Source organism: Ursus arctos, unplaced genomic scaffold (genome assembly GCF_023065955.2).
Source record: "Ursus arctos isolate Adak ecotype North America unplaced genomic scaffold, UrsArc2.0 scaffold_3, whole genome shotgun sequence".
NCBI lineage: Eukaryota > Metazoa > Chordata > Mammalia > Carnivora > Ursidae > Ursus > Ursus arctos.
In genome coordinates this window covers 31602152-31746330 of record NW_026622985.1, presented here as the reverse complement: position 1 = coordinate 31746330, position 144179 = coordinate 31602152, and the positions used below count along the sequence as shown (strand labels likewise).

The following is a 144179-nucleotide window of genomic DNA, read 5'->3' as shown; positions in this document are numbered from 1 at the left end:
ATAAACAGATGCCAAAAAATTCCAACTTATAAATCTCAAGAGCTGTATCTTTACAATAATCTTAAATCTAGCAGTAAAGTTTGAACAACTTTTTAAAAAAAGAATTATTATTTGAGAAAGAGGGAGCTTGAGTGAGCACATGCACGCTAGTGGGGGAGGGGCGGGGAGAGGGAGAATCTCAAGCAGACTCCCTGCTGAGCAAGGATCTTGACACAGGGCTTGATCCCAGGACCCCAAGATCATGACCTGAGCTGAAATCAAGAGTCAGACACACAACCAACTGAGCCACCCAGGTGCCCCTTGAACAACTTTTTTTCCCACTTGAACAACTTTTTATATAAAGTTTTCAAAATCTCTTATAAATTAGCAGTTGAAATAGTTTTTAAAAAACTTAAAGACGAGTTATTCTCCACAGTTCCCAAACAATTTTAGAAAATATGTACATTTTCACAACCTTAGAAACTACAATACACTTACCTATAATTTTACCATTTTCATCAGTTACTGAAATACCCACAGGTACAGGAATTTCACAATCTTTTCCTTTAGACCCTTTCAGTGCACTAACTCTACAAAAAAATAAAGCTAAAATTAAAACAGGGAAAACCCACTATATTACCTGGACTGTATTCAAGCAAATATAATGGTTTATAAAGACCAGCAACCAACTTTTCTTGTTAATGTAGATGTTAAATGGCCAAAAAGAGGAAGAGAAAATTATCCCTATTTTTTTGCATTTTAGACTACCATATAAAAACAATAAAAATAAGTAATAAAAACAAGTAACAATAATAATAAGTAATGATTTAAGTTACCAAGCTAACCGCCAAGTCATTTTAACTCATAATGAACTAAAGTATTATATGCCTAAAATGGAGAGATCATTTCTATAACACAAATAAGCTAGAAAAAAATGGAAAATCCATTAAATAACAAACTTTTAACAAGCTGACCTCAAATACGAGTACTTTAATTATAAGAGATTCATCTAGTTACTTTCACACTGCTCATGATAGAATTAATTGGTATAAACTTTGAACTAGCAATTCTACTTCTGGAAATTAATCCTAAAAAAATTAACTGAACAATCATGTAAAACACTATATACACAAGGATGTATATTACATTGTGACTGTAACAGTGAAAAAAGTCTATAATTACCTAAATAAATGAATGCCAAAAAAATTGTTATTTCCAGTAGTATATTAGTATGCAGCCATTCTGAACAATTCTCTGGCATGGAAAAAAATGCTAAGAGAAAAGAAAAGGTTGGAAAATATTGTGCTCTCATCTTTGTACCCCCAAGTTTTACATACATGCACATAATTACAAGCTAACTGCCACAAGTCACTTTGCATAAACATATAGAAAAAACTTAGAAAAGTCAAGAAAAGGTGAATAGTGGTTATCTATGGGTAGAAGAATCACAGGTGATTGACTTTCTTTTTCCAAATTTTTAAATTTTATCTGGTATTTTTAAAATGAGCTTGAATAACCTTTATATAGAGATAAGATGAAGAAAAATATACAAACAAAAAGATTATACAATTATATAATGATAACCATATTAAGGCTATTACATAATTATCTACCACTTACTCAGCCAGTGTGTACCAGGCACTATTAAAAGCTTTATTTAGATTAGCTTAAGATTCATGACAATCCTATGAAATAGGTAGTTATTTAAGTTTTTAAATTCCAGTTAATTAACATACAGTATAATATTGGTTTCAGGTGTTCAAAATCAACACCTACACATAATGCCTTGTGCTCACCACAAGTGCACTCCTTAAACCCTATCACCTATTTCACCCATCCTCCCCAACCTACCTATCCTCAGTAACTGTCAGTTTGCTCACTATAGTTAGGAGTCTATTTCTTGGTTTGCCTCTCTCTCTCTCTCTTTTCCCCTGTGCTCATTTATTTCTTAAATTCTACATATGAGTAAAATCATATGGTATATATTTGTCTTTCTCTGACTGAGAGTATTAGTATTATCCTCTCTAGCTCATCCACATCCTTGCAAATGGCAAGATCTCATTCTTTTTTATGGCCAAATAATATTCCATTGTATATGTATACTGTATCTCCATTCATCATTTAATGGACATTTGGGCTCTTTCCGTAATTTGGATATTGTTGATAATGCTGTTATAAACATCAGGGTGCGTGTATCCCTTCGAATTAGTATTTTTGTATTTTGGGGGTAAATACCCAGTAGTGTGATCACTGGGTCATTGGGTACTTCTATTTTTATATTTTTGAGGAACCTCCATATTGTTTTCCAGAGTGGCTGCATCAGTTTGCATTCCCACCAATAGTGTAAGTTCCCCTTTCTGTGCATCCTCCCCAAAACCGGTTGTTTCCTCTGTTGTTAATTTTTGCCATTCTGATTGGTGTGAGGTGATATCTCATTGTAGTTGTTATTTGTAATTCCCTGATGATGAGTGATATTGAGTATGTTTTCATATGTCTGTTGGTCATCTGTATGTATTCTTTGAAAAAGACAGGTCTTCTGCCCATTTTTTAACTGGGTTATTTGTTTTTTGGGTGTTGAGTTTTTGTAAGTTCTTTATATATTTTGGATACTAACCCTTTATCAGATATGTCATTTGCAAATATCTTCTCACTCCATAAGTTGCTTTTTAGTTTTGTGGACTGTGTGCTTCACTGTGCTTTTCATTTTTATGAAGTCCCAATAGTTTATTTTTGCTTTTGTTTCCCTTGCCTCAGGAGACAATCTAGTAAGAAGTTGCTATGGCAAAGGTCAAAGAGGTTACTGCCTGTGTTCTTCTCTAGGATTTTAATGGTTTCCTGTCTCACATTTAGATCTTTAATCCATTTTGAATTTGTTGTTGTGTATGGTGTAAGAAAGTAGCCCAGTTTCATTCTTTTACATGTTGCTGTCCAGTTTTCCTTACATCAACTGTTGAAGAAACTGTCTTTCTTCCATTGGATACTCTTTCCTGCTTTTTCCAAGATGAACTGACCTATAGTTGTAGGTTCATTTCTGGGTTTTCTATTCTGTTCCACTGATCTATGTGTCTGTTTTTGTGCTAGTACCATACTGATCACTTGATCACTACAGCTTTGTAATATAACTTGAAGTCCAGAATTGTGATGCCTCCAGCTTTGCTTTTCTTTCTCCAAGATTGCTTTGGCTATTTGGGATCTTTGTTGGTTCCAAAGAAATTCTAGGATTATTTGTTCCAGCTCTGTGAAAAATACTGTTACTATGTTGATAGGGATTGCATTAAATGTGTAGATTATTTTGGGTACTATAGACATTTCAACACTATTTGTTCTTCCAATCCATAAACATGGAATATTTTTCCATTTCTTTGTGTCCTCTTCAATTTCTTTCAACAGTATTTTATAGTTTTCAGAATACAGATCTTTTACCTCTTTAGTTAGGTTTATTCACAGGTATCTTATGTTTTTTGGTGCAACTGTAAATGGGACTGTTTCCTTGATTTCTCTTTCTGCTGTTTCATTATTGGTATATAGAAATGCAACAGATTTCTGTACATTGATTTTGTATCCTGTGACTTTACTGAATTCGTGTATCATTTCTAGCAGTTTTTTTTGTAGAGTTTTACAGGTTTTCTACATAGAGTATCAGGTCATCTGCAAATAGTAAAAGTTTGACTTCTTCCTTGCCGATTTGAATGCCTTTTATTTCTTTTTGTTTGATTGCTGTGGCTAGGACTTCCAGTACTGTATTAACTAACCGTGGTGAGAGGGGACATCCCTGTCTTGTTCCTGATTGTAGAGGAAAAGCTCTCAGATTTTCCCCATTAAGGACAGTATTGGCTGTGGTTTTTTTGTATATGGCCTTTATGATGTTGAGGTATGTTCTCTCTAACCCTCCTTTGGTGAGGGTTTTTATCATAAATGGATGTTGTACTTTGTCAAATTGCTTTTTCTGCATCTTTTGGAAGGATCATATGGTTATTATCCTTTCGTTTATTAATGTGGAATTTCACGTTGATTGATTTGCAAATATTGAGCCACCCTTGCAGCCCAGGAATAAATCCCACTTGGTCGTGGTGAATGATTCCTTTAATGTACTGTTGGACTTGACTTGCTAGTATTTTGTTGAGAATTTGCATGCATGTTCATGAGGGATATTGATTTATAGTTCTTTTTTAGTGCAGTCTCTCGTTTTGGTATCAGGATAATGCTGGCCTTATAGAATGAATTTGAAAGTTTTCCTTCCATTTCTATTTTTTGGAAAAGTTTGAGAAGAATAGATATTAACTCTTCTTCAAATGTTTGGTAGAATTCACCTAGAAAACCATCTGTCCCCAGACTTTCATTTGTTGGGAGTTTTTTCATTACTGATTCAACTTTTCTGCTGGTTATCAGTCTGTTCAAGTTTTCTGTTTCTTCCTGTTTCAGTTTTGGTAGTTTATATGTTTCTAGGAATTTATCCATTTCTTCCAGGTTGTCCAATTTGTTGGCATATGGTTTTTCATAATATTCTTTTAGAATTACTTATATTTCTGTGGTATTGGTTGTTATTTCTCCTCTCTCATTTGTGATTTTATTTATTTGGGTCCTTTCTCTCTTCTTTTTCATAAGTCTGGCTAGGGGTTTATCAATTTTATTAATTTTTTCAAAGAGAACTAGGTACTATTATTATCCCTATTTTATAGCTGAAAAACAGACACTTATACAGATCTTGAACACTTTAAAGGTATTTACATGTTGAAGGCATGGCTTCTTCAGAGGAGTAGTTTTCTCAGTTGCAACTCAATAAGAAATAATAGTCATTGATACATATGTATATGTATACACATATATATGTACACACACAAATTCATATATATGACTTTAAAGTTTTGTGAGACCGTACTTACTATGTGATACGTGATGTTTCCTATTCTACTTTGTATATGAAATCTAATAAATTGATTTTATAACCCTAAGGCAATGTTTTTCAAAATGCAGTCATAACCAGCATTTAAAACAAGATAGGTGATTCCTGTACAACAATATGAATGTAGTACAATGCCACAGAGCTGTACATGTTAAAATGGTAAATTTTGTGTTATGTATATTTTCCTAAAGTAAAGGAAAACAACAACGTATGATATACCACACAACAGGAAATAGAGATAACATACATGCTTGGGTAAAAATGTAAAATGTTTCTCAGTGTGGGTGGCAACAAAAATGGTTTGAAAGTACCATATTAAAGAATTGAAAGACACAGTCTAAAAACACTAGTTTAGAATACTTAAAAGGAAGTCTAATAGTTGAGCTCTTTTTCCCATGATTAACTTCTTCATATCCCAAAAACTAAAGCACATGAACAAATCTTTCAAGGAGAAGAAGAGAAGGGAGTTAAGATTTATACTCAACAGGGAACAAATCTCTTCAGACGGAATTAAGTGAGCTTTGTTTGAAAAACAGAAAATGAGGGGCGCCTGCGTGGCGCAGTCGTTAAGCGTCTGCCTTCGGCTCAGGGCGTGATCCCGGTGTTCTGGGATCGAGCCCCACATCAGGCTCCTCTGCCTGCTTCTTCCTCTCCCACTCCCCCTGCTGTGTTCCCTCTCTCACTGGCTGTCTCTCTATCAAATAAATAAATAAAATCTTTAAAAAAAAAAAGAAAGAAAGAAAAACAGAAAATGAGAAGGTGGGGGTAGGTGCGAAGGGGGAGACCGTACTGATAAAGGTTGGTTGTTTGGGGTAAAGACACAGACTGGTTAGAAAGCACATTCTTGAGGTAAAATGGGGGATAAATTAGGCAACGTGTAGATACCAGTATATAAAAAAACTCCCCTGTATTAAATATTAAACTCCAAATACATATTTCAAAAAGTTAAAATATCAATCTATTCTCAAATCATTTATGATTTTAACTAACTTATACAAAGATTTTGCACTGAAATTTACAAAGCAATACCTTAAGATCACAGCATGATATACCGTACCCCACTGTATGAGTTCATCTTTGAGTCTACTACATGTAAGATATTGTTTTGGTATCTTGTTTATACTTGATCCTCAAAAAGGGTGTGAATTGAACAAAATGGACACTATCTCTGTTACCATTGCAAAATGAAAATAAATGACAGCTCAATTTCATCAATCCAAGAGTCTCAGCCTTTGGTTCTATAGCCAGAAACAAAACGTTATATAAGGTAACTTGCAAAGTACTTGTAGATTTCTGAATATTGATAAAAAACAACATTGAACAACTGATTATAAAAATAACATTGAACACTGTATGCCATAGTGGGCCACAAAAATGCATCTCTTTGACCTGACTGCAGGGAACATAAATGACCTATGGCCCCAGCTGGTGTGCTCTGAAATCTTAAAGAGCTGATGTTTCCCACAGTCTACTTCCAGCCAACAACTGGGTACAGCAGGGTTACTAAGGCAGCCCCTTTGTAGGAGACAAGGATTCCTCTGATGGGCAACTTCCGTTTAAGAAATCCATTAGCTTTGCCTAAACTTTCTTAGAATTGCACAACGGACTAAAACTTCGCCCTTCCCTCTCTCCTTCATAAGGCTTAGACTTGCACAGTGGTCAGACAACTTTCCCAACATCCTTAAGGTCCCTCCCCAGTTTGCCTTTATAGGTGTTTTCCCAATAAATCTCTTGCTCATCACATCCTACTTTGGTACCTGCTTCTTGTAGGACCCAAATAGAGACATATGACAGCATGATTCATAAAACTAAAATAATTCATTCAAATTCTGGCATTCAGTAAGTTTATTCAACTTCTTGGCTTAATTTACCTGAACTGCACAAGATAAATAAGACTGTTATCTCCTCCTCCTCTAAATTCTTCCCTAGCTTCCATGACACTAAGTCTCTCCTAACTCTCTCTGTTAGATCACACCTTCTGTTTCTTTTCCTTAAATGTTGGTGAATAACAGAATTTGATCCTCAATCCTTTTCTCTTCTGTAATGCACTTACCCTAGTCCATGCTTACAATCAATAAATTTATCTCTGGGCCTGATCATATTGCTGAATCACAGACCTGTATTTCAAGTGCTTGCTGACATCTCCAACGGCCCTTCAAACTCCCTTTTTCTACATCTCAGTTGCCACTTTTTACCATAATCCTTCTCAAAGAATGATACTATCATCTACCCACTCCTCAAGTCAAAACCAAGAAGTCATCCTTGATTTATCATTCTCTTTCAATACTTCATCAATCATGAAGTCTTATTTATTTAATATAGTTCTAATCCATCTATTTCTGTCAATCTAATTCATCATTCAACTAATGTTAACTGAGCATCTACTATGTACCAATCACTGTACTACATATCTGGGAAGAAATGATGATCTAAATTGTTATGTTCCCTGCCCTCATGGACCTCAATGGTAGTCTGTAAGAGAGCAGACATTAATCAAATACATGAGAAAATGGAAAATTGTATCTGTGACAAGTCTTATGAATTAGAACTTACACATGTGAGTTCATATGGGAATTCTGACCTAATCAGGGAGATCAGGAAAAACTTGAGCTTAAATCTAAAGGATTCATAGGAGGCAGCTGGACGATGGGGAGGTAAAAGCATTACAGAAAAGATAACACAAACAAAGGCCCAGTGATAGAAGACAAATACCAATACAAGATAGTAAAAGAAAGCCAACACGGCTGGAATGCAGAAAACACAGAATGTAGAGGGAGATGAAACTAGAATGATGGGTAGAGGCCAGACACTGTGAACATCATCATTTCTGAAATGTTGCAATATTCTCCAAATTGATCTCCTGTCTCTAGTCTCAATCAATATCTCCAATCCATTCTTTAACCAATTATCCCTACAGTGATTTTTCTAAGACACTAATTTATTAATGTCACTTGCCCATTTAAAATCCTTCAATGGCTCCCCATCACTCTAAGATAATCTTCAAATTCTGTAACACGGCATAACAGGCTCTCCATGATCTGGACTATAATGTCTTTACTTTAAAATAAGCCACCCCATTTGTACCACAGTTATGCTAGAAATAAGTATTATTTCACCAAGCAGTTCATTCCCTCCTAATGCACTGCCTTTATAAATGTTGTACACTTGCCAACACACATTTTCCTGCCTTGATTGTCTGGCAAAGTTCTATTCCCCTTTCAAGACTGGGTTCAACCACCACTTCCAAAATATAGGTAAGTAAGATTTTTCTTCAATTTCTTTGTAACAAAAGAAAAAGTTCTTTTCATATTTTGAGGGCAGCATAATAGCGTTTTGATGTCACAGAGAGAAGACCAAAACAAGCCAAAGGAAAACACACAAGGGATTTATCAGGAAATGGGCTCTAAATCTTAAGATCCCAGCAGAACTATTGGTGATGGTGGGGTGGGTAGAACAGTTGAGATTTAAAAAAGGTTTCCTAAAGATTGCTAAAAATTTAATTTTAGAAGAAAACAGTGGAGATTCAGATCATTTTCTGTTTTCACAGAGAAGTGCAAAAGAATATAAACAGACACTGAGAGAAGAAAAAGATAAAAATGTTAAAAAACTCCAAAACACTCTTTAGTATCTACCTTTTATCTTTACTAGAGTTGAGACGATTATTGTAGACTTTTGCTCATTTACAAACATAGAATATAATTTACTTCAAATTGCCAATTCAATTTTGATCTTCTAACTTTTTTTCCTCTGGGAGGGATTAATTTTCTAAAATCAAAGTCATTCAGTAAATACTTACCGACTATTTGCTCCTTCTCCAGCCACAAACCGTTTCTGAGGATATTTGTCTTTAAGTTGTTTTAAAGTCATTTTGTTATGGGCTACAACCCAGACGTCACCACCTTTTCCACCTTCTCCACCTAAACGAGGGTAACCCATTCCACCACTTCCTCCTCTGGTGAAGAGTCTTAGGTTATCAATGAAGTTTCCATACTTAAAAAAGAGAGAGAAAGAGATCATTTGTATACCAAACGTGCTTACCAACCTAGAACTCCTAATCCTTTGTTACCACTAAAGCTCCTAAAAAACTCAATATTGGCTTTCTGAATGTCATACCCATAATCTTTTCTTAGTTCACCTCTGGGCTGACCTCCCTTTCCCATTTGATTAACTCTCTTAAGATCTCTTTCTTCAATTATCAATTTTTTTTTAAGATTTTATTTATTTATTTGACAGAGAGACAGCCAGCGAGAGGGGGGACACAAGCAGGGGGAGTGGGAGAGGAAGAAGCAGGCTCCCAGCAGAGGAGCCTGATGTGGGGCTCAATCCCAGAACACCGGGATCATGCCCTGAGCTGAAGGCAGATGCTTAACGACTGAGCCACCCAGGCGCCCCTCAATTATCAATTGTTGTCCCACTTTCTGTCTCAAAGTTTCTGACACTGTCCCACTTTTCTTTTTAAAGATTTTATTTACTTACTCACTTACTTAATTTATTTAGAGAATACATGCACATCCAAACAGGGGGGAGGCTCAGAGGGAGAGGGAGAGAGAGAATCTCAAGCAGACTCGAAACTCAGTGGAGAGCCCAATGTAGGGCTTCATCTCACGACCCTAAGAGCATGAGTTGAGGCGAAATCAAGAGTCAGACACTTAACCAACTGAGCCACCCAGGTGCCCCTATCCCACTTTTCAATGTAGACTTTCTCCTCTGGGTGATCTCAGACTGTACCAGTTAACTACCACCTAGGTGAGATATTCTCTATGTCTAGTCTGTTTGACATCTCCATCAGGAGTTAAGCTTAATAGTTTAAAGCAACTAAGAGCAAGATCTGCCTTTAATTTATATTTGAAACCTCTCAAATATGCAACTTTTTCTTAGATATTAGTTGAAAGGATAATAGTCACCTTAGATACATGATAACACGGCAAAACCAAACTTTTCCTCAGGTAAATTATGTTCCTCCAATAGTCTCCCAAATAATGGAACCACAGTTTATTTAGTCATGGAGTCTACATTGGGGAATCTCTGACTATACTTGCTTCTTTTCTCAAAGCTCTATTACCTATTTCTCCTTTCTGGTACAACTGCCTTAGTATGCTGACCATTACATTGGCTCCTAAAATGCTCTTGCAGTGTCTAATCATTCCTTCAACTCAGCCTTTGTCCTGCTGCCTAAGCTATTTTTCTGAAAACGAATCTGATCTCTAACTATATTTCTCCCTACTCAAAAACCATTTTTTGTTTTTGCTGTTTATGAAATATAGTCTAAAATTCTCAGTAGTAAAAGTTCTTAACTTACTCTTCCAGTTTTATTTTCATTTATTCAACCTCTATCTCTCCTTCCTCTCTTTGCTCTGTACTACATAATCTACGATCACATTTCCATGCCACTCTGCTCATGCTTTTCCTCCAATGTCATTTGTTCTTTTCTATCAGAAACCCACCCAAATGTCACATTTTTTAATGTCTTTCTTTATTCCTGTAGTCAACACTTACCACTGACTTTGCTGGATTCTCTCAGCAACTAGATCATATCTTTATTATTACACCTTTTGATACCTTATACTGCATTTAGTATTTACTTTTTTCCTCACTAAACTTCTGCAGGCAAAGATCCTATGTACTAACCTCTCAAACTATCAAAACTCCTTACAGAGTAGTATCTTAAATCCATGGTCTTTAGTCACTTAGCATAGGTTAAGTATCAAAAACATCTGGGAACTTTTTCCAAAATATGTATATTTTTCCAAAATATGACCATTCTGCTATACTCTGGAGGAGGAGATAAGGATAGGTCTAACCAGCATATTTAGCAAAAGCTCCCTTGGTGATTCTGATGTAGTCTAGATCTCAGATTGCAATGGATGGGAGCACAACAAAGATTCAAAGTTTAGGTATGAGTATGCAAATATACTCATGAAATAGAATGTTGTAAGGGAACAGGGTAGAAGGAATATATAAAAGATGAACTTGAGGCTAGCCAGAGTATTTTTCTTCGAGGTGAAGAACTTATACTTTGATTCTGCCGGGCTAGGCAAGAAATGAGTCACATATAAGTGAAGAGATTCCCCTTGCAAACAACATTTAGTGGAGGTGACTGTTCATGGCATAAGGCTACACAACCAGCTTTCATAACTGACCCACAAACACACAAAAAAGAAGCAATTTCTTTTTAGTTGAAGAATTACCTCATACACTCAAATACTAGCTTTCACAAGTCTCTTCTATTGACTGCCTACATTCTGGAAAATAGAGAACTGGATGAAGTATGATTTCATTTCGGGTGCCTAGCTGGCTCAGTCAGTACAGCATGCGACTCCTGATCTCAGGGTCCTGAGTTCAAGCCCCACATTGGGCATAGAGCTTACTGAAAAAACAAAAACTTCCAAACACACACACACACACACACACACACACACACAGAGTTACAAATCAGAAAAAAGTTACAATTCAGAAATATTACTAACCATGCCTCTTTCTCCAATAAAAAGAAAGTTCCTGTTTTTAAAGTTCAGTTCAATGTGTGACACATTTCTTACTACCCTAGATTCATCATATTCAGAGGTTTAGAAACCAAACTTAAAATGAGTATCGGACTCTCGTCATTTTTAATGATGCCAGCAAGCTTCAGAACATTACTAGTGAGGATCCTTAAGATTTCTTTAATTTTGAAGCAACTGTAAATTTTTACAGAAACGATGTCTAAAATGAGCACTGCATAAAATCTGACGTAAATTTCTTGCAAGAAGGCAAGCCAATTACATTATTTTCGTTGCCTGATGAAAAGCAGTTTTTAGAAAGCTCTGAAAGAGTGCACTTGAGGAAAACATATATAGTAACAGGCTATGGATATTATTACCTAAAATTAGAAAAACAGACTATTTGAGCCCAAAGAAAAACGTCAAGCCTACCCACTATGTATACCATATTGCATATCTAAAAGGAAGGCAGGTTTCTCCAGCTCCCCATCCCACGTGCACACAATTCCCCTGAAGAACCTCAAACCTTATCCCCCCAAACAATCGTCCTAAACCGTACCAGGTAGATACACTCTTCTCACCCCTCACGGGCCAAGCCTGACCTCTGGAAGGGCTAAGAGGAGACGACTACAGTAGAACCAAACAGGAAAGAGGCCCTAAAAAAGAAAAAGGGGAGGAAAGCAGGGAGGAAGGGGAACCAGAGCTCTCAGGGCTACAGGCACCAAGCTCTGGGTAACAGGATGAGAAACACCAGTCACGGACCTTTCTGAACCACACGCAACTGCAGTGCACCATCACTGCGACGTGCCAGGATTCACTCCCGCAGAAAGTATACGCATCGAGGTAACGCGCGGAATTTTTGCGTCACCACCGACTGCCGACACTATTTTAGCTCCGGCAGGGATAGCGCATGCGCTCTCTGGCGAACTCCCGCGGACAGGCGCAGGCGCAGGCGCAGGCGCTGAGCGGCGTTCCTTACTGGTAGGTGAGAAACACTAACCTCTCTGTGGGCATATAGCAGCAAAAAACACGGAGAAAAGGTTGAGGCGCACTGAGGCACGGGACAATCAGGTGCAGAGTGGATACCTGAGGAATTAACATTTTGTATGGGAAGGCACTGGACGCTGACCTGCCTTGCAGGAATTTTTCCCTTAATTGGGGAAACCAAAGGTACCACAGTCTTCACTGGGGGAAGCGCAGTGGGAAAAAACAAACAAAAAAACCACCAACAGGCAATAAAACCAAACGCGTAAAAGTCACAAATTAAGTTGCGAAAAAAGAGCCCGAAAAGGTGTTCGTTCGTTCATTGACCGCTTGAGTGATCTCTAGGAAATGTTTGGAGACAATGCATTTAAAACTTGGGACACAAATGTCAGGACCTGGGGGCTGTAACAGTTTTATTGTGTCTAGTGGGGAAGGAAATTTGTCTTCAACAGTTTGTGAGACATTAGCTTCTTGGAGGTGCGTACACAAGGGTCTTTCTCTACCTCACATTTAAAGCGCGGCTTTGTGAGAATTAAAAAGCATACTTTTCCTCAGCCAGAGCAGGACCAGCAGAGAGTGGCCGCACCGCAGCCCGCTCCACCCACCTCTTCTAAGGCCTCCTGCGATTAAAAAAATAAAAAGTCCACAGCCAAGTTATGCGGCCCCGCACCACACTGCCACCAGTCTTACAGTAATCTTTCTTAACCACTCAGACTTCATTTCTAGAATCCTTTTCATATTTCTGCCCCTCTTTTATGAAAAGTAATTATTTGGAAATACAAAATGTGAACAATATCCCTCTGTCTTGATTCCTTTGTTGCTACTGAACCTCACTCTTCCCCCACCAGTCAATATAAGTTGTGATTGTCGTTTAACCTATGATTAATTAATCAGGACATTAGGCTGTTAGTATGTAGATGCTTAGTTTAATCTTGCTAATATTTGCTGCTATTTAGATTACTATCTTTACTAGGTCTTTCTCTTCTGTCAAAATAGTGTTAAGCCCAATCTGTTTATTTATTTATTTAGTTTTTGTTTTTTCTTATTAGTGGACATAGGCCAAAATTGTTTTCTTTCCCATAACACATACACAGGAAAATGATACTAAAACATCCTAAAATACAGAGGAACATTATGTACTATAAACAAAGGAGAAAGTATGTTTTCCTTGAACAAAACATGGTCAGAGCCTGAGATATTTATTAAAGCTCTGGTTATCAGATAGTAAAAGAAACATGAAACTGGAAACTGTTGCCTTTAAAATATGCAGCTAAAATGAACATAAGGTGAAATGACCCAAGGTATCTAGACCTGATGCAGAGGTCATTATTGGATAAAAATATCACTATCTCTGCCACTGAGAAAATACCACTCTCTTCTACGTGGTTGCTCAGAAGATAAAGGTATAGGCAAACCATTAAACTCAGTGCACTAGAGAATTTTGCATAACAGGCATGGTAGTCCCAAATGAGCCGTTGGCATAACTCACAATTTGATTTAAAAAAATGTTTAATATAAACTAGAGTTACTTTAATACAAAACTTTTAATAAGCACTTTATTTTGGAATAAATTTAAGTTTACAGAGAAGTTACAAAGATAGCCCAAAGAATTATTATGTACCCTTTAGTCAGCTTGTCCTAATGTTAACATACAGCTATTTGTCAAAACTAGGGAATTTATGTTGGTACAAAACTGTAAACTAGGGACTTTATTTGATCTCATTACTTTTTGAACTACAACCTTTTTCTATTCCAGAATATAATCTTGGATACCACATTACATTTAATCTGATAAATATTTTAGTGTAGTTATTAAGTATAAAATGCACAAATATATAATTGACAAATCTAACATTTTGATTTTGTACTGTGTAATTTTGTCAGCAGACTAAAATGAAAATTGTCTAAATTGATTATCTGCTTTGTGGATGATCTGAATTGATCTTCTGTCTTCTCACCTTTTATTAATTAGATTCCTGCGTTTTGTCTATCATGCTTTTGGTTCTGCTGTCCAAGAGAAGTCAATGTAACTAAGTTAAAGTGTCTGTATTGAAACTGTCATCAATTTTATACCACTCCCTTGGGTATTCACTAACTTCCTTGGAATGCCCACCTCTTTTCCTCTACACCAAAAACTAATTTCCCAGGACCCATAAATGAACTACTAATATGGCCTTTTCTCCTGCAGCAGGCGTCTTTAGTTCCCTCTTTCTTTTCTCTCATATCAAAACTTAGCCAGCCTATAGCTTATTTCCTGAGGACACTTCCAAGGACTGTCCATCCATTCCGACAAATTAATTGTGTCAAGATGTTTCTAGGTGGAATTGGCATAAAGTTACTCCTGGTAAAAATAATTGCCTACTAAATGGCTTCCGGTTACTTCATTGAAGAGAAATAACTCTACTGCTGGAATTTTTAGGTACCATGGCAAGTCAGTGGAAGGGATTTTTGGTGGATGGGCAGGTCTTTCAGATCTGCTTAAGGCAGATGCTTCCTGTGATATCAACCATAGGCCTAAACCAGGATGGACTTGGAACTAGGTAGGAAAGGAAGTTAAACATGGAAATAAATAAGCCTGTTTCTTTTTATGAGATAATATCTGTACTCAAATTTGCAGGAAATTTCATCTACAACACATAAGTGAAAGTATAGTGCTATATAATACCACAGTACTATAAAAAACATGTTTATTATTTTATATTATCCTTCTCATTTCTCTCTATTAATATAGTTACTCAGGAGGTAGTTTACCTCAAAATTTGCTATGACATTAAGTTTCTGATACTTTTCAGCATCTAAAGGTCTTTTTTTTGTATCTACTGTTTTTGTTATGAATTTTATAGGTTAGCAAGAAGTAATCATTAGGTTGGATTTACTAGTATTTACTAACAAAATGTTTTCTCTCTCTGCATTTCCTCTTCTAGAACCACCCCAGTGACAAAATGTTGAAATAATAGTTTTTTAGTATTCTTAAGCATCATTTTCTGCATCTGCACCCCACACATCTCTATTTGTGAAATGAACAAAAGGCCCTAACTTCTGCTAAAAGAATTTCTACTAAAAGAGATCCTTCAGTGGGGGATTATGTGGAAAGAGGAAGGTTTCTTGGTGTCCTCAGTGTAACAGAAGGTGGCAGCTTACAATTCTTTTCTAAGATTCATTCTAACCTTAATTATTTTGTTGATTCTATAATGCATTATCAGGCTTCACTAGTATTCATATACAGAGAAAATAATGTAACCCAAAGTTCTTCTTCACTGTAACCTTTATCCATATGATCTCCAGAGGTGTTTTTTTTTCCTCTTAAACTTATGCATTTGATCAAGTCACTGTATTCAAGATCCCCTTATGGTCTCAGAATGACTGCTATAGTTCCAGCCATCATATCCATGTTCCAGGTGGGAACATTTACAAAGTTGCTTTATTGAAAGTTTCATTCTTATGTCTCAATCTTGAAGTGATTTTTTTTTTTAAATAAGCTGGCTATATTGTCATCTCCAACTGTTGAGATATCTACATCTTATACTTTTTAATATTTCCTAACAGGGTCCATCTGGCTCAGGCCTTGGACTCAATATATACTCCCTGAATATTTGTTAATTTTTTATTCTTAAGAAAGACACTGGCTAGATTGCTAATTCCTATGACATATGAATCACCTAAAGTGGGGCACAGAGTTATTCTCACTAGTTAGCCTTATAATCTCCAAAAATAGTGTAAATTCTTTTAGTTTCATGCCATTAAAAATATTGTTACTCTGAAAATGATTATTAATTGGGATCTTACACTCTGTGATTAAATCAAGTTCTCCTAGATAGTAGAGGTAAATAGATTGAACAAATTAGGGCCATATACCCGCTAAACTTTATCTCTCTAGATTAAAATGTAGCATTGTCAAAGTGAGAGCCTCAGGCCATATAATTATTGCCCTGAAACAAAACCTGTGTGAAGAAAAAGAGTAGATTTATTGCCTTTCTTCCTAAGGATTTATGGTTTGTTCATTCCTTCATTCATATAGCAATTACTGAGTTCCTAATTTATCCCACATACTCAGATATGGGCTGAGACACTGCTATAGTTACTGGAATAACTAATTAAGAATAATTAAGCAGAGTAGTTGTGTTAATGAAAGCAGGAAATAAATTCTATTATTTCTGATACCTGAACTCATAGTGAGTGGAGAAACTTATTCCTGTTGAACATGGTTTTGCTTTGCTCTTCATGCACCCTGTTTTTAATTTGAAGAATGTCATCAAAAGGTTATTTTCTTAGAAATATTTATAGAAATCCTAAGAATTGGTTGAATCATGTTTTTAAGACCCCCCATTGTCAACCTCTTGTACTAGAGGGACAAAAGTATTTTAAGGGGCTTCTACTATACTATGAGTCATTGACTGCTCTCTTTTTAATACTTTCTTGTGATCATCTACAGGTATAAGAATGGCAGTGGAATTATCAGAAGGACCTTTGATAATGCTGCTTCCTGCCTGTCCAAAACAAGAGTGCTCATACAGCAGGAAATTCAGTAATGTATTCAGGATTCTCATTTACCTAACCCATTTTCTTTGTCGCTTGTTACGGATACTTCATAAAGCAATATCCACTCACAGTAAAATAGAATTCTTAGATAATTTGAATAATAATTCCAGATAAGGAAATGAATGGTTGTATTAACATATTCATGTATTATTTAAAGTCTTTATTACTACCTCATCATAAATTAATCATCTAGAATATTCTCTCCTAGAAGGAGGTATTGTAAGAACTTATAAGTCAGTGTCCTGTTGTTGCTGAAACCCAAGTTTGGCCGCCTGTCACTTGAAAGGCTACTACTCAAGAGATGAGTTTTGATTGGAAAGGAATATGAATTTTATTCAGGAGGCCAGCCACATGGTGAGAAGGTGGACTCTTGTCCAAAGGCCAACTCTGAGATTTCTGCCTGGCCCAGAGATTTTTAAATGGTTTTAATTAATTAAAGGAGTACAGCGGTATGTGACACTTCTTGATTACATTCAGACTCAATGATGCCAGCTACAGAGTTATCTTGGTAATCAGAAATTGTGCAAGAAGTCCTGGTTCCTTGGTACTAGGGAGTGGTTGTGCAAGAGTCCTCTGTTCTTTCTGCAAAGGAGGATAAGCTCTATAGATGTGCAGAGGTCAGTAAAGTCATTTGTGTGGCCTTAAAAAGAAAAACATTTTGCTAAAAGATTGCTGGGCTAATCACAAAGCCAAGACGGGTTCAAACAGACTTGCTGGCTTCTGTGGCCTGGGAAAGTTTTGGTCCCTTATTGCCCAAGGCCAGTGGTCTGCACATCTCAAAGAAGGCAAATTATTTCCGCTACAGATCAAGGGCTTTAAGTAGGTAGGCAAGGAGTGTGTTAACTGAAGCAAGCTAACCCTTAAGACCGGCTGGAGTGCTGTCACACTATGCATGTGTGTTAGACTATCACTCCACACATGATAAGCCACAGCTTTAGAATGGAAAAGCATTCGTGTACATTGCACCCATTAGGTAGCCTGCATAGGACACATGGCAGAGGTTATACTCTAAGAAGGTGAAGAACACATAACTGACTAGAGGACATGGTTGTGTGAACAGAAGTGTAGTTTATTAAGAACTTATTTTGTTCAAGAGTTGTAGAGAACATAAAGAATGTAAAGTGTTTTGAATCTTTCCTTGGGGCCGTATATACTTAAAAGAGTTAATTTTTAAAAATTGGATTTGTAATAATTTTGGTTGGACTTTGAATTCATTTATTCATTCAGTCTAACTCTTCCAACAGCACTAAATTTCTCATTTAGTTACTGTAGAGCTCCCAGAAATTTTGGTATTCATTTCTGGTATCTGTTTCCCTATCTCCCTTTGACTCTTCAACCTACTAGAGCTTTCTTTTTTTTTTTTTAAAGATTTTATTTATTTATTCGACAGAGATAGAGACAGCCAGCGAGAGAGGGAACACAAGCAGGGGGAGTGGGAGAGGAAGAAGCAGGCTCATAGCGGAGGAGCCTGATGTGGGGCTCGATCCCATAACTCCAGGATCACGCCCTGAGCCGAAGGCAGACGCTTAACCGCTCTGCCACCCAGGCGCCCCCAACCTACTAGAGCTTTATTTCTGTTGTTAGTATTTCATTAAAATTACACTCATTAGGTCCTTTTCCAAGTACATGTTTTATTTGATCTGGAAATGACTATTAGTGAGCAATTACAGTTATGGGATATTCTCCCATTTTTGTTGACCAAACTGAATGCTAACAGAGAGGAGAGAAAAAAAATGAAGCTACCAAAAGGTAATATGGAACTTCTGATTTTATGTAATGCTTTTATATAATTATTAATAAGAAAAAGTAGGCTCAAACCCCAGTATGTAACAAAACTAAGTGGAAAAAAAACCCCACAAAGTTTGACAATTATAAATTGTCTCCCCTGACCTACCAGAATGCTAAGAAAGTTTCTATGAGTCAAAATGAGGTGGCAGTAATTGAACAATGGAAAGGATAAGTCTCTATCTAGGGCAAGTAAAGAATAAGTTGTTTACTCAGGAGCCTTATAGGATGGAATTGGTATAAGGCTTGTGTGTAAGTGATTTTTTTAAATTACTTTTACAGTGAACAAGCCTTAAGCGTAAGACCTAATAAAACACATTATTTTGCTTTCCATTATCTCTTTAAATCTTCCCAATGATGGGTGTTTCCCCCCACTATTGAATTAGAGTTCCAAGGTTTTCTTTTCTTTTCTTTTTAAAGATGTATTTATTTGAGAGAGAGAGAGAGAGAGTACGCACGAGCCAGGGGAGGGACATAGGGAGAGAGAGAGGGGAAGCGGACTCCCACTAAGCAGGGAACCCTATGCAGGGCTTGATATCAAAACCCTGAGATCATGACCTGAGCTAAAACTAAGAGTCGAAGGCTTAACCAACTGAGCCACCCAGACGCCCCCTGCCCCAAGGTTTTCTATTCACTTTTAGATAATAATCATTCCTTAACATTTTAAGGCCCCAAAAAGTCTGGATTCGGAAACTAGAGTGTTGGTTCTTGTATAATAACTGCATTTAACTGAAAGTTACATCTTTTCCCCCTTCTTTCAGGTTGTGCTGATTTTAGGTGCCATTTTGCTAACCTTGGCTTCAGGCCATTCTAGATTTGGAGCATGAGAAGCAGGAAGAAAAAGATGATAAGAATATTTTTACTTGAACTTGACTTTGGTGGGCTAGATTTGAGTTCCTGGGATTGGCAGATATTTAGGGCTAACTCTTTCATGGATGCTTTTGTGGGTACTTGAAAGAGTCCCACCATTGGGGTCTCTCACCTCTGGTTCCCTAAAAGATAAATCTGTGTTTGAATGCTGCCTTGATCTTTCCACCCTTGCTACCTCGAGACATATGGGATTCACTTAGATCCTATCCTTGTAGATGGACCCCTTGATCCCTTTCAGTAGCTCTATTGAACTGAATCCAAGGTGAGCTCTTCTTCATATATGACCCACCTCCAGCTATAGGAAACCCTCATGTAGACTTTAGCTGGGCAAATTTGAGAGTGCAGGCCAATCTTCAAACAATAGAAACTCTTCTTCTTTAGCACGACAGCAATTGGTAAGCTGGTCTCTTGACTTCTTGATTTCTCTGGACAGGAATCAGACTAGTCATTAAGTCTCAGCACTGCAGGTATAAGACAGTGTGCTTTCTCAGTAGGTTTCTTGGAGGCCCCTGTATATCCAAATGAAAGTGAAGAGAGGGAACAGGCATCCCCTATTCCCTACCCTTTGGGGATGGAGGACCTGAGAGGTCCAAGAGTTTTGTTATCATTTCCCTTAAAATCTGAATTTGTTCACTGTACTGTGCACGTAAAACTAATATAACACTGGGGGCGCCTGGGTAGCGCAGTCATTAAGCGTCTGCCTTCGGCTCAGGGTGTGATCCTGCCGTTGTGGGATCGAGTCCCACATCGGGCTCCTCTGCTGGGAGCCTGAACTCTCCCACTCCCCCTGCTTGTGTTCCCTCTCTCCTTGGCTGTTTCTCTGTCACATAAATAAATAAAATCTTAAAAAAAAAAAAAACGAATATAACACTGAATGTTAATTATACTGGAATTAAAAATAATAACAAAAAATCTGAATTTGGGTCTGGCACCTTACTTTAGTATGAAGCTTCTACTTCATCTCGATGTGTCAGCTATAACTTGTCAATGTCCCAAGATATTCCTTTTTTGGGAAATATGAAATTTGGGGCTAGAATTGAATTTGACTAAAACATGAATACATTATTTTAGATTCTTCTCTGAATGAACTTCTGTCATTTCTCAATTCATTAATAATTTAGCTATGGAACTGAAGACTGTGTTAATATGAATTTTTTCTCTTTATAACTTTTCTATTATAATAACTGCTATTTATTTGGGAATGGTATTTCCCACCTCTTTTATCATTTTTACCCTTCTGAAATGTAAAAGAATTAATAATCCTTCAAATAAACCTCTATGAGCTGATCTTGGACTGTGAGAACTGTTCTCTCATATGCCATTAATTTCAAATTTGGACTTCTCTTTGCCTACTGTGTAAATTGTGTCTCCGACAGTTAGAAGTGATTGCATCTCTTCATTAAGGAAATCATCTTTCATATGAAAAGTCATCTTAGATAAAAATGTTAATATTGTCATTTGTTTTGCCATGTAAGACTTCTGACAGAAAATTCTCTCATAGATGAAAGGTACTTTATTTTTTTTATCAAAGAAAAATGATGTCTTATGACTGATAAATATATTTTTTAAAGATTTTATTTATTTATTTATTTATTTATTTATTTATTTATTTATTTATTTATGAGAGGGAGAGTGTGAGGGTGAGGAAGACTCCCCAGTGAGCAGAGAGCCCGATGTGGGCCTCAATCCAAGGACCCCAAGATCATGATCTGAGCCGAAGGCAGATGCTTAAACAACTGAGCCACCCAGTCACTCAAACACATTTTTAAAAATTTATTTATTTTTGAGAGAGAGGGAGAGAACACGCATGCACACACATGCTAGCACATGCATGCACACACGTGCTAGCACATGAGCAGGGGGAGGGCCAGAGGGAGAAGCCGACTTCCTGCTGAGCAGGGAGCCTGATGTGGGACTTGATCTAAGGACCCTGAGATTATAACGTGAGTTGAAGGCAGATGCTTAACCGACTGAGCCACCCAGGCTCCCCAAACACATTTTGTTAAAAGAAGATGAGATCTGTCATGTATGGAAATTATGGCTCGAAGGGGAAAGAAAACAAGTACATCAATTTCATATTACTTCCTCTAAGATATTAAAGTGTTGCAACAAGAAAGCAAAGATTACTATTTATGAAACATTACTGTGAAGCTAGATATAAAAGGCAATAGCTATAGCAGAATTAGAGAGGACATAAAATAGAATATTCTTGACCCATTTTATTTACATAGGCACATAGGATTTATGACTGAGTCAAAGCTACGATCCACCCAGGCCAACATTTTACTAACAACAGTAGCCCAAGTTTATAAAAACTGTTTTGCAAGCGCTAGTCATAATGTCTGAGAATCTCAGATGACATTGTAGGGTGGTTGGAACCAGAAAGTTGAGTTCATTGAATTATTTTGTCCCATCACATTTTGTAAGTCTTTAATACATCCAACCTCACTTCATGTCTTTTTAATTAAGGCCATGATTTTGGGTTGAGGTGAATCACTGTCTTCTTTCCCATGGTATTTTGGTGAACAGCCTGACTGGAAATTTCATACTGTGTCAATTCAGCTGTAACTATGGTTTCTAGAATTTCTTTCCTGTTAGTAGTTTCAGTTTCGAGTTGGCCGTTAGAGAAATTTGCATGAGATTTGGAAGGGAGAAACAGCAGCCATTATGCTCAGAGGGTCGATTCAGGGCCTCAGGCAGCATTGCTCATTACATGCTTGTGTACTTGCACATGCATGAGCCTCTGTGTGTGTGTGTGTGTGTGTGTGTGTGTGTGTGTGTGTGAGTGTGGTTACTGATGTTCTGGCTCACCTTGTTCACACGGGTTAGCACCCAGGCCCACAGCTTGTCTAGCTCCCACAAGATCTCCTCCTTTAGCTTTTCTGTTTCCTGAGCCTGTAGCATGTATAGCAAGACGATCAAAGGCAGCAACTTTTTCTGCAGGTCCAAGGCCTGCTTCCTTGAAATTTGACATAATGAGTGACCAGCATAGGTTCCAGTTTGTGCATGTGGAAGAAAAACATGTTCTTGCTTTCCCCTACTGTCTGTCCAGCTTCTCTTCTTGACCTCTAACCTGCTGATTTACGATGACTTCAGGCCCCTCACCAGACACAAAGGCAACAGCCTTCCACAGAGTTTTTCACACCTTCTGTGGTCCATTGTAAGTGATTTTTCTCTAATCCTCCACTATTCACATTCAGATCTTTCTTTCCACAGCCTCTCTCACAATTGTGTTATTTCTTTCTTCTTTTTTTTTTTTAAGATTTTATTTATCTATTTGACAGAGAGAGAGCGAGCACAAGCAGGGGGAGCAGCAGGCAGAGGGAGAGGGAGAAGCAGGCTTCCTGCTGATCAGGGAGCCCAATACAGGGCTTGATCCCAGGACCCTAAGATCATGACCTGAGCTGAAGGCTTAACCAACTGAGCAACCCAGGTGCCCCAATTATGTTAATTCTAATGCCTGTAATAAGTCCCTTATTCCATACTATTCATAGTGTTCTGTTTTCCTGATTTAACCCTAACTAATGTAATGCCTATGTACAGAAAGGATTACAAGAGATATTCTTAGTTATACCTCGGTGGAAGAGCTCAAAAAACTTGAGGTAAAAATGTCCCTTGGACATGGCAAAGAAGATGTCTGTTTAAGGGGAGACCAGGAAGGCCACAGCATAGCCTATACCAAGGAATGCCAAAGCATCTTGAATATAACAAGGAAATTAAAAAGGAATTCAGAAGTATTTTTAGATCTACCCTGTATATATTTATATTCTCAATGAAGTAAAATTAAAAAGACCAACTCTCAAAATGTGTCCTTTTCTTTACAAATATTTTAAATTCTCTAATAACAACTTTATCTTTCTTCTCTGCTTTCACAAAATTGTAAACACAAAAGGAAAGGAAAAAGAAAAAGAAAAGCCAGAAGGCAAGATATTTTTGATTTGATTAACTTTGATTTCCAACGTTAACTTTTCACATTTTCTTAAGAGTATAACAAAACTTTTGCATATTCCCACTTAAAGTCCGTGTGAACGTACCCACAAAATTTTCATTCCATTTAAGGGCATTCAAGGATCTTTCTGCAAAGCCCAACCATGTAAATATAGGGGGTTTTTGTACCCCCTTCCCACCACTTCTGTAACATCACCTTTATTCAGTCACCCCATCTTGATTATTAGCATCATCATTCACATAACTGATAAATCCAAAAAACCTCAGTCAATCTTGTTTCCACTCTTCCTGGCTTCTTATATCCAATCCATCAGTGAATCTGTTTGACCAAACCTCCTAAATATTTCCCAATTTCAGTAACCTCTCACCACCTTCACTCTTACCCTTATTTACCTTCTTGAACTATAGTAAAAGCCTCCTAATTGATAACCCTGCTTTTACCCTTGACCCCTTTGGTTCATGCTCCACAAAGCTCTATGGGAGCCTTTGAAAATGTAAATCAGATCATTTTCTTTTCTAGTTTAAAATTCACCAGTATCTGCCCATTGCAATGAGAGTAAAATTCAAAGTTTTGAGGTCCCACATAACTTGGCCCCTAACAATTTGTTTATGATACTCTCTTGAACACACTCAACATGTACCCAAATTAAGGCCATTTTGCTAGCTGTTCCCTCTGTTTGGCATGTTCTAACACAGCCAGCTCTTCTTATCTTCTTGGCCAACTCTTATCATTTTAATCCCAGCATAAAATGTCATCTTTTCAGAGATTATCTTCTGTAATCACCATGTCCAAGATAGCACCCACCTTTCAGCACTTTCTGTTTTATTATCTTTATAACACTTGCTGCTATTTGCAACAATCCCTTTTATTTATATATTTGTTTACTTGTTTGTTGTCTGTCTTCCTCCTCTAGGGCCTTGTCTACTTGTTTATCACTGCAACTCTAAAACCTAGCTCAGTACCTGACAAGAAGTGCTCATCAAATACTTGTGGAATGAAGAGTGTGGTGATTTTCCTTTATTAAAAATTATCAAATGTATTGATATTGTCACAGTTATATTCCTAGTTTTTGTAACATATACTTATAGAAACTTATAGAAACCTATACATATTTACTGTGAAGAGTTATATTGCCTGTCTAGATTGTAATGTGAATCTGGATTGTTTAGAATCACAGTGATTAGAAAAGAAAATAATCTAATTCCCTTTTCCAACTGCTCTCTCAGTGTCTCTTACACCAGCATTCATTCTTTCTGTAATTGTCCCCTTCAGGAAGCTGGTCCATCATTATGGTAAACATCTAAACCCCTGAACCCAAAACTGTCCTTTGGCTTTTCTACCCTTAAATTCACCATGGTGTTGCCTGGCCCATAGTAATTCCTAATTAGCCATGCTTTATTTTTTACTGGTTGTGTTCTTGATGATGTCCAATCCACTTTAGGTCTTTTAAATGGTAACTCTGCCAAACAACTAGATGTAGGGGGTTGAATGTGCTATGTTACTCAGGGATTCTAGCTAAAAATTAACATAAGATATGGGTTTTAAAACATATTTCCTCTAATTTAAAAAGGACTAAGCATCAAGTTGTTCTCTATCTCCACCCAGCAGAGTTTAGAGGAACTCAATAGTTGTAGTCTATAAAACAGTTCCAGAAAGCTTCTCTGTATCTATTATTTCAGAATTCACAAATGGATCTAGATCCCAATCATCCCTAACAAAATCTGCCTCATCTAATAGGGAAACTCCAAAATACAGTGCACTCTTCTTATTAGCATAATAGAGATAAAATTAATTGTATGGGGTAGTCCTAATTACTGATTTGTGAACATTCGTGGTCTCTCTCTTCTTGAACATCCACCTACATGTAAGAGAAAGAATTTTTTTTTTTTTTTTTTGGTCCCTTGGGGCTATCATTTGGTCTCCTAAATTCAAGTGTGGGTCTAAACAAATACACTAGGTAAAACAAATGAAACCAGAAAAGCTATGTGAAGCTACATAATAAAAAGCTGCAGAAGAAAGAAAGAGAGAAGGTGGGAAGAAAGGCATATGAGGAAGCTGTCAGAGAGGTTTTGGGGGGCAGGGAGCTCAGAGGGGAGAAGAATTAGTGTATCTGGGAATAGCTACTGTGTTAGAGAATATTAAGAGGAATGATGATGGGCTAAGAAGGTTGTTTATTGAGGTGTGTTGTTTATTAAGAAAGCACTCCCTCCCTTTGGCATTTCCTGTCAGAAGACCTGCAATACTGGCCACTGAATGTGTACCTTGTCTGGGTCGGCCGGAGTGCCAGATGACCCAATCTAACCCGAATAAAGGTTGTATTCATGTTATGTTAGTTTGCCTTTTGACTTTGTAGAGGAGTTTTTCTTTATGCCTGGCATCTTTTTCTGTTCTGGATCTTGTTCTTTAGTATTTTGCATTCTTCTTCCTTCTCTCTCTGGCTACTGGTGTACAGCCTTCTCTTGCTTCTGTACTGTGGACCTATGCAGAGTGTGCACAAAGGGAATTGTAACCCTCAGAGTACAGAAGCTTCACATCCTAGAGTACTGGTTGATGCTCTCTATTTTCAACTCTTAGAATTCTAAAGAGATTTAGCAGCAAAGTGTGACTCCTAAAGATTATTTTATTCTTATACAGTATTTGTACTTTCTTAGACACTTTGCCAGATAATCCCATCTACTTCTTATCATGTGTCTTGTTTTTAGTTAAAATAATTATGTTTCAACTACATTTCATAAATGAGCCCTTTACTGCCCAGAATTCTATACCCATCATGTTGGTAGATAATCCAAATTTCTGATTTTCCTTAAATATAGGCATACATTTACTTGTTTCATACTGAACCTAGCACTGAGTTGAATTTTCCAGTAGAAATGAAATTTCATAATTGTGATAAATGTGGAGATGTAGCACCAGGAGCCCTTCAAGGAACAACATGTTGCCTTACCTGCTGACAATGATGTCCACAAATGGCCTGTGGCTGTAGGCTCCTTCAAGGATTGTCTCAGCTGCAAAAGCCATTTTGCCCAAGTGGTATCCATCCAGGCATGTTCTTCCAGTGACTAACAGAGGAGAGGATAAAAAGGCTGACCAATTTTACTCAACATGGTTAACTCTGATGGGCCTGATTTCAGCTTCAGCACTTCCCCTGGAGTTCACTGAGAACGTCATTGGAAATGCATTACACCCCACCTTCTCCCTTTGCTCAATCCTGTTTCCTTTCCCATCAGCCTACAGGTGTTGATCCTAAAAGCACTCCCTAACAAACACCCTGCCCCCAAAATGCTATCACAGAACCTGCTTCCTGGAGAAGCCAACCTGTAACAGTAATTCTTTTTTTTTTTTTTTTAAGATTTATTTTTATTTTTAAGTAATCTCTACATCCAGTGTGGGGCTCGAACTTACATGCGACAGTTATTCTTAAAGCTCAAAGAACATTGTCCTTATTGGGAAGAAATGTAAAGCCTAAATTTTTCTTCAAAACCTAGAAATCATCGCTAACTTTTAAGTACATGTAGAAGTTTAAAAGGTTACTACTAATCCAGATCTTTGCTTTTAAAACATCTGCTTATGTTTACATTATTATGAATATTTTTACATACAACATTTTTTCCTTTAAAAATTAAGCACTTTAATCTTTTCATTGCTTAAAGATTTTATGGTATAAGGACATATGTTTATGAGGAAATTAATTGCAAATAGTTCAGATATTTGCTTTTATCTTGGTATTATTTTCAATGGAGCCCATATTAATTTAGAATTTCTAGTGATATGGATGGAGCATTAATTGCACAGTCCATGAGAACAGCATGGATAGAATTTTAAAATGCTTTGGGGACATTTTGTTGGTTCAGTCAGTAGAGCATGCAACTAACTCTTCTTGATCCTGAGGTTGTGAGTTCAAGCCCCATGTTGGGCAAGGAGCCTACTTAAAAAAAAAAAAAAAAGTAAGAATTTTAAAATGCTTTAATATGAATAAAATGTCTTTAGAATTTATTCCATTTTAAAGTCACTCTTTAGTGACTCTTTAAAGTCTAAAGTAGGGGCCATAGAGGAATGCTGGCTTGAGTTGTTCTTGTCAGACTGATCCTCCTAAATATAACAAAGATAAACTCTAAGTGAAAGATAAAGAACAAATAACCTGAAGACATTGGCATTGGAGAATGATGAAAGTAAGCAGATTCTAGAGGGCAGTTGACATTTGTAAGAAGAGAGGTACTCAGAATTATATTGTCACAGTTTCTGGCATAAGGGCGAGCCTCAATTTGCTCCCTGCAAGTTGGCAAAAAAATCATACAAAACATGTTTTTTGGCTTCAAGTTTTTCTGGCTTGAAGAGTAAAGAACAGAGTTTGGGATAAGTACTATTGCTAGAAAGTAAAAGGGAAATCAAAGGAAAGAGGGAGCCAGAGAAGGCAGTCTTTTAAATTCTTTTTATAAATCTTTTATTGACTCCTTAACAGTGCCTGAATGGGACAAACTTCAGGAAGTCAAGCCCTGTCTGAAAGAACTAACCTGATATTTGAGCCCAGTCAGTTCAGTTGCATGCAAACCAAACCAAACCAAACCAAACAAAAAACCCCTAACATTCTTTAGGTATTGAAAGTATGAAAATGTAACTCATTTTTGAGAGAAAAAACAATCAACAGAGATCAACTCAGAAATGCCCCGATGTTGGAATTAGCAGACAAAGACTGAAAGTGATTATTATCTATGTATTCAAGGACGTAAAAGAAAATATATGCATCATGAATTAAAAACATGAAATGTAGCAGAGAAATAGAACTATAAAAAAGAAACAAAGGGAAATTCCAGAACTAAAAATAAAATAAAAATTCACCAGATGAACTTAACAGCAGAATGCAGATGACAAAATAGAGTCATCAATCTTGAAGATAAGTCAAGAGAACCTGAATCTAATCTTAAGGACACAAAGAATGTTGAAATGAAAATAAAGAAGACCTCAAGGACCATATCAAAAAGTCTAAGATAGGGCGCCTGGGTGGCTCAGTCAGTAAAGCGTCTGCCTTCAGCTGAGGTCATGATTGAGTCCCATGAGCAGTTCCTTGCTCAGCGGGGAGCCTGCTTCTCCCTCTGCCTGCTGCTCCCCCTGCTTGTTCTCTTACTCTCTCTCTCTCTGATAAATAAATAAGTAAAATCAAAAAAAAAAAAAATCCAAGATATATGTAAATAGAGTCCCAGAATAAGATGAGAGAGAGGAAGAATGGGCAGAAACAGTATCTAAGGAAAACATGGCTGAATATTTTCCAAATTTGGTGAAAAATATAAATTTACACATTCAAGAAGCACAACCAACCCAAATAGGATAAATACAAAGAAAACTACACTGTTCTAAAGAATTGACTGGCCTTTGTCCCTAGTTCCTAGGAGATAAGCTCTAAATCTTTGGAATTTCTTGGAATGACAGGAATATCTTCGTTATTTATGATGGGAGCCTGGGACCATACCTGAGTTTAAACTAATGAGATAACTCAGAATGGGGGCTGGCCACACTAGAATGACTAACCATGTAATTTATGGAGTTGGGACTTTGAGTTAGGTGATGTGAGCCCAGCATCTGGAGAGGGCAGGGTAGATTGGAAATTGAATTCAATCATGTGGCCAATGATACAATCACTCATGCTTATGTAATGAAACTCCAGTAAAAACTCTGGGGACTAAGGTGAGATTCCCTGATTGGTAATTAGAAATAGTGTACCTGCAAGGTGAGGTATTCAGAGGACACAAAAACTTTGCTTTGGGGATCCTCTGAGAACTTACTCTTTGGGTCTCTTCACCTGGTTAGTCCTGATTTATATCCTTTATAATAAAACTACAATTATATAGTGCTTTCCTGAGTTCTATGAGTCATTCTAGTGAATTATAGAATTTTAGGGGGTAGTGGGAACCTTGAATTTATAGCTAGTTATTCAGAAGCATTGGTGGCTAGGAAACTTGTAATTGTAGCTAATTTCTGAAGTGAGGGGAAGATTGTGCCCTTAACTTGTGAAATTTGACCTAAGTCTGGCTAGTTACCATCAGAGTTGCATTACACACACCTAGGTACATTATCATCAATTTCAGAAAAGCAAAAATATTTTGAAAGCTGTCAGAAAAAAATGATGCATTGCATACAAGGGAACTATGATTTGAATGATTATCAACTTCTCATCATAAAAACAACAGAGACCAGAAGACAGTGGAACATCATCTTTAAAGTACTGGAGGGGAGAGGGGAACAAAATCATATCAACTCAGAATTTCTACATCCAGTGAAAGTGATCTTACAAGAATAAAGGTGAAATAAAATACATCTTCAGTTAGAGAAAACTAAAAGGATATGTTGACAGTGGGCATGCTCTACAAGAAATATTAAGGAAGGGGGGCGCCTGGGTGGCACAGCGGTTGAGCGTCTGTCTTCGGCTCAGGCTGTGATCCCGGCATTATGGGATCGAGCCCCACATCAGGCTCCTCCGCTATAAGCTGCTTCTTCCTCTCCCACTCCCTCTGCTTGTGTTCCCTCTCTCACTGGCTATCTCTATCTCTGTCGAATAAATAAATAAAATCTTAAAAAAAAAAAAAGAAATATTAAGGAAGGAATAGTCCAAGATGGTGGAGGAGTAGGAGACCTTAGTTTTGTCTGGTCCCAGAAATTCAGCTAGATGGTTATCAAATCGGAACACACAGATAGTTATCAAATTCTGAACACCTGAAAACTCACGTGGAGGCCTAAGAAAAGAATTGCCACAATCCTACAAATAGAAAAGCAACCACTTTCTTCAAGAACCACAATACGGAAAAACTCACCTCAAAAAAGAGAACAAGAGGTAGTACTGACTGTCAGGTACCTAATCAGTATGGACATAAGTAAGATGTCAGAACTAGATTTCAGAGTAATGATTATAAATACTAGCTGGGCTTGAAAAATGCATGGAAGACACTAGTGAATCCCTTTCTGGAGAAATAAAAGAACTAAAACCTAATAAAGTTGAAATTAAAAAGGCTATTAATGAGATGTAATAAAAAGGGGAGGCTCTAACTGCTAGGATAAATGAGGCAAAAGAGAAAATTAATGATATAGAAGACAAAATGACTACTAGATCACGAGAGGAGAATTGGAGAGATAAGTGATACCATAAAGCGAAAGAATATTAGAATAATTGGGATCCCAGGCAAGAGGAAAGAACAAGAGGGGCAGAAGGTGTATTGGAGCAAATTATAGCTGAGATATTCCCTAATCTGGGAAAGGAAATAGACATTCAAGTCCAGGAGGCACAGAGAACCCCCCGCCCCTTAATATCAATAAAAATAGGTTAATACCTTGACATACAATAGTGAAGCTTGCAAATCTCAGAGACAAAGAGAAAATCCTGAAAGCAGCTCAGGACAAGAGGTCCATAACCTAGAAGAGTGGAAACATTAGAATGGCAGCAGACCTATCCACAGAGACTTGGCAGTCCAGAAAAGACTGGCATGATATATTCAGGGTGCTAACTGAGAAAAATACACAGCTGAGAATACTTTATCCAGCAAGGCTGTCATTCAAAATAGAAGGAGAGATAGAGAAATTAAAGAATTTGTGATCACTACACCAGCCCTGCAAGAAATATTAAAGGGGTTCCTTTAAGTGAAGAGAGAGCCCTAAAGTAACATAGACCAGAAAGGAACAGAGACAATATAAAGTAACAGTGACTTTAGTTAATAAAATGGCACTAAATTCATATCTTTCGGTAATTACTCTGAATGTAAGCAGTCTAAATGTCCCAATCAAAAGACACAGAGTATCAGATTGGATAAAAAAGCAAGACCCATTGATACGCTGTCTGCAAAAGACTCATTTTAGACCCAAAGACACCTCCAGATTGAAAATGAGGGGATGGAGAACTATTTATCATGCCAATGGACAACAAAAGAAAGCTGGGGTGGCAATCCTTTTATCAGACAAATTAGATTTTAAACCAAAGACTGAATTTAGAGATGAGGAAAAGACACTATGTCATAATTAAAGGGTCTGTCCAACAAGAAGATCTAACAATTGTAAATATTTATGTCCCTAACATGGGAGCAGCCAATTATATAAACTAATTAATAACAATTAAAAAAACACATCGATAATAATACAATAATAATAGGGGACTTTAACTCCCCACTCACTGCAATGGACAGATCATCTAAGCAGAAGATCAGCAAGAAAGCAAGGGTTTTGAATAACACACTGGACCAGATGGACCTCACAGATATATTCAGAGCATTCCATCGTAAAGAAGCAGAATACTCATTCTTCTCCAGTGCACATGGAACATTCTCCAGAGCAGATCACATCCTGGGTCACAAATTAGGTCTCAACCGGTACCAAAAATTGGGATCATTCCCTGCATATTTTCAGATCACAATGCTTTGAAACTTGAACTAAATCACAAGAGGGAATTTGGAAAGAACTCAAATACATGGAGGTTAAAGAGCATCTTACCGAAGAATGAATGGGTCAACCAGGAAATTAAAGAAGAATTTAAAAGATTCATGGAAACAAATGAAAATGAAAACAGAACTGTTCAAGACCTTTGGGATGCAGAGAAGGCAGTCCTAAGAGGGAAGTATATACTAATAGAAGCCTTTCTCAAGAAACAAGAAAGTTCTCAAATACACAGCCTAACCTTACATCTAAAGGAGCTGGAGAAAAAACAGCAAATAAAGCCTAAATCCAACAGGAGAAGAAAATTAATAAAGATTAGAGCAGAAATCAATGAAATAGAAACCAAAAGAACAATAGAACAGATGAATGAAACTAGGAGCTGGTTCTTTGAAAGAATTAATATGATTGATAAACCTCTGGCCAGATTTATCCAGAGGAAAAGAGGAAAGGACCCAAATTAATAAAATAATGAATGAAAACAACACCAAAGAAATACAAACAATTGAACATATTATGAACAACTATATGCCAACAAATTAGGCAATCTGGAAGAAATAGATGCATTCCTAGAGACCTATAAACTACCAAAACTGAACCAGGAAGAAATAGAAAACCTGAACAGACCCATAGCCAGCAAGGAAATTGAAGCAGTAACCAAAAATCTCCCAACAAACAAGAGCTCAGGGCCAGATGGCTTCCCAGGAGAATGCTACCAAACATTTAAAGATGAATGCCTATTCTTCTGAAGCTGTTTCAAAAAACAGAAATGGAAGGAAAACTTCTAGACTCTTTCTGAGGCCAGCATTACCTTGATCCCCAAACCAAAGACCCCACCAAAAAGGGGAATTACAGACCAATATCCCTGATGAGCATGCATACCAAATTCTCACCAAGATACTAGCCAATAGAATCCAGCAGTATATTAGAAGGATTATTCACCACAACCAAGTGGGATTTATTCCTGGGCTGCAAGGGTGGTTCAACATCTGCAAATCAATCAATGTGATATATTACATAAATAAAAGAAAGGACAAGAACCATATGATCCTCTCACTAGATGCAGAAAAAGCATTTGACAAAGTACAGCATCCTTTCTTGATTAAAACTCTTTACAGTATAGGGATAGAGGGAACATACCTCAATATCATAATAGCCATCTATGAAAAGTCCACAGTGAATATTGTTCTCAATGGGGGAAAAACTGAGAGCTTTTCCCCTAAGGTCAGGAACATGGCAGGGATGTCCACTTTTACCACTGTTGTTCAACATAGTACTAGAAGTTCTAGCCTCAGCAATCAGACAACAAAAAGAAATAAAAGGCATCTGAATTGGCAAGAAGTCAAACTCTCACTCTTTGCAGATAATATGATACTTTATGTGGAAAACCCAAAAGACTCCACCCCAAAAGTGGTAAAACTCATACAGAAATTCAGCAAAGTGGCAGGACATAAAATCAGTGCACAGAAATCAGCTGCATTTCTATACACTAACAATGAGAGAGAAGAAAGAGAAATGAAGAAGTTGATCCCATTTACAATTGCACCCAAAACCATAAGATACCTAAGAATAAACCTAACCAAAGAGGCATAGGATCTGTACTCAGAAAACTGTAGAACACTCATGAAAGAAATTGAGGAAGACACAAAGAAATGGAAAAACATTGCATGCTCATGGATTAGAAGAACAAGTATTGTTAAAATGTCTATGCTTCCTAAGCAATCTATACATTCAATGTAATCCCTATTAAAATACCATCAACTTTTTCACAGAGCTGGAACAAATAATCCTAAAATTTGTATGGAAACAGAAAAGACCCTGAACAGCCCGAGGAATGCTGAAAAAGAAAACCAAAGCTGGTGGCATCACAATTCTGGATTTCAAGCTCTATTACAAAGATGTAATCATCAAAGACAGTATGGTACCGGCACAAAAACAGACACATAGATCAATGGAACAGAATAGAGAATCCAGAAATGGACCTTCAACTCTGTGGCCAATGAATCTTTGACAAAGCAGGAAAGAATATCCAGTGGAGAAAAGATAGTCTCCTCAACAAATGGTGTTGGAAAATTGGACAGCCACATGTAGAAGAATGAAACTGGACCATTTCCTTACACCATACACAAAAATAGACTCAAAATGGATGAAAGACTTAAATGTGAGACAGGAATTTATGAAAATCCTAGAGAAGAACACAGGCAGCCACCTCTGTGACCTCAGCCACAGCAACTTCTTACTGGACATGTTTCCAAAGGCAAGGAAACAAAGACAAAAATAAACTATTGGGACTTCATCCAGATAAAAAGCTTTTGCACAGCAAAGAAAACAGTTGACAAAACCAAAACACAACTGACAGAATTGGAGAAGATATTTGCAAATGTCTTATCAGATAAAGGCCTAGTATCCAATATCTATAAAGAACTTACCAAACTCAATACCCAAAGAATGAATAATCCAGTCAAGAAATGGGCAGAAGACATGAACAGGTATTTCTACAAAGAAGACATACAAATGGCCAACAGACACATGAAAAAGTGCTGAATATAACTTGGCATCAGGGAAATACAAATCAAAACCACAATGAGATACCACCTCATACCGGTCAGAAAGGCTAAAATTGACAAGTAAGGAAATGACAGATGTTGGAAAGGATGCAGAGAAAGGGGAACCCTCTTACACTGATGGTGGGAATGCAAGCTGGTGTAGCCACTCTGGAAATCATTATGGAGGTTCCTCAAAAAGTTGAAAATAGAGCTTCCCTCTGACCCAGCAATCGCACTACTAGGTATTTACCCCAAAGATACAAATGTAGTGATATGAAGGGGCACCTGCACCCAGTGTTTATAGCAGCAATGTCCACAATAGCCAAACTATGGAAAGAGCCCAGATGTCCATAGACAGATGAATGGATAAAGAAGATGTGGTGTATATATATACAGTGCAATACTACTCTGCCATCAAAAAATGTGAAATCTTGTCATTTACAATGATGTGGATGGAACTAGAAGATATTATGCTAAGCAAAATAAGATAATCAGAAAAACACAATTATCATATGATCTCACTTATATGTGGAAATTAAAAAACAAAGCAGGATCATAGGGGAAGGGAGGGAAAAATAAAAGACAAAATCAGAGAGGGAGACAAACCATAAGAGACTTTTTTTTTTTATTTTATTTTTATTTTTATTTATTTTTTTTTTTTAAAGATTTTTTATTTATTTATTTATTTGACAGAGCTAGAGACAGCCAGCGAGAGAGGGAACACAAGCAGGGGGAGTGGGAGAGGAAGAAGCAGGCTCATAGTGGAGGAGCCTGACGTGGGGCTCGATCCTGTAACGCCGGGATCACGCCCTGAGCCGAAGGCAGACGCCCAACCGCTGTGCCACCCAGGCGCCCCGAGACTTTTTTTTTTTTTAAAGATTTTATTTATTTATGTGACACAGAGACAGCCAGCGAGAGAGGGAACACAGCAGGGGAGTGGGAGAGGAAGAAGCAGGCTCCCAGCGGAGGAGCCCGACGTGGGACTCGATCCCGGAACGCCGGGATCACGCCCGGAGCCGAAGGCAGACGCTCAATGACTGAGCCACCCAGGCGCCCCCCATAAGAGACTCTTAATCAGAGGAAACAAACTGAGGGTTGCTAGAGGGGAGAGGGGTGAGGGGTTGGGGTAACTGGGTGATGGACATTAAGGAGAGCACGTGATATAATGAGTACTGGGTATTATATAAAACTGATAAATCCCTGAACTCTACCTCTGAAACTAACATGACACTATATGTTAATTGATTAAATTTAAATTTAAAAATTTGAAAAAATAAATATTAAGGAAGTTCTTAAGGGTAAAGAGAAATAAAAACAGATGGAAATTCAGATCTTGGAGAGGGACGGGGAATAAAGAGCATTAGAAATTATAACAATGTATCATCTAATGTGTGTAGATGTAATACCTTTGACGACTTGAGCAAAAAGATGCAAAAGTGAGTAAATGAACTCATAGTTTGCAAGATATCTACATTTTACATGAATAAATTCAACATTAACCCAACTTTCCTGTGAAAAGTTAAGAATATATCTTGTGATCCTTAAAGCAACCAGTATAAAATAATGCAAAGGTAAAATTAGGATCCTGGAATACATGATATTTATATACTTTCTATGTTTCAGCTAAACTAAAGACAAAGTAAACCTAAGATACACTTTTATTTCTTATTCTTCTTAATGTCAACAAAATATTTTCTACTAATTTTTTGACAGGCGTAAGGATTAATGATCTTTTTTCAACTTCACTCTTGAACTTTTTCTTTTTCTCTTGTCTCCAGAGACAACATTTTGTTCATCTTTGTCTCTGTGTTCCTGAAAAAATTATGCCTTCTCTCCCTTCAATTAGTCACAGTCAAGGAGTGCTTGTTTTCTCTGCAGGGTACTTATTTGTTTCAACTTCATTTCCTGCTCTTTCTCCCCAAGGTCATTGAATCACATTTTGATAAATACGTTGTTATTAAGGTTTACTAGAAGCAATTGCAATTGTAGATGTTTTAAATTAATGTCTTTCATTATAATGAGTCAGAAAATCAATGAATTGAAAAATTATTCTTTTTGTAGGTATTCAGCATTAGTCAGTCACCATGTCCCTGCTGTGTGTGGTGTGTTCTTCTAAATTCTGTGGGGTGTGATGATGGCAGTGTTTCTTGGAGAAGCATGCTATATAAAGGAGAAATGGGATAAACACAAGTGTGACAGAACTGCAACTAAGTGATTGGAAGGTAGGCAGAAGCACAGTGGGGTGAGGGCAATGAATAGGCTACTGGCCTGACTCAAACAGGCAATCTTCCCAGGCAGCACTAGAGTTCTGAAAGACTTAGTTGTGCCTTGTGGAAGGCTGACAAATCTTCCCACATGGACGGAATATTATGGTTATGAACGAGAGATCAGCTAAAAATACTTATTGAGTGCCCATTGTATTCTAAGCCAGTCACTAGAAAAACATGAAATATAGTATTTTTATAAACTAGTAGGGAAGATTACACATTTTCATAGAAAAAAAAAAGGACATAGGTAATATAGGTGCCAAATACAAATATGAATAGATGCCAAGTAATGTAGGGAAAATGATCACCTAATTGCAGAAGTAAGACTGAACTAAGTAGAAGGGACTTTGAAGTAGGTTAGGACATAAAGTGACAGAAGGGACAGATGCTTTCAATCCAGATCAGAGATGGAATGTCTGGATGATGGGCATGTGCTAGCAACAGGATGATCATGATAGGATGGTGATGAATATACTGCTGGTAGTAACGGTGATTTTAATTACACTAATGCATGGCTGGGAAAACATATCTGGTTAATTAGAGGTTTTATTTTAGACATAATAATAAATTAGATGGATTAGTTAACTTGACATTACAGATACTGACTATTAAATCTAAACTTCTGCATGAATTTATCATAACTATTTTAAATGTATTGTGTGTTTTTGAGTTTCACCACTGCACCTTCTTTTTGCCAGATGAAAAATAATATTTCAAGACCCAATTCTCCTAGCCTTCTCTAAAGTGTTTGACTGACTGTAGTCTTCTGGTTCTTGAATTATATCCTCTATTTTAGTCTGTTTGGGCTGCTATAACAAAATACAAAAGACTGGGTAATTTATAAACAACAGAAGCTTATTTCTCACAGTTCTGAAGACTGGAAATCCAAGATCAGGGTGCCAGCATAGTTGGGTTCTAGTGAAGGCTCTCTTCTGGGTTGCAGACTGCCTCATTCTTAACTGTGTCCTCACGTGGCGGAGGGCACCGGGATCTCTCTGGAGCCTGTTTTTTAAAACACTAATCCCATTCATAAGCGTTCCACCCTCATGATTTAAGTACTTCTCCAAAACTGTAGTTCCTAATGCCATCACCTTTAGGGGGTTAGGTCTTCAACATATGAATTTTGGGAGGGACACAGACATTCAGACCATAGCATCCTCCCTTTGGTACTGTGACATTATGCTATCCTAGAGCTTGTATAGACTGAATGTTCTTTCTCTCCTTCCTTCATTGATTCCATTTGCAGTTCATGGACCCCTAAATTTAGGCACAGTTCTCCATCTTCATCCCAGCTGTATTTTATCATTGTATATTCTCAAAGCAGTAATTAATTTTCTGTCAAAATAGAGACCTCTCAACTTAGTTGTATTTCTGGCTAAATGTTAGATACTCCAGAAAATTCAAAATCAATTCTAATGCAGTAAATACTAAATCAAATCTATCCTCCCCACTAATCATTTTCCTTTCCATCTTTCATATTTGTTATTGTCACCCCCATAAGCAGGTAAGCTAAAAACATAAGTTCTCTTTTATTTCCATTTCAAATTATAGTGACCAGTCAGCCAGCTTTGCCTTTCTGTATTTGAAATATATCATTCTGTACTATCCTAACACTTTTATTATGCATTATTCCATAGTAGAAAACAATATACCTAACATATATATGTTGGAAACCATAATCATAAATGACTAGTGAATCCACCATTCATTGAAGCTCTTTATGCATTCTTTCTAGATCTCATTCCCTTGTATACCCAAATCTAACCATTCTTCTGAATTTCATACTAACCACTTTCTTACTATTAAAATTTTTATCATATATATGTATTTGTAAAGAACATATGGTTTCATTTTGCTTGTCTTTGAAATTTATAAAAATTTTTTTCTGGAAATTGCTTTTTTTCATCTATAAAGAGTATGGCTGTAGTCTATTCATTTTCTTTCTTTCTTTTTTTAAGATTTTATTTATTTATTTGAAAGAGCATGAGAGAGAGAGGACAAGAGGGGCAGAGGAAGAGAGAGAAATAGACTACCCCCTCTGCAGGGTACCCAATGTGGGGCTCAATCCCAGAACCCTGGGATCATGCCCTGAGTGGAAGGCAGATGCTTAACCAACTGAGCCACCCAGGCACCCCTGGAGTCCATCAATTTTCGCTACTGAATAACATCCCAGGATGAGAACATATAACAGTTAATTTATCCATTGTCCTGTTAATGGTCGTTTTGATTGTTTCCACGTTTTCTGCTTTTATGAACAGTGCTAAGAACATTCCATTCTAGTGTATGTCTCCTGGTGCCCACGTGTAAGACTTTCTCCAAGATATACTCCTGGAGTGAAAAGACATTGCAAGTTTTGTGCTTGTTCAAACTTAGAAGATAGTACCAGTTTGTGTTCTAGACTAATTGAACGAATTTATGCTCCTCTTAGCTGCGTAAGAGTTCCTGTTGCTACATGTGATATTTAACTATATGAGTAAACTTGATTGGGACATTGGGTACCCAGATATTTGGTCAAATGGAATTTCTGGGTGAGTCTATTAGGGTGTTCTTAGATGAGATAAGCATTTGAATTAGTAAACTGACCAGAGAAGGTTGCCTTCTCCAGAGTGGGTGGAGATCCCTTGGGAGCCTAAATAGAACAAAAAAGCCCAGTGAGGGAGAATTTGCTCTCTCTGCCTGACTTATTGAGATGACACATCGGTTTTTTTCTTTCCCTTGGACTTGGACTTACCCACATTGGCTCTTCTGGTTCTCAGGCTTTTGGACTTGGACTGAAACTACGTCACCAGATTTCCTGGGTCACTAGCTTATAGACAGAAGGTCATGAGACTTCCCAGCCTCAATAATCACATGAGCTAATTCCTTATAATAAATCTCCTTAAATATGTAAAGTTATACACACACATATATATTTATTTTTTCCCATGTTTTGCTAGAGGACCCTGACTAAGGTACTTCATATGCTTACCAGTACTTGATGTTGCTAGACTACTTTAGGTTCTATAGGTATTAGTTCATATCTGATTATGGTCTTAATTTGCACTTCCCTGCTTGTGTTGAGGTTATGAATATATTTATGCATTCATTCATTATGCTTTCTTATTTATGAAATGCCTCTTTTAGCCTTTTGCTTAGTTTTCTATTATGGTATTTGTGCTTTTCTTGTTGATTCCATGGAAGACTCTTAGATCTTGGATCTTATTTCTAACCTATTTGTGGTTATATGTACTGTAATTATCTTCTCCCAGATTATAGTTATCTTTTATTTTTTCTTATGATGTCTTGTGATTAACAGAGCAGAAATTTTATTTATTTATTTATTTTTTTTAAATGATTTTTTATTATATTATGTTAGTCACCATACAGTACATCCCCGGTTTCCGATGTAAGGCTCGATGATTCATTAGTTGTGTATAACACCCAGTGCACCATGCAATACGTGCCCTCCTTACTACCCATCACCGGTCTATCCCATTCCCCCACCCCCCTCCCCTCTGAAGTCCTCAGTTTGTTTCTCATAGTCCATAGTCTCTCATGTTTCATTCCCCCTTCTGATTACCCCCCCTTTCTTTATCCCTTTCTTCCCCTACCGATCATCCTAGTTCTTATGTTCCATAGATGAGAGAAATCATATGATAGTTGTCTTTCTCTGCTTGACTTATTTCACTTAGCATTATCTCCTCCAGTGCTGTCCATGTTGTAGCAAATGTTAAGAACTCGTTCTTTCTGATAGCTGAGTAATATTCCATTGTATATATGGACCACAACTTCTTAATCCAGTCATCTGTTGAAGGGCATAACAGAGCAGAAATTTTAATGTAGTTAAATGTATTAATTTTTTTATGGTTAACACTACTTGTATTTTGTGTAAGAAATCCTTGCCAACCTCAAGATCAGAAAGATATTCTTATGAATTTCTCTTAAGTTAGAATGCTTTGCTTTTCACATTTAAATTCTTAATTTACCTGGGATTGATTTTTGTGATAGAATGAAGTAGGACTCCACTTTTATTTTTTTCCATATGTATAACCAACTGTCCTAGCCTTTTTTATTGAAAAAGCCACTGTTTTCCTACAGATCTACAAAACTGATTTTGTTACATACACAGTCTCCATAAATGTGTAGGGTCTGTTTTGAGGCTCTCTAATCTGCTTCACTGGTTGATTTATTTATTCCTGAGCCAATAACACCCTGTTTAATTACTAGTGAATCTCTCTCCTTCTTGTGGTTCTTTAAGAAAATCTTAGTTATTTTGGATCTTTACATTATCATACAACTTTCAGAATAACTTTTCATTAACCCTGTTAATTTTGATTGAAATTTTATATATTACTCTGGGAAGATGGATATCTTTATACATCATATATTAGCATTATTTTAATTTAGATTCTTTAATGTCTTTCAGTCAAATTTTTAAAAATTTCCATAAATGATTTATATGCCCTTGTTAAATTTATTTCTAAATACCTTATATTTTTGTTGCTATTGTAAATAACACCTGTTTTCTAATTTATGTTTTCTGTGTGTTGCTCATCTATTGAGATGCATTGGATTTTTGTAGATTGATCCTATATCTAGCAACCTTATAAAACCTTATAAAACTCTCTTGTTAATTTGACTGTGGATATAATTTATTTTATTATTTTTTAAACAAACACTTATATACAGCATGCTTCCTATGTGCTAAGCACTGTTCCAAATGCTTTATAAATATTTATTTAATTACCTAAATAACCCTATGAAGCAGGTTTGTTTTTCATTCCCGTTTTACAAATAAGGAAACAGTGTTACAAAAACATTAAGTCATTTGCCCAAAGTCACAAATTGTCATTTTAACCTGGAAGGCAGGATTTAAAACTAGGCAGTTGGTGTCTAAGCTTCATGTTCAACGAATAGCTTTACTGCCTCTCTACTAGGCTAAACAATTCTGAGTCTTTCTTTGCAGCCCTTTTACTTCCCTACCTTTTTTTTTTTTAACCTTTCTATGTAGGTATTATTTTGAATGTGAGCAGAGGTAATAGGCATCTTTGTCTAGTTCCTAAGTGTTTTAAAAGATTTATTTATTTCAGTGAGAGAGAAAGCGGTGGGGGTAGGAGCAGAGGAAGAGGGAGAAAGAAACCCAAGCAGACTCCACGCTGATTGAGGAACCCCATGGGCTTGATCTTACAACCCTGAGATTAGACTTTAGCCAAAACTAGACCCTTAACCAGCTATGCCCCCAGGTGCTCCTGACTAATTCCTAATTTAAAAGAGAATGCTTTTAATGTTTTACCATAAGAAAGATGCTTGTTTTAGGGTTTTGGTGGATATGAGGTTAAGGAAATTTCCTTCTATCTTGGTTTGCTAAGAGTTATTTCATTTTTTTGTTTTGTTTTTTAATCTTGAATGTGTATAGAATTTTATCAAGTGGTTTCTTCCTTTAATTTGTTTATGTGATGAATACAGTAATTGATTTTCATATGTGGAACTACTTTTGCATCCCTAGGGTAATCCTAGCATGATACTGATATGTGTTTTTAGAAATCCTGCTAAATTTGGTTTGCTAATATTTTGTTTAGGATATTTTCTTTTTAAGATTTTTGAGTAATTATACCCAATGTGGGGCTCGAACTTACAACCCGGGATATCAAGATACCCATGCTCCACCAACTGAGGTAACGAGGTGCTTCTGGGATTTTTTTATCTATGCTTATTTGCGAGATGGACTTGTGCCTTTACTCTTGTTCACACTGTGTTCTCACTTTGGTATAGTAAAATGAGTTTAGGGGCTTTATCATTTTTTTAATTTTCAGGAAATATTTGGTCCTTGAAAGTTGACTGTAAAATCACATGGGCTTGATTTTTTTTTTTTCCAGTGGGAAGATTCAAAGTCTGTTAATGTCATTGACTATTCAGGTTTTGCATTCTTACATGAATTTTACAAGTATATTTTTATAAGAATTTATTAATTTCATTTATGTTTTCAAATTTATGGTATATCATGGTTCTTCATGGTCACATATCTTTTTAATCCTTTTTTATATGTATAGATAAGATATTTACCCTTTTTCTTCTAATATTATTTGTACCTTCTTTCATTTTTTTCTTGATCAGTCTCAACAGAGGTTGTCTATTTTATTATTCTTTCTAAAAAGAATCAACTGTTTTTTTCCCTAGCTCATTAATGTGTACTTTTATAAAATCTCTTATCCTTTGGGGGCCTTTATTCTGTTATTTCTCTTTGAACTGTTAAATTTGGTTCCTTGTATCATCAATTCACAGGTTGTCTTCCTTTTTGGCACAATAATTTAAAGATGTTAATATCCTTCTAAGGATTATTTTAATGACTTCTCACAGGTTTTGATATGCCATATTTTTATTATCATACAGTTCTAAATATTTTATAGTTGCCATTATAATTTATTTTATAATTTTTAGTTTTTTAAAGATTTATGTATTTATTTTAGAGAGAAAGAGAGTGTGAGAGCAGGGGCAGGGGGAGAGATAGAGGGAGAGAATCTTCAAGCAGACTCCCTGCTGAGTGTGGAGCCCTGTGCAGGGCTTGATCCCAGGACCCTGAGATCATGACCTGAGCTGAAATCAAGAGTTGAACACTTAACTGACTGAGCCACCTAGGTGACCGTATAATTTACTTTAAAATTTATTATTAAATAAAATTATTGTATAAGTAAAAACATTTGTTGTCTAAATTTCCAAACATATGGAAATCTGTTTTTATTTGTAAACTTTCTGTATCATGGTCAGGTAACAAAATTTGAATGATAACAGTTTTTGAAATCTGTTGAGACTTGCATTATGTCCATGAGACTTACTTTATTTTCTTTTGAGAGGAATGTGTTCTCTAACTGTATGTTTCAAGATTCTATATAAACTTGTTAACTTGTTGTTCAAATCATCTATACTTTTAGTAATTATTTGTTTTCTTAACCTAAAGTTTGTTGAATCTTTTATTATGATGGTGAGTTTGTCCAACTTTCCCTCTACTTCTGTCCATTTTTGCATTATGTATTTTGTGGTTATGTTATGAACTGTATGTGAATTTAGACTATTTGTATCTTCTTCCTGAATTGCATCTTCTATCATTATACAGTGTTCCTCTTTCTCTTATCATTTCTCTTTTATTTTGTATTAATAAAACTGTATCATTTAAAAAAACAATTAACATTTGTATGCTATATCTATTTCTGTTCTTTTCAAATTTCCCAGTCCTAATTTTTTGTGTGTGTATCTTGTCTTAACAGTGTGTATCATCACTTAAAATCTAACCATATTGTCCATCTTTTAACTGACAAGTTCAGACCATGTTTATTTATTGTGGTTATTGATCTAGTTCTTCCATCTTAAATGTGCTTTCTACTTGTCATTTTTCTCTATGCTTTCCCCCCCTCTATTCTTGCCTTCTTAATTGAATTCCTATTTGTTAATCCCTTTTTCTTTCTTTTAAAAAATATATATATTCAATTTTGTTTCATTAGAAAAATTCATTTAAGCCACATGGTGGCCAAAATTCCATGTCTTGAGCAGGCTTTGACATTCTATTGCCCCCTTCAGATCAATATATGCACATACACACTACGTTGAAGAAAGGACTTTGACATGTGAAACAATGAGAATTGGATACTACTACTCCACCATCCCCCTTCCTACAGCCAACCCACACATTGCTTCAACTGTTATCTGCACACAGACAAGCTCTCATGGAAGAGAGGCTGAACACCAGATTAAGTGACCATAAGACACCCAAGTCAGAAGGAACTCTTGGCAGATGTTGAGGAAGCAAGGATGAAAATGACACCATCTTCCAGCAGCTAAACGTGAAGCACAAACCCCCATCTAAGAGCCAAGATGTCAGAGCCGTGTTGCCAAGGACAGCAAAGCATTTAGCAGAACCCAGGGAGAAGAGTGATATCACTACATCCCACAGTTATAGGCAACCCACTCACACATGTGTATTAAATAGGCTCTTTATCCAGGACAAGGAGCATCCCGATGGAGAGGCTCTTTAACGGCCTGGTTAACAGTTCTGATAACACTTATGCTCTGAACTTGCCTGCCCAGGAATTTGACACCTGGCTGGACATGCTTAGGGCTGTGTTCCAAGGTTATAGCAGGTGGAGGGAGATCACCTTTCTAGATGGATGGTCTGGAAGGTACTTGGGGGCTCTGTGCTAGCCAGTTGACCTCTGGTGGTCCAGGAGCTCCTTGGCAATGGGCTCTCCACTAAGCCCCCAGGGACTCCATCAGTCTAATAAAGACAGAGAGCAGAGTCAGTACCACACCTAAGAGATAGAGGTTCAACAATAGGCTTCATGGCTGAAAAGATCCCACTCCTTTGTAGAGCTGTAGAGCTACCTTAAGCTTCTGGAAGTTCTCTGGATTCCTCCAGGAGGAAGAGCCTGGAGTGTCCTGGTCACTGTAACAGTGGGTTGTGTTAGAATCAGGAGAAAAGTCAGCCAACCCCACATGACTCAGAGGACAAAAATGCAGCCTGCAGCAAAGCACAGAGCAAGACCACCTACACTGTTCACATATCAATCTGGTTTTTTAAATTCAGTTTTTATTTTCTACCTGTTCAAAAGTCGTGTTTTTTATTTCTGTCATTTAGAAGTTACCCAAGAAATTTTACCATACATATTTTGCGGCTTTATGAAGTGTAAATTCAATATCTATATCTAACCTTTTACCATATGTATTTATCAATTAACAAATTCCAAATTTACTATCCATATCTCACTTTTTTAGCCTCCTTTTTTTTTCTCCACTTCCTCCTTTTCCTTACTCTTTGATTGTTCTTTTTTCTCCTCTATTCCCTTTTTCTTTCCTTGGAGGTTTCACTTTCTGGATTACCCAACAATGATTTAAAAAATACATTTGTCATCATTTAGACACGTTCTATTTATAATGTAGCAGTGGACCTGGGAAAGAAATCTCTATAGTGGATATAGTGGATATTTTCTGTCATTGACTTGACAGTAGACACTAAGAGTAGAATTTCTGGATCATTTTCAGATTGAAAAAATTATGCCAGTTTTCTTCCATGGTGATTATACTTACTACCTGACACCCTTCTCAAAAGCATATGAAAGTGTTCATTTTCTCAAAAATTTGCTAATGTTGTATAATATCAAATGCTTCGATTTTTGTTAAACTTTAGAGAAAACAATGTATTGTTTCCTTGAAGGTGAGCATCTTTTCTCATATTTACTGGATTTTGGTTATGACTCTTCTATGAATTCCTAGTTTGTATCCTTTGCTTATTTTATAGGAGTGGAATACCCAACCAAGGTCAAGTCAAATTGGACAACAGCTTTGGTGGGTGGGGAATTCTTTGGGAGAGTGAGGGGTTCAAGCTTCAGATGGGATGTTGGATGTTGGATTAGGTAACTTTAAATGTCTCCTCTAATTTTAAGAGTCCATGATTAATAGTGGACTGAAATGCCCGGAAACCTAGAGCTGAATAAAATCTGGTGTGAGATGGATTTGTGTGCATTCTACCTAATCAGAGTAAATGACTCACTTCTCAGTTCTGTTTTGTACAGGAGCTGGTCCTAGAGTTGGGAGGGACATGGAAAGACATTGCCAGGGCAGGACTAATGATGGCTGTACTGATATGATGAGGAGAGCAGAGTGGAGCTTTGAATAGTTGTAGGGCTGGGAGAAGTGGACTTTAAGGAGGACAACTGCTGGGAAATTGGGCTGTTAGGTTTGGCCCATAGTCTCACCATCCCAGCTCAAGAACCCATGAGGAAAGGGTGACTAAGGGTAAGTGGGAATAAGGCAACTAGCTTTGGGTTGATTTCCCATACAGCTCCATATGATGATTGCTATTGGGATTTTGGTATAGAAGACAGACTTAAACACAAAGATCGTCCAAATGATGTGTCAAGGTTGAGATTGGTGCACAATATATGGATAGATATTTAAAGGACTTAAGCCGAGTCTTCTTTCTCCCAAAGGTTAAGGAAAACTCTCTTCTCAGCGTTAAACAGTTTCTGTTTAGGTAGAAGGGAAGATGCATTGCAAGTGTGTATGTGTTAGTATTAATAATTTAAATGCTACTTAGCTAGAGGTTAGAACTCATCAAGGAGGTTCATTTTAATACGGTCCGTAGTCTTAGGAAAGTTTTTCTCCGGATAGCAGAATAGTGCGGAAGGCTGGGTGGGTGGAGGGAGGAGATACCTTTGGTATATAGTAAATTCACTGCTGTGATGGATTTTCTCAGAGAAAGGCGGAAAGTAAGAGGAAAGGAGAGAGCGAGGAATACCTGAGCCTCTGTAATTTCGAGAAATTCGGAGGAGGGCAGGACAGGAACAGCAACCAAGTGCAGGGCGGGGCGGGTCCAGTGGGTCTCCAGTCAGGGAAGGTGGGGAGAGGAGGGCTGGGCCTCGGGAGGGTGGCCACCCACTCTCTGCCTCCTTTTTCTCTAGAAAAGGAGCGTGGCTCGGGCTGCGGGGCTGACCGCGGCGCCACCTCCGGGACCGCAGCAGAGCCTGAAGCGCCGCCCTCGGCGAGCCAGAGCCTCCGAGCCCCGGAGCGCCGCGGGGCCGACACACTTCAGCAGGGAGAGTTTGAGGCGCTCTGGGCGCCCGTGGAGGACAGCGCGGAGCACGGCTTCCCGCCTTTTTCCTGCCTCCGGGGGTAGGTCCGGCTGGGCAGGGGGTAAGAGCCGGGGGGTCCGGGAGTCGTCCGGTTCCCGCGCTGAGACCTCTTGCTCTTCCCAGGTAGGAGCCGCCTGAGACCCCAAGCGAGCTGAGCGCACACGGAATACCGTGCTGGATGCGCGCCTGGGCGCGGAAAAGAGGTACTCCATTCTCGCTCGGGTTCCCCCTTACGAGTCCAGATGACCGACCCGGAAGAGGGCACTGGTCAGGAGTGTAACCTGAAATTCTTGTAGAAGGAAATTCTCAGGCCCCACCCAGTGCTTTTTTTTTAAAACTCTATCATAAATTGGCACTCTCAGCTCATTTGGGGGGATCTGCACAGTTTTCGACAATATGAAATGACCCGAATAACCGAAGTTTAAATTTGTTTCTTTTGATTTGGCTCTTTATCCTAATTTATTTTAGGGGAGGTGTCAGACAGCGGTATATCAGTAAGGAAGTGGTGAGTCTTCTGGATCTGCCCCCAACCCCCACCCCCACTCCTCTGCCCTGGCTGTCAAGGTTGTGTCAGGGACACTTCCAGGGTCAGCCTGGAATAGTAGCTCCGTGGCAATTCACTTGACGTCCACTCATGTAACCAATTTACTGAGTGATCAGTTGGCAGGGAAACTTGTGCAAAGAAGCATTAGAAAATGCCAAGATTTTGCGGAGTGTCGTTGGCCCTGCACTATATCATGTAAGCTCATATTACCTTTATTGTCTTCGTGCTCCTTCAGGTATGTATGTTAATCTTCTCCAAACAGATACTGAACAACCTGAGAGAAGCCAGGGATCTACCAGGCATCAGTAAATAACAAATATTTTTCAATGAATGAATGTAAAAAGCATCAGTAACTTTGAAACTTGGTGCATCCAACACCATTTGGGTTAATTGATTGGTAACATCTAAATTTAAAAAATAAACACCTTTTTCTCATGGCTACACATAGAATGGACTGTATTCTGATCCCCTTAGTTGGAATGTGTGGTGGTAGGAGTCTTGGATAGGGAGATGGCAGACCTGAGAACTTGCTGAGCCATAGCGTGGGAACTTTTCTAATTTGTAAAAGGCGCAGGTTGGAGCACATGCTTTCAAAGATTTCTTTCAGCTCTAACAGTCTGTGATGAAATGAATCCATCACATCTTCATAAACATGTTTTGGATTTCAGTGGCTCCTGAAGACTTAATCAGAAGGTTGGTAAGCAAATTGTGATTGTATTTTTTCAAAGGAAGGTCTGAGAGCCAGCAACTTAGAGGAAAACCAACAAATATGTAGTAGGCTAATTTGGCTTCATCAAAACCAAATACATATGTATTTTCAAATTTTTAGGTTTAAACAGATCATTAAGTAATTGAATAATTTTTCTTTTTTAAAAATTTTTTTTAAAAGATTTTATTTATTTGCCAGAGAGAGAGAGCACACAAACAGGGGGAGTGGCAGGCAGAGAGAGAAGCAGGCTCCCCACTGAGCAGGGAGCCCAATGGGGGACTCGATCTCAGGACCCTGGGATCATGACCTGAGCCCAAGGCAGATGCTTAACCAACCAAGCCACCCAGGTGTCCTGATTAATTTTCTTTTTAACTTAAAAATATATCCCCCCCTTTTTTTTAAACAACTAAACAGATGAACATTGGGGAGGGAAAGGAAAAATAAAATCAGGTAAAAACAGGGAGGCAAACTATAAGAGACTCTTAAATACAGAGAACAAACTGAGGGTTGGTGGAGGGGAGGTGGGTAGAAGGATGGGCTAAATGTGTGATAGGCGTTAAGGAGGGCACTTGCTGGGACGAGCACTGGGCATTGTATGTGGGTGATGAATCACTGGATTCTGCTCCTGAAACCAGTGCAGCATTGTATGTTAACTAACTTGAATTTAAATAAAAAAATAAACTTAAAAAAATATATTCCTTGTTGTTGTTGTTGTTTTTCTATATAGAATATGGGTTTTGCCTCAAGAAGATGGTTCTCCCTACCACTGGGCTGTATGATGTTGATCAATCTGATTAATGCTGATTTTGAATTTCAAAAGGGGGTGCTTGCCAGCATCAGCCCAGGCATCACGGAAGATATTGATTTCCAGTGCTGGAATGCTTGCTCTTTGACATTGATAGATCTCAAGGAACTCAAGATACAGCACAATGTTGATGCTTTCTGGAATTTCATGTTGTTCTTGCAAAAATCCCAGCGGCCTAGACATTATAATGTCTTCTTAAGCATAGCTCAGGATTTCTGGGACATGTATGTAGACTGCTTGATTTCACGATCTCATGGAATGGGCAGAAGACAGGTGATGCCTCACAAGTATAATTTTCCACAGAAGATAATAGGAGGTAATTTAAATGTGTACTTAAAAGAACAGAAGTTTAGTGTTCTTAAAAATTCTATATTTAATCCTTATTTGCCAACAAGCTAGCAAATTTGCCCTATTTTTTCCTAATATGATTGACTTTGATTTTCATTTTTACTGATTTTGTATGTAGGAGCTCTGATATGCAGAGATCTAAATTATCTTGAGATATAATACATTTGGTAGACCCTTAAAATTATTACCTTATTTTCACCTGAATAGTTCATAAGAAAGCTATTTTAACACTATAATTTTTCCTATTACATTTATTGAAGAAAATTTAAACATACGATATATAGTTAGGTTTTTAAATTTTTTTCAATAGGGTTACTTAAAAGGAAGAAATCTTAAAGGTCACATTAGAGTGACAATTAACAATTTCTCCTCTCTAATATTATAGGACTGGATTTTACAAGACATGAGTTTTACGTATAAGAGAGAGAACATGGAAAAGACCTCAAGCAAGGTGACATCAACCTGAAAGTTTAATTCTGTCATTATTTCTTAGGTCAAATATTTCCTGTAGTATTTATCAAAATTGTTATTTCTAATTCTTTAATATTTATGAAAGTTGTATTTTTGTTGATGTGTAAATGCTTTACGGTTATTGAATTAACATTTCCGTCTTTGCTGGTAATTTGTCAATTTTTTATTTGGAAGGCTTCTTTGTAAAGCATCTTTATTTTAAACAAAACACTTAAAATGCATATGCAATATATTTTTAAATACAGTAGACAATGAAGTAATGCTGTAACTAATTTTACAAGGTATCTTATACATAATGTTGACTTTAAAACTGTGCCAAAATTAATGCCAGTATTGTCCTAAAAAGTAATATTTAATCTTGATGTAGTGTACTGAGTGGCTTCTGAAATGTGCATTTCATCACCAACCCATCCTACATATTAAAGTGTTTTTCTGTGCATTAAGGACTAACATTTTATGTTCTCACTTTCATTGTTTTCATTTTTAAAAAAGAATAACAGAAAGGTAACGAGAAATTTTGTTTTAGTGAAGTGCAGTCTGATAGAATTTTTGTCTTTAGTTATTAGCTCAGTTTTCTTCTTTTTAAAATATATTTATTTCCATCTCACATCTTATTCCAAAAAGGACATGAAACTTTAAAAATATATACCAAACAATAGGATAACATGAAGTAGATGAGGAAATTGAGATGATGGGAAATGAAGACAGGAAACTAATAATATGTAGTTGTAGTTTAGATTAATACTTTCAAACACATGTTGTAAAAAGCCTATACCTTTGATAAAAGGAGTAGCTGTAAATTGGTTTGAGTTTCTTACTTCTCCAGGTGAAGAAGGACTCTTAAGCAGTTTCAAGATTCACACTATTGATAAGAAAACCAAACAGCACGTTTAGGAGAAGCCCAGCCTTTGCTATGACTAAGAACCAATAAAAATCATAGGTTTTTATAATGGCTACCATGGTATACAGCACTGTGTTTTCAAGTTCTTGGCAATGTCAGATTCCCTTCAATGCAAGCTGATGCCTGCACACCCAAACTCAATTACATATAAATAATTTTAAAAGCTCCCCAAATAATACTGAGCAAATGTGCAATTGTCTGATGGTTCAACTTGATTAAAGAATAAACTTTAAAGAGTGGAGTGGGGGCTGACGTTCTTTGAGTTATGGACCACTTTGAAATTCTGATGAAGCTGTAGACACTTTACTAGGGGTTGTATGAACACAGTGTCCATCATTTGTGGATGATTTTTGGGGGGAGGGGTCATGAAGCCCAGGTTAAGAACCTCCAGTATATTTTTAAAATTTTTTTGTTTCAATTTTTAAAGAATCTCCAAAATTAAAGAATAAATGGATTGCATAGCTTTCAAGTATTATTTTACAAATATTTCATATAACTGAGTTTTATATAATAACTGGTTGCAGATAATATGAGGTTGTAAGTCTGATGAATTTCCACACTGAAAATATTTTATCTTGCCAATTAATGACAGATCCCTAAGCTCATAAAATCAACTGGTTGGAGGGTCGGTCTTATGTTCTCTTATTCAAATTGACCAGAAAGATACACAAGAAGTTGCCTAATTCATTTCCTACAGAGGCACAGGGTCATGATTTTTCTTAGAGAAGCTCTCTCTTTTACAACCTGTGGGCAAATGATCAAAGCTCAGAAGTTCAATGGCATAAAGCAAAACCAGATAATTTTAACCTAAAAAAATGGTTCAACCAGTTGTCATCACCATAGTTGTCATAAAAATTTCTATTGCAACAATGATGAACTTTTTGGTGTTAGTCAGTTAAACTTAATTGTTAGCCTTCCAAAATAGGCTAATTGGAAATGGGTTTCTAGTCCTCCTAATTAAATTTACAGGCTACATTGGATTTTTAAACATAGTAAAAATAAGGACATTTGCCAAATGGGCATTCTGGTTTTAGAGCAATTCATCTTAAGCCTTTTTGCTGGTACTTAGATACCATGTTCTGTTAAAAATCCCCTCCCCACCCCACAATTTTTGGCACAAATCATGTCATTTGTATATAGAAAAATTTATTCTTTTTTTCGTCATTCATTCAACAAAAACTCATTGAGCTTAGAGGTACACTGCTAAATAATCCTTGACTCACAGAGCTGCCATTGCAGTGGGACAAAGGTACAGTAGGAAATAATATAATAATTCAAAGTAGTTTTATGATATCAAAATATATGTTTAAAAAGAGAAGTGGTGGTCAAAATGTGGTTGAGTGGGGAACAGTGTGTATTTCTCTTTTGCCCTATTCAAAATCATCTGACTAGATGAGTCAAAGTTCATTTTTTAAACTTTAAATAAAATTTTTATTTTAGAATAGTTTTAAGTATGCAGAAAAGTTGCAAGGATGGTGCAGAGATATCTTGTATACTCCTCACCTATTTTTTCCTATTGTTTACATCTTACATTAGTATGGTATGTTTGTCATAACTAATGATCTAATAGCAATAAATTATTAACCAAACTTCTTTTTTTTATTGGGATTTCACTAGTTTTTCCCTGATGTCCTTTTTTCTGTTCCAGGATCCCATCCAGGACAGCACCGTACATTGAGTTATCTTGTCTCCTTAGGCTCTAAGATGTTTTCAATGACCTTGACAATTTTGAGTACTGGTCAGGTATGTTGCAGAATATCCAGTTTGGGTTTGCCTGATTGTTTTTCTCATGGTTAGACTGATTTTTTAGGCTTTTTAGATGAAGACCACAGAAGTAAAGTACTATTCTCAATATTTCAGATCACGGGTATATGCCACCAACATGAGTTATCACTGATGATGTTTAACCTTGGCTAAAGTAGTATATACCAGGTTTCTCCACTGTAATGTTTTCTCTTCCATTTCTATGCTGTATTCTTTGGAAGCAAGTCACTAAGCATAACCCACACTTAAAGGAATGGGCAGTTATGTCCCACCTACTGGAGGAGGGAATATCTACATAAATTATCTGGAATTCTTTGTATTGGAGATTTGTCTACCCTCACTCCCTCCCCCTCTTCTGCTTCCTTCTTTCCTTTTCTTTCATTATTTACTTATGTCAGTAGGGATTTACAGATTTTTATTTATACTTTGGGTTATAATCCAGTACTACTTCATTATTTATTTTGTTGCTGAAATTGTTCCAGCTTTGGTCATTGGGAACTCTATAGGATGCTCCAGACTCATCGTGTGCATTTCCACCCATCCCTGGAATCAGCCATTTCTTCAAGGAGCCCTGGTTTCTTTTATTGGAGAATGTTATTAGAAATCAAGATCTGGGCAGTAGGTGTTTCTGTACCTGATAGTACCAGGCCAATTCCTGAATGTCAGGGGCTGCTTTTTTTTTTCTCAAAAAGCATCCTTGACTGGAAATTTAATAAAAGCAATTATGAGACATAATTGCTAATGAAACTAACATAAGCTTAGGCTGTGTTGGCAGAAAGTGTGCAAAAATGAGGAAGACTACTTTCATTATATCCTTCATGGATCCTACTACACCTGGAAATCTTTGTTCAGTTTGGTCACAGTTTAGAGGAATAGTTAACAAATTGTGGCACCTCAGGAGGGGCTGGCCAGATATAGTTTCTGGAATCATTAAATAAAAATGATTACAGAAAAGACTTAGGCTGACCATGATAGTTTTTTTTCCTATGATATGAAACATACCTTGTGCTCCAGAAGACAGACTGAGGATGAGATGAATGAATTATTCACCTGATTATTCACTGGTTTTCATCCAATATAAGCAAAAACTGGCTAACAGTTTAACCAAGGAATGAGCTCCCTCATGTGGTAAACATCTCATTACTGAAGTGTGTCGAAACCATTTCATCTGTATTCATTAAACTCCTTTTTTATTCTTTTGACTCTCTTTTCATGTAGTTTATTAGCAGAAGTTTCAGTGTGAGAGCTTGAAATTTTGTCTCAACTGACTCATGAGGGAAGTAGATTATCTGCCTTTCAGTCAGGCCGGGTAGGCTAAATGGGCTCAGGAGTGGTGTGGAAGCACCAGATCTGAGAGACAGAGACCGTTATAGTGACAGTGTCAGACCGATTCACTTGCCCACTGCAAGGGTGGCTGGAACTGAAATATGCAAACTCGATGCACGTCTTTCTACCAAGGGCAGGTGTCTGGATTAAGCCACACTATACTTCATCCACCTACATTTCTTCAGGTGCTAAATTTGAAGAGTTTCAGATTCTTTCCTCTTCCTGATGGGTAAGATCTACACAGCAGGAGGGAAAGGTCCACCGATAGCACAGAGTATTTTGATTGTAGTCAGTCCGAATGAGTTTGGATGTACCAAGTTGTATCTCACACAAAAATTATATTCAACCAAGTTATATAAATTCTATTTCTACACATTAGTTATGTAATAGTATCGGTTAATGTAATAGTATTTATGTCTCATCATTTTAGAGAAAGTCTATCACTATTATGGAGTAAATACATTTGAACTACTTTAATATGTCTGTGTTTAGCATTACCTATTTAGTATTTTACTGGATAAATCTTCCTTTTGAGCTCAGGACTTTGCTGCATTTGCAAAGCTCAAGGGAAAGGCTGCCAGGAGCTGAGGCCACCATCATACTTATTTAATAATTTATTTACCAATATCTTGGTTTCAGTGATGAATGAAATGTGGTTTCTACCTTGTCCTTAGGGAGTTCAGCATCTGAGAAAGGAGCTTATAGTCTACAAAATGAGGCAGGGATTTATTGTTCTTAGCCATGGACACTTCATCTTGATTCTGTATCTGATATACTTGAGGTATATCTGGTGCTTTTTGTATGGTCATCTCATCATTGCGTGTTCCTATTTATGCCAGTTCTTGTCCCAGTAACTACTCTTTGTTGGAATCTTTGTGTTTAGGGCCTCCTGTGAAGAGGAAGAACAAATCATGCCTTCTAATATCTTGTTGTTGGTGGTAATAATAGGGAAAAGGATTCAAGAGAGGCAAAGTTCTCTGGTAAGCTGATGTCCATTATCAACTCGTAGGGGCCACAATGAAAATGGGCAGCTGGGCCAGGATGAGAATCTGCTGGCTAATGGTGTACTGTCAACTCATTCCAATTAGAACATTAACAACAGTTGCAGTTTCTCCCTTCATTGCAGATTCTACTAACTTCACAGATGGGGATAATGGAAAATTCCTGGAGGAATTTCCCCTGCGAGTTGGGGGAAGAAGAAGAAGAGGATGAAGGAGGAAGTAGGAGAAGGTGGGCCCAGTGGGGGTGATGGAGCCCTCTCTTATTTGATAAAGTAGATTTTATGCATCTCTTCTCAACTTTGCATTCAGTAGCATCATGTTGGTAGCTTGTAATTGGTCACAGTGGGAGTATTTACACCATCCAAATTGGCAACCACTACAAATGAGGGCCTTTTCCCCTTGAAGAGCCGAGTGTTACACATTTACCATTACACTGCTGAGTGTGCAGATGGGCCTAGAATCTAGACTCAAATTCCATTATATTTCCCTATTTAAGAAAACAGGTTCTTGTCTCTCCCAGTCCTGGACATGAACTCAACTTTGTGGCTTCCTGGGTGGGGTTGATGGGAATGGAGACAGGCTATGGAAATCTCTTAATGGCATATGGGGACACTTTGCTCTACACCCAGCATTAAGACATCTATCTCCTATTTTTTTGCAAAATACCTTCACCACCAAAGGAGGGAAAGCATTTCCTCAGTCTCCCCTTCCCTTCCCCCATTAAAGAAGAAAAGCAGCATTAGAGTTTGCTTTGCATATTTTATATATTAAGAGTAAAACTATTTTTATTTTTGTTTAGCTCATGACTAACATTTACTTTTTATAACAGAGATATTTTACTTTGACCAACAAATTTATTGCAAATGTTTTTGCTGCCCAGCATTTATATAAACATATGAAAACAATATCCTGATTCCCCACTCCATCCATATATTTTGGTTGGGGTTGGCCTACTTCTGCCTCTGGGAGTAGGCAGTACTCAGATCTGGCCAAAGTCATGGTGAATGGCTCAGGAGTGGGCATGTGGCCAATCAAGGGTCCCAAGATGCAGAGGCAGTTGCAGAGACTGTTGGAAAACAGGCATGTGTTCTCTATTGGGTATCAACTTGGGAGAATATAATCCAGGAACTGCTAGGGAAGGAGAAGATCCTACTAACAGAGTTTCAGTCCCTAGATCCAACAATGCTTGTGGTCTTAATTACTCTTAGATTTGATAGCTACAGAGACTGTAAAAGTTCTTATTGGCTTAAACTAGATGGAGTAATTCACATGCAACCAAAGGAGTTTAACTGATACAGTATGTTTTACAATTTCAGTGAAGAGAATTAGTAATCTTTCCAAAGAAATTGATGACAACTCTTCTGATGCTATATGTAGGTAGTTTCAATACAAATAAATTATATGTGCTTACTTTTCTTTTTTCCATAGTATTTTACTAAAATATTTGCTTTATGTTTATAAAGATACATTTAACTAAAAAATTATAAGCAAACTTTATTTCAAAATGTAGATTATTTTATGTAGGAACACTCTTCTTTGACTCATTCACAGTTTTCACTGCTTTCACCTTTTGTAGAGCTCCTCCTCGAATAGGCAGTTTTTTAAGAGCAATATCTGTATCAGTCAGAGGTCCTCCCAGTAATCGGGCAGGAGTGCTTTCTACTGTTACTACACGACCAGAAGGCACCTGACAAAGCAAAAGATATATATATATATAAGAGTTCATTTACAAAATTTTTCAATGAGAAATCCATTCATCCTTCAGCTGACTTTAGAAAGGATACAAAATTATAGCTGTTTCTTGGGAATCCTGGAGGGCTGATTGCGTCTAAACCAGTACTGGGTGAGAGTGAAGGTATCTTGGAAATAAATATGCCTTAACTATGTGAAATTTGACCAAAGAAAAAGAAAAGAAATATGAGGAAAAAAAACCATGGAAATAACATTCTATGGAGACTAAATTCAGTATCTACTAAGAAAAATTATGAAGCAAAACAAACAAACAAAAAAACTTACCGTTGTGTTAAGGCCTTTAATATCTGTCCTGTGAAATACTGCATTTGGTGGATGCTCACTGTATCTAGAGGATTCTATAGCTTTTTCCTGAAGTCTTTTTGCTTTCTGAAGATTTTTAAATTAGAAAGAAAGTAATATTAATTGCTATTAAAGCATTAACTATCATACTTGCAATGATGTATGTGAAGTACATTTAATTGTGCCTGATTTCTACTTGAACTGTTTATTAAGTAGCACTGTAACTTGTACTTACTCACTTAGGCTAAAAAGATAGTTATTAGTAAGTTACATCTTTTATATATTGCAGAAGACACCAATCACCTGAGAACATTATTGAAATTTCCAGAGGTATGAGTCTATATGACCAAGGAATAAAGCAGGTCCTGTGGAAGTCACATTTTAGCACATGATTTAATAAGCTACTAAATTTACCTCAGGTGATACATGTTTTCAAAATATTTTGCTTAAATACTAATTCAGAACATTTAACTATTTCAAACAGAGTAAAATAAATTGTATAATTTCTTGCACTTTTGTTCAAACTCAACAGTTTAGGCACCAGAACAGGTGAAATTTGAGGTAACAAATGATCTGCATGGAATGGTTGATTTTCATTAATTATTCCTTAAAAGTACAGACAGTTGTGAGGATATTTTATAAGTAAAGCTGGGAAGAATTTTTAGTGAGAAGGGGAGACACAGTACCTCGAGTGAGCTTTTGTTCTTAACTTTGGTTTCACTACCTTAATGTGGTTTCACTATTTTCATGGACTAATTTAACACTGAACAATTTCAGATCTAGACAAAGAGTTGTAACATTACATAAAAACATATCCAAAGTATTAGTGAAAAAAGTGGGAAAAGCAATGAGATTTTGGAAATACATGGTGCTTCTCCCATATTTCAAGTGAACAATCAACATTATAAAATTTTTAGATTAGTTTCTAGTTTATTCCTGAAGCAGCTTATTACCTTTTCCCAAAGGGATGCCTATCCCCAGTTCTCATTTAAGCATTAATATAATGTTTCTTTTGGTGGTCATGGAGGGGAAATACCCTTGGGGGAGAGGGTAACACAGTTGTTTTTTCTGTTCTTCACTCTGCTTCTTACAGAAATGATCAATGACACAAAGTGGAAAGTAGGAGCACATTTCTCCTGCTTATTCCTGGCTACCGATCATCTTGTTTATGCAAGCCAGGAACATCACCCTTGCTTCCCACTGCTAGAGTAAAAAAACCCTGAAAGTGCTCTTCTGTAACTACAAAAATGCATAGTTATCATCCTACATTGCATATGAGGATCTAACAGTGTTGGTATTCTATAGAAAGGTCAGCAGAAAAAGTGAAGGAATATTTATTCCTCAAAAAGTCTGCCTGTCAGAATTGGCTATTTGTTGTGGATATCACAATATTTTAAAAATCCTACCTTTAAAGTTTTAGCATTTGATGTTCTGGCCAAGAAATTTTCCCATGACTTATTAGCCAATTCTCTTTGCTTGTGTGTGGCTTGTATCTGAAATGAGAAAGATAATTAAGAGTTCTAGTTTCTATGAAAGGATACCAAAGGGATTTTAAAGCCCTTATTTTGAAGGAAGACCTAGATTTTGCCAATGTAAATTTTAGGGCTGACTAGCTAAAGGATTAGAGTAAAATCCTTCCTTCATTATGTGGCTAAGATTTGAACTGCTTTCCATGGAATGGAATGTAAAACTGTTATAAAAAATACAAAATATAAAAATAACAATAATCATTCTTAGCAAGACTGATTGCTTTATGTGATTATCACTCGTGAAGACAGATTATAATCCAGAACAAGCTATATAAATGACCTAAAAGCAAATTCACAGGCGAAAACAGAGAGATTCCTGCTGCCACTGATAATAGTTTACAGAAGGTTATATTGGTAAAACTACTAATTTATGACTGTAGCATTTTTAAGACAAGCAGTTTTGTGAGAGTGCTGAGTTGATGGTGGTGATGCAGTCTACGGCAGTAACCACTAACAAACTGCAAAGACTATAGTTCTCAACAGGCTGTTCACTAAATATATACTTACAGAATACATGCCCTTGGTTAGTATATAACATGTTATTAAATATGGATTATGAACCTAAGGGTATTTAATTAAACAACTGCTTAAAAGTAAGTGGGGTCAAAGCCATGATAACAAATCAACAATAACCAACAAATCAACAATAGCTCGTCCACAGAGCAGACATTCTGCTATTTAACAGAACTAATGAGGCAGTAGAACTTCCAATAGGGCTGTCGTACTTGAGAGCAAATAAATTCCTTAAATGGAAGCATCTATGCAATAAAAACTCTTAAATAAAACTTTCAAGCAAATTGGTGTCTAGGATGGAACGAAATTTGCAGATGGAAGCAGACCGAATTCCTAATAGGCTGTAGATATAAACATTTAATAGACTATGTGAAAGATCAGGCAATAGAAAACACTTTGGAAATCACCTTAAAGAGTTTTAAACATTTAATTGTAATAATAAATGGTCATCTAGCAGAAGGGGGGATCTGCATTGTCTTTGTATTTGGGGGACAAGCTAGACCCACTTAAAGACCCATTTGCTCAAAAACTTCTGTTGCGTTCACTTTTCAACTGAACACAAAGCTTTAGGAAAATGGCTTATATTTTCCTGGCAGGCTTTTAATGATTAAAGTGAGAGACCATCTTACCTCTGGATCTACAGATAAAACATTCATTGTTAAGTTTTATGGTACTGAAGTGAGGATGAAGCTTTTATCAATATGCCTATGGTTGGTGTACCAGGAAGGACCTATCACACAGTGAGGGATGAAGGCCAACTTTCTGTGAGGTTATATGTATAGTCACAGAGATACACTGTCAGAATTTACTAAATGTATACACTTAAATAGACCACAATTTTTGGAACTCTGACATTTCAAAAAATGTGTATAAGGTATCTGTTTACTTTTCTTAAAAAAGATTTTATTTATTTATTTATTTATTTGAGAGAGAGAGCATGAGCAGAGGGAAGGGCAGAAGGAGAGGGAGAAGTAGGCTCCCCACGGAGCAAGGAGCCCGACAGGATACTCAATCCCAGGATCCCAAGATCATGACCTGAGGTGAAGGCAGACGCTTAACCGACTGAGCCAACCAGGCGCCCCAGGTATTTGTTTACTTTTTAAAATGTAAGCCTATAGAAATCAAATTACAATGCCATAAACCTAGTAATTGAATCTCAGGCTGTTAATTCCATAGTTTCTTTAAAAATTGCACAAAAACACTGAAAATAACCGTAAGAAAAACTACAAATTAATTCTAAGTGCTAAAACACTCACAGGTAAGGCAAATATAACCTATGGTCAGCTAGTTTATTGAAATTATCATTTCCTGCCTTAATGGTATATGTGACTTACTTTTGTATATACTTTCTGTTCATTTTGCACATCTTGGTGTGCCTGGCTTTCAATCATCTCGCTTTGAAGAGAAGCAACCATCTTTCCAATATTTTCTGATGCTGTTGTAATAGTTTCCAAAAATTTTTTATCTGTATTGACTGGTCTTAACTTTTCTAATTTTATTTCTTCATATATTTCATTCCATATTTCTCCGATCTGTTATAACAAAGTTTAAGTTTAAAAAGTTAAATTAACCAAAAATAAATGATATAATTTTGGGTAATCCTTTATTTGGGTGGTTGTTCCAAAGTTAACACTTACTAACCATCTTCCTATTTGGGAATAAGTGCATTGGGAATGATTTGGGGCACCGATTATAGTTGAGTATTCAGGAGTAATTTCTCAAATGTTTTACAATGATAAAGTATTCGTGGATGAGGCTCCACTGTCTAAGTCTAGTTCACTACCATTGTCACCACCCTCTGGTTTATAGTCACACTGTTTTCACTGCTGCAGAAACTGCTGCTTTAGTCTTATCCTTTTGAACTACTGATGTATTCCTCCCAAAAGCCCTGTATTAATAGCTAGGTCAAGAGGTGCCTGGCTGGCTCAGGCTGTAGAGCACACAACTCTTGATCTTGGGGTCGTGTGTTCGAGCCCCATGTTGGGTGTGGAGCCTACTTAAAAAAATAAAAATAAATTTAAAAAGAATAGGAATACTTTTGAAAAATAAATAAATCAAAGCTAGGTCAAGCTGAACTTGTAGGGCAGTTAACGTGGGGATAACTGGGGCTCCAGAGCCCTGTCCCCTGCCCCTTACCTTCCAGCTCAGACAGTAACGGAATCTCATGCTCTTAGTGCCATGGATTCATCATACTGACAGCTCCATCTCATATTCTAGATTGTCTGTAAATTAATGTGCTTGAGTATGCTTATATTTATAGAAAAATTTATATATACAGGATTGGGATGAAATTGAGCTTTGTTTTCATTTGAAAATAGAGACTTACTCATTTATAACATTCAAATACATAGTACTAATATTAGTAGAAGAGAATGTACTTAAAAAGACTTTGCTGAAACTTGAAAAGTATTTATTTGCCAATAAAAATATAACCAACAGGGTGAAAAACCTAATGTCCTTTAGCTGATATTTGATCATCATATAAACTAATGATAAAATAATCTTTAATAAATGTTAATAATTTATGTTAATAAGCAATAATTCATTTAACTCTAGTGCCTAATACTCTCTAAAGAGAAGAAATTATATTTTAAAAATTCTGTTAAGTTTCTGAATAGCTCTGTCAGTAACATCCATCTTCTTTTATAAACGAATAGTTGGATGAAATCATATCCTATGGAAAATAGCCAACCAGTTGTAGGTTTCTTGAACAGTACCGGATGCAAAATGGAAAATAAAAACTATACAGTACATGGATGATTTCTTACAACTACGAATAGATCTTTTATTTCCCAATTGATTTTTTTGTCATATTAGAGTTTCATAAGATTATTAAGAAGGTACTCACTTTAAAATCAAGGTATCTATGTATGATACAAAGAGTGACAAAATCTTCAGCAGATAGGCCAGGTAAATTTTCAAAATCTAAACAAAATTTATAAAGAAAGAAAGAATGTAACAAAGCAAGTGATTCCAAAATGCATGTATCAATCATAAAAACTAATGCCAACAGTTACTTTTTATTTCATCTTGATTATGAAAAAGTTCTGTGAGCTTGTGGCTTGCTGAAGAGTGTTTGGCAATTTTTTTCCTTAATAGGAAGCAAGAACCAAAAAAAAAAAAAAAAGAGGAAGCAAGGACTTTAAAAACTCAGGTATTTCAGAATTCTAATGTTTAAGCCTAATCATCTAAACTAACCACCTTTAATCCTGGAACTGCCTGGGGAGCTCCGAAAGATGCTGATGCCTGGGCCCCACACCCAGAGATTCTGATTTTAATTGATCAAGGGCGTAGCTTGGGCATTGGGGTAAGAATGGAACATGCACTTATCTGTATAAAGGTACTTTTGATCATCATGTTTGAAAATAGACTCCAAAGCAAAATCACCTTGCAAACTCAGCAAAACAGAGGCTCGTGAAAATCTGACAAGTAGCTTCTTACCCAGTTTGCCCAGCACAGCATAAATTTTTGCTCTGATATTCTCAGCAACATCCATGACTGCAAGAGTTGGGCAATTTGCAGGCAATGGCATGATTTTTTGCTCTTCTTGGAAACTGGTAAATAGAGGTTTCTTTGTATCTAATCATTGCATATCATGAAAACAGAAAGGACAGATAAAAACGTTAGTAAATTAATATCTAATTTTGAAATTTTAGTCCAGACATAGAATATATAAAAATATTATAACAGAATAAAATAGTGCATTGTTTATGGTTATTCTTTTGAAAGCATTAGTAATCAGTTATTCCTCATTCTGTGGCAAAACTTAAAGCTTTCATTTTAATTATACATAAAATATGGAAATTTCACAAAATAACTTCTTAAAAAATGAAACTCTTATGTAAATAACTTCTCTAATTTTGAGATCTAGAAATTGAATAATGTCAGTTTAACAAAGATGTGGTCTCCTTTGCTTTTAGGTTCTATATTATGCTATAAATATAAAAAAATTTTATGATGTTACAGATCAAAACTCAGAAATAATAAAAATTGGTTGAAATAGAAATCATCAGAAGTTAAAGGGGAAGTATTTTCATTTAAAAATTAACAATATTAACAGTTTAGATGAAAAGAAACATAAGAGGCTTAGAAAATGTACTCTAGCATTGTAGATTGCTGGTTATTAAAATTTATGAACATTTATTTTTATTTAGAAAACAATTTCTTTTATATAAAAGGTGAACTTGCTTCATAAATATGAATCAACAGAAATGTACAAAATACTATAAAAATTGTTTTCAGGTACTCTATTTACATTCCAAATTTAATTGATGAAATGAATGTTACTGAATTTTAATGATGAAATGAAATGTTACTGAATCTATTTGTAAAAGCAAGTAACTCAAAGGAACTTCTTTAGGACATGATGTTAGGTTTTGTTTTTGTTTTTTGTTTTTTTTTTTAAACAATAAAATAAAATATCACTTCCTGAAAATATTCTATAAAAATATGAACCTGCGGGGCGCCTGGGTGGCACAGCGGTTAAGCGTCTGCCTTCGGCTCAGGGAGTGATCCCGGCGTTATGGGATCGAGCCCCACATCAGGCTCCTCTGCTATGAGCCTGCTTCTTCCTCTCCCACTCCTCCTGCTTGTGTTCCCTCTCTCGCTGGCTGTCTCTATCTCTGTCAAATAAATAAATAAAATCTTTAAAAAAAAATATGAACCCGCTACTAATTTACTTAGTTTTCTTCCATTCATTCAGAATTTGATAGCAAGTTCTACAAACTCTTGTGAAAAGAACTTTAAACAAAGGGGTGGAAGTCCTCATACTTCCCTAATATCTTTTAAAGATCTCTTTTTAAAAATATGGGTGAGGGGCGCCTGGGTGGCACAGCGGTTAGGCGTCTGCCTTCGGCTCAGGGCGTGATCCCGGTGTTATGGGATCGAGCCCCACATCAGGCTCCTCCACTATGAGCCTGCTTCTTCCTCTCCCACTCCCCCTGCTGTGTTCCCTCTCTCACTGGCTGTCTCTATCTCTGTTAAATAAATAAATAAAATCTTTAAAAAAAAAAAAAAGTATGGGTGAACAATGAATAAGTCCTGGGGATGTAATGAACAGGGTGGTGACTGTAGTTAACAATACTTTATTGTATATTTGAAAGATTTTAAAAAGTTCGATCACAAGAAAAAAATTTTAACTATGTGTGGTGATGGATGCTAACTAAACTTATTGTGGTAATCATTATGTAATATATACACATATCAAATCATATTGTTGTACACTTAAATGAGTGCAATGTTATATGTCAATTACATCTCAATTAAAAATATGCATCTAATTGCTACTACTAAGAGTTATAAATACACTTACCAATGATCATCCCATGTTTATCACGTTTTACTCCCAGTTCTTTTTCTTCCTTTCTCCACAATTTAATTAAAAGACTAGCAGCTGTCTGGTCCTTCTTCCCACGCCAAGCATTGACATGAGCCGTAGTTTTGGGATTATCACAAAATTCAACCATTATTCCAAGTATTAGATTACAGAATTTTTTTTGGTTCAACTTTTGCAAGGAAACAGAAAAGGAAAAGAGTTGCAATAAATTTTAAGAATTATTACCTTCAAACCCCCCAAAAACAAAAATACCCAAGAAAAACTTGTATTAATCAGTAACTTTTTTCTATATGACTGTCTTATAAAATTCACACTCTACTTAAGTATGACTTGGGACAATCTCCTGTTAAAAAGTATGTTTTCAGACATTAATTAGAAAGAATAAAAAGAGATTCAATATAATTCTTATGTAGTCAGAAATATATGTCATGACCAAAAATGTAATCAATTTGGTTCAGTCCAGAAAAAGAAAAATTGTAAAAATAAGTGAAGATGTTCATTGTAAGTGGAGCAAGATAAACAGTACTACATATAGTTCACTATAATTATAGGACCTTTTCAATTTACATGCTTTATTAAGGTTTGTAAAGACTCATATTAACTACAACCTTGTGACTAAGAAAATAACTGATGGTAACTGCAAGTGGCAGTCACATACGAAAATAAATCAAAATGAGATGTAATTTTGTATTTTGCAAAGTAAGCATTTAAGAAAAATTATCAAGCATATTTCCTTTGTTTTGCTACTAGCTTTCAGCAAACCAAAATTTAGGTATAGAAAAGTCCATCTAGAGTAGTAGTCTCCACACAGTAATAATTTGTGTCTGAAATATTTATTGTTGATTAACTCATAGTATACTGCTAATAGAATATAGCACAGGAAACATGTAGCCTGTTGTTTAAACTGCAACCATTATCAGTTTCCTATCTTATAAAATGAAGGATAATATTATCTGCTTTAGAGAGTTTGATGATGAATTATAGAAGTCTGCCTGGCACATAGAAAGCTCTAAATAATATTTAACATTATTAGCAATTATTATCATTGCATACTGAATAAATATTTTACCAGATTTTATTAAACAGAGCCCTCAATTGGGTTTTTTATTCTTATACTTCACTTTCAGGAGAAAGAGAAAATTTCAAGGTTTGGACTTAATAAAAAAACTTCATTAAAGAATATTTGTCATTAACTTGATTTGTTTAATCCACATTAAGCACAACCTAATAATCATATTCATAAAAATAGAAAACACTTACATGGCGAAAATATGTGTCAGGAACTATTCCAAATACTGTATGTAAGTGTATGTGTGTGTGTATATATATATATATATATATATGTGCATATGTGCACATGCACACATAATCACTCATATAATTCTCCCAACAGTGCATGGGATAGATACTGTTGTAATCTCTGTTTTACAGATGAAGAAACGTATAACAGAGATGTTAAATACTTGTCCAAGTTACACAGCTAACAAGTATTGGAGGCCTCAGTCAGACTGATTGCAGCCTATGCTCATAACCACTGTGCTATATGGCTTCTCCTACCAGTCTTCTTCATGCCTTTCCATCAGAGAAACCCTAGTGGTGAAGGAGAGTGAACACAAGTGAGAAATGTTTTTGAAGTCTTTTATATAACCTTAAATATTCACATAGAATTTTATTATTTAGTATACACATGCTTAATATAACTCCCCATTTCCTAGTCTTTAACTAAAAACAAGATTCTAGGAAGATGTGCCAAATTAATTCTGTGACTTTGAGAATCCCCTGACACATTACCATGTGCCTCTGGACATACTTGTTCTCTTATCAGAGAAATATGGTGAGCTATAGATCATTTAGTAAAGCCACACATATATCTTTCTGTACTATGTCCAATTTTCTGAACCTTCCAAGGGCTTCTGGTTATGACTCACTCCTGTTTATCAAAATGGGTTCTTCTTCTTCTTCTTCTTTATTGTTTGTTTGTAATGTTTTATATTTAATGAGTTTGCTCTCCTATATGTAATGTCAACTAATTTTCTTTCAGAGAGATGAAGGGACACAAAAAACTTTAGTACCTTTGTCAAATCCAAGTAGGTTACTGTTTTTTTTTTTTTAAGATTTTATTTATTTGAGAAAGAACACGAGAAGGGGAAGAGACAGAGGAAGAGAGACAAGCAGACTCCTGCTGAGCAAGGAGCCTGATGCAGGGCTTGATTCCAGGACCCTGGGATCATGACCTGAGCCAAAGGTAGACGCTTAACTGACTGAGCCACCCAGGCATCCCATGGTTTGTTATTCTGTTAATAAAATCATGAGTGGTGGCAATCAAGGCAGTGACATAGGTAGAACTCTACATGAGAATATCTCTCAAAGTTTTATTGAAACCAAATTATACTTTTCCTCCCACATCATCCGGACATGGACCTACTTAGAATTGAGGCCAGTAGGGAATTACTTTGAGGATAATTGAAGATCTTTGCCATTCTTTGTTGGTGTTAGATGGCAACTATCTTTTCTGGCAAACTTAATATACTCATTTCTGCTCATTCTGTAAAATGGTCTTAGACACACTCAATTCCTCAGATTACCTACAAACTATTCAGTTCTTTATAAATGCTGATCTTTACTCCTTTGTCTAATGTGGCCCTTAACTTTTAATACTAAGAGAAGAAGCTAGAAGTTATTAATAATGATTATGGGTTTTGATATTGTCTAGCATTTCACAACTATTTCTTTAAAGGTGCTTGGGAAAAATCCCATAAAACAATTATCTGTTGTTACGTGTTAGGGAGTGCTGACCTAATAAACAGGTTTCTTCACAGGAGGAATTTTCAGAGCCTTTATTATGCCAATGCAAATTATGGATCTCCAAGTGAGATTTTGTTTAAAACAATCATTTAGACATGATTTGGGGGCACATTTAATTACAGAATAGTGTTCTGTGGCACTTAGTTTTGGAAAGAGTTAATAAAAACATGTTTATTTCTTTATTTGTTTACAATTATTAACAATCATACTTACTGCTAGTAAGTCCAAAAGGAGAAAAATTCCTTCCTTTTCAAGAAAGTAATCCTCTGAGGGATAACACCCCAAAATACAGCACCTTAAATAAAAAGGAAGTTATTCACTTAATAAGGATTCTACTGTCTATATACTATTGTCTACTTCTATATTTTTTGACTGTTTTAGATGCCTCATATAACAGAAATCATGTATAAGAAATAGTCTGTGACTGACTTATTTCCCTTAGCATAGTATCTTCCAGGTCCAACCATGTTATAAATGGTAGGATTTTCTTCTTTTGTAAGGCTGAGTAATATTCCATTACATGTATATACCATATTTTCTTTCTTTATCCATTCACCTATTGATGGACATTTGGGTTGTTCCCATATCTTGACTATTATGAATAATGCTGCAATGAACATGGGAGTGCAGCTATTTCTTCAAGATCCTGATTTTAATTCTTTTGGATCTACACACAGGAATGGGATTGTTGGATCATATGGTGGTTCTGTTTTTAATTTTTTTGAGGAACCTCCATGCTGTTTTCCATATCAGCTGCACTATTTGCATTCCCACCAATGTCAAGAGTTCTCTTTTCTCCACATCCTCAACAACACGTATCTTTTTTTTTTTTTTTTGATAATAAGTCTCCCATCAGGTATAAGGTGATAATTCATTGTGGTTTTGGTTTGCACTTCCCTGATGATTAGTTGTTCCATGTGAATCTTAGGATTATATTTTCTATTTCTGGGAAAAAAAATCTTTAGGATTTAATAGGGATTACACTTTGGCTAGTATGACATTTAAACAATATTGTTACAGTCTCTGAACACAGGATGTCCTTCCATTTATTTGTGTCTCCTTTAATTTCTTTTATCAGTGTTGATTACGTTTATTCCTAAGTACTTTATTCTTTTTGGTTCTATTACAAGTGTGATTGTTTTCTTAATTTACTTTTTGCATAGTTCATTATAGTGTGAATAAAAATGTGTATAGAAATGCAACTGATTTTTGTATTTAACTTTGTATCTTGTGACTTTATTGAATTCATTTATTAGTTCTAACAGTTTTTTGGTGGAGTCTTTAGGGATTTCTATTATATGATCACATCATCTGCAAACAGAGGTAATTTTACTTCTTCTTTTCTGATTTGGATGCCTTTTATTTCTTTTTCTTGCCTAATTGCTCTGGCTAGGACTTACAGTACTGAGTAGAAATGGTGAGAGTGGACACCTTTGCCTTGTTATAGATCTTAGAGGAAAAAGCTTTTAGCTTTTCACCATTGAGTGTGATGTTAGATGTGGATTTTTCATCTATGACCTTTATTGTGTTAGTTTCTTCTCTACTTAATTTGTTGAGAGTTTTTATCATGAAAGGGTGTTGAATTTTGTCAAATGCATTTTTCTGCAACTACTGAGATGATTATGCGATTTTTATCCTTCATTCTGTTAATGTGGTGTATCACATTGATTTGCTTATATTGAATAATTCTTGCATCCCAGGGATAAATCCCATTTGATCATGGTGTATGATCCTTTTAATTTGTTGTTGAATTTGGTTTGCTAATATTTCCTATAGGATTTTTGCTTCCATGTTCCTCAGGACTGGCCTCATAAAGTGAATTTGGAAGTGTTCCCTTTTCTATATTTTGGAAGAGTTTAAGAAGTATTGGTATTAATTCTTTAAATGTTTGGTGAAATTCACCTGTAAAGCTATTGGGTTGTGGGCTTTTTTGTTGGGAGGTTTTTAATTACTGATTCAATCTTCCTATGTTATTGGTCTCTTCGGGCTTTCTATTTTTTCTTGATTCAGTCTTGATTGTATGTTTCTAGGAATTTATCTATTTCTTCTATATTGTCCAATTTGTTGGCATGTAGTTGTTCATAATAATCCGTTATGATCTTTTTTATTTCTGTAGCATCTGTTATGATGTGTTCTATTTCATTTATTTCATTTATCTTAATTTTGAGTCTTCTCCCTTCTTTCTCTTAGTCTAGCTAATGGCTTGTAGACTTTGATGTCTTTTTTTTTCTATTCTCTCATTTATTTCTGTTCTAATCTTTATTATTTCCTTTATTTTGATAACTTTGGGCTTAGTTTGTTCTTCATTTATTAGTTACTTTAGGTTTAACGTTAGGTTGTTTATTTGAGTCATTTTTTTTTTAGATTTATTTATTTATTTTGAGAGAGGGGCAAAGGGAAGAGGGAGAGCAGACTCCCCACTGAGCATGGAGCCCTACATGGGGTTTGATCTCAGGAACCATGAGATCATGACCTGAGCTGAAACCAAGAGTCTAACACTTAATCCTAATGAGCCACCCAGGGACCCCCATTCTTCTTTTTTATGTAGGTATTTATACCTATAAACTTCCCTCTTAGTGCTGCTGTTGCATATCACATAAGTTTTGGTATGTTGTGCTTTCATTTTAGTTTGAGAAATTTCTAATTTTCATTTTGCTTTTGCCTTTATCCAGTGGTAGTTAAAGAGTGTGTTAATTCCCCTGCATTTGTGAGTTTTCCTAATTTCCATTTGTTATTGATTTTTGGTTTTCTTCATGTGTGGTCAGAAAAGATATTTGGAATGATTTAAGTCTTAAATTTGTTGAGACTGGTTTATGACCTCGCATGCAGAACTAGTCCCCCATCCTGTGGTTATCTAGGTGCTCTCCAAAAATTACCTTATTAGGGGTACCTGGGTGGCTCAGTTGGTTAAGTGTCTGACTTTGGCTCAGATCATGATCTCAGGGTTCTGGGATGGAGCCCCATGTTGGGCTCCCCACTCAGCAGGGAGTCTGCTCGTCCCTCTCTCTGCTGTTCCCCCAACTCATGCTCTCTGTCTGTCTGTCTCTCTAATAAATAAATAAAATTTTTTAAAAAATTACCTCATTAACATAAACAGATGTGGTTGAAAGCGGCTTGTTATGAATAACAAAAGACACTACCTTCACAGTTATTACTCTGAAGCTATTATAGGAACTGAGAATAAAAGACCAAATACCCACAACTAATGAATCATCGAGCCTTACATCGGAAACCGGGGATGTACTGTATGGTGACTAACATAATATGATAAAAAATCATTAAAAAAAAAAAAGACCAAATACCGTAACAAAAGATGTTCTCATTGCTCTTATTAATTAGGAAATGACAAAAGTTTTAGGAGCTGTGTACTAGAAATGGACCAAATATATATTTCTTAATCTAAATCACAATAACACAGAACTTAAAAAGAAGTTATATTCTGCTGCTATTGAATGGAATATTCTGTATATGCCTGTTAGTCCCATTTAGATCTATAGTCGGTTAGGTCTATAGTCATTATTTTTCCCCCAAAATATGTTGCAGTGTGGCTTTCATGAATCTCACCCAAATAGGACAAAAGAAATGTGTTAAATGTTAATGATATATGAAACTCAAGTAATTTTGTCCAAGACAAAACTTTATAAATTAATGTTAAGAAAAGCAGTATGTATGTATGTATGTATGATTTATTTTTTGCTCTTTAGGAATGCTAAAAAGTTTGAGAAAAAAATATTGCTTAGGAAATACCTAATCAATTGGTTTTCAACTCTGAAGAGGAGATGAATGAGGAATTCAGTTGTCTTCAAGTATAAGAATACTGTGTGAGTAAGAGTAGATGCTTGTGTTTTCCCAGACCAGGCCAAAATGGATTGGAATCAAATAATAAAAACAAGGATTTAAGTTTAGATACAAGAATGGTTTTATAAATTAGCTATGGATAAGATTACTTTACAAAAGATATTGTTAAGTGTCATTTCTGGACTATTGAAAAAAGTATTGGAAGAGTTATCTTTCTGGTGTGGTTTTGAGGGAAGAAATTTTTTTAATGAATTAAGCAAACTTTTACTGAAGCTTAAATTATGTACAGAAATGCATTTCAACTTATTTAAGTCCAACACCATGACGAAATTATAGCACCAACATTTTCCCTCCTCTATCACGCATACTAGGATTAATTTTTATTATTATTCAATCTACAGTTTTAATTTTCTAGGCTTTATTTCATACAAATTTGTGTAGTTTTTCAAAATTAGATAGAAATCTTAAATCTATCTGAAAAAAAATCAGACCTCAAGCCAACAAATATCATAGAAGTAATTTTCTTGTATTGTGGTTCTAACTTGGGTACAGTAATACTCACCAAATGCTGTCCAATGTACTAAAAAGAAGTACATTATAGCCTAATCCAGTCTGTAACTTTGTGGGGTCTATTTTCATTACACGAAGAATTATATCCACTCCTTCGGTTCCAAAAATTTCCTAAGAGATTTATTTAAAATTATTTTTTGAAATAATCTAATCCTTTTCTGTTTCATCCTATCCCTTAAAACTTTTTATACTGGAAAAACAGAACAACATTGTTAGTTTTATACAAATATTTTTTTTCAAATTTGCACTCACTCTCAGGAATTTAAGACAAATTATTATTAGAAACGGCATCAATCAATATGCTAGCTTAATGTCCCTTTCCATTTTTTTTCCCTTTCTTTTTTTAAAAAATAAACCATAAGCTTGCCCCATGATTTTCTTCCGCATTATAATGAATGTACTCTAATATCCTGTCAGATGAATACTAGATAGCAAAAACTAATTTAAGAGGCTAAAATTCTATCATGGAAGACTTTTTAATACTCCCAAGAGAGAAATAAATATATAAATGGTAGTTAAAACCTTTAATAATTTATACTAAGTTATTACCAGTTATTATTTGTTGCTTACCAATAACCTTTCTCATTGTTTTCTTGTTCAGTTCTGGTACCCAGTAAGCAAGACTATGAGTATTTTTCCAGAAGAACACATGCACAGGGTGGCAGAATATAAGAAAAAGTTGCATCAAAGCTCAGAGCTAGGTATGCATTTACTGTTCTTGTTGCCTCTCCCTAAAATCCCTCTATTGGAAACTTCATAATTTAAAATTTTTATCTTTCCAATTCTGTCTTTTGCTATTTAAGTTATCACTCTTAGAAATGCAGAGTTTGTTACAAAATTTAAAAAGATCAAAGGGAATTAAGCTCTTTTTTTCTAACTTTTAGTTCTAGGTATGAACCTGATTTTTTTTCTTTAAGTTTTTATTCAAATTCCAGTTAGTTAACATACAGTGTAATATTAGTTTCAGGTGTAGAATATAGTGATTCATCCTTTACATACAACACTCAGTGCTCATCACCTATCCATCACCCTGAACTCAATTTAAACTCAAAACAGCATTTATAAGGTGACAGCCACTTTGGAAGAACTGTTTGCCAGTTTCTTAAAAACATATACCTACTTTATGAACATTAATTGCACTCTCAGGTATTTATCTAGGAGAAAAAAAAGCATTATGTCCACAGCAAGACTACTACAAAAATGTTCACTGAAGGTTTATACATAATAGTCCCAAATGGGGGCACCTGGGTGGCGCAGTAGTTAAGTGTCTGCCTTCGGCTCAGGGCGTGATCCCAGCATTCTGGGATCGAGCCCCACATCAGGCTTCTCCACTAGGAGCCTGCTTCCTCCTCTCCCACTCCCCCTGCTTGTGTTCCCTCTCTCGCTGGCTGTTTCTCTCTGTCAAATAAATAAGTAAAATCTTTAAAAAAAAAAAAGTCCCAAATGGATCCAACATAAGTGTTTATCAATAGGGGAATGGAGAAAAAAATTGTGTATATTCAAACAATGAAATACTATTCAGCAATAAAAAGGAATGAACTGCTGATACCTGCAATCACATGAATATATTTCAGAAATATGATGATGACAGGACCAGATATAAAAGAGTAAATCACATTTATATGTGATTCATATAAATCACATTTATATGAATGTGATTCCATTCGTATAAAGTAAAAGAATAGGCAATACTAATATGGGGACAGAAATCAGAATAGCGGTCACCTGAAGGCAAATAGGGGGATCGCTACTAAGGGGCATAAAAGAATTTCATAGGGAATAACAATCGTGTCTGTTTTAATTGAACTATTGGTTAAATGGGTGTATACATTCATCAAAACCTATCGAAATATACACTTAAGGTATATATATAAATATATATATATATATATACTTTACTGTATATAATTCTACTCTCCTTATAAAAAAGAATATTAAATTAAATCCTCACAAGATTAAAAAACAGCAATATTTATGGACACCAAGAAACAGTTCATAGTGCTAGGTGATTGGAAAATCTGAACAAAACTTTGATTCACAGGCATACATACCTTCCTAGGAATATGATGTTCACAAAGACCAGATAAGACAAGTAATATATCAGATTGAATTTCCAAAATAATGGCTTCTTCTTTATCATTAGACTTGCTTATTGTATTTTTAAAAACTCCTGGTATGAAAAAATTAAAAAAAGATTGTATTTTTATTTTGATCAATTAATGTTTTGAAATCCCTTCCTATAAAGTTTCAGTTAGAGAAACTATTTTTAAAAGAGCTATTTTAATTGCACAGTTATGTAGAAGCTGTAGACAGAAGATGATAAATGGATTCTTTGAGCTCTGAGTACAATCAGTGGCCCCATATATATAATATTTCTAGTACGGAATTAATGAGGTGTTCTTAAAAGATGTCCTAACAACCTGATACTTTGTGTAGCAAACAAAACTGTTCATAGAAATATGCACATTGTCATGAGGCAGAGATGAGTGCCTTTGCAAATATATAACTAAAATGCCCCATCACAGCTTGCTCATCTCCTCATGGTTAACAGGGTCAATTTTAGGCAAAGGCAGAAGACCTCTCTAAGTATGTTTTCTCTTCCTGTTACTTCTTTCTGCATCCTCTCCTTACGTCTACCTGGCGGTGTCTTCAATAACTTTAAGTAGCAGTATTCCCATGTCCTGAGAAATCTCTCCCCTGCTTCTAATAAAAATTTAGAAAACTGGAAAAAGAGCTACTTGCACTGATGGAATGACAGTCACAATAAAATTTTGCCTCAACAAGGAATTTTCCTTTAAGCTTTAAATGAGAAACAAAAATGACTGCTTCTCTATTAAAGGGGTCACTGGCATTACCAGGAAGAGGTGGACTTATGTTCCAAGAGGAACCAGTAAGAGGGCCAGGGAAATCACAACTTATTTCCATAGCTGGTCCTGAAGGGACGATTCTTGGTCTTGTTAGGATGAATGACAGGTACAGGATCAGTCCCTAGTGGGGCTAGTTGAGCACGCTGGAGGCTCAGTTCAGGAGCACACCAGGAACAGGTGAGCCTATGCTCCTTTATTAGGAACATCTAGGAATCCAACCTGGTTGGCCATAGGTCTGCTTCTCCTTTCTAGATGATCTCATTTTCCTTCCTACTTGAGTGCAGACATGCCACTTTCTCTGTTGTCTGTAACATGTTATGTTTTGAATTATTTCCTTCATATTTCAGTATCCTTTAGCTCCCTGCCTTAACCCTCTTCTTGTTCTATTCTAAGTCATCTGATATATTTCTTCCAGACTCCTTTTCCTAAAATAGCACTATACATGTAATTTCCCTGATCAAAAGCACTAATGGCTCCCCATGTCTAACGAAGATGCTATTCAAAACTCTTTCTAGCTTGGCTCCTGACTAGACATATTATATCTCATATTACTTGTTTTCATAAAACATTTTTCCCATTTGTTTTTTATTATTTCTAAATTGAAGTACAGTTGATAGATGTCTTCATAAACCTGACTTCACTTAAGCTAGCTCTGAACACATTGTCATACATATCTTAACACCATGTCTCCACTTATGCTATTCCCTTGCTTTATTTATGTTTTTTTTAAGATTTTATTTATTTATGTGACAGAGAGACAGCCAGCGAGAGAGGGAACACAGCAGAGGAGTGGTAGAGGAAGAAGCAGGCTCCCAGCGGAGGAGCCCGATGTGGGACTCGATCCCGGAATGCCGGGATCACGCCCTGAGCCGAAGGCAGACACTTAACGACTGCGCTACCCAGGCACCCCTCCCTTGCTTTAAAGACCATGTCCTAGGGCGCCTGGGTGGCTCAGTCATTAAGCATTCGGCTCAGGGCATGATCCCGGCGCTCAGGCATCGAGCCCCGCATGGGGCTCCTCCGCTGGGAGCCTGCTTCTTCCTCTCCCACTCCCCCTGCTTGTGTTCCCTCTCTCGCTGCCTGTCAAATAAATAAATAAAATCTTAAAAAAAAAAAAAAAAGACCATCTCCTCTTTTCCTGCTCAAAACCAGCTTTACCCTCACACCCAAGCTCAATAAGGGTATTTGTCAAGATTACCTAGCCTTAAAAACTACTGAAATCTCTTGGTTTCTGTGGTATTTACTCTATTACTCATTAGGGGCCTTACTGATGGTGTAGGGTAAAACATATGCTATCTTTCTAGGATATACATCTTTTTGTTGTTGTTGTTCTCCTTAAGGGCAAGGTCCACAGTGTCCTGTTCTATACATGTTTGTGATACCAGTGCCTGCACAAAGGGTATTGTACACATTTGCAATTACAATGCAATTACTATTTGTCAAGCAACCTATTTGTTCTCTGTTAGATAGTTTAAGTGAAGGAAGTCGGCTGCCTCTAAGAACTCACATGATAAAGATCAGCTTCTTTCAAGTTAAAAGATCTTAAGAAGAAAAGAACCCTTCTGTATCTGTTCTCCCTTTTCTCTACCCCACACCTCCTACCCAGGTAGGATTACAACTCTTACCTGGACATACAAAATATAGTATTTTCTGGACTCCATCCAGTTAGGTTGGAACCTTAACACTGAGTTCTGTACAATGGAATGTGCATGGAAGTGATAAAATCTACTTTCAGGTTTAGTCATCGTCAGTAAACTCATCAAGAAAGTGTTTTTGCTTAGCACCCTTTTCAATATCCTTATTTTAAAGGGCACCACTGTTAAAGGGCACTACTCCACTCCAGGAATGATGAGAGTAGGCACTTTAACTTAACATGTAGAAGAGTTTTTGGGTAGGTGTTACATCCAGCAAATGATCTCTTACTCATGAGGCAATCACTGAATTTGAAAATGACCAAAATAGATCTTTTCAAAGTCAAGAAAGGTTAGGGCCAGAGGACTATTTATTTTTTAATCAACAAAGGTAAAAAGCTTTTGTTTGGGGTTCTGAATTTTATTCTGAGCTCACATGTATGTATTTGATTCATTATAGTCAATTCTAAGTTGACAATCAAGGATATCCTGCTATATCATAACGGAAAAGAATCTCCTGTGTACATTTCTGTATATCCCAGCATATTAGTATTCTGGTATGTCAGATGCACCGGAAAATGTAATGTTATCCTCTTTTAAATGACTTCAAAAGCCTGGCCAGAAAGCGGTCATCTTATCACTAGAAAAATGAAGATAATAGTAGTCCATTAAAAAAAAAAGATAATCCTAAATGAAATAGTATCTGAAGTGAGTTAACAGATGTTTACAGAATGAGTGATCATGTTGTTTTAGTAAAAACAAACTGATTTATAGCAACAATATGAAACAAAAATGAAGAGAACGTTCAGGAGTTTCTTAGCTAGAATGACAAAATAAATTTATAAAAAGCACTTTAAATAAAACCTCTACTTTATAAGTATTCTACTTTTCTAAGTACACAAACATGTTTTACCTATCAGTTGCTGAATTGTTCCCTTTTCACAAAGATCACTGTTTATAGTCTCATCCTCAAGGTAGACCATGGCTCTCAAGAGTCTTAAACTGTAACGCATCTGGGCAAACTTGTTGCCACGGCCGCCTGTACCATGAAAACTATTACCATGGCTAAAGAAGGAATCTGTGGAGAAATATTAGTAATTTAATACTTTACATCAAGAAATTTAAAGCATAAAACATTTCAAATAAAACAATATATCAGATACCTTATATATCTACCCTTAAGTTTAAACAGATGTTAAAATTTTGTCATACTTGCTTTAGTTTTTTTTTTTTAGAGGAATAGATGTTATCTTTCCCCCTTCTCCTCCTATTCCCAGAATAGAAATATGCTTTAAAATTTTACTCAGTTGTGTCATATTGTGTGTCTCTCTTGTAACTTGCTACTATTACTTAACATTGCTTTTTAAAGTATTTACATTGTCACAAGCAGATCTAAATCATTTAATTGCTTTTACCATTCATTTTATCTGTTTTAGAGAGAGAGAGTGGGGGATGTGCAAAGGGAGAGGAAGAGAGAATCTTAAGCAGGCTTCAGACCCAGCATGGAGCCTGATGTGGGGGCACAATCTCACAACCCTGAGATCATGACCTGAGCCAAAATAAAAAATCCGATGCTTAACTGACTGAGCCACCCAGGTGCCCCTTGGCAATCATTTTATAAATAAATCACAGTTTATCCATTCACTAGTACAAACTCCTATAATGAACATTCTGGTACAATGAACTTTCTGGTTCATGTCCTCTTATTCCCACTGAGAAAGGTTTTGCTATGTGACACCAGAATCATATAGGGTTTACCCACGTTGAATTTTACTAAAGATCGTAAACTGCTTCCCAAAGTGGTTATATAGACACAATATACAAGACTAACAGATTTTCCCAATCTGTTAAATGGGAAATGACAGTTCATTATTATCTTAATTTGTGTTTCTCTGATTACCAATAAGGTTGAACATCTTTTAATGTTATTTTTATATTTGAAATTTTGTCTGTGACTTGGCAGTCTCTATTCTTTGTCTACTTCTTTGCAGAGTTATTTTCTTTCTGAGTTCATGAGCCTGGATTCTAATCCTTTATTAGTCACAGGAGTGGAAAATTTATTCTCTCAATTCGTGGATTGTTATTTTATTCAGATTTAGTCATCAGCATTTCTGAATTTTACATTATTAAATGCATTAAGCTTCTGTATAGTTTAAGTTCCTCTGGTTTTTCAAAGTCTTTTCTTAACCTGTTATCATAAAGATATTTTCCCATGTTTTCTTCTAAGATTTTTACAGTTTAACTTTTCATATTTAGGGATTTAATTCATTTTGCACTTGATTTTTTTTAACAAGGTGAAAGAACCTAATTTTTATTTTCACTGAAGGCAGTATCATCTTCATTAATGCCAACCTTCCATATAGTCTATTCCACTGGTCTATTTCTTGTCTAGTACCATACAGTTTAAATTATTATAGCTTTATGGTAGGTCTTGATAAACAGCAAGGCAAGTTCTCCTTTCTTCTTTACAATAATATGCATTCTTTAAAAGGTTCTTTATGTTTAAAGCTAAAAAAATTTTCAAAAGTACTGTTCTGAGTATTGTGAATGGGTTAAAAATGTAGGTTCTGGAGCTAGACTGCCTATACTAAATCTTGGATCTGACACTTCCTGTGTGACCAAGAACGTATTATTTAACTTTTCTGATTGAGTTCTACCCATCTGACCAACAGGGAAATAGTACCTTCAACCCCTGGATTTGTTGTGAGGACTAAATGAGTTAATACTTGGAAGGTGTTTAAGGCCTACCACACAGTAGGTACTCGATAACTGTTAGCTATCAGTCTTCCCCATGTTAGGCAGCATTTCCTCTTTTGCTTTATAGTCTTTTGTAAACACAAATGATATAAAGGATAGACAGAATAATTGTTTTATTTAATGCATAGAAATTTAACAAGAAGTATTTCTTATTTCCTTCCTAAGAATGATGAGAATTGAAATAAAATATTCGTACAAATTGGTACATTTGGTAGACTACATGTGGAATCATTACTTCTGGCTGGGGATTTTAAGCTCCGTGAAGGTAGGGATTTTATTTATTTATTTATTCATTTATTTATTTATTTATTTATTTTAAAGATTTTTATTTATGTATTCGACAGCGATAGAGACAACCAGTGAGAGAGGGAACACAAGCAGGGGGAGTGGGAGAGGAAGAAGCAGGCTCATAGCGGAGGAGCCCGATATGGGGCTCGATCCCATAACGCCGGGATCACGCTCTGAGCTGAAGGCAGACACTTAATCACTGTGCCACCCAGGCGCCCCGGGATTTCATTTATTTTGAATATAAATGTATCTTTAGCAGCTAAAACAATATCTAGTACCTAGTAGGCATTCAACAAATATTTGTTGAATGAATAATTAAAATATTTCCAGGACTTAGTATAATTGTTGGATTAGCCTAATGATACAAAAATTTAAATCAGGTTATATGAATGATTTCTTTTACTGAGAGGTATGTATCAATTATAGTTATGATATTGACTAATGTGTCTGACTTTAAGTGAAATCTCAGATTTTTTTCTTTAAAACAACATGTAAATACATGAAAATCACAGGAAACCAGATCTATATTTTTATTTCTCCTTTCTTTAATTAATTTTATTTTTTCTGTGCATATATTGAGCGTTTAATTGAAATATGTAAATTAGAATTTTGACAGGTATAACTCACCTTCACTCTCACACCATTCTAGAAATGCAAGGACTTGAGCATTTCCCTGACACAACATATACTCTTCTGTTAATAAAGGAGCCACTGATGACAAAGTGGCAATTGCATGCAGTTGTAATTCTTCATACTGTGCTGCAGACCATTCAATTATTTTGTTTTTCTCAGGCTTTTTAACATAGGTGAACAAAGCCAAGATAACTTTGCCGTCAATTAATAGCTACGAGGAAGGGCAAAAAGTACTTTGTTAGAAACATAAGTAAAATGATTTTATTTAATCTAAGAAAATTAAAGATTTCCAATGTGATGTTTTATTCAGATCATTTTAAAAAAATTTCCTTCCTAAAGATCCCAACCTACATTAAGTACCAAAACCAAACCAAAACAAAAACAAAAACAAAAAACAACCAGTTGGCTATGATCCCCTTATCTCGGATATGCATTCTCTAGCTGACAATAATATAAATGTTAATTTTTTTTGTCTATGCTTATATATGTAATTTAACTCCTGCTTATGATTAACCACAAAAGCAGAAAATTTGGGACAAATAAACTGCTGGCATTTCTCTCTTCCCTTCATTTTTTTGAAAAAGAAACATTTCACAGACTCAACTGTATACTATAAAAATATCAATTTTTCCAAAATGACGACTATGGATAATTTTTAAGTACTTGCAACAGAAATTATACAAATATTCTAGTCAACCAATGCCACTCAGATCACAAGCCATATTTATAACTACATGCCTAGAATTTTAAAATTGTACTGAATCCATAATTTCAATAAAATAGAAAAATGCATAGCTATTATGACAATGTAGTTAATATTATGGCTGATTCTGAATGATGCTTATATATGGTTCACGAGATAGCAACACACGGGCTATATTCTATTAAATTTTCTTTTCATTTGGCATTATTTTATAAAGACTTTTCACAATAACATCTATAAACTTTTCTAAATTTTCTACCAGTCCACAGGGAATGAACACAAGATTTAGAATTGAGAAAGCAGGAATAAGAACAGCAGCTGGTTCTAGCACTACTATAAATGTTAAGTGGATAATGTTTTCAAAATACTACATGAACTACAAATAAGAGTACACATATTCATTATCACTACAATTACTGGGCCACAAACATATGACATAAAAACAATTAGTTGATTCCACCGCTCACGTAGTGCTTTAAGAATCTCACCATAGTCTTTACGCCCTTTGACTCTGTTGTCAACTAAACGTGGTTTATAAACTGTAGCATACATTTTGTCTCCATAGAGATTTTAATAGTTATATAATACTTTACTAATAAAACCATATTTTATGGAATGATATTCTATTTGGCATTTCAGAAAATACATTTAGATTCTATAGAGTATATATTTTTGATGTAAATAATAAAGTTACAACTGTAAAGACAATTTTTTCCTTCTCTGAGCATATTTTAGTGTGTATATAGGTGTGTGTTCCTCAGAGTGGTATTACCAAAAAAATTCTGAGCTCTTTTAATCCTCACAATAATTTGATGAGATAGGTGTTATCCTAATTTTGAAATTAAGATATCTGGGGTGCCTGGGTGGCTCAGTTGGTTAAGCATTTGCCTTCAGCTCAGGTCATGATCCCAGGATCCTGGGATGGAGCCCTGCCTTGGGCTCCTTGCTCATGGGGAGCCTACTTCTCCCTCTCCCTCTGCCTGCTGGTACCACTGCTTGTGCTCTCTCTCTTTCTCAAATAAATAAATAAAATCTTAAAAAAAGATATCTGGGATTTACAGAAACTAAACAGCCTATTCAGGATCACAGTGCTGAAAAATGACAGCACTGCATTCCACCCCACTAAAGCCTTAACCACAATATGGTCAGAGATAGACTATTAGGCTGGATGGGCCTATATGGATTTTCTTTCATTTTATATTTTCTTATTCAGGAGATCTAAATACATAAATAAATCTCTAAGGTTCTCCTGCCTTTTTTGGTTTATGTGATTTAAGTTTGGTAAATTCACTGTTTATTAATAGATAGGCAAAAGAAATTTTGAGAAGATGAAATTCCGGCCAATAAGAGTTACTTTCTATGATAAACATATGGGTTGATGAAAGATTTGCAGTCATGACTTTAAAAAAAATTATACTACAAAGTAAGACACTTTAGCTTTTATTTTGGTTATTTTTTACCTGTATGGTAGGTAAATCTTTACATAAGATCACAATTATATTGAATAGCAATTTCTTCAATTCAAAATCTTCATAGGAATTAGAAAGCTTAAGACCTTTTACCAAAGGATTTTGACTTTTAACTGTAAGGGAAAAAAAAGAAAGTAAAAGCTAAAATAATATATAAGACTCATCAAGATTTATTATAGGTTGAAAGTTTTATGGTTTTTACCTTCATTAAAGGTTGCAAATAGTATCAAATCCTTGGTAAAGCCACATTCCTAATATAAATACACAGAAGGATGATTTAATTAGGTGGAAATTACAGATGCCTATATTTACCTAATATTTAATTATCTTTATCAGATTCCCCTTGTCATTCATTTGAATTCATGAAGTACTAATAATAGAAAGGGATGAAAGCAAGAAATGTATAGCCAGATAAACTTGTAATTTATTTAATATAAATTTAACTTCTGTTGGTTCTAAGAAATATTTTTACATTATTCTATGAATATTTTATAAAATGCTGTTTAAAATTTGGTAATTATCCAAATGTATTAAGACTACAAATTACTTATATAATTCATTATCTATAACTTTAAATGACAAAATAAGGGTGAAAGAGTTATTTTCGACAGCTTCTCTTCTTAAAAAACCCCTTCCCACCTCGACCCCAACCACTCTCATTAAGTGAAAGGTTTTGTCAAGAGATAACATAACAGTTCCTACTTAATGTGAAAAGCCCTGAAGAATAACCAGAATCGCAAACATTCTAGCATGAGAGAACCCATTCCTGCCAGAGACATCCTAGTTGGACTTTGTAATTAGGGGAGGTTTACAGCAGCAAACCCCCTAGGCTTTTGAGCTCTCAGTGTTACAGTGCTACTGCTTTAGGATCCATACAGCTTCTTTAAATATGGAGATGTTATTTGACTCATAAAAATTCACCTGAATGTTTGCAAGGATGCTAATGAGAAAATATTAACTAAGCAGGGGGCTTCCAAAGAAACATATGGGTTAACCCACACTTTGCAGCCTTGACTAGAAAGCTAGGTAGAATTATTGCTCCCATTTACATATTATAAATTCTGTGATCGTTCTTTGTTGGGATCATTTGATAACCACTGATATGGGGTTGAGGGCTTCATTCCCAAATTTCCTTTCAATACAACTTAATAAGTTTGTGGCTATGTGAATATCTTTGCCAAAGATCTCTACTCCAGGATTTCAATCATTCAGTGATTTTTACATTATAAGATGTGGGGAGACTCAGCTTCTGGGATGGCAGAGTAGCTCCTATAAGAAACCTTCTGCAGCTAACAATTACAAACTCTGAACAAAATATAAAAAGTTACTGGAGGGGAGTCAGAACTTTGAAGAAAGAGATGATACTGCATGAGTTTCCCTTTTTTAAACAATGGCTTTTAGACTGAGGCCAGGCCCTAGTCCACACCTTGTGTGGATGCTACAACTCAGGGTAAAGCTGTTATCTCCATGGTTTGAACACTCAGAGGGCAGAGGTAATCTCAGGGCAACTATTGCTACTGGAAAGTGAAGGGAGAAATCCCATAAAGGAGAGAGCCACAGAAAAGGAACTTCAACTTCTGTGTATAAACTCTCAAATCTCTGGCTAATGCCTGAATCATAATACAGCAGGGAATACTCAAGCATCCTAGGTAAGGTTAAAAGAAATGAACTGAGATTTGACCTGTCATTCACCATAGGGATGAGTAGCCAAACTAAATGCCTATTAATACAAAAGAATCAATACTTTGCAGAGGAGTACACCAGAATCCATGGTAAAGATGCTCATAATAAACAGGAAGACAGGAACTCTCAGGAGAGAAGTAGGAACTATAAAAAGGAAACAAAAATCCGAAAACTAAAAAAGACAACATCTGAAATAAAAATGCACTGGATCGGATTAAAACAGAATGAAGATAACAGGGGAAAAAAGTCAGTGAATTTAGATATATAGACCAATACAATTATTCAATCTAAAGAATAGAGAGAAAAATGATCGACAAAAGTGAACAGAGCCTCACGACAAACATACATGTAATCTGCATTACAGAAGAGGAGAAAGAGAATGGGGCTGATAAAATACTTGAAGAATAATGACCAGAAATGATCCAAATTTAGTCAATTTACATACTCAGGAAGCTCTATGAATGACTCTCAAGCAGTATAAATACAAAGAAAATCCCATCTTGGCACATAATAGTAAAACTGCTGAAAACCAAAGGTAAAATGAAAATCTTGAAAAACACCCAGAAAGCAAAGTGTTACATTGTCCATAGGGAAACAACTTGAAATAGCAAATACTTATGATCAGAAACACTGGAGGCCAGGAGACAGTGGAATGATATCTTCAAAGTGCTAAAAGATAAAAATGTTCAACTTAGAATTCTATATTCTATGAACACAGACCTCAATTAAACTGAATTAAAGATATTTTCAGATAAATGAAATTAAGAGAATTTGTTGCCAGCAGCCAGCAGCTCTGCATCGTAAGAAATGGGAAAGGAAATTCTTTAGGTGAAAGAGAAATAATGCCAGATATAAACTCATATCATCAGCAAGGAAAGAAATGCATCATAAATGGTAAATATGTAAGGAAATTATAAAATATGAAGAGAAGCTCAAGTTTCCAAAAGGTTGCAAAGAACTGGCAGAACTACTGGTGACCACAATGACATTACAACATAATTTGCTATCACAACAAAGTTCATAAATATTACAACATTGTTTAGGACTCCTTCCCTCATACCAACTACTTCCACCATTGAAATTAATGCAATTTGACTCATACTTACAATCATTGGTGCTCCAGGATTTTGAGCTATAATTGTAGTGATTACTAATATATCGTTTCTAAGCTGACGATCGTAATGACTAAAACCTCTCATAAACAGGGTTTTAAATACTTCCTTCAAAGCCCTAGAAAGTAAAATCAGATCTTTAAAACTGTATTTCCATGCAAATGCTACTGAAGTGTCTATCAACAAAATCCCCCTTTTTATATTATACTATTCATTTCAAAGTATTTCTGATCTTTTCTACATTTCCAAATCTGCATCTACATTGGATTCAAAGCTGTATCAGATAAGAATCCATCAATCCAAATCTATACCTATGGGCAAAATGACTGCTCTAAAATAAAGATTCATTCATATCATTTTCCTTTTTAAACTACTTAAACCTTTTTAAACTACTTTTCTTTGTTCTTAAGATTAAAAAGTCCTACCTCCTTACCAAGGCTGATCGAGCCTTTCATATTATGGTCCTTGCTAACACTGCTAGCTTCATTTCTCACTATTTTATTTTCTCCTCTCAATATATTGAGTATCTTCCAGTTTTTTTTATTTAGCTAAGTTCTAATTTCACTTCTGTTCCCCTGTCTAGGTTGCTCTCTGAATGTAAAACTCTTCTGTGTTGCCAGTTTGTACTTATCATTCAGATACCAAATTAGGGTTCATCAGAAAGTATTTATTAACTCTCCAAGTCTGGGTCAGGTTCCACAGGCATTTGTTTTGGTTTGGGCGTTTGTCGCTTTGCTTCCTAGCACTCACTTGCCCTTCTTTTTTTTTTAAGATTTTATTTTTTTAAGTAATCTCTACACCCAGTGTGGGGCTTTAACTCACAACCCCGAGATCAAGAGTCACATGCTCTACCAACTGAGCCAGCCAAGCACCCCTTACTTGCCCTTCTTATGATAATAGTATCCTTATTTTTATTTAGGCATTTACTCTTTTGGTCTTGCAAAGGTGCCTTCAGCTTCCTTTTAGCCAGAGCATTTCTCTGTCACTAGTAATTCATTCTGGAATGGCATATGGCCAACCCAGAACACTCAGGACCAACAGGGACTCAATTCAAAGAATTTTCTTTGGCCTTTCAGAAGAGCAAGTCTTCTCTTCTGCTTGATTTGGGGTTGTGATTATGTGAACCTAAGCTTCTTATGTCTCACCATGTGGAGCTTTAGAATAAAGCCAACACCATGGAAAACTGTATAGGGATGATGAAGACCCACGTCCTGTTATTTGCCGAGCACATGAAACCAGTTTTATCCTTGACCTTGTTTATATAAGCCCATAAGTATCCTCTGTGGTTTAAATCAGTTGGGTTGGGTGTGCTGAATCACTCTCTTCTAGAGAACATGTAGCACCTGTCATATCTCTTTCATAGCATTTAGTTGCCTTTTTACTTGTCCATCTCCCAACATAATGCAAATTCCATGAAAGCAGAGATCATGTCTGCATTGTCTTCATTTGTATTTCTATGGCCTAGTACTGAAGTTGGCACAGAGCAGACAATAATTATTTGATGAATAAATGAATAAGTAACTTAAAGGCTCACTTATATTTTATTGCTAATGCTTACTGCAATATCCAGAAGACAGTAAGTATTTAAAAATAGGTTTATTGAATGAATAAATGAAGTACTGCTTTTAAATGTCTAATTTATTTTATACTTATTCAAAGACATAATTAATTTTGTTAACAAGCTACTTTAAAAGCTCTCCAATAGAAAAAAAAATGGCTTGCTATTGCACAGATGCATTTATACCACAACATAAAAATGATGTCCTGAAACATAGTCATTACATGACTCAAAAGCCTAATTGAACACAAATTCAAACAAAGATGTTAGTTATGGTACTATCATTTTAAGGTTAAAAAACATTCCTATCTAACCCCTTACTTACAGCAAACATTCCAAGTTACTAAGCTGTTGTATGATTTCTTCTTTCGGAGATTTTTCCAATAAATTCCAAAGTATTTCTGATGAACGAAACAGAAGCTGTCCAGAGGGATCTGGGTCATTGAGGTGAGCGCAGATTCCACTGGCTGCTTGTGCTTTCATCATTAAAGTGCAATTAACTTCTGAAAATAAATTTAAAAATTATTTATGTTGTACAGTCTTTACACCATTGGATAGAAACAAAAATCACTGAGAATGAAGTATTTAAATTTAATAATATACAAACCAGAAGTTGAGAGATGTTGCAGAGCTTTAAGTACCCAAAGTTTCTCAACAAGTTGATTTTCAAGTAAGGCCAATGACTGGACCATTGTTTTTGCCAATCCTCCAACCTCAGCCATCTTAATCTTGTATGATGAACTTGCTTGCTGGTAACCTAACAACAATTAGTTAATAAATATGTACAGTTATCTCACATAGTAATCTATGTTCAGACAATGGAATGAGTAATATTATTAAACAACAGCAATAACAACTTTAAAAAAAAGTGTATGGCATTTTTAAATGGTACAGCACAGGGATAGGCACAATTTTTCTATAAAAGGCCAGGTAATGAGTCAATTTTAAAATTTATTATTATATAATATTTAGTAATATATTATATTTATTAATAATTATTATTATATATTCTTAATATATATTAAATCATCAAATTTAATATAGAGGAGTCATCATAAACATTTTCCAAGAAGAGTGACTCATCAAGACCCCTAACTCAAGAGCGTTAACTGACTTAATGGAGACACCTATTGATTCTGGAAGCCTGAGAAGACAGGTGCACCTGACGACAATCCTCATTAAAAATCACTGGCCCCAAGCAAAGACAAGCCTCACTCTTCTTTCCTTTCTGAGTCTTCTGGACGCTCTGTCCATATCTACACTCTCTCTATGTCTTCAGTAAATTCTGCTGTCACTTCCACTTGGCTTGTGTTTGATTCCTATCCTGCACAGAGCCAAGGACCCTTTTGGTTGGTCCTGTGGGAACCCCTCTGGGTCCTCGGACCTAGCCAGCTTGCATCAATCCCACTGTGTCTTTCCAAGTTCAAAGAGAATGAGAAAATATTATTTTACAGACATAAGTTATTACTAAAAGACCAATGAAAACTTCACCTGTAATATGCTTCTTTGGTGGTTCTGCATGATAAAAGTCAACAATACACTTACAAATTTGTATCCTCAATTCAGAATTTGGTATTTTCATTAATTCACCTGCCAGAAAGAGAAATGAATGCTATTTAATAACACTGTCATGTTTAGTTGCAAGTTTAAATGTGTTAACAATACTATTAAAAATATCCTCACTAGAAGTTCATACTGGACCATGTAATTCTCTACATGCACACATGCATATCTGAAATATCTTGGATCTATCCCTACAACATTTGGCCCCTCAATCAACTCAGCCTCTCCTTCCCAGGAAGAAAAGAATGGTGGTTAGTAACATAAATGCCAGAACCAGACTGTTTAATTTTAAATACTGGCTCTGCCACTTACTACCTATGTAAACTTGTGTCTTACTATAAAATGTATAACAATAGTTACTACTTTAAAAATTGCTGTGGGGATTAATATGAAAAAAAGCTGAGAATAGTGTCTGGCATATAGTAAGTTACTATTGTTATTCTGGCAAGATATGGGTTAGCATTTTTCTCTTTACCTAGAGAATCAGTAATTTGTTGCCTCTAATAATGCATACTTTGCTTAGAGAAGTTCCAAGTGAGCTCTGCTTTTCAATTTGCTGACAGACTGGAAAACAGCGAGTTTCTAGGCAATCTTTGCCCTACATATAATAGTTTCATGTTCAAGTTATCTTGGTGGAGATGAAGGATTGGAAGGTTCCTTTTCAGGCATATCTAAATCACTTCTGAACTGGCTTCAGCCTATACTTCAAACTGGATTATTCTTGCTCTGATGAATTACAAGTTATGATCCCTAAGAGAATCTGAAAATGATCTGTGTGATTCTGGAAATGTCCCATGTCCTCTGCATGCCTGGGACAACTGGAGTTGGGAGAATCAGCTTCAGGGTTGAACCAGATGTGGGTGGATTCTGTGAGGGAAACATAATGAAGTGTTCCTGAAACTCCTGTTTTGCATTAGGACTTGCATAATGTTCACCTCTGGAAATGATCAGTGAGTGGGGATGCAAATGGACAAAAGGAGGAAGCACACAGGAAAACCTCACCCCTGTTTTAGGAGAATCTATCTGCAAAAGATACCACTAAAAAAAGAAGACTGTTTCAACATGATTCCCTTAATTTTTTTTTTTCGAACACTTCCTTTGATGTTGAAAATCACTATGTTTTGGAAAAATTTAGTCAACAGGAACAACTAAAGTTTTCCAACAAAACAAATGTTCAAGTTTATGGGAAGTTCTAAGGTTTCTCATCTCTACACTTTTAATTTGTGTAAGTTTAGATCATTTCTCAGTTTCCTGTTTTATAATCTCAGGACGTAGTACCAACTTTTTCCCTCATACATTTCCAAAATCCTACTCTTGAATCAGAAATAGCAATCACTTAAGGAGAAAAAGTAATATGATTTACTACTACATAGTACAAACTGGAAGTTATTAGTAAAAATGAGCAGCTTTTGTTCAACCCTTTATAATCTATACAATTATTTTAGTTTAAATTCATGTTTCCAGCAATTAAAAAACAAGGGACAGAACAGTAGCACTTGCAGTCAATAATCAGTGAAGGGAGCTCATTTTAAGCTAAGAGTTCATACTTACTTCAAGTGTTCTAAGGCAGGCAAGCAGTTATTCAGCAAAGAGCAGACTGACACAGTAAAAAGAGCCATATATTTATCATACAAATGCCTACCGACACTCTTAGAGACAACATTTAAAAATAATAAGGGCAGCAGAGGCATTTTAATGTAATCAACCAAACCTACATCTTTTATCTGTTAATATTATCATGTCCTCTTTAGGGTTGGCTTCCCCATGTAAATTTTGATGCTAGAGATTCACAGAATTAAAGTTTCCAGTTAGTTTCCAGCCCACTTGTTCCTTGCGGTCATCTTATCTAACTCCCTATGATTATTCAAATTTCCTTGACACCTTTATCCACTCTAGGCCATAATAATTTCTCACAGAATATCTACTATTCAAGACTATGAAACTTATTTAGATATAAAAGGATTAATGTCTCACCATTTTATGATTTTATTTAAAATTTTAGATTTTTGGATGAATAATTTGGATCTCAGTGATTCTAGCAATTAATTAGATTCTAGGAATTATTAGAGTTTAATGTTGAAAACATTTTTGTGATTATTGAGAGGTACATATACTTCTCATTTATTAAAAAGTTAAATATTTCAACAAACTAAATAACATCAAAACAAATAAGCATCTGCCTGTCCTTCAATTAAGGAACACAGAATCTTGTTGGTATTAAAACGCCTCAGTGGAAAGCAATACAAAAATTATCATCAAGCACACTATGATTAATTCCCAACCAGAAACAAGAAAAGAACCTACATTTGGAGGGGTACTCTAAAACTCAGTGACTGAAACATTTCTTTCTTGTCAGTAGGGCCTGTCGTATGCTACACCCCTCTATCTTGAAGAAATCTTAACTTACCCAGAAGTGCGATTGAATTAGCAGTATCTTCCGCATATGTTATTTCATCTGATACTTTCTTTTTCAAAAATGGCAAGCTTCAGTAAGAATGAAGAATGCAGGAGTTATGTTTAATGAAGTCCTTAATTGAACCATCATTTGCAAAGTAGGGGAAAATCCTTTCTAAAGAATAAAATGAGGATAATATCCTATTCTGTAGCCCTGGGAGAATTGGCAACTACCAAAAAATTTTGTGTTTCTAACTAACTGATCAAATAGAAGACAGAATAGGTTTATGAAAATGAGGAGAGATGAACATAAAAGGCAAGAGTTAAGAAAGCCATCTTGCAACACTGTATAAGTAAAAAAGTTAAGCATTTATATTAATTCTATAAAAATGTTAATAACAAATATTAATATTAGAATTATATTTCACAGCATTATAATCAAAGTTACTTAAAAATAATTTATATAAAAATCATAAAAGACAGGGCATTCAAACTTAGATCATTAGTCTAAATGTCAAAGGAGAAATAAAAGTTATTTCTTAAATACAAAATATGAACTATTTTGGTATTTCATGAGTTCAAAATTTGAACCTCCTGTGCTTTATAAAAATATAATATATCCTCTCTATAGGACTTTTAATTCATGTTTTTCAAGAAAAAATTTCATGATATTTCAAGGGCAAGCTATGAAGAAAAGGACAATTTTATAAATGTCACAGAGGTTCATTTTTTAGTGTTCCTTAGAATTTTTCATTTGAAACCAATAACTTATTACTTGTTATCCAGCTCATTGTTGGATCTCTAAAGTGAAGAAACTCTAAAATTACTTCTTCTTGTCCTCAAACTTTTTCCTTTTCTACCAAAGGAAACAATCTAAAAGATAAAGCACTAGAAGAGTTTCCCCCTCGAAACCTTATGAAAATAATATGCATTATACTTCTGATGTAGTGAGAAAACATACTACATAGAAGCCAAAACAGAAAGGCTAGGTTTTATTTTTTATTTTCAATGTTTTTATCCCCCAAAAATATCTTGAGAAGGGGATCAAGGGGGGTGAGGTGTGGAGAAATACAGGATGAAAGCAGAAATTAGGAAAGGAGAAAAAAAATTAATAATGTGAATAATTATGAAATATGAGGGAAAGTAAAGAGTGCAATTCAAAAGTCTGTCACTTTATGTAAGGAAACATTCAATCAGAGCTTTCACAGAAAAAGTTCTTGGTGGAGCTCTTTACTGGCATTGCTTAAAGTAATGCATATAGACCTGGTTTTCTAGTACTTGCAGAGCCTTGAAATTTTGAATGATAACAATATAATCTCACATCAATATAATAATAATTTCCAATAGTACATAAAAGTTCCTTGAAAGCACCAGAGCAATAATTTATTTCTTTATTTTTCATAGTCTATATTAAAAATTAAGGCATGGTAAAGGCATTCAATAAATTATTTTTGATTTTGTTCAGATATCAAAAAAATTAAGTGTATATAGTTATAAAATTTTTAAATATTATTGCTACTGAGTCTAAAAGTAAGAGTTAAAACTACCATGTATACATAGTCCTAGTAATATTTTTGTATACTAAAAGAAATATGCTATTTAAAAAGTTAAATTGGTAGAAAGATTTAGAAGGTTAAATTAATGGAAAGGTTTATTCCTACTTTAAGAAATCTCCTCTACTATGTTACATTGAAAGCTAAAAATTGATATTTTAATGTATATCTGGATTAGCTACTATGTGGCAGCAAAGAAGCTGAAGATATTACTAATTCCCCCAAATGTTTGGAGAAACAATAATATGGAGGATAGGATATATTAATTTTATAATGCTGACCTCTAATTTATATTTAAAAATTAAATTAATGTAATTTACATTTATATTAAAAAGTTTAAAATTAATTTTATAATGCTGACCTCTAATTTACATAAAACATATATACCAGAAATGATTGGTGACATTTTATTCTTCATTCAAATTTTAAAAATCAATAAAAATTGACTCAGAACTTAATATATATCTTGGAGAGTCAAATTTTCTAAAGAGAGAAAAAAAAACTAGACTGAAACTATTTAGCAGTGTTCATAAATTTTCTCAAAAATTCTAAAAAAAATCACAATTTCTTGCTTTCACCTCACATTTATTGTTCACTTGAGAACAACTTATTATGACAAAACATTTTAATATACTTACAGTTTAATCTCTTATGGCTAGCTATCTCAGACTACAAAATTGACTACATTTGAAATATCAACTGGAATCAAGTGATGAAGTGAAGTTTTCTGAGTTATCACTTTGCTATACCATACTGCATATCTTTGTTATACCAAATAAAACATAATAAAATACTGCATGCTAATGTAAAATAAAGTTAAAGAAAAACAACTTACCCACATAATTTTAGGATATTAAATGCAGATTCTATAAAGTGGGGCTGGTTTTCAATTTTTTCTGCACACAGATTCAAAATTTTAAATATTTGTGCTAAATCCCTTAGGGGCTTTAGTATTTTTAGTTAAGAAATAAAATTAAGATTAATATTTTATTAGCATATTCTTTATAGATGTCAGTCAAGAAAGTCTATAGAATTCCATCTATTTTTTTAAATGTGGTTGACAATGTTTTAATTGTACTAATTTTGAACTCTAAATAGGAAAACTTAGAACCATATTTTTTTCAGGAACATTATTTAATTTTTGTCTCAGTAAACTCTTTTTTTTTTTTTTTTTTTTTTTTTTTTTAAAGATTTTTTATTTATTTATTTGACAGAGATAGAGACAGCCAGTGAGAGAGGGAACACAAGCAGGGGGAGTGGGAGAGGAAGAAGCAGGCTCATAGAGGAGGAGCCTGACGTGGGGCTCGAACCCGGAACGCCGGGATCACGCCCTGAGCCGAAGGCAGACGCTTTAACCGCTGTGCCACCCAGGCGCCCCTGTCTCAGTAAACTCTTATTCAAAATATTGTTTTCTCTTCTCACCATATCTTTAGAGTTTGATTACTATTATACCGTGGATTCAGTTGATCAATAACTATTGGCAATAATAACACATTGAAAACGGTTAATGACTCACCTTTATCCTTCATCTTTCCCCCACTCACATGCAAAACATACACTGGTTCAGAATAAACAACCCAAACCACCTTACTTTTCTTTATTTTATTAACGTTATTCAGATGCATTTTCTTGCTTTTAAGGTATAAGTTGAAATTTTATTTCATTTAAAACTAGTATAAAAAGCAAATTTTACCTCTTCTAAATCTTGAAGTAACAGCAAACTTTTATCTATTTAAAAAACCCAACTGGTACAAAACAAATTTCACAGGTTTTCTTTTACAGCCAAGGAAACATGATACTTATGGACATACTTCTGTGGTTAAATCCTATCACTTCTAGTCTCTTTCTAGGAACTTCTTAGGAAAAGATGGGAAAGCTAGCTATATTGGAAGTACAAACCTCTATTAACTACCTACAGAAGTGACCACGATACATCTCTAACTTATTTTTGCTTTATGTTTTTTCATATATAAAGCTAGCCTATGAAAGGCCTTCAGAAATAGAGCCATTTGGGGGCAACTGGGAGGCTCAGTTAACCAAGTCTAACTCTTCACCTCTATCTCAGTGTTGTGAGTTCAAGCCCCAGTGTGGAGCCTACTTAAAAAAAAAAAAAAAAAAAAGCCATTTGCCACCAACTCTCTAACGTGAAGAAGAAAAAAATGATGGAGATGTTGAGGTATCAGGGTCAGACAGGGAAAGAAATCACTTGCTAGTAGACTTTTTTGGCTGCCAGTAAATAATGCTCCATGTCCACAAGCCCTCAGATAACTGACGGACTCAACAAATCCATATAAAATGAGGCTAAAATAAGGCAAGAAAAGAATTAAAATGAAATTTTAAGGCACGTTTCCCTGAATGATAGCCTTAAGATGTTTCAAATACTGAAACAATCTAATAGAGACTTACATCTGTAGACAATTTTTGGAGGTTGTGGAGATCAACACTACTGAAGTGCTCTATGGACCACTGCTAGTTCTGAAATTCTCTGTTACCAGTCTGGGGTAAGACAACTACAGAAAGTGAGAGTTTCCCCTGACAACTGTATTGCCTTCTGTAATAGATAAGTTATATGCAAAGCTTATAACAATAACAACAACAACAACAATCCATAAACTGGTTCTTAAGCACAGTTTTGAGTTGCACTGGTTTCCATATATTCTGATCAGGTGGTATATACAGTGGGTATAACATATTTATATAATATTTTACTGGTTATAAAGCACTTGCCTATATGTCATCTCATCTAGTCTTCCTAACAACCTCATGGGGTGCTGTTATCCCCATTTTATGAGGATGAAGAAGAAATTTATCAATATTACAACTAATCAAGTAAATTGGTAGAAACAAGACTTTGACTCGGCCCTCCTAACTATATCCAGTGTCTCTCTGAGTCTATAAAAACTGCCATTATCTGCACAGGATTAAGTACATTAATCTGTTTCTTCAATTTTATATTCTGAAAAACAAAAAGTATAAATCTGCGAAAAATACAAAATGTTAGGTATTTTCTGTGGTAGACAGAACAATGGCCTGCCCAAAGATGTCCACATCCTAATTCCCAGAATTTGTGAATATATTACCTTACATGGCAAAGGGACATTTCAGATGTGATTAAATTAAAAATCTTGAGATGGGAAAGTTATCCCAGATTATCCAGATAAGCCCACAGTAATCAGAGGGATCCTACCTGGGAAAGACAGAGGCAGGAGAGGATCAGAGAAGACGTGACCACAGAAGCAGGGATAAAAGTGGTACTACTTCAAGGAAGGAAGGGGCCATGAGCAAGGAATGCCAGCCTCCTTAGAAGCTGGGAAAAGCAAGGATGGGGATTATTCACCTCGAGAACTTTCAGAAGGAAGCAGTCGTGCCAACATCTTGACTTTAGCCCAGTGATGCTGATTTTGGACTTCTGACCACCAGAACCGTAAGACAAAAGCTTTAAGCTGTTTTGTGACACTAAGTTTGTGGCAATTCGTTATAGCAGCAAGAGGAAAATAATACATTTTCTAGTAAAAATTCTCTCATTTCAGGATAAATGAAACAAACATACATATATATATGTAAAGGATACAAGTCCATTCTGATAACATTGTACCAGTTTCTTGACAGCTTTAAGTTGTTTTTCTTCCAAATCATCCTAAAACAAGTTATCTATTTTAGTTCTTTGTGCTATTAAATCTGTTGAGATTTTTAAAATTTTCTTTAATATAAAAAGAAAGTAGACATTAAAATTATCAAGTAATTCTTAAATTACTATAATGTAAGCATTATAAAGTGTTTCCTGAAACAGTGAAGGAAAAATAAACACACCATTTAAATTTGATTAGGAAACTGAGAATCAAAACTAAATTGATATAAAAGCAGCATTTGTTTCCAGAAATAATATTAAGAATACTTGAATTTACCGAGCAGTTTTCTATGCCATGCACAATATATGCACTATAGATACATGTTATTTCATTAATTTTTAAAACAACCCTATTAGGAAGTACCATAACTATCTCTCTTTTCCAGAATAGGAAACTCAAGCTGAAACCCTAATTTGTCCAAAATCCCCCAGCTAATAAGTGGTGGTGTTAGGAGTCAAATTTGGCAATCTGACTGCAGAAATTATATTTTTAACCTCTAAATTATTTCCAGCATACTGGCACAAACATCTTCAGCCAATTAAAATAAAACAGAACTCAATACAGTAATGTGTTTGTTTACATAACTGAATCACTCTGTCCTTTTAAAGTCCTTAGATCCTTCATGAGAAGCTGTGGCATTTTTATACATTTTTTTGGTCTACCCCTATTTAACAACTAGTAGGAGCTCTATGCGGTTTTCTTTCTTTTCTTTTTTTTAAAATGCAGATATATTCAAAATTAAAAATAACTTTCACAACAAACACAGCCAGCAAGAGATACATTATTTTTATTGTGCTTTTTCTCTGTTAAAATGTAGAAACTAAAAAATGTTAAAACAATACCTAATTTTTGTGCCTACTAATCACTAGACATTGTTTGGTTTTGATGGGCTCTACCATGATCAACCCATTTTCCACATATTAAAAGTATGCAACCTTCATCTTGTAGTAATTTTATACTTTGTGTTGGCTTTTAGGTACTGTGTTGATTCTTGGGTAATATCAGGAGAGTGTGGTGTATAAGCAAGCATTAAATGCATTTATTATCTTTTCTCCCAATGCCTCTCCACTTGGAACCTTATATCTGAAATAATTTCATCTCCATTCCATTCTGTATAAGATTCTTCTCGAAATAGATTACTTAGGAGTATGTATGAGTATGTATGTATGTGTAAATAGATATCCAGATTTCATATCAGAAAATTTTTAGTACATCATGATACACTTTTTCTACCCTTGCTCCCCACATCCTACTTTGTAACAAGCAATTAATAAAGGCTAGAAGAGTCTTCCTCTACTCTTATGATTCTCTTTTATATCCACCATTGATTTGTCCATCCCACAAAACCAAATCTAATCTCCTCCAGCCTCCCTACCAGGTTAAATACATTCATACTAACTTATTTAAACAGTCCTTGAATATAAGACACTTACTATTTGAAATGTTTTCAACAAAAAGAAAGAAATGAGACTTATTTGGGGGGGAACACTTGTTATGGTTCAGGGAAATCATAGTTTATGAGTGATACAGTAGAGAAATTTTCTCTCAAAGCTTACTTTATCAGTCTCTTCAAGGAGGTTGATGACACGATTTAGGTCCATGGTCTTGAAAGCACCCTAAAAAAACACACAACTCTTAGAATTCTGTCATGAGAATCAAGAAATCACATCAAACACATTATTTTTATATGATATCTCTTGGCAACTTAAAAATATCTTATGACAAAAAGATAGTGAGGGGAAGGGGATGATGGAGGGATGGGCAAAATGGATGAAGGGAAGTGAGAGATCATAGGGATGAAGGTACAGACAGCATAGGAAATATAGTCAACGGCATGTAATAGTGTCTGGTAACATATGGGAGCTACATTTGTGGTGAGCACAGCATAACAATAGATTTGTGGAATGACTATGTTGTACATCTGAAACTAACGTAAAATTACGTGCCAACTATACGTCAATTTAAAAAAAGGGGAGAATGAAAAGCTTATAAGAGTTAAAAAAAAACCTCTTGAATTCTAGTATTATCTTATAATCTTACTGTCTTTAAATTTTATTAGTCCTGAAAGGCCCAAGAAAGCATCTGGAATAAAGCACTTCCATGCTTTGGAAAGTGAAATGATGTGGTACACGGATATTACACATCCCAAGCATGCAAATTACATCAAATTTGCCTATGCAGATATACATAAGACTTGCTTCTAAACTACAGGTAGGAGATCACCTTCCTGAACAAGGTATCCCCTCTCTCATAGTTACCATCATGCTTACAGTCATCCACATTAGAAAACAGAATGTCCAGGTGCCTGGGTGGCTCAGTCAGTTAAGCTTTGCTTTTGACTCAGACTCAGGTAAACAGGGAATCTGTTACTCCCTCCCTCCCTACCCCCTAAGCTCCCCCCACCGGCTTGAGGTGCACCCTCTCTCTCAAATAAATAAATAAAATCTTCAAAAAAAGAAAACAGAATGTCCAAGGTCAATAGATTTTATATCTTAAATATTTCTTGAGGCCATACCATCTTACTGATTTATTCAGTTCTCATCTCTCACTCAGTTGGGAAGGTTCCCTGCTGTTCTCCCCGCCTCTACTCTTGTACCCTTCAACATGGTCTTCTACTCTACAGTCTTGATAACAAAATTCAAATCTGAACATAACCCATCTAAACCATTCAATGACTCTCCATTAATGCCCCTCACCCCTCCTCTATTTTCATTTGTTGTGATAATCCTATTCCTCTCCTTGGTTAACCCCCACATGTGCTTCAAAACTCAGCTCAAGTGTTACCTCCCCAAGGGATAAAAAAGGATAGAACAAATGTCCTTCCTTTGTACTCTCAAAGCACCCTAAGAGCATATCCATTACAATTCCCATCATAGTTCTAATATGATTTACATGTTTATCCCCCCGCACACACACACACACCCTGCCCAAAGCTCACTTAAAGACAAAGACTTATTCTCTGGCATCCTCAGCATCAAAACCTGGCCCTGGCATATAAAGTTATTTGTAGGTAAGTGGAGAAGGAAATGGAAGGTGCTATCAAATTTAAGTACTTACACAAAAATATTTTGTATACTATTTTCTTTTTTTGTTTACATGTATAAATACATGTATTTATATAGTTTTTTCCTTTTTTGTTTACATGTGTAATACATAATTTCACTTAGTGTTAACACCATTGTATTTTCTGATTTTTTAAATCTATAATACATACCTTTCCATATTTCTACATAGATATTATTTCAGTGACTCTTAAATCTAGAATTTCCTTTCCTTTCATAATTACGAACTCATATTCTGATCTCAGGCAATGTCTTTCAAAAACAATTTTCAGCTAGGTATTCTAATTTTAAGTCTGTAGAATAAGTAACTGTGTGAGTTTATTTACGAAAAATGATTTTTACTTAAAAAGTTAACAATCAAAAAGGATTTGCTAAATACTGATTTATACCTGGTATTATGGTTATCCTTAAACACTGTTACATTTTACTGTTAACTTGTTTAAAAAACTTGTTTACTGTTATCAAAAAATTTGATGAACAGAATTTTGCCTTCTAAGATTTGGGGACTTAACAGTGCCATCTGCCACTATCTTGTCTTCTTTTTTCCCCTTGTATTCTCTGAGAAATATATATAGTGAGTTTTTATTTTCAGATTTTCTGCAAAATTGGCTTTGAGGGCTGGAAAGCATATTGAAATGAAAAGTCAATGCAAAAAAAATTTTTTAAAGATTTTATTTATTTATTGAGAGAGAGTGTGTGTATGTGAGAGAGAGAGAGAGAGCATGAGCAGGGGGAAGGGCAGAGGGAGAAGCAGACTCCCCACTGAGCAGGGAGCCCAATGTGGGGCTCGATCCTGGGACTCTGGGATCATGACTCAAGTCGAAGGCAGACACCTAACCAACTGAGCCCCCAAATTTTCTAATACCTGCACGTATTATCCGAATTGTTCTCTCCAAATGAGCAGGTATAACTTTTATTAAGAAACAGAGAAAAGGAAAGGTTAAAGCATAGATTCCTCTTAGATTTCTGTTGCATTATTACTTCATGCTACTCTGTGTTTTACTTGCTTGGCATATATTATATTTTTAAGATTTCTCCTTCCCTCCCTCATTTAGCCTTTTTCTCCTTCCACAAATATTTATAAGCAGCTTCTATGTTTCAGAAACTGTGCTAGGTATGGGGACCAATATTGCTCACCTCAAGTAGCTATCAGTCTGGCATGGAATACAAGTAATACAGATAACATGCTACAAAATGCTCCACGAATGCTGAAAAGTGTACTCTGGAAGCACACAGACTGGAGACACAGAAAGGCACTGGACAGCTTTTGGAAGAAGTAATCTGCAGGCAGAGGTGAGACGGAGTAGGATTTGTGAGATGAACTGAAGGTTTGAGAGATGGAGATGGGGGAGTAGCATGTGTGAGGGCCTGGAGGCAAGAGAAAATAAGGCATTGAGAGGATGGAGAGGAGCTCACTAAGTTGGAGAAGATAGTGCAGGGAATAGTAGCTACAGATGATGCTAATTAGGTAAGGAGAGGTCAGATTGATGTGGGAAACAAAGGCAAAAGAAAACTTAAATTTCCTTACTACTTACAGCCCATTCACAAGTCCTTGAATCAGGCAGAGTAACATTCCTTTAGGGACACAGCTGCCTCAATGTCAATACTTTGCTAAGGGCAAAAGGCAATCTTAGCCCTTCCTCCAGGATTCTGTAAGTCTACTTTTTAACATATAAAAATTCTTTTGGAAACTTCCTTTCTCTCACACCCTCTCCCCTGCAAGATACATGTTGGCAATTATCCTCCAAGCATATGACCCACTGATAAACATCTGAAGAGTCTCATGACTGAGTTTTTACTAAACAGTAATAAATGACCTTTTCCTAACAAGAGCTAGCCCCCTGAGGATCCTGGAAACCTTGTTTCCAAAAATACCTGGGAGGCTTACACTATCCCTAACCCCCTCCCAACTTGAAAGTCTGTAATGGGCCACTCCTCATGACCCCAGAGCAGCTCTTTCTGTCTGGTCCCCCTGCTGTAATAAAACCCTTTTAGCTCCAAAGACGTCTCAAGAATTCTTTCTTGGCCGTTGGCTTTACCCTAACATCTTTCCTACATCAAAATCATGAATAACAATAATGATCATAACATGATGGTGATGTCTATTTCCAGGTACAGTTGTAAGCACTTTACATGTGTTTACTAATTGCATTCTATGAGGTAGGTACTATTTTCAACTCCATTTTACAGAAGGCCTTGTATGTTATGCCAAGGATCTTCAGAGACTGTTGAATGGTTTGAGAGACTGTATATAAACAGACTATCTATGGCAACAGAACTCTTACCTACAATATTTGCAGCAAACAAACTGGGGAGCAATTTGCTCAGGAAAGTCAGGATTTGGCCAATGACTACCAGATTCCCTATTTTTTGCCCGTCGTATGCTATGTAGGAACAACCAGAAAAAGCCAAATATGTTTCCCAAATCAATCACATAGAATGCCGTTTGTAGTTAGCCCAACTCCAACTTCCCCATGGCAACGACCTCCAACCAGAGCATATTAGAAGCATTCCTCTTTTTCACTACAAAGCTTCCCTGCCTGCCTTGGAGTCTCTGCCAGATTAAGTAATGCTAGCTGACCGTCTTTCTATAGTAAGCTCTGAATATTAAATAGTCTCTGCTTATTTTCATGAAGGTGGTCTTTGTTTATTTCCACAGGCTTTAACCAGAGAGGTGTAACAATAAAAAAAAATTTAGTTAGCTGAGTATAGACTGAACTGGAAAGGTCTAGGATGAACTGGAAAGGAGGTGGGAGACATCTGTAAAAGGCCTTGACTAAGGTACTGGCAACTGGATAGACAAAAGGGAATGGAATGAAAAACATCATGGAAGTAGAATCAGTGGGACCTAAGGAGTGATTTGATTTGTTGGGAGAGAGAAGAAAAGGTGATGATGACTCCTGGGCTTGAGGAATTATAGAAGTAGTGACACCCTTTGCTGAGACAGGAAAGGCTGGAGGAAGAGACTTGTGTTGAGGCTGGAGAGAAGTTAAACTGGGGGGCAGAGATCTCCAAATCAGAGGCTTAAAGTAATAATTGGAAGAGTTTGGGTAAATGAGAACACACGACAGAGTGAATCAAAAGAGGACATACGGAGGAAAGTATCAAAATAATTGCTGCTAACATTATATATATATATATATATATATATATATATATATATATATATGATATTTATGGAGAATTGTAAAAACATTTAACAAAACCTTTTAAGATCAAAAGTTTAATAAGTTGTTTTGAAGAAAATTAGACCTTCACTTACAGTTATAGGATGAACATATTTTCCCATTTTACCAAGAGACATGTCAAAAGGGAGAAATACTCCTCATTTGATACATAGTTACAGGGAAAAGAATTAATATTTACTGTGGTCCTTTTATATGTCTGGCACTTTACATTTCTTTCTTTCTCTCTCTCTCCCTTTCTTTCCTTCTTTCTCCCTTTCTTTCCTTCTTTCTTTCCTTCTTTCTTTCCTTCTTTCTTTCTTTCTTTCTTTCTTTCTTTCTTTCTTTCTGTAGGCTCCATGCTCAACGTGGAGCTTGAACTCATGACCCTGAGATCAAGAGTTGCATCCTCTACCAATGCAGCCAGCCAGGTGCCACCTCCCTTTTTAAAAAAAACTTTATATCTTAATTAGTCCTCAACTTTACCATATAAACTTAATATTATTATCCTGTTGATGAAACTGGGGCCTTACTTGTTAAGGTCACAAAGCTAGTAACTGGGCTAGCAGGTCTGTCTCATGCAGGAGTGCTGGTTCTTTGCACCCTACTTCTCTGCCTTACTTCTCAGCTGAACACAGAGGTTATTTCTAGCAATTATTCCAAAACTAGAGTAGGCAATTTTAATGATACAGTCCATGGCAGTATTACAGACAATGGTAGGATAGGACATCAACTAGAAGATTGTGGAGGTTTTTAGAGGAAGAGCAAATTTGGGCAAGGAAGCTCAGCTATGATACCTATACAAGTCAAGTAATCACAGTTTATTGATTCTACAAAGATTTTTTGAGTGCCTACACCGTGTCAGACATTGTTCTAGATGCTAAAGATATGGTATTGAATAAAACATACAAAATCTCCTGCTTTCATATAGAATCAATATATTTTGTTTTGTACAGTGAAGAAAACCCCCAAGAAAACAAAAAGACAACCCACTGAATGGGAAAAGATATTTGCAAATTATACATCAGATAAGGGGTTAATATCCAAAATATATAAAGAACTTATATAACTCAACACCAAAAAACCCCCCAAAACAATCCAATTAAAAAGTGTGCAGAGGACCTAAGTTGATATTTAGGAAAAGGAATCCTCGTACACTGTTGGTAGAATGTAAATTGGTACAGCCACTATGGAAAACAGTATGGAGGTTCCTGAAAAAGTTAAAAAGTAGAACTATCATATGATCCAATAATACCACCCCTGGGTATTTACCCAAAAGAAAACAAAAACACTAATTCTAAAAGATATACGCGCCCCTATGCTTATTGCAGCATTGTTTACAATAGCCAAGATATGGAAGCAACCAAAGTGTTCAATGATAGATGAATGGGTAAGGAAGATGAAGTATATACAAACAATGGGACATTACACAGCCATGAAAAAGGATGAGATTGTGCCATTTGTGACAACATGGATGGACCTAGAGGGTTTTAAGCTAAGTGAAATAAATCAAACTGAGAAAGACAAATACCATATGATTTCACTCATATGTGGAATCTAACAAGAAACAAATGAATACACAAAAAGCAGAAACAGACCTATAAATACAGAGAACAAACTGATGGTTGCCAGAGGGGAGAGCGTGGTGGGGCTGGGCAAAATGGGCAGAGGTACAGGCTTCCAGTTGTGGAATGCATAAATCACAGGGATGAAAGGTACAGCATAGAGAATATAGTCAATGATATTGTAATAGCATTGCATGGTAACGGATGGTAGCTATGCTTGTGGTGAGCACAGCATCGTGTACAAACCTGTGAAATCACTGTGTTGTACAGTTGGACCTGCTAGCCCAGTTACTAGTTTTGTGATCTTAACAAGTAAGGCCCCAGTTTCAGCAACAGGATAATAATACTAAGTTTATATGGTAAAGTTGAGGACTAATTAGGATATAAAGTTTAAAAAAAATTTCTACTCTGAGCTCAGAGTCATGGGGGAGAAGCACACATAAGCATTAAGATCAATTTCCTACACTTAAGGAACCCATATTCTAGGGGCAGAGACAAAATTTAGACAAATGAAACAGCTGTCAACATAACACAAGTGATAACTGGGAAGAAATGGTGTGACTCAGACCTAGGACTATACTCATTTATGAGAGGATCTGTGATGGTGAAGATAAATGGGATGTGTTTCCTATTGGGAGAGTACTTTATGCTGGAGAGGCAGGATCTGGAGGTAGGGTAAGGTTTAAATGTAGAAGAAAGGAGAGGGCATTCATTCAGTAAATATTTAATATCACCTCTTGAATATCAGGTATTGTGGTGGGTGTTACTGGGGAATCCTTGGAGATTATGGGGGACGCTACAGGAAAAAACAACAAGCAAGAATTCTGCCCTTATGGTACTAAGCAGAGCATCCAGTACAGATCAGTTCAGATTATGCATTGGGAAACCCTGAAAACACAACAGAGTTGACCTGAAGCACTTTAGGGATGGCAGAAGCCTTGGATATCATCTGTTCAGTGGTCCTGAGGCTAAAAACCACTTGAGAGAGCTTTTTAAAAAGTCCCAGACTCCACACTGGGGATTATGATTCAGTAGATGTGTTAGGGCCCAGCTATGTACAATTCTTTTGAACTCCTCAGACGACTGTGGTGGTCACCCAGGTTTGGGCAACACTCCTCTAACACAGGCTTGTTTTATAGAAAAGGGAACAAAGCCTAGAGAATTAAGTGATTTGGTCAGTGTAATTATATTTGGTAAGGTAAGCAATAAGAAGCTACTGTGGAACCCTAAAGAGGGATGGGGCTCAGAGGGAAGAAAGAGGACAATAAAGTGGTATTGTCTGGGAAGAGAGGGAGAGGTGCTGAATAGGATGTGACATTAATCCAAGACTGACTGAAACCTTGTGGTGACAGGAAAATAGATCAAGTAGTTCTTTTAAACTCCACTTGGTGTCCCTTGTCTTTTACCACAGAGTCTGGCCTGGGGGGGGGGGGGTTGGAATTTTGTTTTATTATTGGTCTTATTTTGTTTTATAATGTGAATCCATATGAAACTACCTCGTACAGGTTTCCAGGTGTTAACTGTGAAATTCTGTAGCACTATTCATACCCTCCTGCAGCTATAATACACTAAGCATTGCTACTTAGAGTGGGAAATGCGGTCCTTTAACCAGTAGCAATGGCATCATCATCTGGAAACCTGTTAGAAAGACAGAATCGGGGCTCCTCCCTAGCCCTACAGAATCATAATCTGCATTTTAATAAGATCCCCAGGCATTCCAAATGCACATTAAAGTTTGAGAAGCACTGCTCTAAAGGGCTCCCAATTCTTTAGAATGAGAGCAACATTAAAATGAATAGAAAATAGATAAACAATTCGTGATTTCAAGCATAGGATGGAGCTGGCTTAATAAACTGAGGTAGATTCTCCAAAGACACTTGTAGCTACCAGGATATACTGTCTCTCAAGCGTTCCAAGAGTTCCAAGAGTCTATCCTCTACTGTCTGAGGCAAAAGTCTAAAAGGTTATCATTTTAATAATGGCAAAGACTGCTAGACCCCACTCTGAGTAAAGAAACTGAGTAACTCTGTTAACAACTTCTCAGGGCCTTAGGGTCCTCATTTGTAAAAATAACCACAAACAAAACCTAAAAAAGCTGAATGATCATTTCTCCCAGCTCTAAATAAATTTTAATTTATTTCATTTATTTTGAGAGAAACTGCCTTCTTCTTCTCCAATAATTTAAAAAATGTTAATGCTTCTATAAGTAGTTATTAACAAGCTAGGAACTCTAATAGAAATTGATTTCTTCCTGGAAGACAATCCAAGTCTCTGTGAGGAGGGGTAATAATGAAAGAAGAAGAAAAAAGAAAGGGAAGGGAGAAAATACACACACATACACAAATCTACTTGTTTTGCTTTACGATATGTTGTAGGTTATTTTGGCAACGGCCTATTAAAAGTATTTCCCATTTTTTCTTTTTAACCCAAACTAGCCTACCTCATATAACCGTGCCACCACCCCCGCCCTCCCGCCCTCGCCCCACCCCACCCCGCCAACTTTTTTTTACACCGAGTGAAGGAATAAGGAGAGCCATCAGATACCAAATTCACATACTTCTCAGTTGTGCTGTCCCTGGGAGAATGGCGGTAGAGTTGAGACCCCCTGCAGCCTTGCGAGCGGAGAGCCGCAGTTCCTGAGTCTTCCCACCGGATTGGAATACTTCCACAAAACTGATTAGGTAAATTCCCCTAGCACGCGCTCCTCTTCATCAAAAGCGCTGTTTCTCTGCAGGTTACTGCAGTGTAAATGTCAGGCAGTACTCAGCTCAACCTTACTCCCAAAGAAGAGGTCCCCAGTCAACTGGCCACTCCCAAGGAACTCTCCCAGGATCCAGGATGTGGACGTAGGAGACAGGGTTCCTGACGCAGCTTGAGACTAGCAAAACCTCAACAGGAATTCCCACAGTGACCTCACGCCAACAAGTGTGAGGAGGCAGGGCAGGATTCCTCCATAGTATTCACATTTTAAGGATTGACCAGTACTCTCCAGGGAGGAGCACTGGAACCCTAGTATGTTAACGACTTGGAGTTTCTAAACACCTCCGCCACCAGTGGAGATCCAGCCGAGGGTTCCGAAGTTAAAGACCTTAACAGACCAACTTGGAAGAATTAATCTTGTATTCATAATAAAAGTAAACTCAAAACCAAATACAAATACAGTAAAACACATAGATTCTGCTCTTTCTCGATTCTTTCCGACTCCATAACCAGCTTCCAATTTCATATGAAAACGAGGCTAATTTCTAATTTTAACAGCGTTTTGCTCCCCTCTGGGTGCAGGTTTTAAAGTAGCAAATTTAAACACGAGAGAATTTACCCCTATATCAAGAACATTAGTTGATAACAGGTATCTACATATAAGCCCAGTGCAAACAAAATGGTCTTCAAATCCATTTTTCCACTAAAAACGTTTCCTTGCCTCCCAGGCCCTTCCTGGTCACACTTTCCGAAGAAGAGCGGCAAAACCTCGCTTACTCTGTTTAGACAGACGCTCCGGGAGAAGCTCGCGCCACAAGTCCCCAGACAGGTTGGTTGACGACAGCCAACCGCTCCCTCAGGCGGCGCAGTTCTCGAAGGCATCAGCTCAACGCTTGGTACCTCAGTCCCGCGGGCTCATATAGTTTCCACTCCGGCTCCCATTTCCACTCTTGCTGCCCCGAGGCCTCGTCCCCGCCCCCCAGATCTCCACCTCCCCTCCACGCTTCCCAAAGCACAGACACCGCCCATACCTGCGCTTCCTCGTCTTCCGTCACCACCCCGACCACCGGGATGTGGCGAGGGCTGCTGGACCTGAGCGTGCCGCCGGGTTCCTGGACCTCTGCGGTCGCCGCGGCCTCCGCTACCGACATGGCTGCAACGGCGGAGGGAGGGATGGGTAGGAGGGTCCTTCTGTCCTACACTGTTCCCTTTAGCTGCAGGACCCAAAGAGGCCCCGCCACCGAAAAGGGAAAGCCGCCTGAGAGCCGCTAGAGTCGCAAAAAGCCCCGGGGGTCCGGCAGTGGCCCCGGCCACCGCGATGCTACCGCATCACCCTGCAGCAGCCCACCGGCGGACTTTGGCTCCAGCCGGCTGGCTGGTTGTTAACAAGCCAGTGCGTTGCTAGGGGCGGGGCCGGGGCTGCAGAAATGCCGGCTCTTACGGAAGCCCGGGGAGCCAAACTACCCCAAACTCTAATATGTGTCTCCTCGCTCGCAGAAGTTGGGTTTGCTCGCGCGCGGGAAGGAGGAGGCAGTAGAAGACCTCGGTACGTAACAGTGGAGTGTTACCATGGCGTTAGTGTCTCAGTCTTGCTAGTTTGCGCTGGGCCTTCTTAAATCAGTAATGAGTGAGTGGAGAGAGGAGAGGTGGATGTCGGACCCGAGAGTGGTGGATGATGGATACACAGTGTTAGAAGCGGAGCAGTTTATCTCATCGCAGAGAAGCGACCAGTGACACCGACATTCCCTGTCTTCTACCTCTTTTGTACTTTAGTGGTTCTACCAGACAGTTAAATAACAAACAAAACATTGTACACAGTGTTATAGGCTTTTGAGTCAAATCTTGGACTCCAGAGCAATTAACCCCTGGACGCCCCACTTTTCCCATCTTTTCTCAACAGTTTTTCATTTTTCTCACCAATAGGATTGCTGTGAGAGGATCGAATGAGATGGTGGTTTTGTAAAGTGGTGCTTGGCACATAATAAGCACCTAGATAAATGGTCAGGATTATCATTATCTTTATTTACTGTGTTATCATCTATACGTTGTATCCTGAGTAATGACACAAGAGGGTCAAGACTTTAATGGAAAGCTGCGCATGATAATGATCAGTATAACTTAATCATCCCAAAAACCGTGGCTATGAAAACTTCTCTTAAAATCCTTTAAACCTTTCAGTCTTTTTTTAGCCTTCAGAAACTTGACGTGAGTTTATATATTGTCTATAAAGTTTATGGCCTTAAAAATTATACATAACAAACTTTGTGAAAATAAATTTCACTTCACCTCCCAGCATTTCTCTCCTCATTTGTAGAATGAGCTGGTTGACCAGTGATTTCTAAGGTTGCTTAACTGGTTCAAACATTTGACATTTGACTGAATGACATTTCTAGCGATACAAATAAAAGGAAACAGAAAAGCTAGATTGGGCATGGCAGCACTTGATGTAAATCATAGCCAAAGAAACCAAGCTTTTTTGAAAGAGAAATGAGCATTTCTAGTAACTATTTCCTCACTTATGTTCATTCTTCCACTTTCCTCAACCCAGGTTCCCTGAAACTGCCCTGAGGTCACCAACGCTTGTGGTCAAAGTCTGTAGTCACTTTTCTTTTTTTTTTTTAAGATTTTATTTTATTTATTCAACAGAGATAGAGACAGCCAGTGAGAGAGGGAACACAGCAGGGGAGTGAGAGAGGAAGAAGCAGGCCCATAGCGGAAGAGCCTGATGTGGGGCTCGACCCCATAACGCCGGGATCACGCCCTGAGCCGAAGGCAGACGCTTAACCCCTGTGCCACCCAGGCGCCCCCTGTGGTCACTTTTCTGTTCTCATCTTGCTGTACTTATCTCTAGTATTTTACCCTGTTGACCACTCTCCCCTTGTAACTCCCTTCCCTCAACTTCAGCATTCTTTTTTTACTTTTATCTTTACAGCTACTCATTGGTATTTTTAGAGCTCCTCTCAGACCTTACACCTAGAGGTGGGTTCAGTAGGTCTAAGGTTGCTGTTACTCCAGGAGAGTGTAAAAGGTGTGTCAAGTGTATTAGCATCAGCTAAATTGCTGTTGCACATTCCGAGTATACCACATCAATAGGAGACTGAAATCACTTGAATAAACACAATGGAATTCTGTGAGAATGGCACCCAAAACCAAGATGGTAGTGAAGAGCTGACAACTGGATGATTTGTTTATCCTTTGTGTGTTGAGCCTGGCATCTCAGGAGGAGGAAAGATGAAGAGGAGGGACTGTGGAGAAAATTTTTCCACTTAAATCAGAGCTTATCTGGGGGTTATCAACTGACTATATTGTGTTTCAGCCCAATAGGCTGAATCTGAGAAGGGTCCATAAACCTCAGTGACTAGAAAGTCACACTCTCCTCATTGGACTTAATTGCAGACACTTTCCTGACATACAAACACAAGGATTTTTATTTTACTTCAATTGTTTACAAACCTATGTATTTATTCTGTCCTATATCCAGAGCACCAGTTTCCAATGCTTAATTAGCATAACTCCCATGAGCTTCCCCTTTCTAGCACTTAAAAACTCTTCTCCTTCTCAGTGAAATCAATGAAATTCTTCGTAGAAATGGGTTCCCTTACCTGGGAAGTTAAAATTCCCAACTTTTTAATATTTTTTATTTTATTTTATTTTATTTTAATTTTTTTAGCTCTAGTGGTATTTGTTTTACTCTTTGACAGGTGAGAAGCAACCAGGATGAAAGTCCCAACACTACATATTCAAGCCATCTTGAATGAATTATTTGTTGTTTTACAAAACTACCAAGCTTCTTCCTGCCTTACCTTTGCGTATGTTGTATGTGGGACTGTCTACAGATGTCTACCTCCCTATGAAACTCAACTCCTGTGACTTTTGGGGGGAAACGTCTTTACATCCTTTGTTAGATGCCACTTTGTCATTCAGTTTTGTACTCGGCACATACTTAGTGGTATTTATTGACTCACCTGCCCACCCCCTTCCTACTAGAGACTTTTGAAAGCAAGGAGGACCTCTTATTCAGATTTGCACGCCAGATCCTCAGCATAGTATCTGAAGTAGTGTTTCTCAAAATTTAGCATGCATCAGATTCATCTGGAAAGCTAGTTAAAACCGACTCCTGAGCCCCACTTCCAGACTCAGCTTCAGTTAAGTCAAGGGTTCGCATGTGTAACAAGTTACTAGGTGATGTTATGCTCCTGGTCTGGCAAACGGTACTCAATAAATGTTCATTAAAGATTTTGATTATAAATTAGTTTTAAAATTTGATTTAAAGCCAAACTAAAGCATTTCATAAGTTACCCACAGTAAGGTAAACACTAAGTGCTTGCTACTCAAAATGGGGTCCTCGAACTACTTACATAGGCATTACCTAGGTGCTTGCTAGGAATTCAGAAGTTCTGGCCCCAGGAGGGACCCAGTGAATCAGAATCTCCATTTTAACCAGATTGTTAGGTGATTAGTATGCACATTAAAATTGAGAAACACTGGTCTAGTGTATATGTGCATGTATTTTCATTAGTATTATTTTGGAGCAATTTTAACACTCTCCATATAACTGGCTTTCACAGAGTATTCCATCTGTGTATTTTCCACATCCTTTGTTTTCTTGTTGATAATATTGGGTGCATTTGTTTTTCTTTTGGTTAAGTGCACCAATTAAGCTTTTCAAAAGCTTTAAGTTGGGACACCTGGGTGGCTCAGTCGGTTCAGTGACTCTTGGTTTCAGCTCAGGTCATGATCTCATGGTTGTGGGATTGAGCCCCACTTTGGACTTTGTGCTACCGTGGAGTCAGCTTCAAATTCTCTCTCCCTCTCCCTCACTCTCCCTCTCTCAAATAAGCAAATAAAATCTTAAAAAAAAAGACTTAAGTGTTTAAATTAGGTAGTGGATTTAAGTTTAATTATTATTCATTGAACCTTCTTTAATATAGATTTATGAAGGCTGTACGTTAAGAACACAGATGTTTTCCTGACACCAAAACACAAAAGGATGTAAAGGTAAAATGACTAACTATTGAGGTGGTAAATTATTTCAGCAAAAAGATAATAGTAAAGAAACCTATGAGAAATAAATTAGAGAAGAGAAATGCTTCACTCTGATAACAATTTTGCAGACTTTAAGATTTCTGTTAAGTTACAAATTGCAATTTCTTAAAAGCAGCTGTAGACTGAAGATTAACTAGATGTTTTAATGATATGTTGACCTATGTACATTTTTTACTTTTTATTTTATTTAAATTCAGTTTGCCAACATATAGTACATTAGTTCCAGATTTTTTACTTTTAAAATAAAGTATATTTTTAACATAAATAAATGTAATATTAAGAAATAACATTGTCCTTCTGATATTTCTTCTGATACTTGTTTGCACACTGCCTACTTAGCAATGTTTAGTAAAATTATAATTATTCATTAGTACAACTTAAGAATGTTTCTATTAAATATTTTAGATTACATATGAATTTGGTAGTCTCTAAACTAATGCCAGATGTTCCAAATGTTCAAGCAAATGTTATTCCTTTGTGAGTCAGAGTAATCTATTTTAAACAGAATTTTTATAGCACATAAGAAAATGTAATTAGAGTATAGTCTTAGTAGGTTAGCTTTAGGGGAATTATGTAACAGAAAGAAAACATATAAAGCTGGAATTTCATCTACTTTAGTGTTTTAAAAAATCTTTCAGGTTGATATTTATAGAAACAAAGCCTAAGAGAGAAACAGAAGTAATTACTTCTTTCCAACAGAGTCATTAGTTCAAATTTGGGAGCAAGAAGTACATGGAACAAAGTACAAAGAACAGCCACCTCTGAAGTCAACCATTCTAATAAAAAATGTACTAATAATCCAATATGCAAGTGATTTTAAAATAGGAATGTGGAGGAGCTATTCATGCTTAATGGAGAAACTAAACCAATGGTATTATGTAAATGAAATGAATTTATGGAGCACTTCTTATCTGATCAAAGCTTCAGTCCCATGACATAGGAATATTCCATGAAATGAAAATGCTCTCAAACTTTTAAAACTAAAAACTATTGTATTTACATAGAGGGGGGTTATAGGTAGTCCCCCTCCGGGATAGAACTTGCTGTGGAGCAGGATTAATCGACAAGTTTATTCCAATGACATAATTATTCAAGGTCTATAACTGCCTTGACTTGCTCTGATTCCATGAGCTCCATATTAATTTGCTAGGGCTGCCAAAATAAATCCCACAGACTAGGTGGCTTACACAACAGAAATTTATTTCCTCACAATCCAGAGGCTAGAAGTCCATGATTAAGGTGTCAAGATTGGTTTCATTCTTGAGGCCTCTGTCCTTGGCTTGTTGATGGCCATTTTCTCCTTTTGTCATAACATGTTCTTCCCTCTGTGTCTTTGTCTCCTTTTCTTCTAAGGACACCAGTCATCCTTGGATTAGGGCCCACCCATATGACCTCATTTTAACTTAATTACCTCTTTAAAGGCCCTATGAATTAGTATGAATTTTAGGGAGCTATAATTCAGTCCATAACAGATCCCAACATACTTTGGGTTATAAGTTCTTATAAAGAACAAATTAAAGATCAGAATGTGTTCAGTTAAGGCAATACTGGTATTCTTACCTATAGGACATTGATTATTTCTCACAGTAGTGATAAGTGACTATTCTGATTTAACGATCACTGTACATTTGATCAACAGGAATCTGCCCTTGGGAGATGTATCCATTCTGAACTCTCAACTGATCTGAATTTTGAGCCTGCAGTGCCTGACTTGGTCAAAATCATCATTTATGTCATGTTTCATTTTTTATTTGAAGAATCCACTACCAAAGTTAATTTGCCAGCCTGGTTCCCTAGAGCCTACCATAAACAAACAACAAACATTTACTTGCTGCCACTTTATCGGGTGGCACTCACTCTGGGAAGCAGGTTAGGACAAGACAGAAGTTGAGGCAGGCAAATATAGGTGTTACCGAGCTGGCCATAGCTTTGGAATAAATGCAGTTTAATTAACTGCTCAGTCTTTTATGATACTTTCATGGAGGCCTTAAGAGTTATTTCACTAAGGAACAACTTCTCTTGGGGAGAGGAAGGGAGAATTTACCCACCAGCTCCCTCTTGTGCTACGTGTCTTTGGTCAAAGATCACCCTCAGGTTGGGTTGCCAGATTTAGCAAAAACAAACAAAAAAAGTCCCATGCACTATTTGTGAGAGAATTACATAAAAAATTACTGTTTGTCTGCATTTCAAATTAACTGCGTGTCCTGTATTTTACCTGGCAACCCTGCTCTCAGGACATTAACACCCATGCATTTCCTGGCAGCTGCAGGGAAAGCCAGAGCTTCCCCGGATCCTGTGCACAGACACGAATGTCAGTTTCTCCTCACAACAGCAGTGTGGCGGCGGTGGTGATGGTGGTCAGGAGGCAAGGCAAGAGGTAGAGACAATGATGGGAAGGGGTGTGAGCAGGAGGATGCAGGCACAGCTGGATGAATATAGGGTGATAAATAACATAATTTTCTCTAAAGATGAGTCAACATTCATTATCTCGTTAGTATCTGTAGAACCATACTGCTTTAGACACTGAGAATATACTAGTGAATAAGATACAGTTTTTGCTATCAAGGAGCTTATAAAATAAAGCTTGACTATTATGTTGAGCCCTGGTTTAAAGATACTTAATGAAAGCTAGTAAAATGAAATAAATTTTTTAAAGACTTTAGTTTTAAGTAATCTCTGCACCCAACGTGGGGCTCAAGCTCACCATCCTGAGATCAAGAATTGCATGCTCCACGTACTAAGCCAGCCAGGTGCCCCTGAAATAATTTTTAAAATACCGCCTCATTAGATGGATATTTTCCTAAATGACTACCTTGGCAAAAACAAGCAAACAAAACCTCCAAAACCCCAAAACTATTACATGTATTGCTTTCTAAATCCTTCTACAAAGAAATAGATGGCCTCCATCAAATATTGGAATTATTATTCAGTAAGAAAGAAAAATCCATTTGTGTATAACATTTCAAAAAAGAAGTCAAAACACATTAAATAATACTTTTTATTTAGATGTTCATAAGGCATATATCTATGAGAATGATATAAAAACATGGCATGTAATTTGATAGTGATATTTTGGAGATTACAGAGTTTCAGCAAATACCTATTACACAGTTATAAAGAAGACGGTATTTTCTAAGCAGTTACAAAATATCTAATGAAAGATCAAGGGAAGAAAATGAGTATAATTAATTAACAATGGAAAATCAATTCTAATGTGAATTGCACATTATCCTTTAAAAACTTTTAAAGGTAAGATTTACTGCAATCTAGTTCATTCAAACAGTGTTAAACAATATCACGACAAAGAACTGAAGGCCAGAATGGGTTCATTTTGACTTCATATAAAGAAACCCAAATATACAATGGGTCCAATATGGGAAAAGGGAGTTGAATAGTGAAGGAGTCAAGATCTTTTTAGTTTCTAACTGGCATTCCTTATGGTGTGGCCTTGGTCCTCTTGGACATTTGCCAGGCCTCCTGTTGTATCTACAATTCCGGCAGCAAGAGGGAGGAGCTGCTTTTCTTTGAAGAGACTTCTAGGTCACCTATACGTCCCCCTACATCTCACTGGCCAACACTCAGTCCCATTGGGACACCGAGCTGCAAGGGCAGTGAAGTAATGTCATGGGCAGCAGCTTTTAACGAAGTAGGGTAACCAGACAGTGGGAGACAACTTCCAGTTCCTGTGCAGGCTGGATATGTGCAAAGCTATGAAAGATCTTCAAGGAAAATCTTAAGAGGATATACTTCCTTGAAGGTGGCAATTTGAAAATCATACAAAAGCACCTGTTTTGGTAATTTAATTTATCCTATCCAGACACTGGGAGAATCCTGTATGGATAGCCTGCCCTAATTTTGGATGACAGCATGATGGAAAGCCAATGATTTGGAAAACTTAAAAAAAAAATAAAATCTCAGGATGAATGTGTGTTAGGCTGAACTAAATATTGTTTGATATTACATGGACAGAATCTCTGAATATTAGCACTTGATAACTTTCTTGCATTAAAAAAAAATGGAAGAACCCATTCATTCCTGTAAAATTCACTGTTCAAAGGTAAGAACAGATTGTGTTCCCACTAAAATCAGTACAGGTTTATTTAGAGCAATTACATATACTGAAAATTTACCAGAATTTGTTTTACCGACTTATGAACAGTTGAGGGTAGAGCATCTCATTTTCATGACAACACATCACAAGTAGAAATCTGAACACTGGACTGAGGCATGTTATACTATGTGTAGCACGGTCAGAAATTCACAAAACAATTTCAACACCAAATTTTAGGCTGTTTGAATACTTATTTCAAAACAGAGATTCTATAGAGTGACACAAGTTCAATGTTTATAGTATTCCTAAAGAAATAGTTATGAGTTACAGTTATGGGTATTTTATTTAAAATATCACATAAGAAACCTTACATTTCACAAATAAACCTCTATTTGGGGGCAAAACTCTTTGTATAGAATTTATTATGAAATAGTTTAATGGCAAAAGGCAATTAAAAAGAATTAAAACTTTATCATATTATATAAGAGATAAACAATACAAAAATTGGATATGATATATTGAAGCCCTTTTACACAAATGATTTTCAGAATTTGTAAGTATGAATATATCTTAAATTACTACTATCAAATTAATTTTGAAAGTAAAATTCCTTAAGTCAATGTTAGGCTAATTTATAAGAAATTAATCAGGTAGTTTAATACTGGAGCTTACTAGCCAATTCTGTATGTAGCACAAAATAATTATCTCCAATAAATACCTATAAATATAATTTCTTCATACTTTAAAATATTTTAAAATTTAAATAAAAATCTCTACATGTAGACAATCTGGGCTAAATTTCCATATAGGCTTTGAAAAATATATGTCAGCATGAATATAATCTTATTTAAACATGATTTTAAATATTCTTAATAGAGGAGATATATGAAATCTGCACACAAAAGCTAAATAGCATGATTCAGCCCATGATTATTTTCCTCTTAGGAAAAAATTACTTAGTATTTTTTGCATAGGATTAAGACTGGGTATATTTTCTACATCCTTATAATTTTCTCTGGGGCACTTCTCAAAATACACATTTAGGAAGCAAACCCTACTACTTGAAATTTCCCACCACTTTCTCACACCTAGCAAGAGCAGAATTCAGTCCTACTTCTGAGGCCAGAGTAATGACAAAAAAAAAAGTGATTATGAGAAATAATGACTAAGAAAAATAATCTGGTAGAAATTGGTAAAATAAAGCAATTAAAAGTCAATTAAATAAATAAAAATCAATATTTCTGTATTTTTAGAAAGACTTTGAAACATTTAGAATTAAAATGAATATATTACATTTATTCTAAAACTTCAAAATTATTTCATCTTTGTAGTACTAAAAAGGAGATATTATCATTTGAAACAAAAGTTACATCTTATATACATTTTTGTAAATTTTGGGGTTTTTCTTCACATTTTCAAAGGCCCCATTTATCTGTAGTAGTGATAATGTTATTTTTATTATTGGCTATTTAATATACACATGCAACAATATAATTCAATAGTCATCTAACTTTTAAGAATATTTCATTGTATTTTCACATTAAATGGTGAAAGCATGGTCTTGGGAGAGTGAAACTTGAGGAACAAATATTGAAAATATGCTGTGAATTTCAGTAGTGCGCTACAACAGTTTATGGGTGTTTCCCTTTAAAAGTTATCACCCAACTGAATTCCTACTAAGAACTAGCAAGTAAGTGATTATCAAGAGGGAAAGAACAGAAATAAAATAAAGAAAATGGAGAGCTCAACTAAGAAGTACAAAATACTTAAATTTACCAAGAAGAGAACACCAGAGAATCATGAATGATTTACCAAATTGACAGGGTGCAGCAGTAGGGAAAGAGCCAATTGTGGGAAAGGTAGCTTCCATTAAATAAAAGTCCTTCTAGGGATGCCTGGGTGACTCAGTTGGTTAAGCGTCCGACCCTTGATTTTGGCTCAGGTCATGATCAGGGTCTTGAGATCAAGCCCCACATTGGGCCCCTGGGTGTGCAGCCTGCTTAAGATTCTCTCCCTCTCCCTCTGCCCCCCAAACCAAAACTCTATTTTGGCAGCTGCATTCAGTAGTACCTCAGTGGGTAAGTTTAGAAATGTTATAATTTCAGGATGTATAATTACATAATGCATATACTTGTATCTTATCTGCAACTTTCTAGTTTAATAAGGAAAGAACAAATGGGAAAAAAAATGTCAGGCATTCTAATCAAGGTTTGAACAAAATGCAATTTTAATGTGGAATGTCAGCACTGAAAAATTTTATGAATAATTTGTATGATTATATGTCTCTAGAGTAGATTTATAATTAACCACTTTTCTTAATATCCTTCATGCTTGCAAACTGCTCCCTAATGAATGGCTGAACAGGCAGGAGGACTTCTCAGGAAGAGGAAAAGAGATGACCAACTCTACAGGGATTTTTAAGGATTGTGTAGGACCTCAGCCATTCATTAAAACTGCCACGGTCCTGTCTCTGCTGGAGTCCCTCACTATACAGGGAATCGTATGGATGGCCATGGGTCTCCAGGGTCATGTCCCAGGCAAGATCCTCTTGCAAGGTAAGGAACTGCAGATTATCCCACAAGCAATCATCAATTTATGACTGTAATATTTTCATAAATTTTTGATACCCACAACACACTGTAAAGAATATCAATGCCTTTACTGACAAAAGAGGAAGCATCTTGATTGGCATCATGGTGGTAACGCATGGGGACAGAGCAGGGCCATCAGCCTGAAGGTTAAAACCGGAGCCTCTGAAATCGGGCTGCCTAGGCTTGAATGCTGGCTCTGCTCTTACTAACTGCATGACCTTGGGCAAATTAATTTTCTATCCTTCTGTTTTCTCATACGTAAAATGAGGATAATAACTACTTCTGTTACGGGGCTGTAAATATTAACACGGGATAATACAAGTAAAGTGCTTAGAGTAGTGCCTGGCATGTTACTATCCCTCAGTGAGTGTCAGTAAAATCTTATAGCAGAGAGAGTGGGGACTGGCCAACATGCAACACTGTAGATCAGCTGACAACAACTACTGGTGGGTAAACCTCACACCTTCCCTCTAACTGGAAATAGCTGTAAGATTCTCAGGCTTGGTACCACATTAGAAAAATCACTTTCGGAAGCCAAATAGTATGGTCTTCTCCCTCACCAACATAATAGCATGCAAATGAAACTGCTCTGTAACAAGATAAGAAATAAAACCTTTCATGAGGTACATATTATCAGTATGCATTTCATGTCTCCATTGTTTTTCAAATATAATTTCAGAATCAGTTTGGTTTTTTTTCAATTTGTGTTTGTTCACAGATCACACTGGTTCATACAATTAATTACATTCTTCAAAATCGATCTTATGAGAAAAATATAGGAATGTTATCATTTACCCTTACCTAAATGCTAATGTAATGTGACCTTTCTTAAAGTTAATGTATGATTATACATTTCTATTTCTTGAGCTGAATAACAAAACCTTAGGTAAGCTTCAGAAAAAAATATATATCCATTAAATTATATTAAAACTTAAAATTCTGCTGGTTTGCAAGTTGTTGGGTTTTTTTAACATTATGTTGTATCTATATTAATAACCAGAAATATCTTTGCCTGATTATGGACTACAGTTTGTTAAAAATAACAGGAGTGTTATGGTTGTGCAAAACAAAATAGACAAGTTGACAACAAAAATTCATATTGTCAAAATATGACATCTGTGAAAATTAATTTCAAGAAAATCCTACCACTAATTTGGTTGAGATCTTACTGGACAGATTTCAGCCCACATCAATTTGACAGTGCACTTACAAATGAACATAAAGGAAGTCATAAAAACAATGGCATGAGTGGAACTCTATATGACATCAATGAGCACCGTTTATCATCACATTACTGTAACCCTCTCTGGTGAGAGATGAGGAACTGCTCCTCCAATACCTTCTTCTAGAAATTGGCTCTTTTCCCAGCCTTTTTTAATTCTCTTTAGCTTTCGGCTTATACATGGAAGGAGTAAAATGACCTTACCCAGAATTACAATTGAGGGCAAAACAAGAGCAAGAACGAAGTTTGGTGGGGTGTAAAACCTGTAGTATTCTTCTTCAAAAGCTCGTTTCCATCCATAAATTAAAACATGGAAAGTACTTATGAGCAGAGCGACATATCCAAGTGTAGACTTGGGTAGAGGAGGAAGAAAAAGAAACAGAGAATAAGGAACAAATTATTCAAACTGATAAATTAACCCGTCCAGCTTCATCATATTTATAGTGTGCTAAAAGTATTTTATCTTAAATTATTGAGCTTCTACTGAATTAAACAATTTGAATATTTTCATATACATTTATTTATGTGTTTGCACATCTTATTTTATACAAGTAAAGCCATATTGCGTATAGTTTAATACTCTGATTATTTTATGTATCAAGAACCTTATCCCTCATGTCATTAAATATAAAAACATGGCTCAAATTCTATATAATATTCTAATGAATGGATGTTTTCTAATTTGCTTAATCAGTCCTTTTTTGTTGATCATTTACTCTGTTTCCAACTTTTCTCCACGACAAGCCCTTTTCTATATTTTGGTTTATTTCCTTAGAACTTATTTCTAATAGGGGGGTTACTGGTCAAAACATCTGGGTTTTCCTTAAGGGTACTGATGAAAACTGCAAAAGTTCTTATCCACATTTCCACCAGTTGTGCGCATTAAAAATTTTATATACATACATATATAATAAAATTAAGTGCTGAAGAGCATTCTCATGGGTATACACTCCCCCCACACCCTGCCCCACATAAATATACTAGCTGAAGGTAAATATGAAGAATCTTACTGTATTAGTATGTAATATGAATAGCATTTCAAACGTGTGGTTTTATTGACCACATAAAGTGAAATTATTAAGAGTACTTCCATTAAGTGGTTCCTAAGGGAAAATCTAAAAGGTCAGCGTTCTGGGCTCCCTAAATTACAACGTTTGATTGCTTACTTTGAGAAATGGTCTCTGTAACATTATATCAGTATAATGATGTAATGTCTAACTTCACTGAGAAAGGACTGACTCTGTAGCCCGAAGTTGTTCTGTTTTGCAGTTACTCATTTCAATTTAATGATCACTTGCACCCATCTAACACCTTTTATCAGAGGGGCCCTCTATCTCTTTTTAGGTGTGATTAAACTGACAGTCGGAAAAGTATTTATGTTTTCTTTCCTTCAAGAAGGAAAAATGAATTTAGACAAGGAGATGCCCTTAACTTGAATGAGCTCCTTAGATGACTTGGAAAAAAAAAAAAAAAAAAGCTCAAGCAAATAGGCAAACACAAAACAAAACAGAATTGAGTGTACCACCAAATGACAGTCACCCACAAATTGTGCTATGAACTATTTGGATATGACCAATACTGACTTTGTGATAATATTGGTGGGGTCTAAGTTTGAGTTACATATTTTAAAAATATGTATATTTATTAAATAACTCTTACTGGAGAAGGTGAATGTTTATTAAAGAACACAGTGCTGTTTTGAAACTGTTTTGTATATACTCATAGACACATACATACAACTAATACACGAAATTACATATACGAACAAGATTCATAAGGCTAGTTGCTTGTCATAATTCATCAGCCCAGTCACCTAATTTGCCACTGTTTCTGTTTACACACACACTTCTTTTACAATATTCAGACTGATCTTCCCACTTGAATTCAAATTAATGAGATTTTTCTAGATGGATCAAAGTGACTCAAAATATAAAGTAATTCTTTACTCAATTGGTCGAGTAACAAATTGACTTTTCGCACTGAACTTGATCTAAGCTTACCCATTGCCACTTTCATTTTTTTTCTTTTTAAAATAAACTTTATCCGTAACTAGTAGCCAGTGCTATCAAAGTCTTCTAGTAGAATCCTGTACTGGTCTTTTGCTTACTAAACCAGAATGATCCTAGGCTGTAGTTCCAGCAATTTTTGTTTCCTGAGCTGGATACATAAATGCAGCCCCAAAGGCACTCTTTTATAAGAAGCATATTTAAAATTAAACTGTACTTAACACTTGAATTCTATGCCGCCCAATCTCTCACCAAAAAACCCACGTACCTGAATAAAACTGAATTCCCTCCAGTTTAAAGCATTGCTCACTGACGGGATAGAGGTGACTGCCAGGAGGGACAGTAAGCCAAGGCTCATTATGCCAAAGGAGATATACATTTCAATTCTCCAAACTTCTTCCTCGTTCCAAGAGTTTTCAATATTTGCATGAACCTAACAAGAGCAAATGTGAATTTCCTTTATTTGGCAGAATATTCACAGATTCAGCCCAGTTCACTCTTGGCATAAGATTACATCATATATGGACATATTTAAGCTGTATTTTTTCAATTTAACAGACTGTGATGGAGAACCTATTACCGGATGGTATTGTGCCAGGTGTGGAGAAAAGAAAAGGGAGAGTTAAATAAAAGGAGGACTAAGAGTCTCTTCCTTGCATAAGTGTGAGGGGGTGGGTAAATCTGCCACCTACACTGTCATATATCACAGTTACAGGGAGTCTAGAGTCCCACGACCAGGAATGCCAAGTGGTCGGTTGCAAGGTGACATAAAAAAAAAAAAAAAAGAAGTACTGGCATTTAAACGTTGTTTTGAGGTACTTTTCTAAGTTGGTTTAAACTTGGTTGAATATTTTGGGTACATCCTGGTTTTACATCAACTTAGAATCCAGGAAGAGAATTTCTAAATTGTGTGTGTATCTTCTTCTCTTACTTGAAGAATATTTGTGTGTAATTTATCTCTTTTTTTTACTTTCTTTTCCTCAGGAAGCTGAGAATTCCCTATAAAGTCCTACTGAACGCAAATATTTATTCTCTTGAATTGCCTCATTGATACACTTTTCCAACTGTCCAATTGCCTCATTCCTATATAGTACATTTCCAAATGTCTTTTCCTTACGTTGATAATACATATATAATCAAGTCAGACTTGATTAACTCTGAAGTGTGGTATTCTGCATAGGAACTACTTTTAGAATTATTTACATGTAAACAATATAATTAGAGTATAAATCAAAGGTTGGACTCCTTGGGCTAAAGCTTTGATTTAAATAAGTATCCATTCATGGATAACAGATTCTAACTTAACACAGTTTAACTCTGTTCAGTTCCAGTTAACCAAACAAACTTGAAATTAAAAAAAAAAAAAAAAAAAGCTAGTTCTGAGCATTGGGTCTCCGGAACAATCATACCAACATCCTGAAAAAAGCCACAGAGCTCGTCTGTGGAAAAAGCCTCCTTTTACCTTGATATCTATACAACAATACAGAACCACCACATACCTCGGTAGACCCAGAGCTTACAACCTGCAACTACCTGGCCTCCCAGTTCATTCATTCATCCCACAAATACACTTTGCGAGTGCCTTGCTACGCGCCAGCCACAGTTTGAGGCATTAGGCATCTATCAGTGGACAAAGCGGACAAAGGTCCCTCCTCTCTTGCATTCTGATGAGAGGAGGCAGACAACAGTATATACAATAAACAAGGAAAACAAAGTGTATGAGGTGGTGGTAACTGCTATTGAAAAGAGTGGAAGTAGAGCAGAGTAGGAGGGACTGGGGGGATGGGGGAGGGGAGGGGTTGAGGCGGAAGCAGGCGGCAGAATTTAAAATGGCGTCTAGGCTTGGGCTTCCGTGAGGAGGTGAAATTTGTGCAAACAACTTTACGACCAGTGAGGGAGCTGGTGACGCAGATATCAAAGCCTTAGTATTCAGTTAAGAGAAGAGGTGTTTTTAGAGAGACAATGGCTTAAAGAACATCCATTTGCTAATTTTTCCACATTATTTTAGGTTGAAACTGTTAAAACAGGCGTAAGTGCCCAGCGCTACATACTTGGATCATGATGCCTTGGTTCCTTATGAAATGCAAAAGCTCCCATTTGTTTTGGTGCAGTGTCCTCGGCTGTCACAGGTAAATGCTACATCAAACGGCATCAGTGAAGCCCCTTGTATTACATTTGCTGAATGGGAATTACTGAGGAAAATCATACTCGGCTCCATCATCACGCTCCTTGCATGAAGCTTTCTGTGAGATTTCCTTGCAGAGCTAAGTGCTATAAAGGTTCGCGTGAGGAACTAAAGCTTCACCTGAGTATTTTTCCTCCTCTTTTTGATAACAAAAGCCATGTAAATGTGTGTCTCCTGATCTTGGCTTCCTATTCTGTTTTGTATTTTCAGTGGTTCTAATTTTATCGCATATGTTTACTGAGAGTTGCCTTATCATTTCATAGAACGCAGCCAAATTAAACATTGAAATAACTGTTTAATGCTAAAAGCATTCATTACATTCATAATATTAAAAAAGAGAGAATGAAAAAGCCCACTAACCCTTTATTTCTGTTCTTATTCTTCAGAGAAAGGTATAGTAGCAGCTTTTATCCTAAATGATTGTGAATCGGCCACATAATTCTTATACAGAAACACTGTATAAAGAACAATTCTTTCACCTCCCTAAATATGCCAAAATTTCTATTACAAGGTTTGTAAAATTTGACACTATTTTAAATCTCACATTTTACGGTTTATACTGATAAGATATTTTACTGGTATCCGATGAATAACAAGCATGTTCCATACCTGCTGATAAGCCATGTTGAGAAACAAGTATCTCTCTGACCTTCTCATTGGTAAGCAGAGGCTGTAGGCAACATGGACCGAAGCGAAGAAAAAACTTAGTAATCCAAGCTGTTTTCTGCACTGTAACCAGGTCTCCAACCATGGCGGAAATTTCCTATACTTGGTGCCGTAATAAAGCTGATAAGCAGCTGCCAGGAGACCTGCTAGGTATACCAGGGACAGCAAAGTAATGGCAACTATGGGCAAGGTTTTATTCACAATCTCAATAGGAATCTTGTAAAAATCACTCTGCTGGTTTCTAGCATATGGATGTATCACATCTCTGACAAAGGAATAAAGAAAGAAAAAGGTGGCTAGGCTTATGGCAACCACCACTGGCCCTCTCCAGAGAGTAAAGAGTCGCAGGGGTAAATTTTCAATCTCCCTGGCTGATGATAACGATCCCAAATCAACAGGAATGAAATTCAGCTGACGGGCAAGTTCAATAACCTGTTGTCGAGCTTGAATATTGTTGCTGCATATATAGACCTGTGGCAAAAACAAAAGATTCATCATTACTATTGTTAATAAAAACGGTGACGTTCGCACGCTCCAATTCACCTATGGAGCATCACTTGTGATGCCCTTGAGTGATGCGAAAAGTTAAGGAGACAAAGCATTTATTAACATATTAATCTATTTATTAATAGGTTAAAACAGTGTCATAGAACCAACAAAGTCCTTGCTACTTGTGATGACATCAAAATAAAATGCAGAAAAAACCTGCTGGAACCTGGGATCGGGAAGTCCTCAGGGGAAGGAACGAGGAGGAAAGAAAAGTTTCTAGAACATGTGGTTCAGCAGCAGTGGCAAGGTAAGTTCTAGGTGGAGTTTGGGTTGCTGGCCATCCACTGACCACTCAGGTTCTCACTCCCACAGGGCTCAGGGTGCGGTTGGCTTCCGGGGCTTCTGAGGACACTATCTAGTTCTAGGACCACAGTGATTCTGTCTAGTAGAGGGATTACAAGCACTGTCCTTTATAGACACTCAGCAAGAGAGAAGATGCGCATGGACTCTGGATGTTGAATTTGCAATTAAAAATCTCTAACTTATGTCACAATGCTATAATATTTATAAAATTTATTTTTGGCTTAGAAACTGATTCACCAAGTTATCTCTGAAAAACCATGAATAATCTCAAGTTATTATTATATTACTTCATCGGTCAGAATATGAAATTCTTTAATCTGTAAATAAGGATACTATACCTGTGTGGAGGAAAAATGGTATTATAAGGCTTAGTTAACTTAAATGGTAAAGCAACTGCTATTATCTAAGGTGTTCCGTCTATATAATGAAGTGATGGGTGGACATTCAAACTCCCCAGACTTCTTAGATACATTACTGTAGTTGAGAATTCAACAAATATTTGTTGAGCACAAATTCATTGCTGAAGTGAGCCATTATTACTTATGGGCAAGTCATCTCACTCAGGCCTAGAAAAATATTGCCATAAAGTTGCTGGGTAATGTTTGGGGAAAACAAATTCCTAAATATATCCCTCAAGATGTTTATATAAGGTCTCTGGAACAGACCACACTGAACTATTTGCATGCTAAAATCTGCATTATGCTGACAATGTAGAGCTCTCTGGATTACTAATCGTACCTAACATTAGCCAGATGAATAACAAAGTCTGTATTATTACACACATGTTCATGAACTTCTAAAGTGGAGTGGGGAAGAATACCTATATTCCAAAGAAATAAAGAAAAGCATTCTAAATGAATTTATTACAGCTGTGACAATGCTGACCTTTTTTAAATTTCTTATAAAAAAAAACCCTGTAATAAAATTTAACTTTAAATATAACCCATAAACTATAATATTTAAATTTAAGTAAATTTAAAATTCATTTAATTTATAAACCTAAATGTATAAATCAAACATTCATAACAAAGGAGGAAGGACTATGGAATACAAATGAAACTATTTCTGTAGCTCACTTTGAGTTCAATTCCATATTTTTTGTAGTTCGTATTTTTTGTAGTTGTTAAAGAATTAAAATTACCACAGTTATGGGCCAAGGATTAAATTTAGGTTTATCCCTAGTTTGTTTGGTGTGTATCCATTTCTAAACTTTGATGGATATCCAAAAGAAAAAAGGATTTAGAAATAGCGTCTGGGAAAGCTGGGAAGTATATAATCTCTTACTAGTCTTCCAAATTAAAGACTTGAAAGTGAATGGTTATCACGACCTAATATGCCATGTACAGTGAGTGATACAATATGTGACTTCATTTTCTAAGGCTTTTAATCTAAGGCATAACCTGCCTTTATGAACAAAAATAATGAAAGTATTTTATCATCATGCTTACCTATAATGCATAACTACACCTTTAAAAGATTCTTAAGGTGCACTATTTTATGTGTTTACTTATAAAAAGCTCTCCTTCCATAAAGACATTGAGGGAGCTCCCCATCTGCTTTATTCTCAAGTTGAACTACATAGAACCCATACACTAAAAAAGAACCTAAGAAATCCAATCTGCCTCCCCAAACAGATTAAAATCTACACTTTAAATAAAATGAACTGCACTATTTTAAATCCTACGAATAATTTTCATAAAATAAAAAGGCACTTCTACAGCATGCTTCTTGAGGATCATACTAACTAGTGTTTCATACACAAATGGAATACTGTTATCAAACAGCTGCCAGAAAAGAGAAGGGAGGGGGGTGGGAGGGAGGGAAGAGGTGAGCTGGGGAGATAGAGGTAGAAAAAAGACATGTTTGTTATTGTTTCTATTTTTGAGGAAGCCAGGAGAGAGTCAATGCAATGTGTCTCATTATTTGTCAGCCAACTTTGCCCTTTCCTGAATTAGCTGGTTATGACTGGAAAGTCCAAGTAATTTTCTCAGCATTCCACATTATTTTATAGGGGTAGAAATGTACCCTTACAAGGTCAGGACATGAATTTTCAGGTGCGCATACACAGTTTTCAAAATGATAATCATTGGAGTGTCAGAATTTGGCTTTTAAATGTATGACATTTGTTTCACTACTTAAGTACAAAATACCAGATAAATACCAGTAAGATTGGGGATTAAGAAGTACAAACTTCCAGTTATAAAATAAGTAAGTCACGGAGATGAAAAGTATGGCATAGGGAACATAGTCAATAGTATTGTAATAATGTTGTGTGGTGACAGATGGTGACTGCACTTCTCGTGGTGAGCACTGAGTGATGCACAGAACTGTCGAACCACGATCTTACATACCTGAACCCAGTATAACACTGTATGTCAACTATCCTTCAATATTTAAAAAGAAGAAATTAAAATTTTAAAAAATTGAAAAAAAACACATACCTGCCGGCTGGCATCCTTAGGTCCTAACTGAAGTGCCCAAGCCGAGACAACATTAAAGCCTTTGACAATCAGGGAATCCGGGAATAATGAAGCCAAATATTCAGCATTGGATTCTGGGTATTGGTTTATCCTCATGTTATTGCTCACATCAATCAGGATTTTACCCACAAGCAGATGTCTCAGGTCCCAAAGGGAGGTGTAATGTTCTCTATGTATAGCAACAAATATTATATTTGTTTTTGTGAGAGCATCTTCATGATGAGTGACATCTACCACATGAGGGAAAAATTCGGAAGCAAACTTGGGATTTCTACTTCCTATAACCACATGATAGCCACATCTAATAAGTCGAATCGTCAGCGACTTGGCAAAATCCCCACTTCCAATTACACCCACAGTGACCTTCCTTGCATCTTTGATACCATTTATGCCATTCGGCAAAAAAGTTTCGCTAAGGTTCTTAGGGCTTCCCATCATAGAGATTGATTCCATGATACGGGCTCTTTCAAGATCACCAGAGATATCCTAGGGGAGAGAAAATAAAATCTTCATCAATTACCTATTACCAAGCATTCATCCTCTTCCAGACATTCTAATAATACCCCTCATGTCTAGAGGTAAAATATTTTGGCAAGCTATAAAAACGAGAACCCAGCAAGACACGATCTGTAAGCTAAAGAAGGATGTCAAAGTAGAAAAATGAACTGTCACAAAGTTGATATGCTAAAGTGGGGCTTCTAAATTTTTAATGTACACATGAATCACCCGAGAATCTTGTTAAAATGCAGATTCTGATTCAGTCGGTCTGGACTGAGGCCCGAGAGTCTCCCTTTCCAACAAGGTGATGCCAGTGCTGCTGGTCTCCTGACCTCTCTTTTAGCAGCAAGGCACAAAAGGCAAGAGACTGAAGTTTTCACCTCGAATTTTTTTAAAAACGCAGCTCTACCAAGTCTGATTACCCAGTTTTGCAGCAGATCAGAGGCGGCTGATCAGAAATGCCACTAGACATGAAGGGGACTGTGCTGACATGTGAGGGTATATGTGACAACAGAAGACAGAGAAGCCACACACACAAAAAAACTATTTAAAACTGGCTAGAGTCATTTGGGGTGGAGTCTAAAATTATCCTAAATACCTCAACAGCTAATGAGTGACTTTATTATTAAAGGAGCGTAAGATAAATTGATTAATAAAAAATGAAACCCCCCAGCATTTAAATAATATTTTAAGAAAAACAGTCTTCAAAGTATAACAAGGATTAAATACCACTGACTTCTATCATTCACTCTATATTCTATAATTTATTAAGACAGTTTTCCAATGAAAATGGGGTTAGTAATGTTTCTATGATCTTAAATTACACAATACTTATGAAATATTTTTCTTCCCCTTTTATTTCTTGGCTTCATAGAATATGATGTAGTTATTTTCCCTGAAAAATTCTGTCAAATTCTCTTTTACTTAAGTGACTAACATCTGAAATGTTGATATTTGTAATAACTTGCTCAGGAAGACACATCAGATGGCCATGAATCAGTGTCACTGTTGGATCTGAACAAAAAATACTCTTCCATTCCATCCCCATTGCACAATTCCTTTTATGCTTACAGCAGATGTGGATCACCACAGAGGATTTAATGGATTTTACAGGAACAGGTAGAATGCTTCAAAAAACATGTTTTGGGGGTTTTTACTAAAAGAAATGTAAAATTTAGACTAGAGACAGAAAAACTCAACTTTTTTTTTTTTAATATTCTGTAGCACTGCCTTCTAGACACCTCTGTTTTCTTTTTTTTTTTTTTAATGATTTTTTATTATATTATGTTAGTCACCATACAGTACATCCCCGGTTTCCGATGTAAGGCTCGATGATTCATTAGTTGTGTATAACACCCAGTGCACCATGCAATACGTGCCCTCCTTACTACCCATCACCGGTCTATCCCATTCCCCCACCCCCCTCCCCTCTGAAGTCCTCAGTTTGTTTCTCATAGTCCATAGTCTCTCATGTTTCATTCCCCCTTCTGATTACCCCCCCTTTCTTTATCCCTTTCTTCCCCTACCGATCATCCTAGTTCTTATGTTCCATAGATGAGAGAAATCATATGATAGTTGTCTTTCTCTGCTTGACTTATTTCACTTAGCATTATCTCCTCCAGTGCTGTCCATGTTGTAGCAAATGTTGAGAACTCGTTCTTTCTGATAGCTGAGTAATATTCCATTGTATATATGGACCACAACTTCTTAATCCAGTCATCTGTTGAAGGGCATCTCGGCTCCTTCCACAATTTAGCTATTGTGGACATTGCTGCTATGAACATTGGGGTGCATATGGCCCTTCTCTTCACTACGTCTGTATCTTTGGGGTAAATACCCAGTAGTGCAATGGCTGGATCATAGGGTAGCTCAATTTTTAACTTTTTAAGGGACCTCCACACTGTTTTCCAGAGTGGCTGTACCAACTTGCATTCCCACCAACAATGTAGGAGGGATCCCCTTTCTCCACATCCTCTCCAACAATTGTTGTTTCTTGCCTTGTCTATTTTTGCCATTCTAACTGGCGTAAGGTGGTATCTCAGTGTGGTTTTGATTTGAATTTCCTTGATGGCTAATGATTTTGAACATAGAAAAACTCAACTTTTTACCCTACAAATGGATCACAATGACTCCAAAAAACCTGTAAGTTCATCTTTAGAAAAAAAATAATATTACCTAATATTCATATAGCATATTCTATGTGCCAGCAGATAGTGCTTTTTGTGTTAATGGACTGAACCCCACGACAGCTCTGTGAGATAGATGCTATTATTGTCATGCCCATTTAGAAGATGAGGAAACTGAGACATGCAGAAGATGATTAATTACTTTGTCCAAGGTGATGAGTGTGAAAGTCAGGGAATCAGGATTAGAACCCAGGCAGTCCAGCTAAGACATGTGTCACTTTGGTGCAGGTATGGAATTTAAGAAAGGGCTTTTTCTTTGGTGGGGGGACAAGCTGGAACAGTGATGGTTGTGCTCAGATTAGTATATTCTTCTCTGGCCATGGTTCACTCCTCAGCATTTACCCAGTGATCTTAATGTCTAACTCAGATGCTAGGAAAGGAGAAAACGCACTATTTTTTAATCTATTACATGTTTCATTTCACACTTTTCAAGATAGACAGGGTGGTAATTATCTTCTTCCCATGCACTCAGAAGGCCAGGCAGAGGTCAGAGGCACCAGAGTAATACAAAACATCAACATCCTCTTGGAGATATCATGGGCTATCTTGGGAATCAAGAGTAGTTAAAGGAACTAGAAGTCATCAAATCAATGCTCATTTCATTCAACAATCCAAGGTGAACTGGCCAACTTACCCCTAATCATATATGTTGCCTAAGGGGGAAAAGAGTTATTAGACTAACACACAGGAACGCAAGTGTCCTACCTATATCCCAGGCCCGAGTTCTTCTGGGTAGAGATTGTGGCATCTCTCAAATAGAAGAATTGCCCCACTGGCTTTCAAACACACAGCAAGAGCACAAGGTGTGCTGACCCTGCATGGTGCTCTGGGAGTCACCAGGGATCCCACCACGTGAGTGAGTGGAGAGACAGAATTGTAATCCCAGAGTTGTTTCTGCCCACAGGGGAGAACGGCCTGCTAAGGCAGCGGTTCTCAGCTCCAGCTGCATGCTGAAATGACCCGAGGAGCTTTAAAACACACTGATACCTAGTCACCTCCACCCAGATTTTTGTTTAATTGGTCTGGAGTCCAGCTTGGGCATCAGAATTTTTTTTTTTTTTTTTTTAGATCATCAGGCGTTTTAATGCAGCTGTGTTTGAAAACAATTCTACTAAAAGGTTCAGGATTCAAGCCAATATGTAGTTTGGTATTTGGAAATAACAAATGTGGCTTTTTGATCATCAATTATGCTCATTTTTGCCTTGTTGTTTGTACTAATGAAAAATAACACTAGCTAGAGAGTAACAGTTGCCTGGAATGCAGGGAGCTGAGGAATAAGCATGCTGCCCCTCCCCCTCTCTTCCTCTGGCAGGAGCAGTATCAGAAGGACCACTCACTATTTTGCAATTTCCCTCTATCCACTTTCTGGAAAGGTCAGTACCACTCCTTAAAATGTGTCAACCCCACTGCACAGCATACTCTGTTCCTGTTGTTTCATAACATTCAGAATGGTCATAACATCACAGAATGGTCCAGTGATGGTATCTTTTCTTTCTGTCGGACAAGGGACTCCAGCTCTCCAGGCGTCAGAGGCTCTGCTGACTGGAGTGGATGGGTGTTTCCAAGTGGACTGACTTGCTCTAGAATACTGCCTACCAAACTTTCACGTGAATATGATCACCTGAGATCTTGTTAAAATGCACACTCTGATTCTCTACGTCTGGCGTGAAGCTCAAGATTCTGTTTCTCCCAAGCTCCCAGATGATGCCCCTGGTCCCAGTTGTTCATGGGCCACACTTCAACGAGTAAGCCCCTAGAGTCTCTCTGCCTTTTCATCTGATGCTAGTCCCAGGTAACATAGATGAAAGAACTGAGAAGACTATGACATTTACAAAAAGTTCTGTGTATGTGGTATTTAGGAGGAAGGACAGTGCGAGGCTTCTGAAACCTCCTTGTTTTCTGAGTCTGTTTCCTTTGTTACATGGCAGACAGGTTGTACTTGACTCCCTCAGTCCAATACTAAAATCCTTTTGTTTCCAAATCTTAAAGCTATATAATAATAGTAATATCACTTTATATTTAACACTGTGACACTTCAACATTATAAGCTTGATTTAAAAGTGTGATTTAAGTAGCACATGGGTTCCTTCAAATTTCCAAGGTCACAGTTTTCTCGAATGGCCATTTGACCTACTGTTCGCATTTAATACTTCAAGTATATCATCAGGGTCAAAGAATTGGATTATACTCAGCTGCGCAGCCTCCTAAGATTTTTGTTTAGAAGGGTTTCCTTAACATTCCTCTGGCTGAATGGCAGCTGTTATGTTATATAAATAGAACCTAATTTGTTTCACATATAAACATCTAGGGCATTAATTTTTAGATGATAGTAACTCTGAAAGGGGCTGTCCTCTGAGGTCTGGATGACATCCACAACCTGATGATTTAAATGGGTTATCAAGAAAATGTAATCCCCCAGGGCCACAAGATGGGGTAGGTGTATTTTTGACTTTGCAAGGCCACATCTGAACCTTTCTTCTCCTCTCCCGCAAACACTCAGTTCTTTTGAGGCTCATGGCACCTCAGAAAACCTCCCTGTAAGCACCGTTGTCATCTACTGACTTCTAGCTTAGCCTTTATCACTAGTGACTTTGACATACATAGTCTTACATACATAGTCTTCCTCTCTGTGCCAACGGTTGTCATCCTTCTCCAGGATGTCTTCTTCAAATGGATAAGGCATTCAACCTCATGGCCTCTTGTTTCCAAAAGTCATTCATCAAATCAATGAATCTCTGCCTCCACCCTGCTCATTCAGTTTCTGACATCTCCAAACACTATCTCTAAGCCTTCTGGTAATCTTAGTCAAATAGTTGCAGTGATAATTCAAGTCAGCAGAAGAAAGCTGATGCATCGACCCACTATTTTCTCACTCTCCATCGACCTCCTCCTGGTTTCTCTTTACCCACCCTAGATTCCATAGCATATAGTTAAGGTCACTTGCTTTAAAAGATCAACTCTTGTTAAGGACTAAATGCTTGTGTTCCCCCCACCCACCGCCTTGAATTCTTATATTGAAATCCTAACTCTCAATGGTAAGGTATTCGAAGGTGTGGACTTTGGAAGGCGATTAGGTCATGAGGGTAGAACCCTCTTGAATGAAATTAGTGCCGGTATAAAATAGACCTCAGAGAGCTCTTTCTCTCTTTCTGCCAAGTGAGGACAGCAAGATGATATAGTCTATGAACCAGGAAGTGGGTCCCCCCAGACACTGAATCTGCCCTGTAAATAAGAATGCAGTAAGTATTCTTTGTTGTTGAATGTATCAAAAAAAAAAAAAATGTGAGGACCAAAAGAGAAGTAATAGGTCTATAGGTAAGGTCCCTCTCTTTGCTGATCAAGACATGGCAGCCCAAAGTGAGTGATAGGTCAGTGTCATGGTTACTGGCTGAGCACAGAATAAACGCCTCTCCTGATGTCCTGATTGTGTCCTTTTTTGAAACTGCAGTCCTAGTCTTTCCAACTTCTGAGGCACCCTCTTTCTCACCTTTCTTACTCATTTACGATCCTTTCTTTAAAAATGTATTTGCCTTCATCTGTGCTTTTTCAATATTAAAATATAATTATGCTCATTCACTACAAGTATATTTCCCATGTCATCAGAAAGACAAAAGGTGACTTGAATACAGCTTTTCATTTCTTTTTTGTACAATTAGCTCAATTTACCATTGTTTATATTGTCTCAACTCCCCCCCTCCCAAATAGACTGACTAGCTAAGTGAGAGAAACTGCAAACCATTTCTAAATAGCCTGCAAAATATCTAGGATGGGTATCGTTCTTCTGTAAATAGCTTTAAGGTTTGGAAACAACAGAGGGAGAGATGCAAGGTAAAAAAAAAAAAAAATACAGACTCACTGAAAGAAAAAAATAAACGGAGGAGATCAACACAACCAAGATATAATAAAGGTGGAAAGACTATGTGGGGGGGTGGGCTCAGGCAGGGCGGCACGGAGGAGGTGGTTTGGAGAGGCTTTTAAGGGTTCCCAGGAGTGGGGCCGTTCCTAGGACTCGATCTCAATCTTGAGGGTGAGGGAAGGGGCAGGAGTTCAAATTCTGCTTCTCCCGGTTTCACCCACAGTGATGAGTGATAATTAACCATGGCCCGGAATAAGTTTTTCCATCTAAAAAATGAACTGCCTAAGGAGTAGAAACTGACACCAATCCTTCTTCAAGGGGTGGGGAAGATAATAAACGGAAATCTCTGGACAAAATTTTATCTCTTTGCTCTATTTTAAGAGCAAGATTTTTAGGGCATAATTTTCAACAAGTTTTGGCTGAGGCTGAACACAGGGCTCGAAGATAATTTAGGACACTCGAAGAGGAGGCCAATTACCTCCTAACACATAATGGCCTAAACACACCAGGGTCGCATAATTGGCTAATAAACAGAACGACTACTAGAAATACTTCTTCGCAAAGCAGCGCTGCATGATATTCTGTGAGAAGCGCTGTATGAACCCAGAGTGGCAGCTAGCCGAAGACGAAGGTAAGCTGCCCGTCCTTTTCCTGTGGGGCACATCCTACCTGGGACGTTGTCTCTCCTGGCCTCTTTTTTCCTGGGCCCAGCCTCGCGACTTTCTGGGGAGCTCGTGGAAGGCCAAGGGGAGCAGAAGACGCAAACGGTGGGACAGACACCCTTCCCCACCCTTCCCACTCCCCACCCTTCCCACTCCCCACCTCCAGGTGCCAGGAGGTCAGGACGGACGCCCGCAGAGGGCGCGGAATCCCGGGAGCACCGATGCAGCGCGTGGCGACGACTGCATCTTGCCCCTCAACTCCGCCGCCGCCACCTGGTCTCGCGCTCCTACCCGACCCGCTCACCTCTGCGCCCCCCACGCCGGGCTGCATAGAGCCCGGCGGCTCTCCAGGCGCGGCGCCGACTCCCCAGGGGCCCGCCCTGGCACCAGGGCCTAGGGACCGCGCCTCCGACCGGCTGCAGCAGGGTGGCTGCCGCGGCGGTCGCGCTCCGGCTGCTTCCCCGCCTCCCCAAGCTGGATCGCGTATTGCCGGAGAGGAGGAGGAGGAGGAGGGAGGCGCGCGGAGGCCGTTTTCGCAGTGACGCGCCGCTAGGGGCTGCGCGCGGGGAGGGCGCCGAGCGCGGAGCTGGCCCGGGAACGCAGACTGGGGGGCCGGCCGGGCGGAGGTGGGGACCCGTGCGGCGCCGGGAGCTCGAGGGGTCCAGGGAGGGCGCGGAGAGACTGGGGAGGACCGGGAGCGCCGACCCGGGCAAGCAGTGCTGCGCGGAGCCTGGCTGCTTCGCTCCAGCTTTAAGTAACCCCCAGACTGGCAGCTGCGGGGTATCCGCGGCTTGCCTGCGCCCCCCACCCGCCCTCAGTCTCCGCAAGGCTCCCCCATGATTCCTTTTCAAGCAGATCTAGAAAAATGAAGCCCACTTCTCTACTCCACTGCTTTTGTGCTGCGTGGTCGCCTTTTCGCTCTACACTTTGCTTTTCATTACGCCGTGCACCACCCCCTTCCCGTTCCCTCTTCCATACTCTCAGTTCCTGACAAGTCTCCAAGAAACTGCGCTTTTTTTCCTCTATGTGTTCTTTCCCTCACCTCTACCCACCCAAACCATCTTTTGTCTGGATTGTGTCCTTGTAATAAAATGTTCAGAAATGCCCTTTTATGAGCCATATTTTAAAACTCCCTCAGACAGAAGGATCCTCACAGCCTGCGGACTGCAGATTAGTCTGTTGACTTTGACCTTCACTGTAGCCGGTGCCAAGCTAGCTCTGGAGTTGGGGAACAGAGGGTTAGACCAGGAGTCAGGAGAACTGTGTTCCTGGGAAAGCCACTTAACTCTCAGGGCCGCAATGGCCTTGAATGCCCAGGGGATCTCTGAGCTGTAAGGGCTCTGGCTTTGGGATTCTGTAAATTTTCTCCCTGCAGATTACCAAGCAGTCATGACTCCTTTCTCTTTTGCAACAGATCTTCAATCTCACAATGAAAATCAATTCAGGAAAATTCTCAAATTTGGGTAAAATTTTTTATATGTTAGTAAATTCTCATTTCAGCAAATTAAGTTTAAAAATTATCTCTCCCGGGTGGTTTATTAACCAGGAAAAAAAGCCGAGAAGGGGGTCTTGAATCAATCATTGGACAACTGCACTTTCCCCTCTGTAGTCCATTCAGATTAACCTTTGCAAATGCTGCTTTGGAAATACATTCCTTGTTTGACTTGACATTTGCCCCCTCCCCCACCGCCAAATATTATTAAGGTTTAAAGTTTAGGCATAAGCTAAGTTTTTAGTGATGTTGAGGTATTGACAGCTGGTGAAATTCTTTCCATTTCGGTAACTGGAAAAAATAGATAAATTTTATAACAATTTTTATTTTTTTACTTCAATACTACTCTCAAATAATGAAATTAGCATTTTTTAGCACTTCTGGAGGACAAGTAGAGGAAATTCATGACTCTTAGTAGTTAAGGAAAAGTACGCAGCTTTCTCATATTTTTAAAAAAACAATACCATTATATAACTTTCACAAAGGGTTATTTAAAAAAAATATAGCATTTTCTAACTATCCTAAAACTTAAAAATGTAGGTAAACCATATATTTTATTTTAAATAATTATTATCATTTTATTATTTATTTTTAAAGATTTTGTTTTAAGTAATCTCTACCCACAACCTGAGCCTTCAACTCACAACCCAGAAATAAAGAGTTGCATGCTTTACTGAGTAAGCCAGGCAGGTGTCCCTAAACTGTATATTTTATTTTATTTTTTATTTTTATTTTTTTTTAAGATTTTATTTATTTATTCGACAGAGATAGAGACAGCCAGCGAGAGAGGGAACACAAGCAGGGGGAGTGGGAGAGGAAGAAGCAGGCTCATAGCAGAGAAGCCCGATGTGGGGCTCGATCCCATAACGCCGGGATCACGCCCTGAGCCAAAGGCAGACGCTCAACCGCTGTGCCACCCAGGCGCCCCTAAACTGTATATTTTAAATATTTTTAAAAGCTATCTTAACAGTGGACTATCCCCTTCCACCAAAAAAAACAAAACAAAACAAAACAAAAAAACCCAAAAAACAAAAAACCAAGTTCTATGCAAAAGCACTTAAAAGAGAATCAGTCAATAATTTGCAATTTCCTGAAGGGATATCTGCTTTTCATATTTGAACTATTAAACACATAAGCTTGATGGAAAATCTCATGTTGCCAAACGCGTCCCCCAGAATTGCTGGCATTGATGCAAACATGATTCCTTTCAGCTTATTCCATGGTAACTGAAATTTTTACTACTGTTTTTGAGTTGGAGTTTTAGAGCATAAAAATGATTTTTGCAAGATTTTTCCAGGTCATGATGTGCTCTCTGAGAAATCTCTACAGTTCCCTTAAGTAGTAATTGATTCCAGCAGTAATTTCATTAAATGGATCTCTAGTGGCTTAGAGGTGTTAACACAATTTTTTCTTTGAAGTTATTATACAATTGAGTAACTAGAATGGTAGTTCCCAGAATGTGTAGCTTCAAACACTAGTCTCTCAAGATGCTCCTCCAGTAATTCACTCACTACAAATATATTTATTGAGCTCCTACTATATCCCCTGGATGAGGCATTAGAAACAATGGTGAAGAACACAAATATATATCCATCCTGTTAGAATTTATAGTTTGGTGGGGAAGATAATTACTAAACAAGTGCAAATAAGATTTATGCAAATTTGTTTATGCAAGTAAAATAAGTATAAATCATGATGAAAACAACAGACTTTGAGATAAATAGGAACTTTCTCATTTTTAGAGATGCATGATGAATATTAATGGATTAGAGCTTCAGAACTTCTGCCATAAAGACATTTACCTAAAGTATTCCTCAAAATTTTGAAATTTGTTTTGAGCACTGAAATTTTGTGAGGAATGCTTATTCATAAAACAGAACCATATTTTGTGAAACTGCTTTTTTGAAACCAAGGGATCCAATGAACATATATTTGTCAATACAGATTCATATATTTTAATAGATTGATAAATATACATACAATCTGCTCGAAATAGGTTTTGTTTGAAGGCAGATGATAGAGAAACATTCATAAGTACATTCATATATTTTAATAGATTTATAAGACTAAATATATTTTTATGGATATCGCCTGAAGAAAAAATGACGGAAATACTTATAAATCCATTAAAGTATATGAATGTGCATCTGTAGAAAACAGGCATTTTGTAGTTAACATTGTTTCATGAACATATTTCCATATATCAACATGGTCTAGATACTTATAATTCTTAATCACTACACGGCCCATAATACTGATATATAAACATTTTCTATCCTAAGCTTTAGGAAAATACATTTTCTGATGCTTTTACTAGTATAACTAACACCGCTTTCGTTTCTTTGAGCAATTTACTTTTGGGGGTAATAAGTGGAGGGAATATTTCTTTATTAAACATTTAAAATGTGTGGTTTTTTTAGAAGATTTTATTTTTAAGTAATTTCTATACCCAACGTGGGGCTTGAACTTACAACCCTGAGATCAAGGGTCACATGCTCTACTGACTGAGCCAGCCAGGCACCCCTAAAAATGCGTACTTTTAAAAAAATGATAAAAACTTCAGTGTAAGCAGATTTGATTCTGGATCTCATGGATCACCACCTTCTGACTGAGTGTAACCGTGCAATTTCAGAGCCCATGTTTTCTGTATTTATTATCGCATTGGTGTCTAGCAGTATCACCCTGTCAGACCTCACTGAGAGAACTCTTACAGCTGGAAAAAACAAGGGCACAAAACCCACTTATAAATTGGATGAAGGATTGCAATACATATTTCTCCGAAGAAGATATCAAATGGCCAATAAGATCATTGAAGTTACTCCACATCATTAGTTCTTAGAGAAATGCAAATCAAAACCATATGAGATATCATTTCACATCCACTAGGTGGGTTTAATCAGAAAGTCAGTATCACAAACATTGGTGAGGAAGTGGAGAATTTAGAACCCTCTTACATTGCTGGTGGAAATGTAAAATGATGCAGTTACTTCTTCACTTCTTGGTCTTGAAAAGATGTCTATAGAAACACTTGCATGAGAAGTACCTGGGTGGCTCAGTCAGTTAAGTGTCTGCCTTTGGCTCAAGTCATGATCGCAGGGTCCTAGGATCGAGTCCTGCATGGGGCTCCCCATTCAGCAGGGAGCTTGCTTCTCCCTCTGCGGCCTGTTCCACCTGCTTGTACTCTCTCTCTCTCTGTCAAATAAGTGAATAAAACCTTTAAAAAAAAAAAAGGAACATGTGCATGCAAATATTTATTGCAGCATTATTTATAATAGCTCAAAAGTAGAAACAAGCCGGTGTCTATCAGTTCTGTAAATTAAGGAATGCATAAATGAAAGGTAGTATATCCATATAAGGGATTTGATTCACATGTTATTATAAAAAGGAATGAAGTACTGATACAGATGACATGGATGAATCTTGAGAAAGTATGCTAAATGAAAGCTGCCAGACACAAAAGCCCATGTATTTTATGATTCTATTATATAAGATGTCCAGAATAGGCAAATCCACAGAGATAGAAAATAAATTAGGAGTTGCTAAACTACTGCCTGATGGGGAGGGGGATGGGGAATTACTGCTTAATGAGTGGGGGTTTCTTTTTGATATGATGAAAATATTCTGGAATTGGATAGTAGTGATGGTTGTACAACTTTGTGAATATACTAAAACCACTGCATTATACACTTTAAAAGAGTGGACTTTATGGTATGTGAATTAAATCTCAATAATAAAGAAAAAAGAATAATCAGGTATTGTCTCAAAAAAAGAAAAAACCCAAATCTTAACGAGTGAGCAGATGTAGACAATTTCTAACAAGCATTCCCTTCAAGTGAAGACGAAATAGCATTAATCTGTGCTCTACCATGGTATATTTCGCAGTTGACAGAAGAGGAAAATGTGATGGGAGAAATCCGTCACTCTCCAGCTTATTTTCAGGCAGATGTGTTAAAACCCTGGGATCCTACACAGATACAGTCAGTACCATGCCCACATACAAGCAATAATTTAATTCCCATCAAACAATATCGTTCTTCACATTCACTTAATTATCTTAAAATTTTTGTGAAATTCAGTTCTCCCGCTTATCAGCTGTGGAACACTGGACAAGTTGCTCAGTCTGCTGCTGACTGTTATCTCAGTCTCAGTTTGCTCATCTAGTAAATGGGTATAATAATAGTGTGCACCTTATATTGGTTGTGGTGGATATTAATTGAGTCAGTATATGTAAAGAGCCTAGTACTTATTAACTAGTATAAGTGCTGGATATTATTAAACAACTTGCAAATTTGTTTTGGTTTTATAGCTGTGTACATGCTCTAAGCATAAGAAATTTATACCAAGTTTTACATTTGAATATATTCTTGTAATTTTTAATAAAAAGTTTAAGTCAACAATGTGGCTATTGAGGGCTTTCCCCCCCTTCTTTTTTCTTTAAAAATATTTCATACTTCAAATTTGGAGAACACTGATCTAGAACAAACTTGGGCTTTTTTTCTCTCCATACTTCACTCTATACCCTTCACTATCTCACAGTTATCACTTTTTATTTATTTTTATTTTTTAAAAAGATTCTATTTGTTTATTTAGAGAGAGCACACAAGCAGGGGAAGGGACAGAGGGAGAGAGAGAATCTCAAGCAGAGATTCTGTATTGAGCACAGAGCCCAACATGGGGCTTAATCTCATGACCCTGAGATCTTGACCTGAGCCAAAATCAAGAGTTGTCGCTTAACCGACTGAACCACCCAGGTGCCCCACAGCTTTCACTTTTTAAGTCTTAAAATTTAAAAAGGATCAACCATACCCAAGTCCCATTGCCTTATTCATAACTTAGCACTTTGGTTGAAATATTACCAGGTAAATGAAAAAGGCAACATGTTGCAGTGCAAATTTATGGACCAGGAGTTAAAATGTCTTCAATGATTTATGTGAACCTTTAGTAAAGCTACTTAACCACTCTGGGTCTTAGGTAGAGTGTCTTGAAAATGAAGACTGATCTTTAAATCCCTTCAAGATCTAAAATTCTATGACATTTTCTGTATACCAACTGTTGGTTCTGTGATAAGTTCTCATGCACACCTAGTACTTAATGCAGAGATGTGCCTTTCTTTTCTTTTTTTAAAAAAGATTTTATTTATTTATTTGACAGAGAGAGACAGCGAGAGAGGGAACACAAGCAAGGGGAGTGTGAGAGGAAGAAGCAGGCTTCCCGCAGAGCAGGGAGCCCAATGCAGGGCTCGATCCCAGGACCCTGGGATCATGACCTGAGCCGAAGACAGACGCTTAATGGCTGAGCCACCCAGGCGCCCGGAGACATGTCCCTTTCAAGGTGCCTGACTTTCTTGTGGTATCACCCAGTTGGGAATTGATGGGTGGTTGGCCCTTTTCTCATTCTTTAGTATCAGTTTGAATACACAGGTAAATTCTCCAAAGTGGCAGAAGGGAAAATGGTCACAAGTAGGGATTATACGGATTAGCTAAAGATTGAAAAATTAACTGGAAAATTCACTCTTGGCTACATAGTAAGTAAAGAATTATTCCTGATTTTTTTCCATCTTTTTTAACCCATCATATTCTTTTGATGTCATTTTGGGCACCATCTTTACCAGCCACCATGTAAAATGTTATAGAAAGCCCTTGTGGGAGCCAGTCTCCAAAGATGGCCTCCCAGTGATTTACCCCTGCCAGTATTCATGCCTTTGTGTAGTCTTTCCCCACACTGAATCTGGACTGGCTCCATACAACAAATAGACTGCAGTAGTGGCAATGCTTTGTGACTTCTAAGGATAGAACACAAGAGGCCTTGTAGCTTCTGCCTTGGTCTCTTAGAACTCTTGTCCTGGGGGAAGGAAGTAGCCATTTGAAATTTACCTTGAGACCACCATGCTGTGAGGAAACCCATCCAAGACTCAAAGAGAGCCTGCATGCAGAGAAAGATGCCTGCCCAGGCCACCCAGTTGAGGTGTAAATCACGAGTGAAGAAACTATCTTGGATATCCAACATAAACCTTCGGATGATGTCAGCCCCAGCTACCATGTGATGGCAAAAGCATGAAAGACTCCAAATGAGAATCACCAAGATGAGGTCAGTCAACTTACAGAACTGTCAATAGTTGTTTTAAGCTGTCAGTATTGGGGCAATGTGTTATGCAGTGGTGGATAAACTTGTTTATGGGCCAAAAAATGTTCACTCTCTTTTTCTATCAGTAATACTTATTTCCCATAATCTCTCATAAGAACTTTAAAATACAGCTATGAACATTTTTTTAGGAGATTATTTCCTTCTTTGTTTCATTATTTTAAAAAAAATCACAAAGACATTATTTCATGGTTTCATGTCATTTCATCATTTTTTTAAATGCCTGGCTTAAGATGTAGGTTCCAGGAATAATTGAGTCATCTCCAACATACAAATCCTGTTGTTAATACCCATGAAAGAAATCAGCTTTAAGAAACAAAACCCAAGGGGCGCCTGGGTGGCTCAGTCCGTTAAGCGGTTAAGCGGTTAAGCTTCTGCCTTTGGCTCAGGTCTTGATCTCAGGGTCCTGAGATAGAACTCCCAGCTCAGCGGGGAGTCTGCTTCTTCCTCTCCCTCTGCCTCTCCCCTCTGTTCGCTCGTGCTCTCTCTCTCTCTCTCAAATAAATAAGATAAAAAAAAAAAAGAAGGAAACAAAACCCAAGTGCTAGTTCTATAAACATAAATGTTTGACACTGTGACTGTAAAGGGATCAGAGAAGATTAGGAAAGGAAGAGATATTAAACAGGAGTCTGTTTTAATCAGTTTTATTTTTCTAAAGTTATATTTAACCTTGATTTATTTTAGAACACATTTAAGTAAAATTGAAATGTTCTTCAAAATGTTGGAATGTTATGACTCTAAATCCAACTATCTCTAAAAAAGATATTACCACTGAATTTTATACAAATATTATAAAAACTGATCACAGCATTTATAAATAACAATTGTTTTACACTTAATTTCCTGCAATACTCCAAAATAAATTCTATTTAGGTCAAAGGGTTAAAATTTAAGTCAGATGATAAAGACTAAGGTAAAGAAAATCAGGTAAAACGAAAGTGAATATTAGTCATATTTCTAGTGCAGAAAGGACTTTTTAAGTTTGAATAAATGGAAGCAATCCCAAAGATAAAGAATTATAGTTTTAAGTAAATAAAAGTTAAAGCTCTATGTTTTTTAAAAACATAAACTGAGGGGAAATGTTTTCTGTAAACTTAACAAAAGATTAATGTCAAATATTTAAATAGCTCACACAAATTCAGAAGAGAAGCAAAACTTTAGGCTCCAATAAATGTGCAAAAGAATTAAAAGAACATTTAATAAAGAATATATAAAATTGTTTAATAAACAGAGACACTGGGAAAGATACCATCTACAAGCTTTCTATAATCTCTTTATTCTTTTCCTGTGGGTTAATTTTGAGCAGTATTTAAGTATTTAAGCAAATCACCAAAGGTTTTACCACTTAAAAGAGCTGTTTAAAATTTGCAGGGAATCTTTGTGAAGGCAAAAAGTAAGAAGTAGGCCATTGGCTTAAAAATGCCAGGGACAGGGTGCCTGGGTGGCACAGCGGTTAAGCATCTGCCTTCGGCTCAGGGCATGATCCTGGCATTGTGGGATCGAGCCCCACATCAGGCTCCTCTGATGTGAGCCTGCTTCTTCCTCTCCCATGTGAGCCTGCTTCTTCCTCTCCCACTCCCCCTGCTTGTGTTCCCTCTCTCGCTGGCTGTCTCTATCTCATAAATAAATTTAAAAAATCTTAAAAAAAAATGCCAGGGACAACGTTTCTTTTGTTCTTATCTTTATTATACAATTATATGATAAAGGAATTCCCAGACTTTCCAATCTTCTATGTATATATTGGGTCTTTTTATCTTCCTAGGTTATTTTACTGCAGTGAATATACTGTAGTAAATTCACTGTAGGAAATACACCCATTTTTGGGTGTCATTATTGTTTTGAGGCTATATTTTCCAGGATTATGTCATTTAGTTAAGACGTAAGTTATATAAATTAATCCTATATTTTTTAGGAGTATGTCACTTAAGAGGGTCCATGCTTTATTTTAAAACAGTAACCAATAACTTTGTGCGTTTTTTTTAAACTATTAATTTATTCTACAGATATCTGTTGAGTGTTCTGTGTGTGCCACTCTAAGGGGCTGGAACATGATAAGCATGATAAGCACCTGGCTGCCCTGTTGAACTGGCGAAAGTGCAGGGGGAGGGGATTGATTAAAATTCTCATTTGCACCAACGTGCTAAAAGTGAGGCCCT

General features: G+C 36.6%; 4 protein-coding genes across 7 annotated transcripts in view; 1 reads left to right on the top strand and 3 right to left on the bottom strand.

Moving 5' to 3' along the window:
* GTPBP10 (GTP binding protein 10) overlaps nucleotides 1–12285 on the bottom strand; it is a 28933-nt gene extending 16648 nt beyond the window's left edge. The window contains exons 1-3 of one of the 2 annotated variants that reach the window (XM_026505230.4): nucleotides 12124–12285; nucleotides 8679–8872; nucleotides 478–569 (exon numbers count right to left, since the gene is read on the bottom strand). In XM_026505230.4, coding sequence (XP_026361015.1) covers nucleotides 478–569; nucleotides 8679–8872; nucleotides 12124–12156 — 319 coding nt within the window. In that variant the 5' untranslated portion in view covers nucleotides 12157–12285. The other variant, XM_044386319.3, reaches the window with a different exon arrangement.
* Nucleotides 12268–49251, top strand: LOC113259704 (uncharacterized). Its single transcript, XM_057304139.1, has 4 exons — nucleotides 12268–12342; nucleotides 16778–16870; nucleotides 47135–47345; nucleotides 47433–49251. The coding sequence occupies exons 2-4, from the start codon at nucleotides 16786–16788 to the stop codon at nucleotides 47458–47460; spliced, it is 324 nt and encodes a 107-aa protein (XP_057160122.1). The 5' UTR covers nucleotides 12268–12342; nucleotides 16778–16785; the 3' UTR covers nucleotides 47461–49251.
* A 7391-nt stretch (nucleotides 49252–56642) lies between these two features.
* CFAP69 (cilia and flagella associated protein 69) lies at nucleotides 56643–107473 on the bottom strand. 2 transcript variants are annotated; one of them, XM_026505214.4, is made up of 23 exons: nucleotides 107121–107473; nucleotides 97155–97214; nucleotides 95541–95606; nucleotides 92805–92914; nucleotides 90430–90506; nucleotides 87951–88049; nucleotides 87067–87216; nucleotides 86785–86962; nucleotides 84896–85019; nucleotides 82309–82357; nucleotides 82098–82219; nucleotides 79929–80145; nucleotides 77170–77334; nucleotides 73810–73928; nucleotides 71751–71869; nucleotides 67604–67685; nucleotides 64562–64754; nucleotides 62692–62829; nucleotides 62099–62175; nucleotides 60585–60782; nucleotides 58615–58701; nucleotides 57191–57295; nucleotides 56643–56861 (listed from the first exon to the last, which is right to left on the bottom strand). In XM_026505214.4, exons 1-23 carry the CDS (start codon nucleotides 107238–107240, stop codon nucleotides 56691–56693), a joined length of 2826 nt encoding a protein of 941 aa, XP_026360999.2. In that variant the 5' UTR covers nucleotides 107241–107473; the 3' UTR covers nucleotides 56643–56690. The 2 variants fall into 2 exon arrangements, with proteins under 2 accessions (XP_026360999.2, XP_057160119.1); XM_057304136.1 differs by lacking the exon at nucleotides 60585–60782 and having other exon boundaries at nucleotides 107121–107458.
* A 6649-nt stretch (nucleotides 107474–114122) lies between these two features.
* STEAP2 (STEAP2 metalloreductase) lies at nucleotides 114123–134888 on the bottom strand. 2 transcript variants are annotated; one of them, XM_026505197.4, is made up of 5 exons: nucleotides 134695–134888; nucleotides 127150–127674; nucleotides 123800–124327; nucleotides 121274–121438; nucleotides 114123–119351 (listed from the first exon to the last, which is right to left on the bottom strand). In XM_026505197.4, exons 1-5 carry the CDS (start codon nucleotides 134719–134721, stop codon nucleotides 119064–119066), a joined length of 1533 nt encoding a protein of 510 aa, XP_026360982.1. In that variant the 5' UTR covers nucleotides 134722–134888; the 3' UTR covers nucleotides 114123–119063. The 2 variants fall into 2 exon arrangements, with proteins under 2 accessions (XP_026360982.1, XP_057160120.1); XM_057304137.1 differs by lacking the exon at nucleotides 134695–134888 and adding an exon at nucleotides 134551–134659.
* Between the last annotated feature and the right edge of the window lie 9291 nt (nucleotides 134889–144179).

Bases quoted from the DNA above. Each gene is read 5' to 3' on its own strand.
- LOC113259704 (XM_057304139.1), top strand. From the start codon at position 16,786: ATGGCAGTGGAATTATCAGAAGGACCTTTGATAATGCTGCTTCCTGCC. The intron at 16,871-47,134 runs GTAATGTATTCA...CTTTTTCTCTAG, and splicing joins CTCATACAGCAGGAAATTCA to AAAAGGAGCGTGGCTCGGGC. The intron at 47,346-47,432 runs GTAGGTCCGGCT...CTTCCCAGGTAG, and splicing joins CCTTTTTCCTGCCTCCGGGG to GAGCCGCCTGAGACCCCAAG.
- CFAP69 (XM_026505214.4), bottom strand. From the start codon at position 107,240: ATGTCGGTAGCGGAGGCCGCGGCGACCGCAGAGGTCCAGGAACCCGGC. The intron at 87,217-87,950 runs GTGAAGTTTTCA...AATTGTTGTTAG, and splicing joins ACCAAAGAAGCATATTACAG to GTTACCAGCAAGCAAGTTCA. The intron at 82,220-82,308 runs GTAAAAACCATA...TTTCCCTTACAG, and splicing joins ATTTGCAACCTTTAATGAAG to TTAAAAGTCAAAATCCTTTG.
- STEAP2 (XM_026505197.4), bottom strand. From the start codon at position 134,721: ATGCAGCCCGGCGTGGGGGGCGCAGAG. The intron at 124,328-127,149 runs GTATGTGTTTTT...TTTTTGCCACAG, and splicing joins CTAAGGATGCCAGCCGGCAG to GTCTATATATGCAGCAACAA. The intron at 119,352-121,273 runs GTACGTGGGTTT...CCTCTACCCAAG, and splicing joins GGGAATTCAGTTTTATTCAG to TCTACACTTGGATATGTCGC.